At 40.4% G+C, this 117142-nt stretch overlaps 3 protein-coding genes and 1 long non-coding RNA gene across 11 annotated transcripts; 1 reads left to right on the plus strand and 3 right to left on the minus strand.

The window, feature by feature from the left end:
* Positions 1-3348: 3348 nt before the first annotated feature.
* On the minus strand, positions 3349-11145 carry apom (apolipoprotein M). 2 transcript variants are annotated; one of them, XM_012967817.3, is made up of 6 exons: positions 10875-11145; positions 7667-7812; positions 6891-6964; positions 5492-5590; positions 4731-4829; positions 3349-3523 (listed from the first exon to the last, which is right to left on the minus strand). In XM_012967817.3, the coding sequence occupies exons 1-6, from the start codon at positions 10986-10988 to the stop codon at positions 3501-3503; spliced, it is 555 nt and encodes a 184-aa protein (XP_012823271.2). In that variant the 5' UTR covers positions 10989-11145; the 3' UTR covers positions 3349-3500. The 2 variants fall into 2 exon arrangements, with proteins under 2 accessions (XP_012823271.2, NP_001090778.1); NM_001097309.1 differs by having other exon boundaries at positions 7667-7824; positions 10875-11055.
* A 3768-nt stretch (positions 11146-14913) lies between these two features.
* Positions 14914-35901, plus strand: bag6 (BAG cochaperone 6). 5 transcript variants are annotated; one of them, XM_012967838.3, is made up of 27 exons: positions 14914-15095; positions 15711-15796; positions 17855-17972; positions 18067-18251; positions 19366-19425; positions 19900-19956; positions 22103-22177; positions 22252-22382; positions 22465-22591; positions 23940-24137; positions 24330-24588; positions 25419-25469; positions 25896-25991; positions 26162-26301; positions 28308-28389; positions 28867-29174; positions 29747-30032; positions 30207-30376; positions 30579-30632; positions 30718-30820; positions 32276-32400; positions 32492-32638; positions 32845-32901; positions 34203-34355; positions 34500-34607; positions 35104-35250; positions 35479-35896. In XM_012967838.3, the coding sequence occupies exons 2-27, from the start codon at positions 15719-15721 to the stop codon at positions 35572-35574; spliced, it is 3411 nt and encodes a 1136-aa protein (XP_012823292.2). In that variant the 5' UTR covers positions 14914-15095; positions 15711-15718; the 3' UTR covers positions 35575-35896.
* On the minus strand, positions 17455-18201 carry LOC116407064. The gene is made up of 2 exons (XR_004220035.1): positions 17835-18201; positions 17455-17751 (listed from the first exon to the last, which is right to left on the minus strand). It is a non-coding gene; the product is annotated as an uncharacterized LOC116407064 (long non-coding RNA).
* A 2024-nt stretch (positions 35902-37925) lies between the features above and the next one.
* Positions 37926-104571, minus strand: prrc2a (proline rich coiled-coil 2A). 3 transcript variants are annotated; one of them, XM_002941303.3, is made up of 32 exons: positions 104461-104571; positions 96013-96150; positions 93968-94145; positions 93348-93447; positions 93037-93109; positions 92140-92283; positions 91805-91989; positions 91597-91676; positions 89764-89903; positions 89583-89667; positions 87552-87777; positions 85202-85487; positions 81231-81457; positions 80233-80524; positions 78831-79032; positions 76704-78647; positions 76418-76620; positions 68012-68115; positions 56497-56608; positions 53469-53554; positions 52482-52640; positions 52264-52386; positions 52027-52101; positions 51394-51472; positions 50570-50604; positions 47874-47965; positions 47399-47627; positions 46592-46687; positions 42116-42268; positions 41459-41550; positions 40011-40065; positions 37926-38361 (listed from the first exon to the last, which is right to left on the minus strand). In XM_002941303.3, the coding sequence occupies exons 2-32, from the start codon at positions 96122-96124 to the stop codon at positions 38242-38244; spliced, it is 6087 nt and encodes a 2028-aa protein (XP_002941349.3). In that variant the 5' UTR covers positions 96125-96150; positions 104461-104571; the 3' UTR covers positions 37926-38241. The 3 variants fall into 3 exon arrangements, with proteins under 3 accessions (XP_002941349.3, XP_004916983.2, XP_012824417.2); XM_004916926.2 differs by having other exon boundaries at positions 47874-47968; XM_012968963.2 differs by having other exon boundaries at positions 47874-47968; positions 104508-104525.
* Between the last annotated feature and the right edge of the window lie 12571 nt (positions 104572-117142).

Below are 117142 nucleotides of genomic sequence, written 5' to 3' on the forward strand. Positions count from 1 at the left end.
GCAGGCAGACTATGGCACACACAGGCAGGGTAGGGCAGAGTATGGCACACACAGGCAGCATATGGCAGGTAGAGTATGGCACACAGGCAGGGTAGGGCAGAGTATGGCACACACAGGCCATGGGTGGGTGTGGTTTAAAGGGGGGAGTGGCTTCCATTAGTGGCCCTCCGCCATGTATGCGCGAGAAATTCCGGCCCTCGGCACCGCAGAAGTTGGACAGCACTGCCTTAGGGTAAGCCTGACTCTTGATATTGTCACCTTTCCAGGCCATAATAAATACTGCTTCTAGGCTCTTCATACACTTTAGCAACACATCATCTTCTATTATGTCACTCTGTCAGTCTTATCACTGCCTTCTGGCACCTTTCAAAATAAGATTCAAACTAATGACCCTGCCATTTAAAGAATTTCATAACTGCCCCACCTTACAGCTTTGTATCTCTAGGTGCTCACCAAACTGGTTGTTACACTCCTCCTGCTGACCTGCCCCTCAACTCTTTTAACATTACCTCCTCACACACTCGCATTCAAGACTTTGCAAGAGCTATACCCTTTTCTCTCGAATTCCTTCCCATGTTTTTTGTGACTTTCTCACTGTCTTACTGCCTTCAAAATATCTCTTAAAATGCATTTCTTTAAAAAAGTTTACATTCTTCTAGGTTAGCATAGCTTCTGTGTGCACCATGTGCTGCTAAATGCAATGCTTCATCTTTCAACTTGCCAAATCCTGATCAAGCCCACACCTTGGGGACAGGGTCCTCTTCAACTTTAACTTGTATTGGTTATTGGTTGTTTTTTTTTGTATATTCAGTGTCTCAATTATTGCACTGCACTGTGGAATATATTGGTGTGTTAATAATATACAGTTTGGTCATTTCCCTATGGGACCAAACTGTAAATTATATCCTTATAAAAGTCACATGACTTACTAAAACTTGTATATTATAATAAATAAAGTACCCCCTGTTGTAAGATATGAGGATATTAGAAATCACCTTAGGAGTTCTATGACCTGTATAAAAGCACTCGGCCCTTGGCCTCATGCTTTTATGTGCTCATGGTACTCCTCGGTGACTTATAATATCCCTATATTTTACAATAGGGGGTATTTTATTAACTATATAATTTGGTACAAAAATATTCACCACCCACAGCAGCTGTTAAGTTACCGTCTCTCCACATGTAGCTATGAATATATACAGATATGGGACCTGTTATGCAAAATGCATCGGGACCTGGGGTTATCCAGATAAGGGGTCTTTCCATAATTTGGACCACTCTTTGACAATCTCTTAATTATACTAAAAAAAATGTAAACATTAAAGGAACAGTAACACCAAAAAATTAAAGTGTATAAAAGTAATTACAATATAATGTACTGTTGCCCTGCATTGCTACAACTGGTGTGTTTGCCTCAGAAAGACTACTATAGTTTATATAAGTAAGCTGCTGTGTAGCCATGGGGGCAGCCATTCAAAGGAGAAAAGGCACAGGTTACTTAGCAGATAACTGATAAACCCCCATTATATGGGGCTTATCTACTAGTTATCTGCTATGTAACCTTTGCCTTTTTTCCAGCTTGAATGGCTGCCCCCATGGCTACACAGCAGCTTATTTATATAGTAGCTTTTCTGTAGCAAAAACACCATTTTTTTGCAGAGCAACAGTACATTATATTTTAATTACTTTTAAACACTTTTTTGATGTTACTGTTCCTTTAAATAAACCCAATAGGATTGTTTTGCCTCCAATAAGGATTAATTATATCTTTGTACTTGATCCTAACTATGTACGGTTTTATTAAGAAAAAGAGAAGAATCTATGGGAGAAGGCCTTCCCGTAATTTGGAGAGTTTTGAATAACCAGTTTCTAAATAACAGATCCCATACCTCCTTATATAAAGTGAAGTGATGGCCCTCTCAGGAATTTTCAGAAAAGGAGTTGACTGATCTCCTTTTGTGAAAATGTCTGAGAGTGTTGGAACTTCCTTTTTCTGTGTTCAGTTTATGCACTGGCACCCAGGTATTGTCCCCCCCATTGGGGGAATGGAGTCCTGCCTATTCAAGAACTATAGCAATCTTAATGATATATCTTGCACATGAGCATGAACAACTCTGACTGACTGTGGCACATCTTAATGAGTGATCAGTGATCAAACATCTTGTATATGTAATCATAAAGGCATGCATATAAATAGGCCTCTGTCCCATAAAGTTTATTTTAAGCACATGCAAATGAAGTGATTTGTTTATGATTAGAATGAGTTGGCTCAGGAAATTCTTCCACAATCTTTGATAAAAGAGTAATCTCCATTGGGTCTAGGTCTGAATGGCATCATTTTGTTGATTTTATTGCAACATGTTTGTAAAGAGTCAAATAATCAAATTCCTTCATTACAGGGTTGCTACTGCCCTGTGCTGTTTGAACAGATTTCTGCATTGCTAGGTTGTTCCGGTACAACTACATTTATTAAGCTTGCCATTTATCCTCTCAGAAGACTGAAACACAAATACTATTAGTGGAAGGGAAGAGCTAATTTTACAGCTCTTTATCTTTCACAATGAATGGGAGGGGAAGTTTATATGGGTAGTAACAAAACAACCATCAACTAGTGTGTTCTTATAAAAATAAATAAAGGCCCAAATTATTTGGCTCACGTTGAACATACCCTAGTATTATATTAATTATATACATAATATATAATTATCATGCCTTTAAACTGAATGCAGTGATGTGTTCTGCTCACTCCACTTCAACATCTGTGATATCATTACATTAAAATGTAATATTTGATTCAAGATGTCAGGGGCCTGTATGTCGAAATATGTATTATATTGCAATTAGAATGCAATTGCCACTGATTGCCATTGTTTGGATCATAAGTGAGTTTCCCACAGGCAAGAATGGCCAGATTGAGCTGTGGGTAGGAGGGAGGCCTTATCTACTGTACATTCTTTATTGGTAGGTGAATCCCCAAAAATTTGTAAATATGTTCTTACCTGCACACCTTGATATTCAGTGGTGCTTAAGTTCCCTGCCTAACTTGGCCAGACATCGACAATACTAAATAAGTAATGAATGCATGAGTTCAAAGAATGAACCACATTCAATTTGACAGTTCAAAGGCACATAGCCATTTGTTTAACCCACGGACTGGCTCGGCAGAAAATCATGTGCCTTAAATAAATGGTTATGCACTTTTGAACAGTGAGTGCTGTTTCTGTTTCGTACCTCAAAAGCCATCAGTGGGAAACCACAAGCAATTGCTTAAGGACCCACAATTCTGAACCTATTTGCATTTAAATATGTATTTCTCTCACACTCTCATTGTTAAAAAAATACCCCAAATTCTGTTTTTTTCTTTTTATTTTCTATTACAGGTATCAGCATAGGGGAATATAGAGTTGCTGACAAACGATTATTGATATAAAATTGTTTATTTCACTTCATTGTAACTTTTCTTCATATTTATTGGTGATGGCAACACTTATGTTGGGATCTTAATCTTCAATTTGGCAGTAATCTGAAAACAGAGATACAAACAAAATAAAATAAAGTGAACTGCATTTCTTTGGTAATATCTTTAATTCTATAAAATGTCTAATTTTTTTGTTCTCTTTGCATCATAATCAATATGCCAGAGACAAGTCCAAAACACGTAAGTAAAGTGATACTTGTGAACAGGGTTGGACTGGGGGGTACAGGGCCTAGGGGCCCTGCAGGTGCCCCCGCCGGCCGCATTCCTCGCACTCCCTAACCCCCCGCAGGGTCCCCCACTCGAAGTCCTACCCTGAGCACGTATTAGTGCGTCAGGGGAGGAACAGTCAACCGGGGGAGCGCCGACAAGGGTCAGGTCTGGGCAGCCGGGGCCCACCGGTTTTTTTCCCGGTGTCCCGGCTGCCCAGTCCAACCCTGCTTGTGAATTATGTAACACACAACCACCTCCAACACCCACACAGTTTTGGGGTAAAGAATCGTTTTCAAATCCACTGAACCTGTATCTTTAATGCAGTTCTGACATATAACAAGCATCTGTGCTAGACATTACCTTATGTACAGAGGTGAGCAGTAAAACCTGGGGGTACAGATGATGGTGAGAGAGAGCTTTATTCAGCATGGTTATTTAGAGTTTTCCTACTGAAATCCTAAACTGATCACTCTAAAGTATTTATAGTTATTTAGCCTACATTTTGGTCTTTCTAGAGACTGGGATCCCAACAGCACACTGGATCATATCAAGAGGTGAAGACAGTCATAAGTTCTTAAGGAAAACTTATTTTGTGCTGATGTTATTAACATTGTGAATGCTGCTTTGCTGAACTCATTGGATTTACAGAACCATGAGTAATCGTATACACTTACCATGATGGTAAATATATTAACCAGTGGCCTGTGGCATTTATTAATGTATATTCCAATATCCTTCCAAATTGAAGATTAAACTAAAAATTACAGGTGCACACAATATCTTGCAGATATTGAAATTTCAGATATTGTATAGCTTATTAGGGCAATTAATTTACTGTGGATTGAAATTGACCATCAGTACTCCTTAACTACCACCCTGTATCTGTTACCTATGAAACACCTATAAGTCTTCAGATAAGATAATGTCCTCCACTTTTCATTTTGGTTGCAGTTCATTTCATACAGCTGATTGATTCAATCAAATACATGCAAACATCTAATAAAATCCCTTGTTTGAGAATTGGAAAGGGTTCCTTGGTTACCTTGCTGCTGTGGAATCTTCAGAATATCTGTATAGCCTTCACAATTGGATTTATTCTTAAACTCTTCCATAAACTCTTCCTCTAACTGAGGCAACCGAGCTAAGGCACAGAAAAGTGCATAAGAGATAAATAAGGGAAGTGTTACTATTGTCAGCATGGTCCTACCTGCTAATATCAAATTTTCATGACATGGTTAAAGTTCCATCAACCTGGCTGTGCTGGTTTCATAACAGAAGTGAACTGAGTGGGTGGTAAAAGTATACTTGTTGCTGATATGACAAAATGCAGGCCAGTGACCACAATAGTATTTAACTATATATTCACCTCTTTAGAAATAATTAACACACATCCATAAATGTCATCTGACTAAATAATTGATCCATACATTCAATCTCTTATAAAGTAAGTTGTAGAATAAAGGTATAATTAAGTTGATTTTTCCTTCCTGGAACCTGGGCTCACCTATAAGCTTGTAACTAGACCTCTATGGCTAGGCTGATATTACACACTGGGCTAGAAATGGACTGTAAAAAGCAGTAAAAACCTATTAAGAGCTGCACACCACTTCAACATCAGCAGTTCAACAACTGCACCATTTGTCACCCTGGTATAGAAGATCACCTGCAGTGCCAGTCTCTAAAAGCAGAAAGGAAAGCCAAGCCACAGTGGAGAGCAACAAACAAAACAGGATGCAGCTATTTTAGGGAATCAGTTCATATCTTTTGTAAGAGGACACAACATAAGAGAGCTTTTGTACATACAGTAGAGGAGAAGTCTGGCGTAGCTGTTGTCTGTTTCCTTCAGAATAATACAGTGTGGGCAGCGAAAAGGAAATAACTGAGTTAGTCTGTCTGGGTGCCCTGCAGAAAGAAAGAATTAGAAGAAATTATTTTAACATAAAATATCTTGGATTTTAGAATTTGCTCCTTCAGGTCACAGTATCTATCTACCCTATTCCCATCCACACAAACTCTGAAGGGTTAAAAAAAAACCTGAAGTGATTAAACATTACAAAAATTGGACTTGCTGTGTCACATTAGAGATTAAAGATTTCTATTTTCTGTCAAATTTTAAAATACTAAACATTAGAAATCTGAAGTTCTAATTTAAAGCACAACTACCGGTTAAAATAAAGGCATATTGTTTATCAAGTATCCTACACACAGCGATCGCATACTGTGCATGCACCAGAGTCAGGAATTGAGGAAATGGTGAATGTTAAGTGACCTAACTTGGATGCTATAGGTAACCATCTCTGAGTGTGTATCTAGCAGAAAATAACAAGTAATCAAAAATAGACACAAGTAGTTGGAAATGCACTCCCCCACACAACAAGCACAAAAAGGACTTTTTTATTTAAAAGTACAGTCATTTGCATTTTGCAATGTATTATTCATTAGACTGTTATTACATTGCACGTTTTAATTGTGCAAGATGGTGTCATTGTTAGTGGGAAAATGCGAATGTGAATATTTATCCCTATTGTGTATGTATTGGTGACCTATATCACATTTGCCTTAGTGGTTTAAGAGTTTTTTGAAACCATGAACGTGAAAGTTTTATACCATGAAATTTATTAAAAGATACAAATTGAAAAAGCATAAATGAACAACCGGCCTGAGACATCTGACAGAAGATACATTGTTAGGAAGTAACCCAAAGCATAAGGTTTGAATGCATACCTACCTTCCAAACAATTGTTATGCACAGACGTCTTAAGAGAACTATTGTAAAAATGCTGTTCTGTTTGTACAGAATGTATATTTAATTTGCTCTTTTATTGTAAAAAATAAAAATTTTCAAATGAAAAAGCATAAATGAATTAAAATGCGAAATGAAAAGAATTCAGAAATCTACGTTTTATACAAATCTTCGTGGACTTACATACAAAAAAGAAACCCCTGAAAACCATTAAAACCACTAATTAAGTAAAGATTGTTACAATTTGTCCAGGACAGCTCCCAATGACTTCTACATGATGTTGACAGGTTTTAGATGGTCTATTTTTAAATTTGCAGTTTTAATGAATAATAAATGGTGAAAAATTTGCGTTTTTCTACAGCAAACAATAGAGTTTTCGTGCAAAAAAACATGAATTATGAAAAAAAATACGAACATAAGTAGATGTCTTTCTAGCTTTCAATGTTAATATTTCCTTACCTTCTGTCCTTAGTTCTGTGCTTCCCTCAGGCAGCAGATAAATCCATTTTCTAGGAACACATGATCCGTCCTTTCTGCGGGCAAAGGAAAGTATTAAAACGGAAAGAGGAAGGAATTGTTTGGTGATTAAAACAAGAAATGCAGGGAAGAGGGGGTATTTGATTATGAGGGATCCAGCAAAAAGGAGAAACCCACGTAGTAAAATGGAGAGGACAGTGATCAAGTGATCAAATTAGCCTGATATTGCCCATTTAGGTTGGGAGATTGGCTTGTTTGGCACTCGTTTGACCTCACCAAATGAGTGGATGGCAAAGTGTATGGCTACCTTTACGTAGCAGGAGTAATCAAGGAGTATAAAAGGATTCAAAGGAGCAGTACAAAAACAGAAAGTATGTGTTCATGGGCCATTCCTTATAAGAGGCATTGTAAGGAATGATATATAGCTGGGTCACTGTGAGATTAATGTTGCTGTTTGGTTCTTTGATGGATATCTGTAACATTGTGAGGGCTATCCTGCTGTAGGGGCTTATGTTAAATTCAACCCCAACAAAAGTTGACTGTCTCTAGTATATTTATATTCCATTCATGCTGTGTAGACAGCATAACAAGTCTTTCTACAGTGCTTTATATGGGAATTATACCAAGTACAATTAAATAAGTTTTGCATGGCTAATAAAGCATAGAAGAGTGTAAGGGTAGCAGTTACGTATGAGGCCATATCTGAGGACATGAATGATTAAAGAGGGAAAATGGGGTAAACATACAGAATATCTCACACTCTGATGGCAGCTCTGAAGTCAAGATTCTGTTCCTCTCTGCATTGCCGAACACTAAATTCTGCATTATCCATTGCAGTGAAGGTTTCTAGAGCCCTTGTACCTGGCGTGGCAGCAGCAGCAACGAAGTACCATTGTCCCAAATACTGTGAGGGGAACTGGTAAGATTTTAATACATGGTGAATAAATGGGCAAAAGGGACAACTGCACAGGGCCCACCATCAGAATTTCATCTGCAATAACTGACTGAAGCATACCCTAAAAATGGCAGACCACTCATTTTAATCAGCCAGAAGAGCTCAACATAACCATATTTACTTTCTATTAGAACAAATGTTCCTAAAGCATATATTTGTAATAAAAAGCTGGTATTTGTGACTACAGTTTATCTTTTCCCACCACTGTTGGTACAGGCTGGCAAGCCATGAACTCAGGTTTCTTTCAATAAGCACAGACTTTTTTCTGTATTTCCTTCCTTACTGTACTCATCTTTCCCTGCTTGTGGGCAGTCATATAAGAAATGTATTGTAGCAGTTGTGGGGGCCCACCAATGAGATCTTTGCTGTGGGCCCACTAGTACCTTAAAGCAGCCCTGGCAGCATCGGACTGGGCCGCCGTGGTACCGGGAAAAAAACCCGGTGGCCCCAGCGGGCCAGATCCAATCCCCCGAGGGCGCTCTCGCGATCCGCCATCTCCCTCCCCCGATACGCCGCAGGTAAGTTTCTTTTAGCTCGGAGGAGGGGGTCGGGCGCCTCTGCGGGGGGTGCAGGGGCCCCTGAGGCAGAAGCACCCCGGTGGGCCCTGCACCCCCCAGTCAGACCCTGAGCCCGGCTTTAATGCATCACAATATAACACTTTTTAAGTACTAGGCAGTATATACTGTATATTACACACTAGCGGTGCTCAACTTTCAAGGTTCTTTATCATGGATTTCCATGTTCTGACTTTCTGCTGTATATCTTGTTTGAAAGCTGAGCATATGGTCAGAGGATATAGCTAATCAGTAAAGTGTCTGGTTGCAAAATTCGGTCAAGTGCTCCCCCACCAATTCCTGTGTTTTCATTCTGTTGTTTCAAAAGATATACTGGTGCGCATGCTATTTCTAGCTTCCAAATTCTACTAAGTAGCAATTCCAAGCTCCAGTCAGACTACCAAACAGACCCCTCTATTTGCAGTGCATTAAAAAACCTGCCAGTGCTTGTGGTATAGATTGCATATGCCTTTAAAATGCCTACACAGCATTCTGGTAATTCTGCAGCATACTGCAGCCTTATTTTGACATACAGGCAACATTCTGCTACTAGGCACTTACAATGACACACAAGTTTCCACACACTGACACACAAATAGACACTCCTGGATAATGCACGTGTGCCTCAGTGCTTGGCCCTCTTCTTATAATCTCCAAACATACGTGTCTCAAATCACTATATATTCTGGAATACAGTTTTTTTTATTCTTCTTTGATAAATGGTGAAATTATTTATACCTATGGGTAGAGAGGTACAAGGTCCCACAGTCTGAGTTACAACCCTGGTAGCTCCAACCCTGAGTATACTCACTATGGTCTGTGCTAGTCCAGAAGGAACCAGGCTGTGATCTATTGTCATTTGTGCATAACAGCTATGCTTTTGCTATTTTTGCATATCTTTAAAAAAAAAACTAAAGTAATTTCTTAAAAACATTCAAATGAGTGAGCAGTTGTAAAACTGAAATGTTTCAAACAAACAGGATAAAGCTGCTTATGGTTATTTCCTAAGCCATCTAATTATATGTGCCTTATGCTAAATAAAGCATACTTTTTAAGACAATCCTTACAGTTCCATTATCAGGTCTTTCAGCTTTCCAAATACACGTAAAAACACTTTGATGTTCTTAAGGTAAATAACCATGCTCCACCTCTCTATTAACTTTGCTGTCAGGGAACACATAAATATGGCATTTTTCCAAATGTGTGAGACATTCACATTAAAATTTACTTTTACAGTAACAAAAAGAACTGGCAGTCACAATTTGTTTGGGGACATTATGTGAACATGCATTCTTAATCAACTTATTAAATAATGTTAGAAAGGATTATTTATTACAAGGTGTTTTATATGAAACTGGCACTCATCTATGCCCCCTGTAGCCAATGGTAGAGAACCAGGCAAAATATAAGATTTTATATAAGGTATAAGAGTTTTGCAGTTCTGGCCTAGTACCTCTAAATACGTTGCCAAGTAACACATAGGGGCTGATTTACTAACCCACGAATCCGACCCGAATTGGAAAAGTTCCGACTTGAAAACGAATATTTTGCGACTTTTTCGTATGTTTTGCGATTTTTTCGGATTCTGTACGAATTTTTCGGATCCATTACGATTTTTGCGTAAAAACGCGAGTTTTTCGTATCCATTACAAAAGTTGCGTAAAAAGTTGCGCATTTTGCGTAGCGTTAAAACTTACGCGAAAAATGCGCAACTTTTCGCGTAAGTTTTAACGCTACGCAAATTGCGCAACTTTTTACGCAACTTTCGTAATGGATAGGAAAACTCGCGTTTTTACGCAAAAATCGTATTGGATCCGAAAAATTCGTAAAGAATCCGAAAAAATCGCAAAACATACGAAAAAATCGCAAAGTACCGATCATTACGAAAAAAACGCAATCGGACTCCATTCGACCCGTTCGTGGGTAAGTAAATCAGCCCCATAGTATGTCCCTGCCATAGATGTGGGATGTGCACAACGCAATAGCATGCTACATTTGAGCACCAGGAGTGTGATGATTACATATACACGTGATTTAAAGAGTCATTTGGCTACAAATAAAAGGCAAATTCTCTTAGCACTGTTAGTTGTGTTATATTCACATCCTGAAGTGCAGATTATTAACTTATTAACTTGTCAGCAAGAAACCAGTTCAGTATGCTAATACACATCTATACTAGTTGAACATTTACATCACATTCAGGTTGGGACCGTAGGCACTGTGTGAGAACACACCAATACCTGACCTGCATGGCAATATGTAGATTGTACCTAACTTTAGGGGCTAAAGATCTCTACATTTGATATTAGCTACTGTGGAAAAAATGTTTTAACACATCCTGTACACAAATAGCCCTGCTAGCTTAACTCATTAAAAATAGGCACACACTTTACAGAATACTAAAAGATAAATTACATATAATAGGCCATTCTATTCTGTACATGGTTTACGGCTTACCTGTGTCTTATTGATGCCTGATGTGGAGAGACGGTTGTTACTATCACAGACTGAGAGAGAGTCCAAGAAGAGTCCATACAAATAAAGAAAATAATGCCATATCCTATGGATCATGTTTGTTAGAGTCTCTGTCCCTTTAGAGAAGTGCTACCACCCAAACTGCTCTCTGGCCTCACTGCTCTCTAATCTTACAACTTTGCTCCCATATATTTGTTTTTTCACCAAGACCCTTGTTCTCTCTCAAAATCATTAACTACTATCCGCCCACTTGGTTCATCCTCTAAAGAAGTACACTAGTTAGTTAAAAAATTGTGTTGTGACACAAATACATTGTAATATGTGGTTTTAATGCATTAAAGATGTTCCATTATGTAATTAATAAAAAAAAAGATATATATCTTAGGGTTAATGTTATATACCTGCTCCTTAAATGCCTTGTGTATAAATGTTTCCTTGTCATACTGGAATCACCTGTTGTATGCTCCCTTAGCAACAACACTGTAGGCCTCATTTATGATTGCAAGTGCAAAGGACAAAATACATACACATAAACACTATTCACAAAGGTACATGCACCCGGCGCCAATGTGCAGTTTAGTCATCTTTGATGATTTGTGTTCAAGGTACAATGTACAGGGTTTAGAAATGCAAGGGAACCTTAGAATAACGAACAACTTGTTCTGTTTCAAGCTCCTGTTGCGTGTCGTTCACATTGTGGCTGAGAGTTTCACATTCTATAAAAGATATGAGGTATAAATACACAAGCCAGACTGAGATTTACATGAATAAATATTTAAATAAAATTATGCTAACAAACAGATCGTTGTCAGGGGGTGAAAGGTGCAGGCAAATGAGGGCCATAGGTTAAGGGCGACTGCCTAACAGTATTACACATTAATGCAATATACAGATGTTATACTAAATGTTACAGGAACAAATGGTACATTGTATATTTATCACAGTACTCACTTTAAACTGGTGTGACAACTTAATATCATTTGTCGCTGAAAAACAATGAGTCACTTTTTGTTAAAGTTAAATAAAAGAGAGGTTTACTTGGAAAACAAAACGTGCCCTGACTTTTTAAAAAAAATATTCCATCAGTCTATTATGTCTAGTCTGAATGATGCCTATTTTCCCTGTTTAAAATAAGCTACTCCAAAGGAGTTGGCGCTAAAAAACACCCAGTAGAGTGTAAAAGCAATTTTATATTTATTTGAAATAAATCAATGTGATACAGCAAAGTAAAATCAATTTTATATAATAATAGAATCACACAAACCACTAGTTAAAAATATCAAATGAATTATATGTACAGACAGATATTACTTCCAAATAATTTACCCTTAAATTGGGAATTTAAGGGTAAATTATTTGGAAGTAATATCTGTCTTCTTTTATTATATTAAATGGTTTTTTGCCCAATGTGATCTTCTCCTGTACATATAATTCATTTGATATTTTTAACTAGTGGTTTGTGTGATTCTATTATTATATAAAATTGATTTTACTTTGCTGTATCACATTGATTTATTTCAAATAAATATAAAATTGCTTTTACACTTTACTGGGTGTTTTTTAGCGCCAACTCCTTTGGAGATAATTTTCTGGATGCACTAAAAGATTAGTATGGAGGAGGGCAGCTATATCTTATTATATATTGTTATTTAACATAGGTAAATTGTTAGTCCATAAAGATGCAAAAACACTACTGGAATGCACAGCTTACCTGACTGATACATTGGCACATGTGGGCATCGGTTATAAAGGGACAGAGATGAAAGGGGTGGCAAGAACAAGTTGTATCTGGTTTCTTGGCCAAAGTCACTATGAGACTTTTTTTTTTATTAAAAGGGGAACTATCATAAATGTAAACATATACCCAAACTGTAGTGGATGCTTTATATGGTTTGTTTATGTGCTTCCTCAACCTGACCTTTTTTCCCTGCTGCAACAAGTAACCCATGCACTCACAGATCACAGAAATCTTACCACAACTAGAACAGCAGGCACCCATGGATCCCAAAAACAGGCTTGCAAATTTTATTATAGGCCAACAAAAGACACATCCTTATGAGTTTTGTGCATAAAGCACTTAATCATAGGCTGGGAGAAATCTTGCCTAATACAGGACACTTTCTTCTTGTGTACAGTCTTAACTATGACTCCTCTTAAGGGTATGTGCATGTGCTGTTTGCCCTGTCCTTGCCCTAATTCTAGAATAGTTTCCCTTGGCCTTGTCTTTCTATGTGTGTTATTACCACTTTTTGGCCTTAGTTCTGAATTTCTCTGGGCAAACTTTCTTGTTCCAAAACATGTTGCGTTTACCACTACCTGAATACTGAAGATCAGCAAAGGATACTCCTAGGATAGGGCTAAACTGTTCCTACTCCATACTAGCTTGCCACAATGTCTGTTTTTTGTGAGGGCTACAGTGTTCATAAATAATAAAGCCTCTAATCTAAATAGTATTTATAACAAAGTAAATATAAACGAATAACAAATAACAAATTGAAGCCCCAAACAAATCAAAACCCGTACCAAATAAATGAATAGGTCCGGGTGTGAACACCCCAGACCTAGCGCAGTTGTGAGGAATCTCTAGGGGGCCCCAATGAAAATTTGTAATTGATACAGAATCAGAAAAAGCTCACCAGAGTCCACAATTGGTCCGGGTGCTCAGGGCCCCAAACCCGTAGCTGAAGGGAGAAATTATATCATATACAGTTGAGCTCCAAACATCTCCGGACACGATATGCTGCTAAAACCAGGTCTTTATTGTTCCATCTAAAAACTAGACGCCAAACGCGTCAGGCGTCTAGTTTTTAGATGGAACAATAAAGACCTGGTTTTAGCAGCATATCGTGTCCGGAGATGTTTGGAGCTCAACTGTATATGCTACAGTGTTCATACTTGCGCAGCAACAGAAAGCCAGGGCGTCAGTTAACATGGTATCAGTGTGGATCTTTGGGTTCCCCAAACAAGGTTTTTAGGGGCACAGTTACTTGCGCCTTGACACTGACTTGAATGGGAAGTTCTGCAGGTCCTGTATTGTTGCCTTTATATCAGAACTCTGCAGTAGGGCATGTTTGTGCATAAATGTTGAATAAATAAGAAAATAAATAGAAAAAAAATACCACAGTTATGTGTTGAACGTGATATATGTTGAATGTTATATTACATAAAATAAAATGAGAAACAGCACTGTCTGGTAAAATTGTTTATCTTTTTTAGCCAAACTACAATCATTGCATTATGGGGGTTGTTCAGCTTCAACTTAACTTTTAGTATAATGTAGAGAGTCCTATTCTGAGGAAATTGGCAATTGGTCTTCATTAGTTATTATTTGTGGTTTTTGAATGATTTAGCTTTTTATGTAGCAGCTCTCCAGTTCGGAATTTCAGCAGCTATCTAGTTGCTAGGGTCCAAATTAGCCTAACAACTGGTGAGACTGAAATATTAATAGGTGATGACCTGAATAGATAAGTAATAAAAAGTAACAATAAAATTGTAGCATCACAGAGAAATAGTCTTTTGGCTTCTGGGGTCAGTGACCCCCATTTGAAAGCTGGAAAGAGGCAGAAGAAGGCAATTCATTTAAAAACTATAAAAAAAGAAACCCTATTGAAAAGTTGCTTACACATAGCCATTCCATAACATACTAAAAGTTATCTTAAAGGCACTCAACCTCTTTAAGGACCTCCGAACCCATCTTTGGTGATGAAATTGGGCCAATAAGAATGAAATACACACATGAAACCTATAAGTTTTAGTTTTACAAGTATAGGAGCCATTTTGTGTTATTGTGTTAATAAAGTTCCTTTATATTTTGCCATTCAAAATAATCTGCCATCGCCACCTTGCGGCCAGAGGTCAAACCCCAAAGGTTTCATAAACCCTGTTGAAATTGCCATTTTACTTTCCTTCTCTTGGAAAAGTATAAAAGCCTACGAGCACAGTACGCACAGCAGTAGCAAGTTGCGATACTATAAAGCAATCCCCTCCTCTCTCGCCACTTCCCCTTGGGACTCTATTGCCTGGAGCGCGGCGGAGGCGGCGGAACTGTTTCCGGATTCCGAATGAGTGACGTCAGAGTGTGATCGCGCGAGAATGTGACGTATTGCGGGAGGGCAGCCCTGCCGGAAAGCAGCAGCTAAGGAGCTGGACGTTCAAACAACCATTGGGGACCAGCTGTGTTATGAACATCGGGCCTATTGAGCGGTATGGGACATGTGCTAGCTTTTTGGACAAATTACATTGGAATACTATAGTAAAAATGTTGCATTGTGAGAACAAAACCCATAGAGAATTGCATGTGTCATTGAACTTAGTAGTAAATGAGGCCTTGGATTAGCACACTGATACCGGGTTTGGATTTGCTCAGGTTGGCATATCCCTATAAGTGCCCTCCAGCATTGTACAGGCAGATAGCAAGCCGGGCAATACAATGGAATAGGATGTTGCTGCTAAGTGATGTGCTGATTATGGAGTGGATTACATCTGAGCACAGATTTCCTGTCTAGCTCAGCATCTATTCCTGCCAATGGCAAGCTCTTTATGCCAATGTGTCTGTAGATGCTTTTTGCAGTATGGCTACTGTAAACATGACATTTAACTGCAGGCTTCTGGGTTCTTTATCTGACTGTGTTGCAGTAGTAGCTTAAGCTGAAAGCAGGTACATTTCTTATGCTATTTCCTGAAGGTGGGTTATGTAATGGGGAAATACATGTCTGCTGTCATAGGCTTATATTGGACACTGCTACCTCTTGGCATTTTGTGCTGCATGGTTGTACCCATGTGATTATTATATGGTTCATATAATTTGTTATAATTAAGGTTGAAGAATGGCAGCTAATGAGAAAATGGAAGTGACTGTGAAAACACTGGATTCACAAACAAGAACATTCACAGTGGATGCAGAGGTGAGGACAGTTTCTGGCTATATATATATATATATATACACACACACACAAATACTTCCAAAAGGGTAAATACTGTATATATATCTAAATATATATATATATATATATATATATATATATATATATATATATATATTTAGATATACAGTATTTACCCTTTTGGAAGTATTTGTGTGTGTGTGTGTATGTGTATATATATATATATATATATATATATATATATATATATATATATATATATATATATGTGTTTGCAACATTGTTTGTTCTATGTTATTATAACAGGTTTATATTGCAATTACAACTGCAATTATAGTTATTTGTATTCTGCAGAATATGTTGAAACTCTATCATCTCCATCATCAATATTAATTTGTGTGGATTTAGAAAAATATTTGATTACAAAAAGTTATAAACCTGCTTTTGCTTGCATGAGGAAATATATGTTTATTTTTACTTACTTTCTAGTTTTCTGACAGATATTCTTAAATAGCATCAGACCAGTACAAGTGACGGAATTAAATACTGTTTTATTTTTTACTTTTATAATACATAAATATATCAAATCTGATCTTGTAATGATGATACAGATGCTACAACTGCAACTGTAGTTCCACCACATTCCACCACAAGACTCACTGCAGCTGCATCCCACAACCTGATAAATGTTAATCAAATAGCAGAGAACATAAATGAGGCAGTGCACTCAGTGGCAGGTGAAGTGGGAAATCGTCCAAGCAGCCAAATAATTATTTTCCATTGCCCTTAAAGGAAAACTATACCCCCAACCTGTATTATTTCTTGTCATGTGATCTCCGAGGGAGCACACAGCCCATCACTAAATGGTGGATCAAGGGAAAGGATGTAAAAGGGCAATATTTACTGATATATGTCATTCTGGCAAGATTCTTTAATAGTTTATATTATGTTAAGTGACCTATCTGTTGGTTAATTATTCATTCTGGGGTATAGTTTTCCTTTAAGATGGAAACTGGTGACTTCGAAATGAAAGCAACTCTGTATATGTGCCTATGGCTGGTGATGCATCCAAAACCTTTGTAAAGGACAACTATAGCCTTTAAAGCAAGTATTTTTAATTTCTGTTATAAAATAGGGAAGTGGCACTAATTTCCTCTCCTAGAGGTGGCCATACAGAGGCAGATTTAAGTGGGTAATTCATTCTTCAAACCAAGTCATCAGTAGAAATGTGCATCTGTGGGGCTCTTCAGTGGGTGTGCCTGAGTGATATCTGACCAAAAATCATTCATAATTACTTCATAGATGAAAAAAGGCTGGCACAGGAAAAACTGGGCCAATTAACAAAAAATGTGGTGCAATTAAAACATGTTTCTTTTTTTATTTAAAGAAAAACATCTCAAACATGAACAGTCTGACGCATTTTGTGCCAAAAGCAGGCATTAATCATACGCTTATGGCCTAATAATCGAGCCTATGATTACGTTTCTGCTTTTGGCATAAAATGCGTCAGGCTGTTTATGTTTGAGATGCTTCTTCTTTAAAAAAAAAAAAAAAAGAAACATGTTAACTGCACCAAATTTTCTGTTAACTGGTCCAGTTTTACCTGTTCCAGCCTTTTCTCATCTATGAGGTAATTTTGCTTGAAATTTGCCAGTAAGCTTGAAGGTTTTTGAGGCTTGTGCATCTGGGCCCTTTATTTTATTTTTTGTTCAGGTAAGTTTTATTGCAAACAAAAATCACATCAATAGGTACTGACATAAAACGTTTGAAGTATACAAAGAGATATTACAAATGTCACCGCGTTGTAGTCATATACATGTCATGTTGTAGTGATGGGTAGTTAACATTTTAGGGGTTACATGGGCCCTTTATATTAATTGGTGAGTATGCCCCCATAACAAGCCCATCCGGAAAAATTCTTTATTTTGAATGACAAAAATCATGCATGGCCACCTTAAGAAAGAGAGAGGTAGACTCTGTACCGTTATTTGTGTATTCATGTTAGTATAGTAGAATGTATGCATGGGGGACAAAGTCATAATTGCTGCCTGCCATTTACCTGTACTCTTTCTCCCCTAGATCACAGTAAAGGAATTCAAAACACATATTTCATCTGATGTTGGAATTTCACCAGAGAAACAGCGGCTTATATATCAGGGGCGAGTACTGCAAGAGGACAAAAAACTGAAAGAATACAGTAAGTTTTTTGTGTGACTTTCCTTGTATATCTATGTTTTAAATGGTCCTTTTAATATTGGCATGCTCTTACATAGCATGTATGCTTTTTTTAGATGTTGATGGGAAGGTTATTCACTTAGTTGAACGGGCTCCTCCTCAGACACAGCCTTCAACAGGTGGACCATCTACATCTTCAAGTACTTCACCATCCAGCAGTAATGCCGCTAATGTACCTGGGGCTGGGGCTCCTGAAAGGAATGGAAACAGCTATGTGATGGTTGGCACATTCAATCTTCCGGTAAGACAATTTGGTCACACGCAGAGAAGCTCTTATTGTAACAGAAGAGAATCATTGTGAACTGTTGACAGTTGGGTATATAAAGGACACTATCACTTTTTATTTTTAATATAATGCACTATTAAAATAATGGCATATGGGTCAGTTCTCAAGAGTTTTCCCTGCTGTAATCTTAACATGCAGACAATAAAGGATTAACCTTGGAGAACTTAAATAATTGATAATGTCATAGACAAGGAGGTCCCTGACCCATAGAGCTAGTTGTTATAACTGAAAAAGCACATGGAAAGCTAATAATGAAGCTACTAACAGTGGATGGTGGTTGGCTCTTAGAAAAAGTTGAGTGGTTTGTTGTTTGACATATGCGGTTTAAATGATAGATTAAAAGATAAAAAGGAGAAGGTGAAGGCTGAATGTTAAGTGAAAAATATTAACAAAAATCTATCATCAGGATTAATGATTTCTGATTGCTAGGGTCAGTGACGTGGGAACCCTTAGAGAAGCTAAAGGAAAGGTGGCAGGGGGCTCAGCCAAAGGAATAATGGGAATGGAATAATGCCTATTTGTTTTTTTAGATTCCCATCTTAAATATCCGTTATGTATGGTAACTTTTAATTGAATATTCCAGACATAACATTAGCAGGAATAACCCCTAAATATACCCATAACCCAGGGATCCCCAACCTTTTTTACTCATGAGCCACACTGTGACGTAACAAGTGTTTGTGAGCAACACAAGCATGGAAAAGGGTCTTTGGGGATGCCAAATAAGGGCTGTGATTGGCTAGTTGGTAGCTCCATGTGGCCTGCTGGCCTTAAGGAGGCTCTGCTTGGAGTAAAACTGTCTCCCTGCTTCCAAAACTTGCCTCCAAGCCAGAAATTCAAAAATAAGCACCTGCTTTGAGACCACTGGGAGTAACATCAAAGGGGGTGCTGAGCAACATTTTGCTCACGAACCACTGGTTGGGGGATCACTGCATAACCTGTGCATAGATACCCTATATCATGGGTAGCATGTACTAAGTGTCATGTACCTGTTTTTTTTTTTTCTTTCTTTGATTCAAAGAAACTTTTTATGTGACTGCTAAACTTCTATTTACCTATTGTTCTTCAGCATGTAATGTCTGGTCTTGGTGAGGCCAGCAGAGGCCCACGTGTTTCTACAGTAAGTGGGGTAAGTTTATATATGTACACTATATTTTCTTCTGCATCCTTTTGCACCTTTTAGGTCTGTCACATTTACTAGCAATAATTGCCTGTGTTTCTTACATAGAAGCTTGTGCTTGCATTTTTTTCTGTTGTATGCTTGTTCCATAAGAGATTCTCCCCCAGCTGATTGTTGTATACCATTAGGGAAATCTGCAAGTGTATTTCTTGATAGATTGTAAGGAATATTTTTCTGACATACTGTTACTGTTCTCCCCATTTCAATCCCACCCCATATTTTTTTTTTTCACTGTATTCTTCCCTTCTTATCGATATTATCTCTCATACTTCCCTCTCTTTCCAACTATTCTGACATCCTCCTTTACCTTTACCCTTCATACCCACATCTTTTATATTGTCTTCTTTTTTTTCTATTCCTTCCTCTCGCACCCTTGCTATTTTCTTTTTGTCTTTCTTTTGTCTTCCTCTTTCTTTTGCTCAGAATGATGGCTCCACTCTTGATGTCCATATAAATCTGGATCAACAGCTCCCTGTCCAGGTATATGGAGCGTAGGAATTCAGAGCAAGGTCACACAAACCACTTTTTCAATATGAATAACATTAGAGGTTGTTTGGATATTCTTTGGAGATACATTTATCATTAACAATGTATTACTTTCATTTTGAATGCTTGGTAAGCCTTACCGCTTTTCTTGTTTTTGCAAAGCATTTTCTATAGACCCTAATCCTCTCCATATCAGTTGCATTTTATTTGTAAAACTTAGTCATTTAGTTGCTTAGGCCTAGGCCAGACACATTACATTAAATTTCCAAAAATGCTGAGTCAATTCTTTTTTTTTTTTTTTTTTTTTTTTTTTTTTGTTATAGAGGTAAGTGTCAAAATGTTTACAACACTAGTAAAACATTTCAACTCTTTTCACATTTCACATTTAAATAAACTTTTAATATCTTATAAATGGAATTTTTCTAAGCCTTATACCTGGGCAGATAAGCTCCAGAATCGGACTAAAGGACTCGAAACGGCAGCTTAAATCTGCCTGTGTATGGCCACCTTTATACACACAACCACAAAGCAGGTTGACTGTATTGTTCTTATATGTTTTATTGCTTATCTTTAAGTTCAGGCTCTCTGCTATTTATCTATCTTGTTGACTTTTAGGGCTCTGGCACACGGGGAGATTAGTCGCCCGCGACAAATCTCCCTGTTCGCGGGCGACTAATCTCCCCGAGTCGCCATCCCACCGGCGAAAATGTAAGTCGCCTGCACAGCGTGTGCTATCCCACTGGCGACTTACATTTTCACCGGTGGGATGGCAATTCGGGGAGATTAGTCGCGGGCGACTAATCTCCCTGTCTGCCAGAGCCCTTAATGTATGGCCTGGTCTAAGATAATTAAGTCATAGCAACCAGATAGCAGTTACAATTTCACACCTGAGAGCTATGTAAATAATTAATAAACCACAAAATATAACAAAGATCCATTAAAATTGCCTTAGGATACCACTGTTTGTGTTGAAAATCACCTTTTAACTGACTCAGAGCCCATCTTGCCCCACGCTCCCAGGTATACCCTGCACAAGTAGGACAGAAAAGATTCATGAGTTCATGTGGGGTGTCAAACAAATTAGCCCATCAAAGAGATTTTTAACATTTCCATGTCTTTTTACGCTGGCCTTACAAGGTCACCAAACTAGTGGCTCAGGGGCCAACAATTGGATTACACTGTGGGCCTATAATTAAGGATCTCCTTAAACTCTCAGATTTTCAAACATGCCCAATACATATCTACTGGATTTATGATCAGATATGGTTCTTACAGGCTCTGCTGAGGGCCCACACAAGGCCAGTAAACTGCCAACTTGACTGCATTTTATCAGCCTATGTTTGGTTTTAACAGGACTGAGTGAAAATGCCTGAAACATCTGAGCAGATCCAGTACAAGTCGGTATTAAAGAGTCAACTCTGATTTATTGCAAATTATCTTAAGCAGAACATTGTTTTATCAGTTTAGGGTGCACATGTGTTATTGAGGAACCCATAAGTAATAAATATGAAATTAACACAGAGGCTCAACCAAAAATATGTTCTTATTGAAATCTGTGGACTCATGCATTTCTGGGCAAGTGTTAGTTGCTTGCATGATATCTACATGGCTTTAAATGGTAGTGGTTAACCACTGTATATTTGACCTATTTAAAAACACAATATACATAGTGCCTGGTATTTAGTTTAGTGGGTTTGTTCTGTTATAATTGTGAAACAACAAGAAGGGACATTTAAGATGCAAATCCAAACTGAAGACCAAGCAGTTGCTGAGGCAGTCTAATGCATCCTGATGCTTTCTCTCGCTTCTCCTTGCTTTCCTCCATCTTGCTTTGTTATCCATCTGTGTTTTTGTCCACACTTTCTACTTCTCCTTCCAATCCCACAACTATGATTTTTGACACATCTATGTAACTCTCTTCACTCTTCTGTAATGATGTCTTTCTTCTCTTTTTATGCCTTCCATTACCTGGCTACCAAATTCTTCACAACCTTACATAATATTATAATTCTTTATAATCCCAATCCCTGCGTTGATGTATATCTTTCTTTACCCACATAAATTCTATTTCATTCTCCTCTTCTTTCTTTCCATATCCATTCTACTTTTCCCTTTTTCTCCTGTTTGTCTCCCTTTGCAGAGTGAACCTCGTGTTCGTCTTGTTTTGGCTCAGCAAATACTGCAGGACATACAGAGGATACTGGATCGTTTGGAGGTAAGAAAAACCTTTTGTAGCTTTATGCAAGTGTATGTGGACTGCTGGTTCTATAACCTTTTTGTGTATTTCAGGGACAACCAGTTAATGAGCAGACTGCAGAACCGATGGACACAGCAGTGTCTGAAGGAGAGGCCAGCAGTAGAGAAACCTTGCCTCAGACTACACAGAATACAGATGGGCAGTCGAATACAGCCCCTACCAGGTGAAACTGTAATTCCACCCCCCCCACCCCTTTTTTATCTCCTTTTCTAAAACAACAGCTTATAATAATTCTTTTGCTTTAGTCATCCTTCACCATCAGAATATGTTGAGGTCCTGCAGTCTTTGTCACGGGTTGAGGAACGTCTAGCCCCTTTCATGCAACGTTACCGGGAAATCCTTAGTAGTGCTACCTCTGATGCCTATGAGAATGTAAGTTGCCTGATGTGTAAAAGATTCACGTGTTAAACATTTCATACTTACAGAATGTCTATTAATTGATTGTTTAAAAAGCAACTTATTAAGATTAATTTGATGATTTATGTAGATAATAAGGAACATTATTCATGGCTGTTTGAGTTGATGCTTGTGAGAAAAAGGCACAGATAAGTAAAGAGATATTTGCATTTTTTAAGGGTCAGTAGCTGGACTATATTTGGCAAATCACATATTTGTATGCATTGGTATAGGCTTTTATAGGTGAAATTTGTGAATAGGTTCTGGTTTTGTGATAGTATGATGGGCTGTTCTGGATATGGAGGAATAACATGGTCTGTGAACTATAAGAGGATACTATGAATGTGTGAGAATGCAGATAGGTGTATTGGGTTTTTGGTTAAAAATTCAGTTGTACTGAAACAATATATTTGCTGAATTGTAGCCAGCACTGACTATATGAAATGGTAGAGAGAGTACTGCCTAAACATCTGTGCATGTAATGGCACCTTGAGGGACCTATGATATTCTTGCATCACAGTCGTATGATTCTCTTGCATTGCAGGTCTGTTAAGTTTAATCTGTCAATGCCTTATGTTATTGTGTGGATGGTTCATGGGTAGATGAGGGCCTAGCCTCTTTTTATTCCTCTCAGATATACTTGTTTGATTTGTCAGCCCAAGCGAATGGAACAATGCCATTTGACTGCCCTTAAGGATAAACAGTTCACACAATATTTGACCCATTTGCCCACTGGATTTGATATATGGATGGACAATCCTAAAATCATCCTGTGTTTTGCCTTATAATTGACACAAGTTAATCTTTGGCAATTTTAAAACAAATATAAACTATGCTGAATAAGCATGTGCACACTTGCTCAAAATCATTATCTCTGCTCTACCCCATGTTTAGAATAGACACAAAACATATATATGTGTGGTTTTATATACATAGATATTTTCCAAGCTATTGTAGTAGCGATAGTACAGATAGCAAAACAATAAGGTTTAGTCTGAGCTAAATCTTTACAATTATGTTAGTCCTTTTTTATTCTGTGAATTCATTGACTTCAGGCATCTCGAACAAAGTGTTACCAGGAGCTTGGCATAGAGTCAGCAAGAGATTAGGCTTTATTACTGCCAAATATTTATACAGCACAAGCATATTCCAGAAGGCTGTACAGTCTTTGATGCTAAGGCCAGGTGATACATGGCTAGGCTAGATCTTTTGTGTCACATTCTCTGTCTGCTGGATTGAATCCATTAATTTAAAATGTAAAAGATTTTATGAATTGTACCATTATTCTATTTCTAAATATTGCTTCCCTTGCTTTAAACCCTAGCAGGAAGAAAGGGAGCAGTCCCAGCGGATAATTAATTTAGTTGGAGAATCTCTTCGTCTCCTGGGAAATGCCCTGGTTGCTGTATCCGACTTGCGCTGCAATCTCTCTTCTGCTTCTCCTAGACACTTGCATGTTGTTCGCCCTATGTCCCATTACACTGGGCCCATGCTACTACAGCAAGCTGCTATACCAATACAGGTACTGTGCTTCAAAAGAACACTTTGTTAAAGTTATTATTAGTATACGTTTCCTATACTTTGCCCCATTTTCTTTTACAGTTTCATTGGCTTTTATTCCTGTCTTTTGCCACTGTTCTGTGTTATCCCTCCTTTCCTTGTTTCGCAGCTTTGCCCTTCCTGCCTTTGTTTCACACTATAATATGTGTCTTAGATTAATGTTGGTACTACAGTCACTATGACTGGGAATGGAACCCATGCTGGTCAGATGCCTTCAGATGGGAATGCTGCTCATACTCCTACCAATACTTCAGAACCTCAGCGATCTAACTCTGACAACCAACCTCCATCCAGTGGAGAGAGACCAGCTTCTGAGATCCCTCCCACTTCAGTTCCACATCCCCACCCTCGTGTTGTACGGATTACGCACCAGACTGTTGAGCCTGTCATGATGATGCATATGAACATTCAGGGTAGGTGTTCTGTAATTTATATATAACTGTCATTGAAGTAGAACTAAAGCTTAATTAGGGTTCTGTACCAGCCCAAGGCAACCACAGTCTTTTAGCAGGGACAATCTGTGCCTCCAAAGATGCCCCAGTAGCTCCCCATCTTCACTTCTGCCGATTCACTGCACATGCTCTGTGCTGCTGTCACTTACTGAGTTTAGGGGCCGATACACAATATACTGTATATATAGAATATAAATGTCACAAAATAAGGCTAATTAGTAAATAATACAATGTATTAGTACACAGCAGCTCTGAAATCCATGCAATTAGCATCAGAATGTTGTAATCAGCCTGTTGTAACAGCTTTAATCACAGGCAAACCTAATTTTCTGTTTGATAATTTGCAATGACCCCTAAGCTTAGCTTCTCAACAGCTGCTCAGAGCACACTTAGCATGTGCAGTGTCACTCCACAAAATCCAAGATGTGGAGCAACTGTGACAACTGTGAAGGCCTAGATCATTGCAGCTATGGAGATGCTGAAACTTAAGGCTTGTGCAGTATGTCCACAATAGAAAATATGGCATTTCTATCCATATTTAATTTTTTTAAAAAAATTTTGTTCCCCTTTAATATCACTCATGCTCTTCCATATATAGTCTTTGTGACCTAAATCAGTGCCCCTAATATTGCAAATTTTGATTTCCTTTTATTAACTGCTTCATCCTCCTTTGTTTGTGTCATGCTCCAATATCTTTGTTGCTGTGGAACTCACTGTTTATTCCACGTTTGCACATGTTGTTCATGAAATACATTTTTGAAGCAATAATAACATATCAATTCTCTTCTAAGATTCTGGACCTGGTGGCCCTACAAACATTCCCCCACCAACTGCGGGGCATGGTAAGTCACAAGATAATATATAATAACATTATACAGCACCTGATCTGGGAACTAGCATATATATTGTAGTGTGACCCACTGTGACCTACAGCACCTGTATTTGCCTATTTATGTCTGTAAGTTACTGTAAGCTCTACGGGGACCTCCATCCTCTTGTCTCTTTGACTCTTAACTTATTGCAACTGTACATTGTATTTATTGTTATACTTTGTATTTATCTATTATTATTTTAATAACCCCCTGTTTGTATTAATCTATTCTACTGTACAGTGCTGCCTACATAAGTAGTTTTTAGAAATAAAGATATACATACATACATACATTATATATTAAAATCCTGTAACAACTGTTATATTGAAATGCATTTATGTTGTGGAATTTTGTAATAGATCACTAATAGGATATAATTTGCCATCTATTGTGTAGGGGGAAGTGCACACATTCATATGCCAGGATTACCCCCTGAGTTCATGCAGGCAATTTCTCACCAGATTACACAGCAAGCTGTGGCTGCAGCTTCAGGTAAGTGCATTATGCTATTTGGTATCCCTATATACCACTGATGGAATTAAAGCAGGGATAATAGAGTTCACTACTGTACCATATCCCACAAGGAATAAAAGAAATAACAGATTCCTGTAAATATAGATAGAGACCTCAGAAGCTTTACAATCTTCATGTATTTTTTATAGGGCAGCAAATTCCTGGCTTCCAAGCTCCACCACGCTTTGTTTTTACTAGGCCTGCTGCCCCTTCATTTCCACCCCAGCCTGGGGTAGCAACTACCCCACCAGGACCTGGAGGGGCAACTACTGCTGTACCTGGGGAAACGGTAAGAAAGTTTCTGTTTTATATTTGAGATTACACCTCTACATAATATTCATTTTTATGTCTTGGCAAGCTTTCTCCTCATTTTTCATAGTGTTTCTATGATCTATTAACTAACTTTTCAGCTGCCTAACAATCAGTTTTTTTCTAATAGGTGACAGTCTTATTCCTATTCTCAGAATACATTTAGTGTCATAGTGACATTAGGGGCTGATTTACTAAAATTCATTTTTTCTGGCCTTCAAGGTCATAGTATAAATTTGAATTAAAGGAGAAGGAAAGGCTAATAAAGAGTTAATCTCAAGCTGCAGGCATACCTTCAGCTCTCTCAGTAGTGCCCTTAAGTCTCGCCAAACTTCACCTGTTCAGAAGATCTGAAGCCAAACAGGAAAAAAAAACGCTGAGCTGGGTAGAGAAGATTCCCGTAATGCATCGCTCCTTCCCAGACTTGGCGACTTGTTACTGCAGGCGGCGCATACGCACACAGCAGGAGCGTCTGGTTGCCATGGTGACGCAGCGACGGTGAACTCTGTGACATGCAGGTGGGGGGAGCGGGGAGGCAGGTGCAGGGAGCGGCGGAGGGTTTGTGGCAGGAGCGGGGAGCGGCGGGGAAGGGGGGTGGGTGAGTATATCTCTTCCTTATATGGCAGATGCGAGTAGCTGCCGAGCCACTGGGCGGCAGGGGTGTGTGTGTGCTGCCGGCAGAGGATGATCTGTGACATGCTGTGAGGAAGGGGGGGGGGGACACTCTGTGACATGCTGGACAAGATGGCGGCGCCGTTCACTGAAACAAGTATGTAAGTTCTAGTAAGTGTATCTCTGTAAATCTTTCATTAGGCAAGCCAGAAATATAGTGTTTTTACACAGCAATAGTAGTACTATTTAATAGGGTGCTTAATAGATTTTGACTTTCCTTCTCCTTTAAACTCAATCACTGTACGAAAATTTTGAATTTACTTTTTGGAGCCAAAAGTATTGTTAAAACTTGAAAAATGTAAAAGTTTAAATGGACGTTTGTTTTTTCCAAACAAGAATTGCTCCAGCAGACATTTTAGGAGTATTCTTGGAAAACAATGTGTTTGTTTCACTTGAAACTGGGTGAAATAGATATCATTGATAGGATTAATTTCCCCTTGAAAATGTGTAAAATAGAAAAACAATGATGGTATTGATTTCCCCTTGAAACTATGTGAAGTAGAAAACAGTGAGTTGATTAACTTCCCTTGAAAATGTGTGAAATGGAAAACAGTAATGGGACTAACTTCCCCTTGAAAGTGTGTGAAATAGAAAACAAGGATGGGATTAATGTCCCCTTGAAATTGGGTGAAATTGAAAACAATCATAGGATTAATTTCCCCTTGAATCTGGGTGAGATAGAAAACAACGAGGTGCTTAACTTCCTGTTAAAAATGTGTGAAGGACAGGCCGTCACTTACTATTCTATTCCTCTACTATTCTAAGCCTTCATAGGACTCAATTGTACTTAACAGATCAAACCTGACGATTTTTTTTTTTGACAAAAAAAAGGTTAAATAAATGTTAATGAATAATAGATTATGGGAGTTATTTTCTGAAAATTTTGAGAAACAATATCGGAAAAATCGGGTACCAGCGAAAACCCATTAGAAAATGTTAAAAATATCTAGAAGTAAAAAAAAATATCAACCTTTTCTGAAAATTGCTTTGTAAATGTGCCCCGCAGTGTCATCCTTAACATGTAAAACTATTTTCTTTGCTCATCCAGCTTTCGCCTCTTGTCTAAACAAAGTCCAACCTATTCTATAGTGATTAATAGAGTATAGGGCTATTATCACACACAGAGAACATTTAAACTATAATTAACACACATGGTGCACCCTAATTTCCTGATGTTACTGGTCATTTGAGATCATTTCTGGTTGGCTGCAACCCATCACCCACTTTACCCTGTATTTATTGGCACTCTCTTTTCTTAAGATTTTAATTTGACATTGTAACCTGTAGCTTTCTTTCTCCTACATCTGTCTCCAGGTGGGTCCAGCAGGAAATGCCTCCTTGGCTCAGATGATCAGCGGTCTTGTTGGACAGCTTCTGATGCACCCAGTTATTGTTGGTGAGAAGGCCAATGTTATGTCTTGTTTCCTGACCTAATTTCTATCTGCCTGCTTCTCCTTTCTTGTTTTTTTTCTCTCTTTTAACATAAGGTTTTGTAAAAGACATTGTGTATTTGCAGATATTGCAATAATACTGAAATAGAACTAATTTGGACACTTTTGGTTGGGAGATTCTCATTCCCTATTTTTAAAAGATATTAGTTTATGTATAAGCCTGTACAGGTAATTAATACTGGGTAGGCCGGGTTTAAGTAACTGAACACTAAATTAATAATTGTCTATGCTGATTCTATAACAAGCTGTCTATGTGTAAGTGGTTATTTTACTGCATTGGTCATTTTTATAGTCAGGACAAGCTGAGGTTAGAGAATCAAGACTGAAGTAAATGCTGAGTGCCTTTCATTTGTTTACTAATGATTGTTTTTTGTTTATTTTTCTCTCTTGCTGATTTGTCAGTTATTCTTCTCTTTTCACAGCTCAGGGTGGCAGCAACACCCCCTCTTCTACGTCAACCCCAACTTCTACATCCTCCTCCAGCTCCTCTTCATCCTCCACTGTCACTACCTCTACAACAACCACCTCTTCCACATCCTTCCCCACTGTTTCATCAGGTCCCTCTCCCCAGCCCCCACCTGGCACTGATCAACACCTCTCTCAGCTCCTGGGCTCTTTACTGGGAACTGCCGGCTCAGGGATGTCAAACTTCGCTATGGGTTCGCCGAGTATTACTGTTACCGTGCCTGGAATGCCGGCCTTTTTACAGGGTGTCACAGATATATTACAGGTACCTATTGTGGTGTTCAGTGTGCATGTGCAATGCAGTTGCATACGTATGCTTTTCCAGTCCTTAAAGGAACAGTAACACAAAAATATTTAAATACGTTATAAGTCACAAAACATCTCTAACATTTTTGTATATTTAGTAAATAATGGTCATACAGCCAGCTTTGTTAATTACATTGTAGATACAAATTACGCATTTCTCTGTGGGGAAGCTGGTGTCAGTGGTTTGTAGGCTAGTTTTTAAAATGTTTTGGAAATGCCTTGGTGGTAAATAAAATGGAACTTGTATTTAGAATTAGAAAGAGGTAGCTAACCTCACCAGTGAGTTGTGATGCTTGTGTTTGCCTTCCTGTAAAGCAAGACTATAATAATGTTTGTCCTCAACTGTCTGTTTTTTCTGCTGTCTTTGTTTTTGGTGTTTTGTTAAAAAAGCAAAAAAATAAGACTTTGGAATACAGAGATGTGTAGATACCACAAGGCAGTAAAATAGGAATAGGTTATACAAGGGAAAATACAATGAGTTTCTATCAGTAAACACAATCTAACTTTATCCTTCTCTTTTTGATTTCTTAGGCTACACAGACTGTTCCTGTTTCTACTTCTCCTCCCCAGTCTGCTTCTCAGGCTCCTCCTCCTTCATCACCCTCACCACCTCCTGCCCATTCCTCTCCCCCTCCAGCTGCCGCACCAGAGTCTCTTCCTCCAGAGTTTTTCACTAGTGTTGTTCAGGGTGTCCTTTCATCCATGCTGGGGTCTTTGAGTGCAGCTGATCAGAGTGGAACAGAAAGCATTGCAGCTTTCATTCAGAGGCTCAGTGGCTCCCACAACATTTTCCAGCCTGATGCAGAGGGACCTGGTGGTAGGAAACTTCCCTATGGCATTTTCCTTTTGCCCCTTTCTCGTTTTGTATATGTCTTTTTTTCTTTCTCTACACCCCTTCAATTGTTTCTTCCATTTACTCCAGCTTTTTTCTTTTTAGAATTCTTTCTCTAAAATTTGGCCTTTAACTTGTTTCCTGCCTCATTTGTTCCAGGATTTTTTGGTGACTTACTCACCTTGATTTGTCACAATTTCTCCCTGGTCGATATGGTAATGTTACTGCATGGTCATTCCCAGCCTTTGCAGAATCTGCAGCCTCAACTGAGATCCTTCTTTCTTCAGGAGTATCTACACCAGGCAGATCCCACACCTAATAACATCCAGGTATGTCACTATGTGTTCCTTTCTGCAGCTATAATGTGGGTGTGTATCTCACTTGGGGAGTAAAATGCTGATCCTTTATTCCTTTGAGTATGATCTCTGCACAGAAGTTAGATTCTTTCTTAGCACCCAGTGATAATGCTAACTTTTAATATATATTATCTTATATCCCATAAGCAAGACATCTTTTTTCTGCCTCTTTCAGATGGCATCAAGAAATCTTACTAATGGCCTGGAAGAGTACATAAGAGAAAGCTTTGTAAGAATTTTTTTGTCCTTTATATTTTACACTGACTGTTTTAGTGGTTATATCGCTAATCTTGTCCCCGTGTCATGTCTACCAGGCCTCCGTTACTGTGCGTGATGATGTTGATATCACAAGAACAAACCTTGAATTTCTACAGGATCAGTTCAACAGGATCACAACACACATCCTACATTGTGCAGGTATCTATGTGGAAAAGGATCCACATTTAAAGTCTTGCTCTAAACCTTTATTTGGTTACTTGGGAACTGTCTATCTCCCTTCATATAAAACAGATGATGCACTCAGCAACTATAAACAATGGTATCGTGAGGCCTCAACCAGAGCCCATATGCCAGCAAATTTGTTGTCCCTCATATATAGTAACTTACTAAGGTCCACTGAAATAAAGTTTTTTGTTTTTTTTTTTATATTCTTTTTTTTCATTTTTCAAATATTTACAAAGAAAAAGGATAACATACAAAGTGGGAAAAGAGGGGGTAGGGGTATCAATGGTCTGTTACAGTTATCACAGTTTGTATAGTTACGTCATTGCGTGTTTTTTTTTTTTTTTTTTTAATAATTTACTGTACTTGAGACCATATACAGTAGAGGGTAGTTATTTGTTTTCTGTTATGTTTTACCCTAAGAGAAAGGGGGGTAAAAGTTGGGTAGAGCAGAGCAATGCAGTGATAACTTGTACCTGTACTTTTGGTATAGTCTTATGTTCTGGCAGAGGTATGTGTATTATATTGTGTTGTGGCATACCAGGATATTGATTTTGCTCATATTTTTACAGGGTTTCCAAGGGCTTAGACCTGGGTCTGGATTGGGTTGCTGGTTGTTTGGTTGTAATTGACCATATTCTGGAGATTCTTTGTATAGAATCCAAGTTGTCCAGACTTTAGTGAAGTTTTCACGTGATTTGGTGGTATGTGCTAACATTTCTTCCATTCTCATAATATGGTTGAGCTCAATCGCCCAGTCTCCAATCGTTGGGGGTTTGGTATTCTTCCAGAGTCTGGGTATAACTGTTCTAGCTGCCGTTAATGAAAAGGCAAGGAGACCCTTTTGCTTAATAGAAATTTGTTTGTTGGTAGGGGGTTTAGAGAGTAGTGCTAGGGCTGGGTCGGGTTGGAGGTCAAGGCATAGCACTTTAGAGATGGTTTGGAATACATGGGTCCAGAATGGTTGTAGGTTGGGACAGTCCCACCATATATGTTTCATATCACCTCGCTGAATATTGCATCGCCAACACTTGTCTGATACGTTTGGGAACATGGTGTGTAAAGTGGCCGGGCATTTGTACCATCTAGATATGATTTTGTAGTTTGTTTTTTGGGTTTTTTTTTTTTTTAGTCGACTGTCTTTTAGCTTTTTAGTTGTGCTTTTATGGTGAACATTATTTTGTTTTCTTGTTGCATGACTCTCAGGAACTATATAGTGATAGCACTGTTTCTGAAGACCTGCCATAATCTGGTCATTTAATTGTAAAGAGGTGGGGCTGCAAGCAGGCTTCAAACCTGATTATGGTTAGTGTAGATTAGTCTGTGTGTTACAGTTGTGAGTAGTAACTAAACTCCATACAGGAACATAAGTTTTTTTTTTTTTTTTTTTTTTTTTTAGAATTCTAGTTTATTAATGCCTTTTCCCTGCAGATTCCACATTCGGACAGCGGCTTCTTGAGATGTGTAACCAGTCTCTCTTTGAATGGCTTGCTCTCAACCTGTATTGCCTCCGAGGGGACCAGAGTGCTCTCACATCTGTCATTAATGAGAGAATTGTACGTTTTTGTGTTTTGTCTTGCTTCCTATGTTTCTTCCCATGTCTTCAGGGTCTGCATTATATTTCCAATGTGTGTTTTGTTTTTACAGCGAAGACTCTCTCTAGATGTTTCACCTGTGCTTGTCTCGTGGGTGACGTCTGTCCTGTCCCTCCGTCTTCAAGTGCTCTTGGGGCAGATGCCTGTGACTGAGGGCGAGATACAGAGACATATACGGAGAGTGGGAGATGTTCCGCAGGTGAGAGAAAGTCATTACTACGGCACTAAATGAATTGTACTTTCTGCACTTTGAAAAGTGAAAAACACAGTAGGGAAATAGCAAAACTAAATATACATCAGTATAACAATAAATTGCCTTTTGTGTTACATTATTTTCTTTCTTCGTATTTCTTTCTCTCATCCACACTACTTTTGGTTTTTTGAATGTTCTGCATTTTACTTTAGGCTCCTGAAGCATCATCTCAGGATCAACCTATGGAAACCACACCTGTTGATTGTCAGGTAATATCCTTCATATGACAGGCATCATTCTCTGTCACAATGGTGCACCAAATGGCATTTGTATTTTTCATTCCATCCTTTGTTCTTTAGCTTTGAGATTGTCCAAACGGCATTCTTTTCTCACTAAAAAATGTTTTTGTCTTCTCATAGTAATCCTTTCATGTTTGTGTGCTCTCAACGTAAGCCCAATTTGTAGCTTTCACCCTGTCAGGTTCCTAGTCTGTTACACTGAGTAAGCTCTGGGGGTGCTTTTGAGAAGCTTAGGGGTTGTTGGAAATCATCAGGCAGAAATAAGTGTTCATCAGTTATAGATGATGTATCAGGGCTATTACATTCTGATGTAGAATGTACTGATTTCTGAGCTGCCAGGTAATTGGAATTAATAACTTAACATTGGATCTTGAGCTTTATATTAGAAATACTGTATACCGTTCATGTAAATGACAGCAGCCCACCAGTAATGACAGGGAGGTACTGGAAGCATTTTGTGAGGCACAGATCTCCATTGCTAAGGCTTGTGGTCCCCTTGGGCTAGAAGAGAAGCCCAAAAGCATTTCTAGGCTACTTATTCGTTCAGCGTCAGTTCTTGTTTTAAACCCAGTCTCTCTATTTTGCTTCTTTCTCTTTAATATCTTTCTAGATCACAAATTAAACCTCTGCAGTGTGTTTCCCACCCAGACACTAATACTTAAAGGGTACACCCTGTGTGTAGAGAAATAAGTTCAAGTTTTATTGTCATATACAACAAATAACAATGAAGCATCATTACCGTAATTAAATTTTTGAATACAGTATTAGGATGAAAGACTTTTATTGATCTATACTTAAAACCATATTCCCTTTCTATAATTTTTGGCAAATATAAATGCTCAGTTGGGAATTGTCTTCTGTTGCTGAATGGGTTCCTACTGTCAAATAATTGTTTTGGCAATAGGGACTGAATGGGTGCGGGAACTTCACAATAGAGGTTAAACCCAACTGAGTGACTGATAACTACTGGCTATTATACCCATAGCTGCAATAAAGGGTAAATGCAAAAGTTAAGTCTTAATGAATAAAACGTGTGACCCATATACTCGTTGTTCTATTTATATTGTATCTGTCCTGTGACTGATCCACTTTCTTAACCTTCTGGGGTATTTTATCTGCTTTCTTGTCCATCACATACGTTGTTTTTTCTTCATTCTCAGTGCTGGTCTCCTTCCTATAAATGTTCTCTTTGTTCTTTACCTTTTTTGTATCTTGCTTCCCCTGCATCCAGGTTTTGTTGCTCCCCCTCAGGTTGTACCTCTTCTTTTTAGCAGAATGGTGCTGCCTCTCCAGTTCCTGCCACCACAGTGGAGGAGGTGCTTTTCCTCCCCCCTCAAAGTTCAGTACCCACCATATGCACAGATTCTGAGCACCCAACCCAAGAAGATACCGGATCTGAGCAATGGGCAGCATCTGTGCCCCCAGTGAGTTTCTTAAGTTTGTGGTCAGATGTGAATTTAACATTTTTGCATTCCATACTAATGTCTTACATACCCTTACTTTTGCATCATTCTGTAGTGTTATTTCCTGAATTTAGTCACCTGTAACCCAGTTGTTTTCTCTCCCAGGAATGGGTTCCTGTAATCAGACAAGATATGCAGAACCAGCGGAAGATGAAACAGCAGCCACCCTTGAGTGATGCCTACCTGAGTGGCATGCCTGCAAAGCGCCGCAAAGTAACTTTTTACTCCAAATTTTGTTTGTGCTATTGCTTTCATTTAAACTTCATCTTAAATAAAGGGCAGAGTTGTATTTATATCAGATTGATTTCAGCTGGTAATATGATTTTATTGCTAGCATCTAAAGTCATTTTCCAGACAATCCTTATTTATTATTAAAAACCTAAAAATAAATATGGCTAGAAATGCCATATTTTATATACTGAGCTTATCGCAGCAGCCTAAAGGTGCAGCATCTCAATAGTAGTAAGGATCCAGTTCTTTACAGTTGTCACCATACTTAATCTGTCAGCAATACTCACATGCTTAGTGGGCTCTGGCAGCTGTTGAGAAGCTAAAGTTTAGGGGTTACAGGGCTGGTACAGAAACTCAAAACATAATGTGCAACATTTTTGCCCTACTTTTTTTTTAATGCAATTTAGCTGTCCTTTAAAGTGGCAAATTGCTTCATCATGTCTGTGCTATGGTGCCTCAAACCCATTTCTTTACCCAGACAATGCAAGGTGAAGGGCCACACTTGTCCCTCTCTGAAGCTGTGAGCCGTGCAATGAAAGCCACAGGAGCCAAACCAGAGAGCAGTACAGACTGTGTTAGGAGGGAGCTGGATAACAGTGAAGCACAAGGAAGGTACAGAGAACAGGTAAAGATTTTTCTTTTAAATGGAACTGCGACAGATATAATAGTGCGGCTGGTTTACAGAAATAGGAAAATTTATGTAGAAAGTGAGTCAAGCATGCTTGCAATAAAATGTCTCCTGTATACCTCCCAAATAGAACAGAATGAATATTTAGTATAATATTGCAGAATGTTACATATGAGGATCAAGTTTAAAAAAATTCCTAACACAATGTCCTTTTTTTTCCCTCAGTTGTGTCAGGATATCCAGAACATCCTCCAAGACAATGAGTCCTACAGTGCCCAGAGATTCCCCAACACACAAAGGGCATTCAGAGGGGACCCCTAAACAATAATCACTCAGAACTCTCCTTCAGTTATGTATATACCCTACAGACCTAGTGGTTTTTTTGATGGTATCCCAGTACACGCTGCACACAGACGTTGCATTTTCTTAGTGTAATATGTATACAACAAAGCCTTACAGTTGTTTGCCCTGCACTTCTCACACATACCCTACTAAACCTAGGTCTAAATAAGGGGGTCTAATCACCCTAAGTGAAGCCCAATCATACAAGCACCTCTTTGCTGTTTATCTTCCCCAGTCTTTGGTGTGTGTGTTCTGTGAGATTTGTCCATTTACAATATAAATAAAAGAAACCTGCCAGTTGTCTCATTGGTGGTTTTTGTCTTTCCCTTCTCCTTCCTGTTATTAACCCTGCGCCCCAGCTGTATTTTGTGTAAATGCTAGTGCGCATCCTCTTATCCCACAGTCTTAAGTATCCATTTACACTGTAGTATTATCCCATGTGACTGAAAAACAGACTGTAAATCAGTCATGCTACAGATTCTATTTTGTGACAGAGCCTTAACATATATATATATTAAACTGATCATTGTATGAATGCCAGTTATATGTGAACTAGTGGGCTGTAATTCGGTGGCTTTTCTGATTATACATATGCCTATGCTGCTATTTGCTTAAAAAATCATTCATGATTAGCCTCTCTACAGAGGTAATAAAATGTCTTATTGCACTGAAGAGCTTAGGAAAATTTGAGATGTGCAGAAAAATATATCTGTGGCTTTCCTGTCAGTCTCCTTTTCAGTAGGGGGAAAATAGCAACAGAAAACTCAGAAAGTTTAAATGAAAAATCTGGAAAAATGTGGGAATTCCTCTTAAAAAGAAGATGGCACACAAAGCTGCTGTGGCCTGGGGTACTAGCATATGCACACTGCCAGTGAGCCTCTCACCAAAGGGTCCTGCATGTAAAGGGGGCAGAGATAGGGGGGCATAGTCTGCACGAGCTCTGGATCGCATGCAGTTCAAGAGCTCCGTAATAACTACACTAGGCTGAGCTCATTCCTATAAAAAACACCTGAGCTGTCTCCTTACTGGGTAAACAACCCTCTCCATGATTATGGGCAACAGCTAGATAAGATGCTACTGATCCAAGCTACAATATCTAAACTCAGTAAGTTTGCCAGACATGCACCTAATTCTGCACCGGTATCCCCCTCCACACACTCCAGAGACTAGCAAGGTCACAACAGCTGCAGCCTCCTTATTCCCAAGCCTGTCCTGTTAACCCAACTCTGAGATAGTTAAGTTAGTGTCTCAGAATCACAATATGGTGCTCAAACATGAGGTGCAAAACTTAAGAGATCGCACTGCTGAAACAGAGCAGCGGATTTGTTATATTGAGGATACAGTTTACCCTCTACCCATGTGATTTGAGACCATCAAATTTTTGCATTAGAGGCCTTAGCAGATAACTGAGAATTGCCTTTGGCATAATAACACCAGTATTGTTGTTAAGAGCGAACGTGTGGATGAGACACAAATGGAGATCTTTATTGAACCCTGGCTTGAAAAAGAGTCGCTACCGAATTCTCTGACGTCAACCTTTGAGGTAGTGTGGGCACACCATGTCCGGGGCTGAGCTCCTCCCCCTGGAGCACCATCCAGACCCTATCTACAAAGATAGGGTTAAACCCTTGCAGCAGCCCAGAAAAAGGGAAAAATATACTTTGAAAACTAGCAGGTCTCCATATACAGGTATGGGATCCCTAATCTGGAAACCCATTATCCACAAAGTTCCAAATTACAGAAAGACCACCCCGTAGACTCCATTATAAGCAAATAATTATAATTTTTCAAAATGATTTCCTTTTTCTTTGTTATAATAAAACAGTACCTTGTACCTGATCCCAACTAAGATATAATTACCCCTTATTGGGGGCAGAACAGTCCTGTTGGAGATCCAAATTATGGAAAGATCCCTAATCCAAAAAAGCCCAGTATAAGTTAAAAAAATAAATAAATCATGCTTTCCAGATTCATAGGGCATAATATATCCAGAATATTAAATCTACTGTAGCTTTAACATATAGCAATTAGCAAAGTAACCAGTATCTGTCCCACACAAATCCCTATTTTTTTTTGAACTATGCTTACCTCTAATGTGTGTGACGGTTTCAAAGGAAAGTGGGCGGTGCCAGAAATCTATGTAGAGAAGGAGGTTTAATCGATCATGATGACAAATCTGTACTTCCATATACTTACTGCTCTGCAGCATGACACTGACTTATATCAGAGTGCTGTATTAGACTTATATTAGAGCACACACAAAACATTACATACAGGTATAGACACAAAATAAAATTAAATTTGAGGTAAAGGCACAATACTTATATTGAAATAATGAATATGTCAGAATTTTATTTGTACTGAAATAATGTTCCTAAATGATAAATACATTTAACACAATTATTATAGGGTTTTTTTTTGTTAAATTAATTCTATGCTTAAACTTTCACTGAAATAAAGAAAGATAGCGGGAAAAAATACTCTTTATTTGTCCGAAAAAATGATGAATCGAAACAAAATGTTGAGAGGAAAAAAGGTGAGTGGGGTTTGGAACCTAATAATGGGGATACTTCTTGCTAATGCATATAGCGCTAGCAATCTCTGAATGTGGCCTATATGCAATCAAGCAAAGACAATTTTTGTAGGTCAATTAGGGGTTGGATTACCCTCACTATTGGGGCTTTTGGTACTTTTGGAGTCAGCATCAAGAGGGGGGGCTCTGTCCCATGGTCTAGCAGTCCACCGGGAGGCATCAGAAGGATGGGCCTAACAAATCAAAGACAAGAAACCACAGCATGACAAGCCAGATTATGAGGATTATGCCACAGACAGACAGCACCGGATACTATGAAATACATTTGAACATCATGTGTATTTAAGAAACAAAGATATAGCAATAAAACTTGGAATTTGCTAACAGCTATAACTAAAGCTCTGGAATGGAGATGCCGGTAGTCACAAATGACTGCAAAAAAAGCACTTCATAAATGGTAAAAAAGGCACTAGTCCTCAGTACTAGTCTTTCTTAGGTTCAGGGCCACCATTTTTGCCATTAAACATTTGGTCAAGACTCCCTTATAACAAGGTTACAGCTATATGAAACATATATGTAACTGTTGCTTTACCATGGTTCAAGGCATATCTGAGAAGATAATTTCTTGTGGTCAAGGGAAGGTTTGTGCAAGGCACACTCTGTTTATCTTGTGCCCAACCATGCATTAAAAGACAATATGTGAAGGTGGATTCATTTTAAATTAGTTTACATAACCTTGCCCTTCAACAGCAAGCAAAGTGTTAAAACATCATTTTATGTTACCTCCACTAAAAAAGGGGCTGACCTGCAAAAATGTATGGCTCATCAGCACTTAATTAAATGCCCAAGCTGACAGGATGCCGGTAGACACTAGATATCTACACTTACACACACTAAAACTATAGTAATTCTGAAATAATCGCATTAAAGCATACAAATAAAAATTCTACAGGGTCAGTAGCTCCATGTAGCATCATAATCGTCTGTAAACAAATCTAAATCACCTCTCCTTTACAAAGCTTCTGTCTCAGGGATGAGATAATATTGGTACACCCAATTGACCCAACACAGTACAAGAAAACAATGATCTATACTGTCCAGTGTAGTGAAGAAGCCCGGATCTATACACTGGGTAGAATAGACAACCACTCAGTAAGGGAACGGCCCAACACAGGAGGGCTAACGCCTCAGAACAAGACTCAGCAGTCTATTCACATCTAAAGCTGGCCATACATGCATTGACCTAATTGTGCTAAACTACGTTTCATACGATTTTTGGACTGCGTGGGGGCTCAGAAATATTGTCCTGATAATTTTCATACCATAGCGACCGTTTAGACAGGTTAGAAAATTTCAGTCAGATAATGATAATATCTGAACACATAATGTGTATCTGACGATATCCTTGGGGGACCTATAAGTCACTTTTGTACAATTGGTGTCTGACAACTATTTCATGTTCAGAACATCTTCTGATTTGTTATTTTTAGTACTTTATCCTACAATTTCAGTCCGAATGTTAGTTTTACATTGTTGCATCTAACATACAATTTATATCGGAACACTTGTCGGAAGATGATGATGAACATGTATGGCCAGCTAAATGGGGATGGCACATGGACAGATTTGTTGCCTGCAGTTAAATCTGGGCTACCACAGGCAACAAATCTTCCTAGAATGCTTTTCCACTGGCAATAAATTGCAGGTGCAAAAACATATGTAGTGCTTAATTTTCCAAAGGTGGCACACGCCTACAAAGGACAAACCGCTTACTGTGCCCTTGCCCTAAGACTTATCTCCACTAGATACTGTACTTAACTGTAAATTACCTATACACAATTAAGTTGAACAGCACTAATTGAGACACTAGAGCTGACTTTACCTGCTGATAAACATCAAAGCGATTTCTGACAGCTCCATAATTTGAAGACTTTGTCCTAAATACAAAAAGAAACAGTATTCTTACATAAAAATATATAAACAAAAGATAATGTAAAAGCTTTAGCAATAATGATTACTTATTCATAGGACTCCACCTAGAATTACACAAAGATTTAGGCTCATGGCACATGAGGATCTTTGCTATTGCGGGTGAGTAATCTCTATGCAGATTATGTTTTCCCACCACGCTGAGATTAGTCGTCCGCGATACTAATCTCGCCGATATGACATCCCACCGGCAAGAATGTAAATCGCCGGTGGGGTGGCATACGCGGCGCCTCGAGAGGCAACTTCCACGTGTCATGCCATGTCATATCGGGGAGATTAGTCGCCTGCGACAAGAGGAGTAGCAGACAGGGAGATTAGTTGCCTCGCGACAAATCTTCATTGTCACGGGCGGCTAATGTTCCCGCAATGCCATCCCACCGGCAAGTATGTAAATCGTCGGTGGGATGGCATACGCGTCGCTACAATTTCCTGAATTCGCCTTCAGTTGGGCGACTTTGGGAAATCATAGTAATGTGTATGCCATCCCACCGGTAATTTACTTTCTTGCCGGTGGGATGGCACTGCAGGAAGATTAGTTGCACGCGGCAACAAAGATTTAACGCGGGGTAACTAATCTCCCCGGCTGCCACTGCCCTAAAATCCAGATACAGTTAAAGTGAATGTGCATAAATCCACATATTCATATTAGGGTTTTGAATTTAGTATTGGGCTGCATCAATAAATTCAATGCACTGTAATATAATGCTCTGTTCAGAAATCTACCTATACAGGCTGCAAAGTGTCAGCATACACTTAGGGGCTGATTTACTAACCCACGAATCCGACCCGAATTGGAAAAGTTCCGACTTGAAAACGAACATTTTGCGATTTTTTCGTATGTTTTGCGATTTTTTCGGATTCTGTACGAATTTTTCGTTACCAATACGATTTTTGCGTAAAAACGCGAGTTTTTCGTATCCATTACGAAAGTTGCGTAAAAAGTTGCGCATTTTTCGTAGCGTTAAAACTTACGCGAAAAGTTGTGCATTTTTCGTAGCGTTAAAACTTATGCGAAAAGTTGCGCATTTTTCGTAGCGTTAAGTAAGTTTTAACGCTACGCAAAATGCGCAACTTTTTACGCAACTTTCGTAATGGATAGGAAAACTCGCGTTTTTACGCAAAAATCGTATTGGATCCGAAAAATTCGTAAAGAATCCGAAAAAATCGCAAAACATACGAAAAAATCGCAAAGTACCGATCATTACGAAAAAAACGCAATCGGACTCCATTCGACCCGTTCGTGGGTAAGTAAATCAGCCCCTTAGTATATATCACAATATATCATTCTGATTATATGGCAGCCTTTGTATATAATTCTTTTCACATGTTCTGTATTCTTACCTTCCATCTGCAGATGAAACACATTGGCCTGGTACACCCACTGACATCCTGTGATCCTCAGATTGCTTTATATCTGCTGAGTGGGTCTGATACTGCCAAAAGATAAATATATTCAAATAACAGAAGATATCACAAAATATGGCCTAAAGGTGGCCATACACTATAAGACCCGCTTGTTAGGTGGCGTCGCCAAATGAGTGGATTTTTCAACTAATATGCCTACCTAAGGTGGGGATATCAGAGTAATCCAAGTGTTTGGCCCTTGGGAATAGGACCCAGAAATTAGTTGGGTAGGCCCATTGGGGTGCACATACGTGGGCAGATATGCTACCAAATCAGTCTGGAGGACATGAAACGGCAGCTTACATCTGCCCAGGTATGGTCACCTTAGGGCCGTGACACATGGGGAGATTAGTCGCGCCATGATTTCATGGGATGGGATACGCCATGGGATGGGATACACGGCGCCGCATATGCCATCTCACTGGCGATTTACATTTTAGCATTGCAGGGAGATTAGTCGCCCTGCGGAGGAGATTTGTTGTGGTCCTTAACTAAAATGGTCAGATATCTGATTAGATCAGCAAATCCACAGAAAGAGCCTCTGAAGTATAATAGTAATATAAAAGCACTAACATACCCCCTACAGATACTCACCTCACTTCTTATGTTGTGCGAATGTGTTTGCCCTGTTGCAGAAAGAGGATGAATGGGTTGTCCCAATGTGACCAGTGAAGGCTGCTGTGGAGCAGAAGAAAGGGAGCCAAATCCCATCACTGGAAGCTGTGAGTCCACCAAAGAAAGAAGAACCTAAAGTAAGGAATGTACATTGCAGTTACTGTAGCAGCTCCTCCTCTCACACCTGAGCATGCAATATGAATATAATAAATAAGGACTAAATGAATGTTTAAATCATTATTGGTACATTACATAATTGATTTAATAAAATAAGTTTAAATAAAATAGTGGAAATGAAAACAGATTGATGGCATCTCACTAAAAACCCTTCAATATATTTAAAATGAATAATGTCCAATTTAGCACAAGACACAAGTACTGTAAATCTGAAGACATTTAAAGTAATTTAAAAACATTAGCTTAAAAACTGGAAAAATAACTAGAAAAGCTTTTCTAAGAGAGACTCATTAAATGTAACTATGCAAAATATTATCTGGAATGCAGTTTCTGTCATTTGATCTGCCTCCCTACAAGAATAAACCAATAGGATTGCTCTGTCATCAACATGGATTTATGCAGTTTAGTTATCAGATTAAAGGTACTGTCTGCCACAGAAAGAGTTTTTCTGGACAGCAGGTTTCCAGATAATAGATCCCTTATCTGTACCTATTTTAACAAGGTGTATAAAGAAGATGGCATGAGACAAGTTGCAGATAAAATAGAATTTTCCCTACTTACCAAAACAGCTCTTTGTTATGAATGGGATTGATGACCCTCTGATTGAATAATGTTTATTAGACATGATTCAGCCTATTAGATCAATGACATTCAACTAAACGCAGAAGCTATACTGTCAGTTAATGTGGCCAGCTGTATATATAAATAGTAAAGAGTGTATTATATGAGTATCTGATGAGGGCTGTTTTGTGGGGTATGAAGCTGGAAAATGCTCAATGTTTTGCTAATAGGGCTGCTTTTGTAAGTAATAGTTACTTGAAGTTTCTAAACCTGACTGTTTTGCCAACCTGACTCCCATCTCAACCTGCATCTAATGCTAATGGACTCCTCCTGTACAAATGTGGCAGTGCCCTTATAGGGGAACATGGGGATCCGATAGGTAATGTAAACGCATTTGGCAAATACTTTTAAGGCAAAATTCTAAATAACATGCAAAGAAACTGTATAAAAAAAAAAATAATAATAATAATAATTTCTGGTGTCAGAATCTCTTTAAAGTCACAAAGAGAGATTTTTGACTTACCTGTAAAATCCTTTTCTCTCTTCACTGAAAGGGGGACACAGGCACTGGAGGGTTAACATTACCTTTCAGGAGGAAAGGACACTAAAAGAACCAGAGTCTTGACAGCCCTTCCAAACTGCACCCCAGCCCCGAAGATCATTATGGTCCAGTTGGGGATGGCAAAGGGCTTGACCTGAGAAAGCTCTCCTGGTCCCACTAGCTGAGGATTAAGCATTGAAGTGGCCAAGTGTAAAAAGTTGGGCAAAAGGTACAGTGTATCACAGAGACCCTGGAACCCAGGACCTATAGCATCCACCTGCTGCTATACCCCTCACCAATTCCTGATCTAGTCATTTTTATTCTAACAAAGAGAGGTAACTAACAGCATAAAGTAAACATATACAAAAAAAAGGCAGTAGATGCAATCAGAGAAGCAAGTAGGGTTGCCGCAATGAGAGGGCGCTGAGTTCTGAAACTCGTCTGGCTGAGGCAATATCCAACAAAAATACCATCTTCCAAATGAGCCAGGCAATGGGCACAGATGACAGAGGCTCAAATGGGGCCTGAATGCTGACAGCGCCAGGTTAAGGTCCCATGGTGGGATGTGTTCTTGATTGGGAGGGTGAAGATGGTTGGCGACCAACAGGATTGTCCAGACATCAGGTCAGGTGAACAGTCTGTGTGGAAAAAGATCTGAGAGTCGAAAACTGTGACTTGAGAGACCCGACAGAAAGCCTTATCCATGTCAGATTGTAGAAAAGCGAGAGCATGGAGCACGGAGCATATCTCAAATGGAATACTGCATGGTTGGCATATATCTTTCAGATGCGATGGTAGGTCTTGGATGACACAGGTTTTTGGGCAGCTATCATGGTGGAAACAACTTCTGGTGAAAAACCTTTTTGGCGAACGACTAGCCTTTCAAGTGCTAAGCCTTTAAACTAAGAAAACTCAGACTGAGTTGGTGTATGGGACCTTGCGAGAGAAGGTTTGGGTCCTGGAGAGGGTGCCAGGGATCTGCAATTTGCTGAGATTCACCCTGTCGGTGAACCAGGCTCTTTGAGGCCAATAAGTAGCTACTAGAATTACTCGTTGCTGTTTGATTTTCTTTAAGACCATGGACAGGGGAGGAAACACATATGCCAGGCTGAAATCCCATGTGGTCATGAGGGCACTCACTGCCAGCACCAACGGGTCCCAACAGCAAGCTATGAATTGAGGCACTTTGAGAGGCTATGAGATCCACATCCATGTTTTGGTGATGAAGGCATCTTGTTTTAGGGACCATTCCCCTGAATCGATCTTCTGATGACTGAGATAGTGGGCCTGCCAGTTGTGGAGACGGGGTATGTAGATGGGTGAAATGCGCACATGACATAAGAATTCGATTGACTTCTCTGAGGGCTAAATTACGCCCCAGTTCCACTGGTTTAGGATATTCTGCTGCAGATTCCACAGGTGAAATTGAGCAAATGGAACTGCCTCTATGGATGAAACCACTGACCTGAGGACCTGCATAGCGAACTGGACTGAAGGATGACATTTACAAAGTAGTTGGCAAATTAGACATTGAAGACCTTGTCTGGAGGAAGGTAAACCCGCTTTGCAATGGTATCAAATTTCATTCCTAGAAAGGGCAATTGACACAAGGGGTCAGGTGGCACTTGGACATGTTAATCGTCCAATCCAGACTGATCAGGGTGTCCATGACCAAGGACAACTGAGTTTTCTCCGCTGTGAAGGATGGGATTTTGAGCAGGATGTTGTCGAAATAGGGTGTTATGGAAAAGGGTCTCTCCTGACTGCCTTCTGCCATAATTATTTTGAACTAACGCTATCAGCAATGCAGTTGTGATTAATGCGCAATTGGCTCAGATTAATAGTAAGCACAATACAATATATGAGAACAATATAACGTACAAGCAGCTTTAATGCAGGTATATAATAAGGAAAATGTTCCTGTTCCCCATCTCAGTGCCTGTCTCCTAGCATGGTTACAGTCCCAGGTCGCTGCTATGAATGCCAAGGGGAGCAGAATGTCTGTCCCCTTAATCTATGCCTCTGGTTCGGATGGCAAGCTTATATCAAGATGAAAAGCGATCCATTGGCGTGTCCAGATGACAAGAGGAAGCGTGTAGAAAAACCAGCAGAAGTTACACAGGCGCAAGACTTTTGCCTCCATTCCTGCATGATGATATGTGCAACTTGAGGTTTACAGTGGAATGGTGGAAGGAATGGGTGTGCTAGGGAAGATAAGTCAGGAGTAAGCTTGGGGAAGACAGAGGAGGGCTGAAAGGCAACCATGACTGTAAGAGAAGGCAAGGGACAGGTGAGGGGCACAGGCTATACCAAAAGCCAGCTGTGCAAAATTAGTGCTTGACAGCATCTGTTCTGATAGAGACAGAGACAGGTATTCTGTATGGCCAGCTCCAGAGGAGACTTAATGGCCCCAGCACTAAGAATCCCATGTAGGTGGGAAGTCATTACAGAGGCACTCCTATGCAAAGAGCTCTTGGAACAACCACTGGTGCCAGCAGTGCAGTGAATAGAGACAGAGGGAGAAGAGTCCCCATACCCCTGCAGCTGTGCAAGGCGCATCCCCCCTTCCCCTTCTCACTCAAAGCTGTATGTGCACTGATAGAGGGAGAAAGAAAAGGTAAAGAGGGGGCTATGTGTCCACTTAGAGTTCCAGGGGCCCAGTACGCAGATGGGAGCCTGAACATGGGGTTCGGTCTACCAATTGCCAATTGGACTCATCTAGCGCCTGCCTATTTACTGAGGCTCCAACTGGGGGCTGAATTGTAATTCCTGCTCCAGAAGCAGTGTAAAAAGGAATGAATTAATAGATAAATAAATGAAATCAATCCTCAATGGGGAGCCGTGTACACTCCCCTGAGGACACTAAAAGAACTGGGTGGTAACAACCTCCCAGAGGGGGTGTAGCCTGCTGAGAAGAGATGGGCTGGCCTGCTGGGAGGGCTGTCAAGATAATGTTAACCCACCAGTGCTTGTGTCCCCCTGAAATTAAAGAAAAAGAACATTTCAGTTATGTTTGTGACTAGACTTTTACCTAGTTATGACATTTAGTAAAATTACCCAATCCCTGCTCTTTCTACTTAGTTCACTCATACTATATATAGCCTGTAATGTCTCAGATAAACACCAAGGCACTCATCAGGGTCATAAAATTAAATGCAGCAGTTCATAAATAGTACCTGCTGTGTGGGGGCAGGCGGCAGATATCCATTTTGTCCTGTGTGATGAATTGGAGGAGAGTAATAATCAGATGGAGATGCCATATCCTGCCTGACCTGGGAAAGGGAAAACAATGTAGCACATTTTCACAAATCTATATATAAGCTTTATATAATGAGAAGTTGAAATTGTAATTTCGACATCTACACAGGCCAATAAGCTGCTGACTAGGTTTGAAGGGACCAAGTCGGCAGCTTTACTTATAGTGTTCCAACATCCTCTGTGAACCTTAGGCAAAAATCTTTTAGCAAATCTATGAAAAATAGTTTTTTTTTGGTTTTTTTTTTTTTCAATAAGTTGCTTCATTTTCTGATATTTAAGAGTGCAGAAATATTAATATCACTTATCAAAAGTTCTATCGCCATGATTTAAAGTTATAGTGCTTAAAAGAAATCTCACAATGGTCTTTTACTTTTGTCAGTTTCTTGCTCACACTTGACTGCTTTTATACAACTTAACAATTTAACATACAGTAATACTCCATGTTCTGTTGTTACTCCAGCAGTCAAGTCCCCTGTCTAAATATGTAAATATTTAGCAGTAGTACTGTATGTCTTTTAGCGTTCTCAGTGTCATCTTTTGCTTTATTAGCAAGCAGCCTCTTGTAGGGCAGTTTTATTCTCTAGTGTTGCTCTCCCAATAACTTAACAATTCTTAATCACAGGTGTAATATAAGACTCTATTTTTATCTTCATATACAAAGGAGCCTCAATTTTTAATCTTTTTATAAAGTAATGTTGTTGCATTGCTAATGCAGCTATTCTTACCTGAAGCAGTTGCTGTTGTTGGTCAGTGGTGACCTGAGCAGGGCAGTAATGGCCACTATAAAGAAACGCAGGTGCCTGGTAGAGGAGACCACTGGAAGGCACCTTCCCGAGTTCACTTAGCTCTAGATACTGGCCTTTCAAAGCGATACCAGAGAGCACTGCAGAGCCTGGCAAAAGAGCTGCGGAGGAACCTGGGGATGGAGCAGCATGTAGGTACAGAGGCTGAGATCTACAGTAAGAAGTAAGAAAAACAGGGAATAATGAATAGGTAACATAAAACAACAAGGGAAATAAGGACTAACTGCATGGACTTGAGAAAAGGAGAGAAAATATTTGAAGCACCCAAAAAAAGTCAAGAAATACGAGTATAAAAAAAACCTCTTGATATTATTTACTAAAACAGAATGTGTGAAGAAAGAAAGATTACATTTAAAGACATTTGCATGTAAAGGCAAGGAAGACAAAACTCTCTGACCTATAGGGCTGCAAAGATGGTGTCCCAGGTCTATACCCAGTATAGCCACTGCCTGCACTGCTGACATGGACATCCACCTGAGGAAGTGACGCCTGCTAGGAAAAAATAAAATAAAATTAGTGATTATGTAAGCATAAACTGTACCTTTCCTATCAATCAATTTCTTATTTAAAGGAGAAGGAAAGGTAAAAACTAAGTAAGCATTATCAGAAAGGTCTATGTAAATACAGCCATAAGCACTTACAGTAATGCTGCACTCTCTATCCTTTACTAAAAGAAGCACAGACTTTCTTGTCTCTTTTTTTGTAAACATGATGTCCAGTGTCTGACTTCCTCTCTCAGAAACAGCCATAATTCCCGGGGCCGGAGTCTGCGCAGTTCTCTCCTCTCTCCTGCTCCCCACTCCCACCAGAATGCTAAGAACTCCCCCCCCCCCCCCCCCCCTTAGGAATGTGTGATCTCAGCTATAACGGCTAGAGACTGCAGGAAGGAAGCTACCTAAAATGGCAGCTGCTATCTTAAGCAAACGGAGAAAGCTTCTAAAGTTGTTAACTCAGGTATGTTAATGGTTTCTGCAGAATAAATATATTGTTCTAGGTGGCACTAATGTGGTAAATCTATTGGCAGTAAAATGCCACAATGACTTTCTTTCTCCTTTAAAGGAACTGCCAGGGATGGCAAAGGTGCTAAATTGCACTAGCACAGTTAACCATTGCAACCAATCTCATCTGTGCTTTTATTTATATCATATAGTAAACTAATAGTTGATTGGTAGTTAATAATAACTGCACTGGTGCATGTAGCAACTTTGTAAATAAATGTACCCCACTGTCTTTAAAGAGCCAGTTTACAGCGATGCTCAATAATGGACAAGTAAACAAGTAATTTAAAAAAAAAACAAAACAAAAAAAAACGTTTTACGTCTAATTTTATAGGAAATCAGTTTACCCTTAATTTTAAATAACAAATTACCTTTTACGATACATACTGTAGTGTGAAGCACTAGGTCTTGTTACATATAACAATTAATCAGATAAATATCATGAAAAGTTACTCACTAAAATAATTTTAATAATGCAAAACCATCACAGCAAACACATCAAAGTGCAAACCGCATCAGCAGAAATTGGCTGACATGAGGTATGCTGACAGAGGGAGGACACTGCCTTGTATGTTTAAGATAAAGTTTTTCTAAAAAGCTTGTATGCTTTGATGTGATCTTCTGCGGCAGTTGTTGATTTACCCACAGGCTATTACCACATGGGGCTTATTCACAGGGAGTGGAACAGTGGAGGCAGAGAATATTACTGAGCCCATCCCTTCTCCCCTACTGTGTCTCACTGATAATAAAGAGGAGTTTGCTAGGGAGGTTAAAGGAAAACTATACCCCAGAGAAATGTAGGTCTCTATAAAAATATACTGCATAATATAGCTCATATGTATAACCCTATTTCACCTTAATAAACTATTTTCATGAAAACATACCTTTTTAGTAGTATGTATCATTTGATAATCCTAAATAGAAAATTGACATTTTAAGTACTAAGGGCCACCCCCTGGGATTATACAATTCACAGTGCACACAAACACACCAAGGGCACACATGCATATTAGGTCACATGAGCCACTTAATGGGCAAAGTTCTTTTGCTCCCACACTTTTCTGTTACAGTTAGAACTGCATTATTTCCCGTCAGGCGATCTCTAAGGGAGCACACAGACCACCACAAAATGGTGGCTCACAGGAAAAGAAGTAAAAGGGCCAGAAAATAATGTATATACTGAAACAGTGATACTGCACTCTCAGGTCTTATGAAAGAAAAAATGGTGTTTATTGAACATGGACTGACATTTCGGCTAGCAATCAAGCTTTTCTCAGTTGCTTTAGTATTGATTCTGGGCGTATAGTTTTCCTTTAACTTGTAAGGAGAATCTAGATAAATATCTGCAAATATAGATAGACGTCCTGCCGTAGCTCCCAGTGTAATTCAGTTAGTGCTCATCAACAGGTATCAGTCCCCGTGCTGGCTGTATATCTTACAAATATATTTACAAGAACCTGGAGAGCACACTTAATTTGCAGTGAAGTAGTGTAGTTTTATTGAGATATCTTATATCTATAAGATATCTCAATAAAACTACACTACTTCACTGCAAATTAAGTGTGCTCTCCAGGTTCTAGATAAATATCATTCATAAATAAGCTGCCCCATAAATATCTTGATTTAGTAGGCAGTTTACAATATTTGGACAACACAGGCCAATAATCATGCATCGCAGATACTGGTTTTAAAAGACCATACTATGATCCTGACCAAGTAAATATTTCATCTGCTTATACTCCGTACTGGTTTACTATCAAACAAGAACATGAAAAGGAGCTGTAGCTCCTGAAATAACAATAATTTAGGATGTCATCCTCAAGCTAACAAAAAGTAAAACTGTCCATTGGGCCATACTATGGAAAGTTGGCTGAAGTATTCCCATTTTTGTTCTTTGATCTATCCATCAGTTTTTTAAAGTACAGTTTTTCTAAACCAGGCATAAAAACTGTACAACAGAAGTTCTATTTAGAAGGCTCATGTTGAACAAAATTGTATATTGCCCCTTCAAGTATTTAAAATACAAACTTAATGCCTCCATCCATCTACAGAAAACCCCTTAAGAAAAAAAAAAACATAACCAAAAAGCTCTCACCTGGTAGAACTGGTTTGAATACAATCGCTGACTCTCTGTAAGAAAATAAAAGCATTCCTGACATGAATACTACATAAACCAGAGGACCTAGTTTAAATCCTGAGAAAACAGCCCTAGAAAATTATTCTTTTCCCACCAATCTTTACAGTTGCCATTATGTAGTTAGGCAGGTAGCATTCTGCAGACACCCAGCAAACCAAGAACAGTCCCTTAAACTACCCCATGACGAAGTGCGACACGAATGGTGGCAAGCCTTGCACCGCTCCATCCAATGCTTGGCAATTCCCATGGTAGTGTTAAGTTTTTCTGCAGCTGCTTTTAATCTGTTTAAAAGAGAACTAAAACCTAAAATAGAAAATGGGTAGAAATGCTTAATTTTATATACTGCTTGGTTCAGCAGCCCCACATTAATAACGATCCATGTTTTTACAGCTGTACACAGGAGAACCCATCTTTTGAGTGTCACACTGCGCATAATCAGTGTGCTCTGGGCTGCTGCTGAAAATCTAAGCTTAGGATAACACATTACCAGAAAGTGAGGTTATATTGTTCCCAATAGCGTATACTACAGCACTGCTATAAATCAATTTTGCAAAAGACATGGGTTGTCTTGTAAATTTTACAACTCATATATACGCAGTGTTTACTGTAAGTTCCTCTTTGTATATTTTATGCATATATGTTATATGTATATAGTTTGTTTTCCCTAAGAAAGTTTCCCATAGAGTGATCAAAACTTTAGGATTTCAGGAAGTGCCGTCCTGTTAGATTAAAAACTTATTATATATCTTAGGTTTAATTTACAATTAATGTTAACACTGTACCTGGAAATGCAGGTCTTGTTCCTCCAGGAGTTACAGTTGAGAGGGCAGGCTGTTGGGGAGTTCGAGTTGAGAAACATGTCTATCAAGAAAAAAAAAGGAACAAACAAAGATTTAACAGACATAAATTAAGTAAGATTAAATGAAAGGAGAGAAACAATGAGAATTTAGTGCAGGTAAACAGATTGTTAGCTGGATGAGTTGAAAACATGAATACTATATGAAAGAGAGGGAAGTATTCATGAACATAACTTGTGAAAAAGTGTCCCAGTGTCGTAAAGATATCAGATGGATATCAGAAGTAAAGAATATGCAAAAGTAAGTTATTAGCAAATTCCCTCTACCAGCACCTTATAAAAATGGCAAGCCTTCAATCAAGGTCAGTGTGCTTGGAATTTTCTTTTCTTATTAAAATAAATTTTATGTAGAAATCTTTCCAGTTGAATGAACATGAGAGGGTTGTATTTATATAAGATACTCAGTACAAAAGTAAAAGCAGATAAAAGATAATGACTTATCTTATTACTTTCACCACTTTTCACCTATCTTATTACTTACCACTTTCACAGAGCTGCTGTTCTGTTTTTCAGAATAAAAATATAATAAAATAAACTAAAGCCAAAATTAGGCTCTCACCTCATTTTGTTGCAGACTATTGGTAAACTGTGCATCTCTGGCATGCTTGTTAACTTCAGCTGCTTGGGAGTAGCGCTAAAGGAATATATAAAAATAATACAAGGGTGAACTATTGGCAGAATTCAGTAAAATGTACATAGCATGTGTGGTAAAGTATATAAGGACAGGACTAATTCAAACAACTGAACAGAAAACACAAAATAAAACTGTACTTGAACTCAGTAAGTCTTTACTTACTTTAGGGCTAGGGGGACAAGTAACAGGAGGAATGCAGGAGGGACTACATGGACCACATGAATTATCTGCAAGTGGTTTCTGCATTCTTTCAGTTCCAATGGGCCCAGGGCTAGGGACCACTACCTGCAAGTAAGCATGTACATAAGAACATGGAATACAAGACAGGAGACATGATGTCATGTAGTTGATAAGACAGAAAACTGTAAATTGTGCTTTACTGAATGTCCACGGTGATGTGGTTCAAGTGCTCTTCCTTGATCTGATCGTTTTGCATCTTCAGGTTTCAGACCCCCATCAGGGGAGCTGCGCTGACTGCTATTGCTTGAAGAAAGCTGTGAATCGCTACTAAGGTCGACCCCACTGTCTGATTGACTCATCTAAGAATTTAAAAAAGGAAGGTATGTTGCAATATCTTTGCTTGAGCCTTATAAAAAAAAATAATACTGAACTAGAGAAAGGGAGCCTTGGGAGGCAACTAGTGATGTTTTTTTTTTATACTGAAACGTTTTATTGAAGTTTTTAGAAATGACAAACATGGCGGACCTATGGTCCTAACTTGAGAACATGGAAACAAAGGAAATAAGTAGGAAGAGAAATGTGAGGTAACTTATAAAGCATATAGGCGGCGGCTGGGTTCTGAAGGGACATACAACGAAGCTGGGACAAGTTACAGGGTGCTGCCTAACATCACTTCTGATGTATAGTTAGGTAGGGCAGAGAAATTTTTTTTATTGGTTGGAGAGTTTATCATTTTTGCTTTAAAGGAGTGGTTCATCGTTAAGTTTACTTTTACTATGTTATAGACCTTCCACTTGCAAGCAACTTTTCAACTGGTCTTCACTAGTTAGTTTTTATAGTTTTTAATTATATGCCTTCTTCCTCTGACTCTTTCCAGTTTTCAAATGGGAGTCAGGTGTTACTTTTTTTTATAATCAGTCTCCTATTTATATTTCAGTCTCTCACATTCCCTGGTTGCTATGGTAATTTGAAGCCTAGCAAACAGATATCTTCTGATATTATAAACTGGAGAGCTGCTGAACAAAAAGTAAAATAATTAAACTACAGATAATAAAAAATGTAGACCAGTTGCTAATTGTCTCAGAATAGCACTCTCAGCCATGTAGTGCTTAATAAATATTACTGTAGTAGTGAAAAGGTCATTTTCTTTTGTTACCACTGTAATTAACCAGTAATAACTCTGTTACCTCTGTGTTTATAGGATCTTCATAAGAATTTATATTTTCCATCCATGGTTCCACAGCATACGAGGAGCACAACTTGTCTCTGTCACCTGCGAAAAAAAAAAGACAGAAGAAAAACAGGCATTAAGCAAAGCCTGAGAGGAAAATAAACAATTATAAGATTTTTTTTTTAAATATGCTTTGAATTTTTGTTTATCTATGTAGATGGTCTAACCTGTCAGGAAATGATGGCTTAATATTTCCTTTATAGTCAGCAAAGTTTAGCCGCTCTCATACTCCTAATGAAGTCAATTCACAGCAAAAAATGACTAGGACTTAAGAGCAAGTGGTTGGAGTCACATTTGCACATGTATCTTTTAAGAGCATTACTGTTATTACAGCATTCATGATGCACAATGCAAATGTGTGCTTGTGTCAAGGTTGCACATATCTGTTTTGTTATAACTAAATACAGTTCCAGAGAAATGCCTCAGAAAAAGGCAATATTTACTTGTTGATAGTGACATAACTAGGACATTAAAGAGATACTGACACCAGAAATTAAACCTTTTTTTACATCTATCATAACATTGTCTTTGCATGAGCTTTATAATTTTTCCATAAAAGTATTTCCTGATGCTTTTCCATTCCTTATCTGATCCCTCATGTTCTTCTATGAGGGGGCGGCCATATTTGTGCAGCAGTAGTCCGTTAGCATTAAAAGCTATAACTGACAGATTGAGCAGGGACAGTCAGGTTGGCAAAACAGTCAGGTTTAAGGCAACAATTACTTACAAAACTAGCTCTAACAGTGGAAAAAGATCAACATGACCTATAGGTAACTTTTTATGTAGATTCATAATTTGAAAAGTCGTTTTTTTCTTGTCAGTATCACTTTAAAGCAAAAGAGACAAAGGTGATTTATTGAACATATTTCTGATTTTTTTTTATATCAAGACTTGAAATAAATAAAATGTTTAGCAATACAAAATTAGTATAAAGGACAGATTAAGGCATGGTTTATTTTCATCTTTTTCACTTTTTGGCACAGCCACCCATTCAGTAATTCAAAAAAACTTGGTTACATGGCTCATTTATTAAACCAAAACAATAAATGCAGCATTGTCTATGTATTGTGTGTAAGTTCTGAATTACAAGTGATTTGTTTCTCATAGAATTTCTTTTAATAAAATAATTCAAATTAAAATAAGTTTCCTTTTACTCAGTAGAGGTATGGTATCTGCTATCCAGAATGCCCGGGACCTGGTATTTTTTGGATAAGGTATCTTTCCCTAATTTAGACCGGAATCCTTTAAAGGAAAAGTTCAGTTTAAAAATGAAACTGGGTAAAATGGATAGACTGCGCAAAATAAAAAATATTTGTAATATAGTAAGTTAGGCAAAAATGTAATCTATAAAGGCTGGAGTGAGCAGATGTCTAACATAACAGCCATAACACTACTTCCTGCTTTCAGCTCTGTAACCTCTTAGTTAGTCAGTGACTTTAGGAGGGCACACGGGACATAACTGTTCAGTTAGTTTGTGAGCACGCAGGTCAGATTTAAAAGGAAACTAACTGAACAGTTATGTCCCATATGGCCCCCCCTCTAGTCACAGATTGATTACTGACTGCTAACAACTTTTTTATTTTGTGCAATCTAATTTACCCAGTTTCATTTTTACACTGAACTATTCCCTTAAGTATATTAAAAAATAATTTAAACATTAAATAAACCCAATCTGATATTTTTCCACCAATTAGGATTAATTATATCTTAAATGGGATCAAGGAAAAGGTTCTGTTTTATTACTACAGAGAAAAAGGAAATATTGTAGATGATCTTCCCGTAATTCAGAGGTTTCTGAATAATGGGTTTCCGAATAACAGATCCCATAATTGTAATAATTAAATAGTACCTTTAGTTGATGGTAACTAAGCTGCATAAATCTATAGTGGTGGCAAAACAATCCTATTGGGTTTAATTAAAGGATAAGTAAACCTTTAAAATAAGTTGATGTAAAATTTATGCCATTCTAACAACTTTTGCAATTTACATTCATTATTTTTTTAATTCTAAGATACTAAGGGTTAAAAGTACTATTAATATGAATGCATTTTGTTACAACATTGCCACTTGCTGGTCACTTTCTGAACATCAAGTAGTAAAGAACATTACCAAGGAATTAGAGAAAGAAATAGGGATGAACTGAAGTTCTTCTGCTTAGAAAAAATATTTGAAACCTCTGATAACTTCTCATGTCTTTCCCAACCAGAAGAACAGTCAGAATAACTGAATACAATTGACTGAGAGTAGCAGCAAAAGCCACCATTTTTGGAGATTAATAGTGTGGTCACTAAGGGGCTGATTTACTAACCCACGAATCCGACCCGAATTGGAAAAGTTCCGACTTGAAAACGAACATTTTGCGACTTTTTCGTATGTTTTGCGATTTTTTCGGCGTCTTTACGAATTTTTCGTTACCAATACGATTTTTGCGTAAAAACGCGAGTTTTTCGTAGCCTTTACGAAAGTTGCGTAAAATCTTGCGATTTTTCCGTAGCGTTAAAACTTACGCGAAAAGTTGCGCCTTTTTCGTAGCGTTAAAACTTAAAAGGTGCGAAGTTTCGCGTAAGTTTTAACGCTACGAAAAAAGCACAACTTTTTGCGCAAGTTTTAACGCTACGAAAAATCGCAAGATTTTACGCAACTTTCGTAATGGCTACGAAAAACTCGCGTTTTTACGAAAAAATCGTATTGGTAACGAAAAATTCGTAAAGACGCCGAAAAAAATCGCAAAAAATACGAAAAAATCGCAAAATACCAATCTTTACGAAAAAAACGCAATCGGACTCATTTCGACCCGTTCGTGGGTTAGTAAATCAGCCCCTAAGTGTTGCAACTAAAAGAGTTACACACCCTAACACATGTTTTGTGCTGCTTCTACACTGAATTTCAGTTTGATAAAGGCACAGACATGCTTTGTGGTTTTCATATTTTTAGACTGGAAGTATTACAACTCCTTTTCATAATTCAGCAACTTGCAGACTTACTGCTTTGCTCTCTACTCCAGACACGTGGTGCCAGCGCTTTTGGCTGGCGATCTCGAACAACTTGCTCTGTCCAAGTGGTGGCATTCTTGCATACTCCATGTGGAATAATATCCTGCCAAACAATATAATACATTAGAATAAAAAACACATTAAGAAAAAAAAAAAACAAAGAATCTCATGAAATCAGATGTAGGTCTGGTATGTAATTTTAAATGACATGTAAACCCCGCACAAAAAAAATCAGTGAACAGCCTCTATTAAATCTGTAAACACCCGCCACTCCAGTTGTTCATAGTAATGCTGCACCATCCCCCCTTAAAGAAGCAGTTCAGTGTAAAATGAAACTGGGTAAAATAGACAGACTGTGCAAAATAAAAAATGTTTCTAATATGGTTAGGTAAAAATGGCACATGGGACATAACTGTTCAGTTAGTTTACTTTTAAATCTGATCTGCGTGATCATAAACTAACTGAACAGTTATGTCCCATGTGGCCCCCCTCAAGTCACTTACTAAAAAGGTTGTGTTTCGGGCCATAATGTTAGACATCTGCCCACTCCAGCCTCTATACATTACATTTTTTCCTAACTATATTGCAAATATTTTTTATTTTGCCCAGTCTGTCTACTTTACCCAGTTTCATTTTTCCACTGAACTGTTCCTTTAATCACCTGGGATTCCTTCTCTTTCTCTAACACACTAGGCCCCTCCCTTGTAAATTTACTTTGGCTGTTGGCTACTGGACATAATCACTTCAAAGGCAGTGAATTTTCTCTACTCAGATTAATAAACACACCCTCTCCAGTCTAGCCACCAATGATATTGCATTACTGATTCCCATAGAAACTCTACTCTAGCTGCCTGTTCCTATTTTTTCTCCTAACCATCTCTCTTGAGCTCAGTTTAACCATTACAGCGCTTAAAGGAAACTTATTGGATAAATGGGAAAAACCCTAACCCTGTAGGCAATTATGAATAATATACGGTGCTGGTTTAACTTTATGCTAAAAATTAATCCTATCTGTAAAAAATGGCCCCTTTATTGGAGCTCCCTATAGATCATATCACTTCTCTGTCACAGTGTGAAATGAGGGGTGGGCGTGTCCTAACGGTCCCTGCCAGAAGCAAAGTAGGAGGGGGAGAGCCAATCACAGCCCTTCAGTCACACAAGCACAGACAGGCTTCAGTTCCCTATCAGGTCAGCCTAGCTGCTGATTGGTTCCTATCCTACAGTGCAGTGTACGGAGGGCCATCGGCTTCCCAGCTCATCCAGAGAATTCAGCCAGCAGGAAGTGAAACGGATGGGCGGGACTAGTGGGGTTTGGGGCGAATTTCTCAATAAATCAGTCCAAAACACAACTTTTTTAGCACAATCCTTCTATATCTAGGAGTACAATTCCCTGGTACATTGTTAATTTTTATAGGATATGTCTCCTTTAAAGAACAAGTAAACCTTTTTTTTTCTATCAGTAAAATTACTCTAAACAGCATCCAGAATTACCTACCTTTGTCCCAGCATTCTATCTGACCCGGTTCCTCAGTTAGAGGTTAATCCTTTCCTTTGCTTCCTTGTGCAGCATGAAGCCCCGCCCCCACTTCCTGTTAAGTTCCCTCGTCAAAAAAAAAAAACCCTGCTAATGCACAGACTGGCTCCTGCTGCCTCCAGGCATGTGCAGAAGGCTCTCCACTCTGACAACAGGTTGTCGAATTGAAGAGAGAACTGAACATGAAGTGGGGGAAGGGCTTCACTCTGCACAAGGAAGCAAAGGAAAGGATTAATATCTAACTGAGGAACCAGGTCAGACAGAATGCTGGGACAAAGGTAGGTAATTCTGGAGGCTGTTTAGAGTAATTTTACAGGTAGAAAAAAAAGGTTTACTTATTCTTTAAAGAAAAACAATGTAGGTCTCTAAAAAATATATTGCATAAAGAAGCTCATATATAAAACCTTGCTTCATCTAAATAAACCATTTTCATACAAATATATGTTTTTAGTACCTGTAGTATGTGCTATTGGGTACTCCTAAATAGAAAATTGCCATTTTAATAATTAAGGGCCGCTTCCTGGTATCATAGGATTCAATGTACACAAACAAGCCAAGGCACACATACATGCTAGGCCCCATCAGCCAATGAATGGACTGTCTTTTGCTTCCGCACTTCTTCCTGTTACAGTTAAAGCTGCATTATCTCTAGTCATGTGTTCTCAGAGAGAGCACACAGCCCATCACTAAGGGCTCTGGCACACGGGGAGATTAGCCCGCGGCAAAACTCCCTGTTCGCGGGCGACTAATCTCCCCGAGTTGCCTTCCCCTGCCATCCCACCGGCGACAATGTAAGTCGTCTGTGGGATGGCAGACGCGGCGGGGCGATTTGCGCGAAATCGCGCCGCCGCGTCTGCCATCCCGCCGGCGACTTACATGTTCGCCGGTGGGATGGCAGGGGAAGGCAACTCGGGGAGATTAGTCGCCCTGCGAACAGGGAGTTTTGCCACGGGCGACTAATCTCCCCGTGTGCCAGAGCCCTAAATGATAGATCAAGGGAAAGGATGTAAAAGGGCAATATTTAACGATATATATTTCTAGTTTAGCGAGATTCTTTAACAGGTCACTTAACATAATATAAACTATCTGTTGGTTACATATTAATTTTGGGGGTATTGTTTTCCTTTAAAGGGGTTGTAAACCCAGCCATGATGCTGTCCAACTGTGCCCCCTAGTTATGCTATAGAAGTTGCAAAAAAACAATTATAGATGCAAGAAAATTGACCAATGAGAATTCTACTGATAAAAAAAAAACAAAACTTAATTATACATGCAAAAGAATTGACCAGTGAGAATGCTGATTCTCAGCACTATGGCAGGCATTCTGCTGTTATCTTACATACAGAGATAATTATGTAATCTTTTCCCCTTCATTATATTATACTGGGCCCAGACATGGGGATAAAGGAAAGATTTGTTCAGTGCTGTGAAACTGTGCTTTTAAATCCAACTGCAGGAACAAAGTACAGGGAGCCAGATTACACAGATCAGCTGGGGTTCTTTTAAGGTTTTTTCACATTTTAAAGCAGTCACTGGCTGTGGATATTTGGGGAAAAGTTTAAGAGAATTTTTATTGTGCAATATAGTTTTAAGAATACAACCGTGATGTTTCTGGACTACAGCTCCCAGAATGCCTCTAACTTCATTATATGTTACATTATTCTGGGAATTGTAGTCCTGTAACAACTGAGTAAAGTTTGGTTCACTAAATGACCTTTACACTTAATAAGGGTCTTTGCAAAAGTTCTGTTTGCAGATGTAAACTTTACTGATGATGTGCCTGCCAGGTGAAATCTGCTATCTGTTTTTGGAAAATGTGACAGTGCTGGTGAACAGAGGGCATATACGCAGAGCAAATTATGCTGTTTAGGTGGGGGACATATGCCCAACTAATATACATGGTAAGAATATTTAGGGTTTGTATGTCCTTTAAAAGTGATGTCATAAAAGGGAGTTTTAGACTTATAGAAAATCATTTTCTTGTAGGCCTAAATGGTCAGTGCAGAAATTAGGGATTTCTCTCCCTTTACTTCCAGAGACAGGAAAAAGGATCTTGCTTTTTTTCCTCCTGGTATAGAGGCTGGCTCCATCTCTAATACCATATTCATTTTTAAGCTCCAACAGATGAAGATAAAAAAAAGTATAAAAGACCCAGAGATAAAGGCAAGAATTGTCTACTCCTTTTAACCTAAACTGAATTAGCCCGGAAAGGACATTCTGCACAGTCTTCAGATAAAGAATTGTCTGGTAATTTCAAAAGGCCCTTTTACTCTAAATGGCACCAAATGGCACCAGGATGTGCAAAGCTATTGCTCAGGGTGGGAGCGAACAGGTTCTGACTAGGGGGTACAGGGCCCACTGGGGCTCCCGTCCCAGGCCCCCCCTTCAAAGGGTCCCAGTCCTGGTGCCCACACATACCCCCCCCCCCTTATCCCGGGGACCACGTCACGCCGGCATTAGCCTTACCTTAGTGGGGGGCAACTTTACCCTGGGAGTGAATACCAAAAGAAAGAGGTTGATTTCCATAGTAGACAGTAACTACAATGCAAGAGCCCCGAGGCAACACAATTTACCCAGAAACTGCAGGCGCAGTAAAAAATGTGATAAAACAGCCAATGATCAAATGCCAGCCTTGCAGATTTACTTCAGTGTAGCAAATTTCTGCAGGGCCCAAGAAGCATCATCCCACATTTCATCATCCAGGTATGGTATATCACTCTGCCATTTACCTTTAGCCTTAGCTATGGGGTATGGGGTAGATTGCCATAGTAGAGCATAAAACCACGACAGAGTCTTTCTCAAGTCCGGTCTATGTAGATATTTTTCAAGAGGTATTTGTCACCTGCAACAGTCTAATTGGAAACTGGGCATAGAATGCATGCCTAAGTTGTAGATGGCGAAAGTACCTGGCAGGAGGGAGCTCAAACTCCTATTTGAGGGTCCCAAATTGTTTCTGGGTCTATAGGTCTTTACTGTCTTTCATCTTAAAGTGGACCTGTCACCCAGACATGAAAAGCTGTATAATAATAGTCTTTTTCAAATGAAACATGAAACCAAAATTCATTTTTATATTAACACATTCAAACCCATTATAAATGCGTTTAAAAATCCCAGCTGTCAATCATATACTACCTGTCCCGCCTCTATGCCTTAAGCTGGGCAGACAATTACTTAAACTTTCCATTCAGAACTCAGACCTATTTAAACTTCAATGTCTGCCCCACTAGCTACACAACAGCTAATTTACAGTTATATAAACTACATTTGAGCCTCTAAAGCAAATACACAGCTATCAAAATATCTGTACAATATATTAGAATACATACAGTGTTCTTTTTGGTGTTACTAGTCCAGCAAAGTGTGTTTATACATAGTTAAGATGGGTTGAAAAAAAGACCAAAGTCCATTTAGATCATTTGTCTTTTCTGACTTCTTAGTAGACTGCACCTTTTGTATAAGCTCATGGGGGAGACTGAATTTTGCTGAAAAGGAAGTAACTAGCAAACAGAGATCACAGTAAAATAAAATAAAAAAAGCAGTATCTGCTAAGCTGGCCAAACAATGTCCCCACACAGTAGCCTAGAATACAACCTCACAGGCCGCCTAGCCAAGGCAGCAGGTTGACTTAATAGTCTTTTAAAGGGTTGTTGTTGCTCCTCCCAGCAAAGACTTCTGCGTCATGTAATTAGAACCTAAGATGTGCTGTGTTAACATTGCAGAGCTGACATTCAGGTCCCTTTCAGCCTTTCTCCCCTGACGTCACTCCCACTTTTCAGAATTGGCATGTAAAGGTATCAAAAGGAGATTTTGTGATACTCACCGTTAAATCCTTTTCTCTCAGGAAGTCTGTGGGACACAGGGACCATGGGGTATAGTAGGTACCAGCAGGAGGCAGGACACTAGAATAGGAAGAAGAGGCCTAACCCCTCCTCCCTGCTGCTATACCCCCTTGCACTTCCTGCCTTCACCAGTTTTGTCAACAAGAACCAACAAGGTAACGATTAACTAGTAACTATATACATGTAGGCAGAGAGAAGTTCAGATGTTTTCCGCTTCCAGAGGGGGAAGCCCTGTGTCCCACAGACTTCCTGAGAGAAAAGGATTTAACGGTGAGTATCACAAAATCTCCTTTTCTCTAGCAGTCGTCTGTGGGACACAGGGACCATGGGGACATACCAAAGCTGTCCCAGTAATTCAGGGTGGGAGAAGCGGTCTGATATGCTAAGTATTAATTGACTGCCGCTCGTAGAACTTTTCTACCAAAGTGCGCGTCTGATGCTGCGAATACCTCAAATTGGTAGAATTTTGTGAATGAATGGATGGAGGACCAAGTAGCGGCCCTGCAAACCTGTTCAGCTGAGGCTCTGTTCCTGAAGGCCCAGGAGGTGCCTATGCCCCTGGTGGAATGCGCCGTGATTTGTGTGGGGGGGGATCTCCCACGGGCGATGTAGGCTCTTCATATGGTTTCCCGTATCCAGCGAGATATGGTGGTCTTAGATGCCTGGTGACCTTTTCGTCGAATGAAGGATAAATAGAGAGGTCGTTGCTCGTATGTCCTGGGTACGGTGCAAGTAGAATTTGAGGGCCCTCACCGGGTCCAGGGAGTATAAGGCCACCTCTTTGGGAGAGGCTGGATGAGGACAGAACGAGGGAATGGTGATGTCCTGATTTATGTGGAAGGTCGAAACAACCTTGGGAACAAAGGATGGGCGGGTTCGTAGAACTGCTTGATCCGCGTGGAATATGAGAAATGGATGCTGATTCCAACTGTTGTTGGAAAAGGACAGAGAGAGAGCAGAGATTTGAGATTTTAAGGAACTCAGTGAGAGGCCCTTGTCCAGGCCAGACTGCAGAAAGGATAGTAGTCGGGGGACTGATAGGTCCTGGAAGGAATTTCCTGTCTGATTGCACCAGTCACTGTACGTTTTCCATACACGATGGTAGGTCTTGGATGAAACGGGCTTTCTGGCCACCATCAGGGTGCGTATGACATCTTGGGAAAACCCTTTTCGGGCAAGGACTAACGACTCAATCGCCACGCTGTCAAATTCAGGAAGGTTGGATCAGGTTGTAGGATTGGCCCTTTGGTGAGAAGATCGGGAGTGAGAAGTAGAGGCCACGGATCTGCTCTGCTGAGGGCCACCAGCTCGGTGAACCAGGCTCTTCGGGGCCAAGGTGGAGCTATCAGTATGACTGTGCATCTTTCGGATCTGATCTTTCGGAGGACTCTTGGAAGCAGAGGGAGAGGTGGGAAGACGTAGGCCAGGTCGAAATCCCACGTGGCCGTCAGGGCATCCGCTGCTAATGCTAGAGGGTCTCGACATCTGGACATGAATTGTGTCACCTTCCGGTTCTGACGAGAGGCCATGAGGTCTACTTCGGGGAGACCCCATCGGTCCACGATGTCTAGGAAGATCTTGGGATTCAGGGCCCATTCCCCTGGATCGATTCTTTGACGGCTGAGATAGTCTGCCTGCCAGTTCTCGAGTCCCGGAATGTAGATTGCCGTTAGCCGGACGTCCCTTGCTTCTGCCCATGTTAGGATGCGACTGACCTCTTTGAGGGCTTGTCGACTTCTTGTGCCCCCCTGGTGGTTCAGGTATGCAACCGTGGTTGCGTTGTCCGATTGGATCTTGATGTCGCGCCCTTTGAGTCGGTTCTGCCAATGGTATAGGGCTAGGCGTACCGCTCTGATTTCCAAAATATTGATTGGAAGTTGAGCTTCTGCTGCTGTCCAGGTTCCTTGCGCTGAGAGCTGTCCCAGTACTGCGCCCCAGCCCTGGAGGCTGGCGTCCGTGGTTAGAATAATCCACTGTGGTTCCTGTAGGGAGCGTCCCTTCTCCAGGTGAGTCGGGTTGAGCCACCAAGACAGGGCCACTCTTGTTCTGGGTAACAGTTTGATTGGCTGGGAGAGGGAGCTGCGGTTCCATTGATCCAGAATGTTCCACTGTAGAGTCCTTAGGTGGAACTGGGCGAAGGGAACTGCTTCTATAGAGGATACCAGAGACCCCAGCACTTGCATGGCAAACTGAATGGAGGGCTGAGGGGTATGGATGAGCTGGCGAACTAGGCTCTGGATTCTGCCAATCTTTTCCGGCGGGAGGTAGACCCTCTGCCGTGCCGTGTCGAAGAGCATGCCTAGGAAGGGCATGCGTTGAGCTGGCGTTAGCCGGGATTTTGTTATATTGATCTTCCATCCCAGGGTGGTCAGGGTGTCCATGACCAGGGAGAACTGTGATGTGGCTGCTGGACGAGAGGGAGCTTTGAGTAGTAAATCGTCCAGGTAGGGAGTGATGGAGACTCCCCTGGATCTCAGCGAGGCTGCCGACATGATTTTGGTGAAAATCCGGGGGGCCGAGGTGAGGCCGAAGGGAAGGGCGGTGAACTGGAAGTGTTTGTTTTTGACCACAAAGCGCAAAAACTTCCAATGGGGAGGGAAAATGGGCACATGTAGGTAAGCATCTTTGATGTCCAGGGCCACCAGGAATTCGTTGGGGTTCATGGCTGCGATCACTGACCGTAAGGATTCCATCTTGAATCGTGAGGCACGAATGAAGGCGTTTAGATGCTTTAAGTCCAGGACGGGTCGAAAGGATCCGTCCTTTTTTGGGACAATGAACAGGTTGGAATAGAAGCCTCGAAACTTGTCGCCGGGTGGGACCGGAACAATAACTTTTTCCTCCAACAGGTCCTGGATGATAGAAAGGAAGGCGTATTGCTTGTGTGGATCTGGAGAAAGTCGAGACATGAAGAAACGATTCGGTGGTCTGCACACGAATTCGAGACGATAACCTGAGGTGATTATGTCGTGTACCCACGTGTCTGTGGTGAGGCGAAGCCACTCGTCCCGGAAAAGGCGAAGCCTGCCTCCGACCGGTGTGTGATCTTCTGGTGGAACATAGTCATGCTGTGGAGGACTTATCGGAGGGTTTGGCTTGAGGCTTCTTGTTTTGCCATGAGTACTTGGGACGGCCTTGGAATCTAGGCTTGCTCGAATTCTGGGATTGGTAATCCCTAGAGGGTGGTGCCTTGGATGGCCTTGTACGAAAAAAGCGTCCTCGACGAAAGGAGGTACGGTTCCTTGGTTGTGGAAGTAGGGTGCTCTTTCCCCCAGTAGCCTGATAATTTTGTCCAGATCTGGGCCAAACAGGAGTTTACCCTTGAATGGAATGGTGGTAAGCGATTTCTTGGACGAGAGGTCGGCCGACCACAGTTTGAGCCACAGGGAACGGCATGCCGCCACCGATAGTGCCGATGTTCGACTGATGGCTTGGACCGCATCAAGGGATGCTTCGCAGAGGTATTCGTTGGCATCCTTGATTTGGGATGCCAGGGTTGCCAGTTCTTGTCTAGGGGCGCCGGAGTTTATGCCGTCGATTAACGAGGTAGACCAGGATTGGATGGCCCTTGCTACCCACGCCGAGGCTAAGACGGGTCTCAGGCTTTCCCCGGACGCTGTGTATGCGGCTCTAAGGAACCCTTCCGTCTTTTTGTCCATGGAGTCTTTGAAGGAGGAGGAGTCGGGGACCGGAAGGGCAGTGTTCTTGGAGAGGCGTGAGACAGGTGAATCCACAGAAGGTGGAGTGGACCACTTGTGAAGAGATTCCTGAGGAAACGGATATGAGCGCTGAAACCGCCTATTGGCTTGGAAACGCTTCTCTGGGTGATCCCACTCTGACTGGATGATACTATCCAACTGTTCGTGAGTGGGAAACGTGGATAGGAGCTTCTTCTGGCGCTTGAATAGGGATTGCGCCGAACTCTGAGCCTCTGGCGCCTTGAGATCAAGGCAGGATATGACTGCCGCAATGAGGGAGTCTACCGCTTCCGATGGGGTTTTAGACGTTTCCTCAGTTTCGGCAAGGTCATCTTCGTCTGAAATTTCCCCTTCGCTTAGGGATTGTTCATCCCAATTGGCCGAGGGCTGAGGTGAATCAGAATCGCTGTATTCATCAGTGTGCGGCGGCACGTGACGTTTAAGGGATTTGGTTCGGGGATCTGGGTCCTCCCGATCCAACTTGTCCAACAGTTTGTCCATGCATGCTGCCAATTTGGGAATGCCTGTAGAAAGAGAGACAGCCCATGGTGGAGGTTCCTGATTGGAGACCGTTGCCTGTGGCTGTATCGCGTGTGTTTCCGCGGAAGGAGGCCCGTCCCTTGGTTCCTCGGTCTGGACCGGAGGCGTAGGTTCCTGGGCCTGGGAAGTAGTCTCAGCTGGAATCTTGGAACAGGAGGAGCATAGGGGGTCCTTTCTGCCTGACGGGAGGCGTTTGCAGCACCTGGCACAAGCAAGATATTTTACTTTGGATGCGCTAGAGGCCCCCCTGGAAAAGGGACCGTCTGAATTGCCCTCTGCCATGATTAGGAGCAATAGAACGGAGAAAACAAGGCAGGAAAAAACAAACAAGCAGAAAAGCAGTGCCAATACAGTGCCAATACAATATCAGTATAGTGGCAGTATGGTGCAGAGTGTAAGTAGGCCAAAACACGGAGTTAGTACAGTGTCAGTACAGAAACAACCGTATCAGTGTAGTGCCAGAGCAGTGCTAGTACATGTCAGTTTAGTACAGAGCAGGTATGTTGCCAGTGAAGAAGCTACTACAGTAATGTATCAATGAAAAAAAAAATAAAACTTTTTTTTTTTTATATATATATATATATATATATATATATATATATATATATATATATATATATATATATATATATATAATGCCTTTAGCAGAAAAACAAGGAGGGGGGAATCCCCCTTGTGGCCTGCGTGCCTGTCCACCCCACCCGGTAAGCCTAGTCTCCCATATGCCAGTGTCTCCTGGAGGAACAAAAAGGGGTACCGGTCCCTGTGAGCCCGTGCTGCCTGGGGAGCCTGAATCAGGAAGAGAAGGAGCCAGCAATCAGGATGGAGAGCGGTGATCACGATGGAGAGCGGTGAGCCGAGTGATCCGGTGCTGCCTGTAAAAGCGCGCGAAAGGAAGGCGCGAAGAAGAGACTTCGGCAGGGGCGCGTGACGTCATCCGGCTGTGCAGAAGGTGGAACGCAAACGGTGGAACGCAGGCGGTTCGGAAGTCCCAGGGGAGCCAGAGAGGTAGCGGAGGTTATAGAAAGTAACGGTGGCAGGCTGGCAGAATTAGGTAAGGCTGGAGAACGCAGCAGGGCTGACAGTATGGCTGGGAGGCACAGATAGTACTGGGAGCAGACCAAGCCGGGGGAAGGAGTAAGGCAGGCAAGCATAGGCAGCACTGTTAGCTATGCAGGCTTAATGGCACTAGGGGAGCTGGGCAGCTTCTGCACTCTGTAGTCAGAGGCAGGGAATCTGCAAGGCCGGTAGCAAGAGCTTACGTGAAGGGGGCCCCAGCGTCCTGTTTTTCCCACGTAGGGGGAAGCCTGGATAGAGGGGCTCCTGTTGGAGACCTCTAGGACAACCCCTGTTGCCAGATTGGATCTGGCCGATTAAATAAGGACTGTGAGTAGTAGATGATCCTGTCTCCTTGTGGGACACTAGAAAAAAACTGGTGAAGGCAGGAAGTGCAAGGGGGTATAGCAGCAGGGAGGAGGGGTTAGGCCTCTTCTTCCTATTCTAGTGTCCTGCCTCCTGCTGGTACCTACTATACCCCATGGTCCCTGTGTCCCACAGACGACTGCTAGAGAAAAGAAATTTAGAGAGAACAGCGGAATACTGTGTCTGAGAGGGGAACAAAATTATCCACATGCATGAGTTAGTGATTTAAGAAAGACTGCTTATTACCTACTGTGTTTCCTTAGTTAAAGTCAAACACTGGAAAAAATCTAAGAAACAGACTGTCCTTTATGTTCAGCAGGACAGAAGAAACTTGAAGATTTGATATAGAACCAGACTATGTATCCAGAAGGAGGTCTGAAGATAAACGAAGACAAATTTCTAATGTCTACACTGAACAAGGCCATCTAGAGAAATATATATTTCTGTATATTTGTAAAACAGCCATATCTCACCTCATGAGTGACGTCTTTGCTCCTGCGAAGGTGTGAATTTCGTTTTGGTAATGGTGTAGCTAAGGTTTCACTAAGAAGTTTACGGTGGCTGACAACAAAGGAGTCTGAAAGCATAAAAACAAATTTATTTAATATATTAAAAAGCAAAATCATGTGTAATAGAAATGTCCTCAATAAAAAAAACATCTTTGAAAAGACAATTTTTAAGATTTTTAAGAGATTTTAAGATTTACAGATGTACATATTTCCCCCCCCCCCAAATTTTCATATTCGAATAACACATTAATACTTATATAACAATGTATAGTTGAAACATACAGCACTGATACTGTAGTACTGCAGTACTGATACTTGTGTTTTGCAACATCATACATCCAATGATCAGAAGAGGTACTGAATTACAGGTGAGTATCCATGGTCAAACAAACAGTTGGCTATCAACACACTTTGTGCCCACAAAGACACACAACAAATCAATGTTTTAGAAGCCCATACCTCAATAAGTTTAGGTACACACCTAAACTTATTGAGGAATGGGCTCCTAAAAATTATGATGTTGAATTCCTACAAATAATCTGTTTTAGCTCAATATGGCTATATATTCCACCTTCTACCTGTTCAATTGGGTGTATCCCTTTTCAACATTAGTTCAATAAATAGGGTTTGTGCTGAACATACTTTGCTTACTGTTTTAATTATGAAATATTTATGGCTTTTGGTAGTTCTTGTATTTAACAGGATAAAAAATTCAAACTCAAAGTAAGTCACATTACAAATAGGTTACAACAAATCACGAATTCACTTCTCTGCCATCTAATGCTATCCTCGTATGCAGTCACTAACAGGAAAGGTTTTCACAGGTAACTGCGTGCAGGGGTGGATTTCAGTCAGAATTATATAGGTGTTTTTGATGTTTAGCGCCACCAGAAACTTGACTGGGTTCATGGCTGCGATAAAAGATGAGACTATTTTGAAACGAGAAAAAACTTGAGATGAACCGTTTTAGATCCAAGACCGGAGTCTTTTTTAGAGACAATGAAGAGGTTGAAATAGAAACCCTGGAATATGCTCACCAGCAGAACCAGGGGTTTGACTTGAATATCATGAAAGAATAAAATGTGAATCTCAAAAAATGAAAGCAGTAGAAAGTTAATATGGAAAATTAAAAAATCATTTATTAGGATATGAAATTGGTGGGCTAATGCGTTTCATACCTATTGGGAGACTTATCAGAACCTATGGGTAACTGTCCCCAATAGGCACAAAACATGTTAAGACACCAGTTTTACGTCTTAATAAATTATTTTTTAATTTTCAATATTTACTTGCTACTCCTTTTACTTTTTGAGATTCTCATACTACATTTGCTAGTGAAAGGAGGTTTTAGCAAATTTACTTTTGTTATGTAACAAGTCTGCTAAAGTAAAAAAAAAACATCCATCGTGATTATTGTCATTTTTAAAATACAGTAGGAAAATATTTTAGCAGTATAAATTGTGCTTTTTTTGAGAAAATGACTAAGCAGGGTTTTTTAAAACCAATAAAAGAATAGTTATGACACAAATAAATAAAAAAAAATATATTTTTTTACATTTATTGTTTGTAACAGTTCACTCAGCGCCTACAAAAAAGGAGATTTTGTGACTACTCACAGTTAAATCCTTTTCTCTTAGGACGTCTGTGGGACACAGGGACCATGGGGTATAGTATCTACCAGCAGGAGGCAGGACACTAGAGAGGAAGAAGAGGAAGAAGCCCCTCCTCCCTGGTACTATACCCCCTTTCACTTCCTTAGTGAGCCAGTTTTGTCAAGCATATAACAGATTAACAGAATAACTGAATAACTTTAAACTTTAGCAGAATAACCCTTCCAGAAGGACCGCTTCCGGGGGGGAAGCCCTGTGTCCCACAGACGTCCTAAGAGAAAAGGATTTAACGGTGAGTAGTCACAAAATCTCCTTTTCTCTTACAGGTGTCTGTGGGACACAGGGACCATGGGGACATACCAAAGCTGTCCCATTAAAAGAGGGTGGGAGAAGCGAATTCAGGCAACTGCAGCTTGCAGTACCTTTCTCCCGAAGTGGACGTCAGATGCCGCAAATACCTCAAATCTGTAAAATTTGGTAAAGGAATGAATGGATGACCATGTAGCAGCCCTGCAGACTTGTTCGGCTGAGGCCCTGTTCCTAAAGGCCCAGGAGGTGCTGATTCCCCGAGTAGAGTGAGCTCTGATGTGGAGAGGTGGCGACTTTCCCCTGGCAATGTATGCTCTGCGAATGGCTTCTCTAATCCAACGGGACAAGGTGGCCTTAGAGGCCGGGGAGCCCTTCTGGGGGCCGGAGGGCAAGATGAAGAGGGACGAGGACTGACGAATGTCCTTAGTCCGGTTCAGATAGAATTTTAGCGCCCTGACCGGATCCAACGCATGTAAGGCCACTTCCCTGGGGGAAGATGGCTGAGGGCAAAAGGACGGGATGGTGATGTCCTGGTTGATGTGGAAGGAGGTACCAACCTTAGGAACGAAGGAGGGCACAGTTCTGAGCACTGCTCGATCGGAGTGGAAAACGAGGTAGGGCTGAAGGTGTGATAGGGCCGAGATCTCAGACACTCTGCGTGCCGAGGAAATAGCCAGCAGAAAAACAGTTTTCCAGGTGAGCCACATTAGGGGAATAGTGGCCAGGGGCTCGAAGGGCGGGCCCTGCAGGACGGTGAGGACCAGGTTGAGGTCCCAAGGGGGAATGGGGTCACGGAAGGGAGGGTGAAGCCTCAGGACTCCCTGAAGGAAGGTGGCTACGTCTGGTATGATGGCTAGGCGGCGTTGAAAAAGGACCGAAAGGGCCGATATCTGGGACTTAAGAGATCCCAGTGAGAGACCCTTGGAGAGCCCCGACTGCAGGAAGGACAACAGTCGGGGAAGGGAAAAGACCTGAAAGGGGTGACCCCCAACGTCACACCAGGCCTTGAAGGTCCTCCAGACACGGTGGTAGGTCTTGGAGGAGATAGGCCTCCGGGCAGCCACCATGGTGCGAATGACGTCTGGAGAGAACCCTTTGCGCTGAAGCACTAGGGTCTCAATAGCCAGGCCGTCAAACTCAGGAAGGTCGGGTCTGGGTGGCGAATGGGGCCCTGAGTCAGAAGGTCGGGATCCTGTGGGAGACGCCAGGGATCTGCCCTGCTGAGGATGACCAGATCGGAGAACCAGGCTCTTTTTGGCCAGAAGGGAGCCACTAGAATCACTGGCCCGGAACCGGCCTTGATCTTCCTGATGACTCTGGGTAGAAGAGGGAGAGGAGGGAAGATGTAGGCGAGGGGGAAGTCCCAGTCGGCCGTGAGGGCGTCCGCTGCTAAGGCTAGGGGATCTCTGCACCTGGCCATGAATTGGGGAACCTTCCTGTTCAGGCGGGAGGCCATGAGGTCCACGGTTGGGAGACCCCATCGTGCGACGATGCCCTGAAAGATTCTTGGGCTTAGGGCCCATTCTCCTGGGTCGAGTTGTTGACGGCTGAGGTAGTCGGCCTGCCAGTTGTCGAGGCCGGGGATGTAAACCGCTGTCAAACGGGACTCGTGGGTCTCGGCCCAGGTCAAGATAAGGCTGACCTCCTTGAGGGCCTGACGACTTCGAGTTCCGCCCTGGTGATTCAGATAGGCGACTGTAGTCGCGTTGTCGGATTGTACCTTGATGGCCTGGCCCTTTAGGAGATGCTGCCAATGTAGCAGCGCTAGGCGGACTGCCCTGATCTCCAGGATGTTGATGGGGAGAAGGGCTTCGGTTCTCGACCAGGTCCCCTGGGCCGAAAGGCGGTCCAGAACTGCTCCCCAGCCCGTGAGGCTGGCGTCCGTAGTCAGGAGGCGCCAGTGTGGTTCCAGAAGAGGGCGTCCCTTGGCCAGATGGGATGAGATGAGCCACCATGTCAGGGAGGCCTGTGTCTTGGGAAGAATCCGGAACCGTTGGGACAGGCTGGAGCGGGTCCACTGATCCAGGATGTTCCACTGTAGGTCGCGCAGGTGAAACTGCGCGAAGGGCACGGCCTCTATGGAGGACACCATGGATCCTAGCACCTGCATCGCAAATCGGATGGAAGGAGATGGGGATTGGATCAACCGGCGCGTCAAGTCCTGGATTCTGGAGATCTTCTCCGGAGGAAGGAACACTCGCTGTTGTGCTGTATCGAAGATCATGCCCAGGAAGGGCATTCGACGGGAGGGAGTGAGTCGCGACTTCTCCAGGTTGATCTTCCAGCCCAGAGAGGTCAGGGTTGAAGTGACCAGATTCAGCTGAGATGTTGCTGTAGAGGGGGATGGCGCCTTGAGGAGGAGGTCGTCCAGGTAAGGGGTGATGGAAACCCCCTGCGACCTGAGGGAGGCCGCCGCCGCCGCCATGATCTTGGTGAATATGCGAGGTGCTGAAGTGAGCCCGAATGGGAGAGCTGTGAACTGATAGTGGAGATTCTTGACGGCAAATCTTAAGTATCTCCAATGGGGAGGGAAAATGGGGACGTGAAGGTAGGCGTCCTTTATGTCCAAAGCCACTAGGTACTCGTTGTGGCCCATGGCTGCAATTACCGACCTGAGCGATTCCATCTTGAAACGGGAGAAGCGAAGGTGGGTATTGAGTTGCTTGAGGTCTAAGATTGGCCGAAAGGAACCGTCTCGTTTTGGAACGAGAAAGAGGTTGGAGTAAAAACCCCGGAACCTCTCTCCCGGAGGGACTGGCGTGATCACTTCTTCGTCCAAAAGGCCTTGGACAATGGAGAGGAAGGCGGACTGTCTGAGAGAGTCCTGGGAGAGTCGGGACATGAAAAACCTGCTGGGTGGCGCGGAGAAAAACTCGAGGCGATAGCCTGAAGACACTACCCTGTGCACCCACGGGTCGGAAGTGAGTCGGAGCCAGGCCTCGTGAAAGAAACGAAGTCTGCCTCCTACGGGCGGCGGACTTACCCTGTGGGGGTAGTCATGCGGAAGGCTTGTCGGCAGGCTTGGCTTGGGGGCGCCTGCCCTGCCAGGAGTACCTGGAACGAGGCGGAAACTTAGGTTTTCCTGAGGGATTCTGGAATCTTTCTCCTGAGGCCGTAGAATCTCTGGAGGAGGTGAACTTGGAGCCCCTGGAACGAAAAAAGCGGCCTCTCCGAAAGGAAGGGCGATTTTTTGACTGTGGGAGGAATGTGCTCTTCCCTCCCGTAGCCTGGCTGATGATTTTGTCGAGCTCCGGCCCGAAAAGGAGTTTGCCTTTAAAGGGAAGAGTTGTGAGCGATTTCTTGGAGGACATATCGGCTGACCAAAGTTTGAGCCAAAGCGAGCGGCGAGCCGCTACCGCAAGAGCCGAAGTACGGCTGATGGCCTGAACAGAGTCTAGAGAGGCTTCGCAGAGAAATTCGTTAGCATCGCGAATCTTAGATGCTAAGAGGGAGAGTTCCTGTCTGGAGGCGCCGGAGGCGAGGCCCTCCATAAGGGAATCAGACCAGGTCTGGACGGCCCGGGAAACCCAGGCGGAGGCCAGAACCGGCCGGAGGCTCTCCCCTGCGGAAGAGAATGTGGCCCTGAGGAACCCCTCCATCTTCTTGTCCATCGGATCCTTAAAGGAGGAGGAGTCCGGGACGGGAAGGGCCGTGTTTTTGGATAGACGGGATACCGGGGCGTCCACCGACGGAGGAGTCGCCCATTTCTCCAGAGCATCCTGTGGAAATGGATAAGAGCGTTGAAAACGCCGAGAGGTCTGAAAACGTCTTTCAGGGTGGTCCCACTCTGACTGGATGATGGAATCCAGTTGGTCGTGGGAAGGAAAAACGGAAGAGGTCTTCTTCTGGCGCTTGAAAAGGGAGGAGGAAGCCTCTAGAGTAGATTCCGGAGTCTTGAGGTCAAGACAGGATATAACTGAGGAAATAAGGGAATCAATGGCCTCAGTCGAGGATTTAGCTATGTCGTCCGGCTCGTCCGGGCCGTCAGAGGAGATTTCTCCCTCACTTAGGGAATGATCTTCCCAAGTGGCTGAGGCATGCAGGGACTCAGAGTCACTGTAGTCTTCCAGACGGAGTGCTGCTTGCCGCTTGAGAGATCTGGAGGGTTGTGGATCCTCCCTATCCAGTCTGTCTAGTAGCTTATCGAGACAGGCCGCCAATTTGGGGATGCCTGAGGAGAGCTGAGCCGCCCAGAGGGGAGGGTCCTGGTTGGAAGAGGAGGCCTGCGCCTGAGCATCCAGTGCCGGAGTGGAAGTAGGGTCCCCCCCTGCTATATCTGTGGAGGGGGGAGGAGGCACGACCGGAGCCTGGGAAGAAGTCTCAGCCGGAAGCTTGGAGCATGAGGAACAAAGAGGTTCCTTTCTGCCAGATGGGAGACGTTTGCAGCATCTGGCGCATGCTAGATATTTTACTTTTGAGGAGCTAGACGCCCCCCTGGAAAAGGGGCCTTCTGGAATGCCCTCTGCCATGACAGAAAAAACAACAGCAGTGCAGTTTCTAACAAACAATAGCAGGTATTAAGCAAAAAAGACAGAGGACTTTAATGCAATAGGCAATGCAATGGAGTAAGGATTTTCACTTTTTTTTTTTTTTTTTTTTTTTAAAATAAACAAGTGCTCTTAAATATCAGAAGGGGAGAATGAGTATATAATCCCGGTTGAGAAATAACTCTCACAGTGCCCAACAAGTTTTTAATACAAAAAACATGTAAAGGTAGTCCTGTCACAAACACCCTCCCAGCCACAGTTCCAGCCCTGCTCTGCCCATTCCTAATGTCCCCCTAGTAGTGCCCCTGCCTGCTAGAAATACCGTCCCTGTGTCCAGGAAGAAGAGGCTCCTGTGGGGAAGCGCTGAAGACCCGACCGATCAGGATGGAGAGCGGAGAGGAATGGCGCGAAACTCTGAGAGGCGCGAGTAGAAGGCGCGCACAAGATGGCGCCGAATGGTGACGTCACTGGAACGCATGGGCGCAATGGAACGCAAGGAGGAAAAAATGATGGTAGCGTTCAGGTAAGGGAAGCGCCGGCTACAGGAGCAGACAGGGCAGGCTGTAGAGGGAACTGAAGGCAGACAGGCGGGCTGGAGAGAGCGCTGGCTGGGAGCAGACAGGGACTAACCTGAGCACATGGAGGGGAGCACCGGACAGCTTCTGCACTGAAGGTATAGGCAGGAAACTCTGTGTGGCCCGCTCCATAGGAGTCTTATTGGCCCCGGTACTTGGGTCCCACGTAGGGGGAAGCCTGTGGAGGGAGCTCCGAAGAGGCCCTATAGGACAACCCCTGGTGCCAGAGTCTCTGGCTGTAGATTTCAGAGGGAGCTGTAGATCCTGTCTCCTGAGGACACTAGAAAAAACTGGCTCACTAAGGAAGTGAAAGGGGGTATAGTACCAGGGAGGAGGGGCTTCTTCCTCTTCTTCCTCTCTAGTGTCCTGCCTCCTGCTGGTAGATACTATACCCCATGGTCCCTGTGTCCCACAGACACCTGTAAGAGAAAAAACCCTATGTATTGACAACTTGCTGTGTGCATTTCGGGAAAGGGGTGAAGGAGCTCTGAATAAAGGCCAAGCCAATAAAGGGATACGGTCACAGGGAAATGTATTTTCTTTCAGAATGCATCAGTCAACAGTGCTCCTAAGCATATTTCATCTCACGGAGCACTTACCGGACAGTGCTCCTAAGGCAGAATCATCTACCAAAACTTGTTTTTTTTTCAGAAAACAAAGCAAACAATGTGTTTTATATTTTATTGAGTTCAAGCTACTGTCTTCCACATCCATAAACCCTCAGGGCTCTGATAAGCTATGACCACACTGCAAGATGGAGTGAAGGCCCTCCCACAGCAGTTTGTCAGGGCTACCTAACAACATATAAATGATAACACATAACAAGATAACAGTTCAACCAGGAACGCTCCTGATGAAATCAGCTGCCATTAAAGTCAACAGGATGCACACTGGCAGTTTTGACCATTTCTTCCAGAATAAAACATTATATTGAAAAAACTGCTGTGTGCCATTAATCTCAGGGCTTATTTATCAGTGTGTGAATTTGAGTTTGTTTTTCTAAATAGAATAAATGTGCTTATTGAATAGTCACTTATTTTTTAATAAGGAAAATAGTTAGAATAAAAAACTTGAATATCTTGAATTTTTTGCATTTACGAGCTCTAAAAATTAGAAAAATTCAAGTTTGAGAATAAGTCTTCTATCGAAATTTGCAAGCTTTTACATGGCAAATTTTTACATTCATCTTTTAGGGTTTTTTTGCACTTAATAAACACCAGACATTCAAGTTTTCGAACCATTACTCGTATTCGAGTTTTTTAAGCGCAAAAATTTTTGAACCGAGAAGAAAAACCACCCCCTTAGTAAATATGGCAGGACAACTCCCCAAAACAATGGGAGATGGAAGGCTACAGTGAATATTACTAAAATTTTACTGATTTCTCTTACCTGCAGCTGGTTGAACATGTCCAGTAGATGGATCCAGGTTATGGTTGGTTCGTTTGCTATGCCTCTGACCAAGTTCACTGAGTGCCTGCTGGATTCCCACTGGGTTATGTATCACGTGATCTACACGGTATACTACATTAGTCGTGGGTGTTGACTGTGGAAGAGGTAAGGAGGCAGAAGTACGGTCTTCATTTGACCTACCCCTGAAGGACAAAGAAATGCACTGCAATGTAAGATGCTTATTACAGATTTTTATATAGTTAAATATTGCATAAAGGTAACTCACCCTTTGTTGCGAGGTGATGGCCAACTTCTCTTGTCTCCACTCCTACCAGTACCGCCTCCCCTGTTAGTTCTTTGGCCAGACTGGTGCATGGGCCTACGATTTTGTCTTTCCATGACTGGTCTCTGGCTGGAGAAGCTTCTTTTTGACAAATCTCTTTTCTGGTCTTTTGTAACATTTACAGAAAGTGCTGATTCACCACCATTTTGGACTGGCATCTCACCCCTTTCCTTCTTTTCTGTAAAGTCACTGCTTTCTGATGCAGTTTCCCATTCCTCATTTGCCTGGTCTGAATTAGCATTGCAAGGTTCTGGGGACTTAAGTCCTCTGCGAGGAACAACACGTTCCTCTTCATTTTGTATGGATCTTTGGGGCAGTTCCTGTGCTACTAATATTTGTTGAGATGGAGTCTGTGGTCCCGCAGCATTTCCTGCTCTTGCTGCATTTTCCCTTTCCTGTTTCAACCTCCGAAACCGTGGTGGCTTATCTTGTTGCTGGGATCTACCATGGTGACGCCTCCTTCTTGGTGGCTGTTGCGGACGCTCCTCTGTAGTTATAGATGGAATTGCTGTAAAAGCCACTTTCTCATTTTTCCTTTCTGGTTTATGTGACTGTGGTGCTGCCTGAGATGGAGGAAGCAGAGGCTGAGGAGGCTGATATTTAGGATGTGGACTAAAGGTTACCATGGATGTCCCACCTCTTCCTCTTCTGGAGGGCACCCCTCTTGGGGTGAATGTACGTCCTCTGCCAGAGTCTTTTCCCTTTTCGGGTGGACGCTGACTAACTGAATTAGAAGATTCTTTTTGCTGCTGCTGGGATTGCCCACTTTTGGGCACCTCCTTTTCAGAAACAGCAGGCTCTGTCTCACTTCCTGTCTCAGATCCCCTTTGCCGCCTTCTTTTGGGCACCTCCTCATACTCAGAGCCCTCACTTCTTGTTTCACTAGTATTGCGTTCACGACCATCTGTACGTCCAGAAGACTTACCCTCTGGATATCCATCTTCTCGATAGAAAGGGCTTTCCTTTCTATAGCCCCCACGAAACTCGCGACTTCTCCCTCTCCCACCCCGACTTCGGCCACTATATGCTCCACGGAATCCTCGCCCTCTGGAAAAATACTCTCCTCTTCCACGGCCACGTCCAGCTGGAACCAAAGCTACTGATTCTCTAGCAGGAGGTATGGTGCCAGCAATTTCTTTCCTCCTCCTTAATGGGGATCCCACGGTTTCCTCAGCCTCCCTTTCAGAATGATTAACCTGTTTATTTTTCTGTGTCTCTGATGCAGCAAGAGGTACAGGACTCATCTTATTCTCTTGGGTAACAGTTTCCTCTCTCCTAACTCCTCTTTTAATAGGTCCTGCCCTACGTTGTGCAGATGTCTGAGCCTGTGATCCCACTGTAGCTGCAGTTTCCTCTTGCCTCCTACTTCCCCCTACTCCAGGTCTAGGACCCCATCGCGTCTCTGTTTTGGATTCCCGACGAGAAGGTGGCCTATGGTAATCCGGCCTGTTAGAATGCAAGTTTCTTTCATGCTTTGGTTCATCCTTGCTAATTTCTTTTTTCTCCTCCTTGTGACGCATACCGGTTATCTCCTCTTTAGTAGGGGCATCTGACAAAGGAGGAGCGGCAGCAGCCTCTCTTTTTAATATGACAGTCTCATCATTCCCTCTGCGAGCCTGTGATGAAGGGGCCGATGGAGAGGAGAGAGGAGTGGTCGATGAGTCTGGATGTCTTTGTTCACTAGACAGAGGAGAAGGGGTTGGTGAAGCTTTATGGTTGTGCAGATGGTGCCAGGTATGTTGTTCGTCTGTAGAATAATGGTGCCCAACATGTGGCTGCTGAGCAGCAGCAGCAGCAGAATTTTCTGGATATGCATTAAAGTTGCCCGAATAAGAGGGCGGCTGAAGATTCTGGGAAGCAACAGCGCGAGCAGGAGGTGTGTCGCTTCTATGCAAAGAACATTAAAATTGGGGGAAAAAAAAGATTAATTCAAAAATTGCAAATTCACAAACAACACCAATATTGCTAAAGGATATGAACTGTAATCACAGAAGCAGTATACACCTTTAACACAATAGCTGTATACAAAATCTAAAAAACAAATGAAGTTGAAGCTTTATTTCTTTTTACCTTATTTCCCTGTCATTATCCTCTATATTTTGTCGCATAGGAGACATCAGAGGCCTCGCCTCAGGAGCATTAAACATTTCACCTCCCCATAAATGTTTAGGGTCTGTAGGTGGCGTTGTCCGCTCCCTCATAAGTGGAGGATGACGCTCATAACCATCTGATCCAGAGCCGCCACTGTCTGATCGCTCTCGTGTCATCAGCCCTAACAATAAAAAAAAAAAATAAAGGAATTGAGCAAAATTATTTGCCAGGCATGGATTCGCTGTGAATTTCTGTGTTTCACTATTGGTGGCTTTTTCTATTGACCATTTTTTTTTACGCGCATCATTTTTGCAGTTTGAAATTTTTTCACTGTTTCATACATTTTTTGACGAAGCAAAACGGGACAGATTGCTAGTTGCTAACATAGTACCAGTTTGTCAGCAATGTAAATTGGGTGTTTCTGACTGCTACTGTAATCAAGTAAAAAACAGCAGTGGATTGAAGTGGACTTTAATAAAAGTCTCTTTAAAAGTTAGACTATTGCCAGCCTATTAGAAAGAAAACTTTGGATAACTCCTGCTGATTAGCAAGGGTTTACAACTGTGTGGTGGACGCACCATACACATATGCTGGCTGTATTGCATTTATGGTGTACTAAAAGTTGGACCTTGTGTTCTGCGGGTTTCTCTCCAAGTAATCCTCCTATACTGACCTTTCAAGATGATTTACAAAACTTTTTTTTTTTTTTTTTTTTTTACAGTTTACACTATATTTCCCCCCTAAATAAATGGGCATTTATCAGCTAAAAGATGCAATGATAGTGTTTTAATGTATTGTCTTATTCAATATTATCACTACATCTACACACTCACTGTGTCCATAGCCTCACTGCCAGTTAGCGCTCCCATAGGGGAAACCTCTAATCTCAATTTCCAAACCCAAAGGCTCCTCAGATACAATGCAAAGGATATTCTCTAAGGAGTACCTATGATGCAAACCCTCTGTTTCTTTGCACTAAACAATTATTTTATGCTTGTCAGATCTGAAACCCCACATGATTCTATCAATACAGAAAAGCATTTAAAGCAGCATTTAAGAGAATATTATTTTTTACAATGTAATGATCCAATCTTAGCAAACAAGTTTACTATCTTGAAATTGAAATCACTGGACTGATTATACATAGTATAAAATCTAATGCGCCATCAAAGATTATATGCCCCCTTTCACCACCCCCTAACTTTTTTTTTTTTTAATATATTCCTCGCCTCAGTCCTTACCACTGTGAAGACCAAACTATTGTAAGTCAAGATTTTTTCAAATTTTCCAAGCACAAATAAATTAAAAAATCTTAAAAAATTATTCAAAGCAAAACAAACAACCCTCTTCTCTAACTTTGACCTTTTTCAATTCCATTCACCTGAAGGGTGTACACCCGCAGTTGGTGGATAGTAGTCCAAGGGTCTTCCTTGCATAAGACGTGGGTCAATTAAATGCGGCACCATTACCCAGCGAGGATCATAGCTCACGTGAGGAGAAGGTAAGGGTGCAGGAGGCGGTTGCGGGGCTGGGGTGGTCCGTCCCAGTGAACCTCCGCTGTACAGTGCTTTCTGTGGAGGCTGTGGAGGTGCTGAAGGCTGCTGAGTTGGAGGTCCAACTGAAGCAGAAGGGGTAGGCTCCCTGCTCTGCTGCCACTGCTTCATGAGCTGCTCCTTTGATAGAGAAAATACTTTAGAGAAACAGATATTAAATTTATACTATTCTTTAAGGACTTTAGAATGAACTTGCACATCTAAAATTTCTTTTTTTCCCTGATGGCCCTACCTGACCTATCTGTCCAGAAATTGTCAAGATGACACCAGACAGGTTTGAGTTTTTGAAACAATCAACTTCTAACTCAGGAGCTGAATATCTACCGGGCAGGTCTGAATATTCCATCAGTGAAGAAAGGCATTGGATAATTTATTAATTACTCTCCAAGATGATCCCACAGGCCACTATTATGACCTGATCTTTAAACCAATGGTGACTTGAATAAAGATTTTTACGTAAAACATTTAATTTAAAGTCCCTAACACATTCACACACACTATGGTCAGTTGTATCAGGAATCAATTAACATGACTGTAGGTTTTTGGATTATGTAAGGAAAGTGTACCCAGAATAAATTAACACAAGCATGGGGAGAACAGCAAGCAAGGCAACAAAAAAAAGGTATGGTAAATGTATTGTTAAATACTAGTACCTGTATTTTATTTCAAATACACAACTTTAATTTAAAGTGTTTCAAAAGGCATTTTTTTGGCTTAATTCACAATGGTCAACTCTTTACTTACATTCAGCTCCCAATTAAATTTTTCCTACTGAATTCTTACCGAGTTAAAAAATTCACAATTTCTAATTTAGTTTATGAGTTACCTGCTGTTGGCGCTGGAAACGAGGTGGAAGGATCTTTTGGAATTTGGCATATCCACTTTGGGAAGGACCAGCTGGAGGTGGGCGGCTTACAGGAGGTGCAGACTCTTGTTTTATCTCTGGTCGAGATGGTTGAGCAACAGACTCTCTTTTTACTTGTGGAACTTCAGGTACTGGAGGAGATGCATCAGCATCTGGTATAGATACAGCAGACAGAGAGGCCTCCATTTCTAGAAGATAAATTACATTTCATGACTTTTTTTAAGGTTGCTGTTTGTCTCCCAATATTTAGAAGAAACAAGAAAAGCATAATAAAATATAGAGATGTTCTTATTAACAGTACATGTCCCAAGATACAAAAGTTAACTTATTGATTACAAGTTAGCCCAGTGATTCAAACACTGGACTAAGAGGGATCCCACAGTGGGGGTAGCCAGGTTGGAGAACTTACTCAGTGCAAGGCTCCTGGGACAGCCCCTGAGGTCCAAACACCTGAGGTAAAAAAATTTTGACCCCATTTGATGTCACAATTTATTTTTACCCTGTAACAATTTATTCTAATGTGAAGAATTGCCTGATTCCTGGGAGCAATAAGTAACAGAGCTCAGGGCTGCTGAAATCATGTCAAATTCTGATAAACTGACACAGGTTTCAGGTATAATAAATGTGTAAATTCATTAAAAAGGGGATTTTGAGCTTAAATCATTTTCTCTTCAGACATACAGGACACAGGGACCATTAGTATCCCCCAGCAGGAGGCAGGATAGTATACAAAAAGCAAAAAGGCTCTTCCTCCCTGCAGTTACACCCCTCGCCACTTCCATATATAGTGCCAGTTTAAGAGAGGTAACTAACAGCAACAAACTATAAAAACTATGTTAATTATGTAGATGGCAATAAAATCTATTGAGAAAGTCTTCCATGGGGTGAAAGCCCTATGTTCTACAGATATCTGAAGAGAAAGGGATTTAACAGTGCATAGCACAAAATCCCCTTTTCTCTTACAGGTGTCTGTGAGACACAAGTACTTGGGGACATACCATCCCAGACCCTATAGACCCTATTCATTGATAGGTAGAAACCAAACTTCAGGCAGCCATCACTGTACCTATGACCTGCAAGGAATAACCTCTTAGGCGAAGGACTAGTGACTAGTGACAGCCACGGTTAAATGCAGGAGGTTAGAATTGCTTTTGGTAATGTGCCACTAAGTGAGAAGATCCAGTAGCCGCAAAAGACCCCAGGGAGCAACCCTGCTTGATTGGTGAACCAAGCTCTCCTGGGCCAATAAGGAGCTACAATATTCATCCAGTTATCTTCTTGAGGACCCTGGGCAACAGGGGCAACGGAGGAAAGATATAAAACAGCTTAAAGTCCTAGATGCCTGTCATAGCATCGGCCGGCAGTTCCAAGCGGTCGTGGCACTAGCCATAAACTACGACACCTTGTGATTTTGATGAGAAGCCATTAGTTTCAGCTCTTGGAAATCCCACCAATCTGCAATGAATTGAAAAACCTGATGTTTTAGAGACCGTTCTGCTAGATTAAGTTTTTGGCCACTATAATCAGCTTGACAATTTTCAAGATCAGGAAAGTAAGTGGCAGGAAGTTGTCCAAGATTCAGCCTATTGTAGGATGCTGCTGACCTCCCTCAAGCACTAAAACATTATTTTGCCTAGTCCTATGCTTAAAGGAGAAAGAAAGGTAAAAACTAAGCATGCTTTATCAGAAAGGTCTATGTATATACAGCCATAAGCACTCGCAGAAACACTGCACTGACTTCTCTGTGAAAATATTTCTTGAGCCTGTAATTCATGTGCCAGAGACACACAGCTCTCTGCTGTCTCCTCTCTCCTGCTCCCCCCTCCCTCAAGAATGCTAAGAACTCACTTCCACCCCTTAGGAATGTGGATCTGAGCCAATCAGCAGGAAGCTGACTCACAGTCTTACAAACTGAGCATGTACACTTGGTCTGGGTGTCTGTGCAGGAGTGAGGCATTATGGGAACTTTCTTTACACAGCTCAGCGTTTTTCCTTCCTGTTTGGCTTCTGATCATCTGAACAGGTGAAATATGGGGAGACTTAAGGGCACTACTGAGACAACTGAAGGTATGCCTACAGCTTGAGTTGAACTCTTTATTAGCTTTTCCTTCTCTTTTAAGGGCAAATGCCCATACCTGGTGCACTCTTGTCTTCCAATTTGTGCCTGTATGTTACCTAACCACTTAGATTGTAAGCTCTACGGGGCAGGGACCTCCTTCCCAGTGTGTCTCTTACCACATGGCACTTATTCCCTGTGCATTTATATATATTTATTGTATTTATTTATTAAAACACTTGTCCTCCCTGTGTGTAATTTAGTATTTTGTAAGATTGTACAACGCTGCGTACCCTTGTGGCGCTTTATAAATATAAGTTATACATACATACATAAAAGGTTTGTTGACTATCAAGTACCCTGAACCACGTGGTGGACAAAAACCACTTTTGAGCCCTGGAGATTGGTCAGAAGGAGCCATAGAGGTTCCCAGATTGACCTGCTGTTTGTCACATTGGTAGGGCTGATCCACCATGTAAGGGGCCCTTCTGGTTTTGGGTAAGAGTTGGAACCTCTGGGAAAGGTGGATACACTTCCACTTGTCCAAAATGTTCTACTGGAGATGCCTGAGGAGAAATTTTGCAAAGGGCACTGTCTTGATGGACGACACCATGCAACCCAGAACCTGTATGGCAAACTGGATAGAGGTAAGTTGTGCTTGAAGAAGGCGAAAAACTAGTATTTAGTGATTCAGGAGATCATGCATTTTTAGAATGTCATGATATCAAAGATTCTAGAGATGGATGAGCAAACCGCTTCTAGAGGGTTTCTTAAGGAAAGGGATATGAGCACTGAAAACAACAGCTAGTGTAAAATCTCCTCTCAGGATGTTCCCATTCTGACTGAATGCAACTGTCCAGTTAAACATGAGAGGTGAACACTCCTGAGTGAATCCCAAGCCCTTAAGGTCTAGGCATTTAAGAAAAATGAAGGTGGAAATAGAGGCCTGGGCAGGAGGTTCCTGTACAACTGAGATACAAGTGTGTGCCAATGGATCATCAGGTAAAAATGGCCTGCGGAGCAACCCTAGAAGGTTGTTTAGAGAAAGAGGAGCACAAGGGGTTCCTTCTGTGTGATAGTAGGCATCTGCAGAACCTAGCAGACCCCACTTTTGACAGAGAAAATATGTGTGAATGGAGTTCACAAAAACACACCGAAACAAGCTAAAATCGTTCTTTTGGACTGATAAACTGAAATCAGAGCAAGTACAACATTCTTTTGTGTACAGGAAAAAAATAAAGCCTAGAAAGAAAACTAAGTTAATGTTATGTGCTGCCCCTGGAACTGGGCTTCTCGAGTCTCTGCATGGCATCATGAAATCAGGAGGTTACAAAGTTATTTTAATATGTAATATTAAACGCTGTGTCAGAAAGCTGCCTCTCCACCACAGATCTGTACTCCATTCCAACAGGAAAATGACATAAGGCACACTTCAAAATGGTTAGGGACAAAACAATCAGACAATTTGGAAGTGGCAAGCAATGTGTAGCGTTCAAAATTAAATCAAACACTTGCAGAGAAATCTCAAAACTACAGTTGGAAAAGGGGATCTTTAAATTTAAGAAAACTTTAGTGTTTGCAATTGCAAAAATTGCAAAAAGGGTTGAAATGAACAATCATTCATGGCTTCAGGAAGCTCTTTATTTCAGCTATTCTATCCAAAGAGTGAGCTATTAAGTCTAGTGTGTAATAATTTTTTTCAGCTATGAAAATATATGTAAATTGGAATAAGAAAGCTGGTTAAACAAGAAATTGTGGACATTTTAAAATTATTTTACAGTAAATCAATTCATTAGTTATTTGTGTGAAAGGTGCCAATAATTGGGTAACAATTGTATTATGCTATCATTCACACAGATGTCATAGTATGCAATACCTGGAGGAGTCTGGCTCCTTGGTTCTTCAACATCATTTCCTCCACTTTTCACACTGACAGCTGACTCTACCTCCTCAGAGGCAGGACGGCATTTCATATCTAGAAGTTTAAGTTTCTCAGCACAAGCAGCTCGCCTCTCCTCTTCCATCCTACGCTCCTCTTCCTCCCTCCTCCTCCTTGCTCTCTCTACAGCCTGTGAGATCTCAGAAGATGACTGCTTCCTGCGCTGGCGCCATGCCTCATCCTCATCTTCCATAGGGGCTACTGCCTGGGGCACTGTTTTCTCCTGTGGAGAAGGGAGAGTGTAAAAAGCAGCAACTAATACAGCATAGAAAACTCTTTTCAAATACATTTTGATCCTAATAAATTAGAATGCCATAAACGGCAAAAAGCAATTATCTGTACCCATAAAGATCCACTTGTTTGGCGAGGTTGCCAAACAAGGCTTATTGGAGGGCTGCATATAGGGGCAGGTAGCTGTCTATGTGCCATTCCTACAACCTAAGAAAGTTAAAGAATGTTAATGAAAAGATCCTGTACGGAGATTAGGTAGTTCATCTCCAACTCTACATCTAAAGCTGGCCATACACGGGCAGATCCGCTCGCTTGGCGATGTCAAGCGATCATCTCACAGTTTGGTAACAGTTGCTCTAGAACTTTAACTCATGTTAGTCAGCCGTTTCAGGCAGGTCTTAGATGGAATACCAGACTAAACCTCACATCTGTACCGCAGCAGCAATAAGAGACAAAGACGTTAATTCAGATTATGGTGAAGGGGGCAATTATAAACCACTGAAGAAGAGGCAAGATTTCTACAAAGTACAGCTGGTACTTATGGTGGGGATGTCATCCTACACTTTACACAGGCGTGTACATATATTTTGTGTTTCAAGGAAGAAAATCATCTGACATCTCTCTGAAAGCAGAAAGCACAACTACCCAGATTCTATGAATGCAATAAGTTTTTCCATAAAAACATTTTTTTTTAATGAAAAAAAAGAGACACCTTTATATCTGGACTTTACTAGAGAGAGTTCACCGAAAATAGACTACATTTTGTGTCTGAAATGATGGGGCGGGGTGCAATGATACTTCCAGACACTGACCCATACCCAGGTTTTATGGGGTAGTTCACCTTTTCTACATTTTAGTGCAGGGATCCCAACCTTTTATAACCATAAGCCACAGTCAAGTTTTGGAGAGCAACACACATAGTAACATATTAAGTTAGGTTGAAAAAAGTCATAAATCCATAAAGCTCAACCATAATGCCTATGTATAACCTGCCTAATATTTATTTCTGACTCCAAGATGGCAATCGGACCAGTCCCTGGATCAACTTGTACTAAGAGCTATCTCCCATAACCCTGTATTCCCCTCACTCGCTAGAAAGCCATCCAACCCCTTCTTGAAGCTATATAATGTATTAGCCGGTATGACTGATTCAGGGAGGGAATTCCAATTTCGCAGCTCTCATAGTAAAAAATCCTTTCCGAATATTTAAATGGAACCACCTTACTTCTAAACGGAGTGGGTGCCCTTGTGTCAGTTGGAAAGGCCTACTGGTAAATAAAGCATAAGCATATCATTATATGTATATATTTATACATAGTTATCATGTCACCATTTAAGCGCCTCTTCTCCATTGTAAACAACCCCAACCTGGACAGTCTTTCTTCATAACTCGTACTTTCCATGCACTTTACCAGCCACAGGCATGAAAAAAGTTCCTGGAGGTGCCAATGAGAGCTATAATTGGCTATTTGATAGCCCCTATGTTGACTGGAAACCTACAGAAGGCTCTGTTTGGCAATTACACTGGGTTTTTTTTTTTTTTTTTCAAAAATAAGCACCTGCTTTGAGGCCACTGAGAGCAACATCCAAAGGGTTGGCGAGCAACATGTTGCTTATGAGCCGCTGGTTGGGGATCACTGTTTTAATGTGTTAAAAAAAAATATTTTTAAATGCTTGGTCTTCAGTTCTTTTAGTCTTCTACTGACTCAAATGTCAAAAGCTTTCTTGCTGTAATTGACATCCTGCCATCCCCGAGCTCTCCGCTTACTAACCGTGCCGATCTCCATCACAAAGCAGCTTCATGTATGTTATTGTGCTTGAGGGAGGACAATGTTTTGGAGAATAAAAGTAAAGAATGCCTTAGGATATCAGAACAAACCTTCTTGCATGTTGTCATTCAGGAAGCTGCTATGTGTAGGACATAACACAATTAGTAGGGGCGGGCGCTGATGGAGATAAAGGAAAATAATGGAAAGATTATTAATATCTTAGTTTATAATGGAACTGTGACATGTATGGCAAACTGCCTTTATTCGGTAAGTTCTAGATTTCTTACCTTGGGCTCAGGCTGTGGCCCACGGTGTGTTGCCTGGTTCCTATTCAGAGGGGTTGCAGAGATAGTAACAGTCATTACAGGCTCTTGGCCTCTGCTTCCCTCTGTCCATGCCACCTTGGCTGGTGGGGACTTTTCCTCTGCAGGTGCACCTTTCCTAACATCTGAGGAATCTTCCACCTTCTTTGGTGGTGTTATAGATGAGTCAGTATTGAGACCTTTAGTCTCCCTAATACAGAGAAAGACAAAAAAATAGATAAGGAATAGTTAGAACAGAAATTTGTAATGGCAGAAAATGTAGTAAACACCCGTAGGTGGGGATATCGGGAGAAGATCCACTTGCTTGGTGACCTTGCCTTAAAGGTGAGGTCATAGAAGGTGGCCATAGTATTAGTACTGATGTTGGTATATATGGTATGTATGTAAGAGTATAGATTTGTGTGTGCTGGGTTTACTTGATTTAACTTGATGAACTCTGGTCTTTTTTTAACACTATGTAACTCTCATGGAAAATCTGGCTGTGGGTTAGACAGAATTCAGGAGGCAAAGTACAAGTGACTGCAATATTGTCAGTTGATAGGAAAACCTGTATAGACTTTGCTTAGAATATCATGTGTGTAGTAAGTGACCTTTTAGTGTTAATGGTTCAACCTAGGCTGGTTAGGGTTTGTTTAACATGTGGGAGGCTGCTCTGTGCTTCCTGCTGGGATGGAGCCCTAACTAAAAGGTTGTTCAAATGGAGTGTCACTGATATGTCCTAAACTTGAAGATAAGCCATTTGGATTGCCATGACCTCGGCAAAGATCTGAGCTGCTGAAGTGAGCCCAAATGGAAACATTGTGAACTGGTAAAGTAAATTACGGAAGGCAATGCAGAAAAATTTCTTATGGGGAGAAAAAATTTGTATTTGAAGGTAAGCATCTCTGCTATCTAGTGCTGCCGCTAATACACAGCAGCAATGGTGGATTGCAGGAACACCATCTTGAACTTGATTGATTAAATGTGGGTGTTGTGATGTTTCAGATCTAATACTGGTCTGTACCTCTCTTTTTGGGACTATGAAGAGGTCTGGAGACCTGGGCATCCACTGAGGGTGGAGAGGACCATTTTTTCTCAACTCTTGTGTTAATGGGATACAGTCTTGAGAAGCAACACACAGACTGAAATATCTTTGGGTGATCCCACTCTGCCTGAAAAATGGCCTTAAGTTGAGAGATGGAAAGATTGGAAGAAACTTTTTGTGGTGCTTAAAGAGAGATTGCGAAGAGCTGGAGACAAAGTATGGCTTTTGAAGTCCAGAAATTTAAGACCAGAGGTAATGAGAGTATCTAATGCTTCTGAGGAGAGTTTAGGTAAGTACTCTTTAACTTTGGGATTAGTGCGAGAATAAGCCCCTTAACCGAGTGAATATTATTCTCCTAAGGGGCAAGGAAAGGAGGGACTTGCAGCCACTGATGAGGCTGGTAAAAGATGTTAAGAGAACTTGGGATAAGTATCACAATATTATAGAATATGTTCCCGCCAGTATGAAATCGATTAATGTAACCTGTAAATTCTACCTACTCATTGGTTGCTATGGATTACTGCGTCTGTGAAAACTCAGTCCATTTCATTACATAACCCCCATTGTTGCATCCGAATGTAGTGACTGCTTAATAAATCTTACAGTTTGTGTGACAACAACCATGGGGTCTATTAGCAGTGCTTTTCAAATATATGACTTATGTTACAATTAGTCATTTACATATTTAAGATCAACAAGTTATTTTCTTTCTCTTTTTTTTTTTTTTTTTTACATATGGACAGATCTATTCTAAGGCATATCACAGAAATCTATCACAAATTAACTCAGTGATAAATTGCCTCAAAAGTGTGCAGCTGAAAAAACAGTGAATACAGAGTGCACAAATTTAAAACAAGCGTATGTCCTCTGATTTACCAACAATAATATTTTTGTATTAATAAAGGGACATTCCAAACTAAAAAAAGAAAATGCAGGAATGAAAAAAGAAAGCAAAGGCACTAGAGATTTACCTTTTTTCTTCCTCATCAGTCTCTTTCCCATCCTCATCATCACTAAATTTTAGCTTTTCTGAATAGTCTACCTCCTCATGTGCCCCTAAAAAGATAAGGCATAAAATAATAAACATGAATAATGTGCATGCTTTGATTAAACTGACCCTAAAAATTGGGTGGGTGGGGGAACATCATGTACCTGCCCAGCCATCATCTGTCTCTTGATCAAGTTCATCAAACTCCTTAAGGTCATCCTGCTTCAGAATAGATGGACGACTCAAGTGCTCAGGCATTCTGGTTACTGCTGGTGGGACACGAGGTGCTGCAAGGCGTGGGAACCTATATTAACAAATATTATTTAATTTAAAGGTTTAACTTTTTTAAATAGTGCATAGCAGGTGTGTGCTACATATCTATTGCCACTATTTTCTCACAAGCCTTCCTGTTAGCACAAAACTTGTTCCTCTTACTAATGTAGGTAGAGCAGCTTTAAATATTTGTATTTCAACTCCCCTGTATAGTAACAGATCAACCTTTAGAGCGCTTCAGAAAAATTTAAAAGGACATGAAATAGAAATATTTCTCCCCTCCCCTCATATTCCCTATGGCTACACAGTGGCTAGAAGCTAGCACCTTTCCTGCTGCAATGGAAGTCGCTGTCCCCTAGCCCCAAGCTGCCTGCTACATTATTCTAATCAGAAGAGAAACAAGTTTTAACTAAAGAAACCTTCAGCATAAATTGGTGTTGTATGTGACTGTAGGGAAGACACTTAAAATAGTAAAAGCGAAGGTTATGGAGTTTGGAAAACTAAGTACATGGACTGGTATGACACTGTAATTGTGAATGTTTAAGAAGGAAAAAGTGAATACAAATTATTTGTTGAGACTGGGATGTGACTGCATCAGCTTATCCTCTTTTGCCTATACCCAATATATCTAGACAGGTAGATTTTTCTGTTATTCTGTCATGATTTTTATGGTGTAATTTTTATTTCTAAATTATACTGTTTACATAGCAAATAATTCACTCTACCATTTAAAAATGTATTCTTACACCAACAAATGTATTTTTTTTAGTTGTAGTATAGGTATGTAGGCAGCCATCTTAGGCATTGTTCCTGAGTCTGAGCTTTCAGAAGGAGCCAGCGCTACACATTAGAACTGCTTTCAATTAACCTATTTTTTCTCCTACTCCCATGTAACTGGAAGAGTCCCAATGGGACTTGGATTTCTCACTATTGAGTGCTATTCTGAGATCTATTGAGAGCTGTTATTCCATGACTAAAGGGAATAAAATGTAAGTGATTTATATAATGTGAGTAAAGTTTATTTTGCTGAACTAAAATGACAAAAAAGGATTTGGAATTATTTTTAAGGCTGGCAGGTCCTCTTTAAAAGAAAAAGGGTTCTTCTCTTCAAGCCACCTATCTGCTCTTCTGATGAGAGCAAGTTTGAGTAGGGCAATGTGTCAGTCTCTCATATCACATCTAGTCCCTGTCTAAAATGGCAGTAAGGTAGGCCTCCCAAGAACACTACTAAAAGCTTTAAAAACTGAGCTGTGTGGGGCAATAATTGGTGTGGGATGATTCTTCTGTGCTCCTCTAGTGCTGTGATTGCAAGTGCTATCAGCTATACCCCATGGCTCTATTGTCATTGAAGGTGATGTGAAGAATACAATACATACACTATTCTAATTATCATCTTCATCCCAAGTTCTATCCATGAGCTCTGTCTAGGTAAAATGAAATTTGGCTATTCATGTATGGATAAATTGTACACACAATCATCTGGCATCTGTTGGTAGGATATCTCAGAGTTAGACTATGTGTGGACAAAAGAAGCTATTTTTTGTATAGGTACCACAGAACCAAAACTGTCCTAATCCAGAATTAAGAAGGTGTTATGTCTAGGAATGCTACTACTGAATATGAAATGACAATGTAAAAGAAGAAACATCACACCAAAAATAAGTGAACAAGCTAGTCTACTAAAAGCTACTATAAAACATACAGTGTAACAAAGGGAATAATACCTTGGGGCATCTGCTCCATGAAAACGGAAGGCCCCCTGCGGCCCATAGGGAGGGGGGAACGGCAAGTATGGGGGATACATCTGAAAGAGACATATAGTAAGAATACAACAAAAAAAAGTAAAAAAAACAATCATTTAAAAAATGATAAACTGAAGGTCAGAAGAAAGTTTAGATTCAGAACAAAATATGTATGCAGTTAAATACTCACAAATGGTGCCAGCATCCCCCGATACTGAGGGAACTGTTGGGGTGTGGGTTGAGGCAGCCCTGGGCGAGAGGCTGTCTCACAGCTGGGGGGATGTCCCATATCTGAAGGTGGCTCTCGGCTTTCACCATCAAGGGAGCTCACAGCCAATCCCCCCCTCCCACCCCCATCCCTCCAATTTGTGGCATCTAGATAAAGAAAAGAAAGATGATGAAAGTTATATATCTGTTAACATGACACATTAAATGAAAAATACTAAAGAGAAGTTATGTATTAGAAATAAGGTTACAATTGCTTCAAAACAGCACAATCTACTGCATCCAATGTTAAATGCTCACTTTGGGGGCGGAGGCTTGGTCCTGGCCCATACGACACAGCGGAGGTGCCCAGGTCGTGCCCACTTTTGTCCTGGTCCCCAGCAGCCTGCAGGGTTGGAAATTCCTCGCGAGAGAATGGCGACAGTTGGCTTGATGCCTTTCCACCTGAGAACATTCAGATCAAAACACTAAAAAAACAAGTTGCACAAAAAACAAAATAATCCAAAATGAACCAACACAACCAGAATCTGCATCTATTAAATAGATAAGAACTTGTTTTAAAAATGCATTAGTTGTGTCAAACAGGCAAAACAGAACAATTTATAACTTTCAGTTTACACTTGAAAGCTGTATGTAAGGCATCCAGTCTCAAGCCTGTTTGGCCCATACGCCAAGTACGTGCATTTGCATGCCATCACGTGCCATGCGCGAATCTGCGTGCATGTCTACTGGTAAGTCCGCACGTACAACATGAACGCTGCCTGTTTTATGGATTTGCTTGAACTTTGCCTGACTTGACCTCTGCCTGATTCCCAGATTTGCCTGACCCCGAGCTAATCCATTATGGTGGATTCTTTCCCTTTAAAGATGATGGTATTATCCTGCAATCTCTACTTTTCCCTGCAGAACCAAATCAAGAGACACTCACCAATTCAGGTAGATATTGTCATTAAAAAGTCAGGGAGGATATTTTTTGTATTAGTGAGGTTTTACTGGTTTCAACAAATCAGATACTAAAGTTTATAAAAAGGGCCATTTATAACCCCCATTAGGTAATAATGTAGCTGTATTATGTTAGGTAAATAGCCTGGTGTTATAGTGGCAAATCACATTTGGAGATCTACCACTTATCAAATTTGAAACAGAATAAAAAAAAAAAAACTGTTTATAAATAGAATATTCCTCCTTAACCCTTACCATCGCCTTGTGACCCATGTGTGACGCTGGCCTGTGCCCAGGTCTTTACCACGGCGGCGACTGGAGGTGGGGGCTGAAACAAAGAGGGGCAAAGTTGCTGTATTAGATAAAGATATTTTTTTAAGAAAACATTTAATTCAGTACTTCTTCAAACCCACTCAAGGGTAATATCTTTCTTGACACTGCAAACATGTAGGGGGCCACTGTGTTATGAAACGCTACGGTCACTGTGATATATGTTGTTGGGTCACTGTTACAAAATACTAGGGCCATTGCGTCATGAAATCACAGAAGTAATGACAGGTTACAACCTCTTGTGAAACTGGGGGATGTTTCGGCTGGTTTGAGGCAGGCGTCTGCATAACCGGCTGCAGCTGCGACTCCGGCTGCACTGGTGGAGAGACATCGGAACTAAAAAGGAAAAAAGCAAAACATATTCGACACATAATACATTTATGTATATATTTATATATAAAGTAAAATTCACATTAAAGTTTGACGAAATCTTGTATTTCTAAAGTTTCTTTTAAAGTAGAAGGAAAGTTACAATCACTGGGGGGGCAGTGGCAAAATATTAGGCACCCCACAGAGATTGTATTTGCTTACCTTAAACCCCCAGCCTTTAGGAGAATGGAAAGGTGTAGTGGGGAAGGAAGGGGATTGCTTGCCTGCATTAACCCCCTGGCTGGTGCAGTTTTCTCCTAACAGGAGCACAGGCCCCTAACCACCCCACCCCCCCCCCCCCCCCGGCAATTTAGCCTTTCTTTCTCCTTTAAAATTGTCCTACTGACTAGAGTGGATTGCCTATGTATTATGATTTCACCAGAACTTGTTTCTTGCCATCTTTATGTAATCCTTTATTTGTTAGACCATAATGACAAGTTTCACTTAGGCCTTACTTATATTTCAACTTAGTAGTGCGTACACTAACCTCTTTGGCTCTTGTGTATCCTGCTTGCTTGCCCATCCTGATCCGTCTTTTGGTACTAATGAGACATTGGGGTCATTCCCTTTATTTTCTGCTTTCAGGCTAGGAAGATTGGCTGGGGGTGGCATTCGCCGGGCAACAACAACTTTACCGAGACTTTGGAGGCCATGGCGGGGCGTAACTTGAAAAACAAGAACAGTAGAGTAGCTCATAAGTCCAACTGAATGTAATAACATCAAAAAGAGAATTATTTTCAACAGAGACAGAAAAAGCACACCACTGCGGATGTAAATCATTAATTAAGCAAACCTATATAAATGTATTAAAACTGCAACACACATCTAAAAATTTTTTGATTGGTGACTATAAGGAAATGGAACCATAACATAAACAACGTAATTTATTCACACCAAATATTTGCCTGAATAGTGAATTTTTAAACACATTAACTAATATGTGCCTGCATACATTTGTATATATCAAGTAATTGTGGCAGTCGCCTCTGCTGTGGTACAGTATAAATGTATGCCTGCTGCATTCACAATACAGGAAGAAAATTATTAGCTTGCACTGTTGTTCACCCATCTTTACTACTAATGTATTAATACAAATGAGTGCTACATACTTCAGTAGTCCTATATAAATATAAAATAGTATTTTTGGTACTTAACAGCTTAACTGCTACAGTCTGCTCCAGTTCAGGGTCAGTATATTTTTTAAAAAAAAAAAAAACCTTTCCTTTGAACCCCTCTCAATCCTTCACCTCTAGAAGACAAGGAGAGCAGGACAAAGAACAACCAGAATAATGACTTCGACATGGCCCAATATGACAGGGGCATGTTGGGGGAGGTAGATACGCAAACACAAAAAGAAGATACATGGAAATTATAGGGGTCAATTACTTACGTTGGAGGCACCCTTTAGATCACCTCCAAGGTGCAAGAGTGCATCCCTTAGTGCTCGTCTACAAAACACTTGTAAAGCTGGGGTTGCTGCTCTCTGCGCTGTGCAGATGAAAAATCTGGCAAAAATCAGCCTTGGCCTACCTGCCTACCGTAGGCTGTCACCTGCCCACTACTCACCAATACATTGCTGGCACTATATTATTTGTACAAAGCACCAGGCACAACACTTTGCACACTGAGTGGTGCATTGTAAATGAGCCCTCATATGTTTCCTCTGAAGACCCCTTAAGACCACCCTTTCCAGTCAAATGACTGCCTTTCACACACTTTTATACAATCATTTATTTAAAGGAAAACTATACCCCCAGAATGAATATTTAACCAACAGATAGATTATATTATGTTAAGTGACCTATTAAAGAATCCCCAAGAAACCCCAAGGTGTAGTATATCAGTAAATATTGCCTTTTTACATCCTTTTCCTTGATCCACCATTTAGTGATGGGCTGTGTGCTTCCTCAGATCACATGACCAGAAATAATGCAGCTTTAAAGGTTACATATCATATAAAAATTAGGAATGTACCAGTGAATTATACTCCTCTAAATATAGAAAGATTGTGCTTAAAAAAGTTGTGTTTCAGACTGATTTATTGAGAAATTCCACCAAAACCCCACAAGTCCTCCCCATCTGTTCTACTTCCAGCTGGCTGAAATCTCTGGATGTGCAGTACACGGCACTGTAGGATAGGAACCAATCTGCAGCTAGGCTGACCTGATAGGGAACTGAAGCCTGTCTTTCATTGTGCGAGTGCAAGGCTGTGATTGGCTATTCCTGCTGTGCTTCTGGCAGGAACTGTTAGGACACACCCACCCATCATCCCCTACTGAGAGCAGCTTAATGAGATATAAGCAAGAGATCAGAAAGAGCTTAGTAGGTCAATATCTTCAAAAATATACATTTTAAATAATAAAGATAAACAAGTAGCACTTTAACACTCCAGGAGTGCCAGTCACCTTAACATACAATTGCCTAGCTCTTCTTGAAAGCCTGACTTGTCAAAAACTCACACATATGAAACCATGTACAGTCGAGCAGTTGTCAGGTTCTCTGCAAACACACATCTAAATTCAAATATCTCACCTGCTGGTTTCTGCACCTCTAAGGACTTTCCCTTGTAAGTATCAAATAGGTTGAGGGACGAATACTTCTTGCCATCCTTTCCTTTTGCAGTCTGCCCCAGCCGCTCGGACATCGCGGGGGAAGCTCATTGAGTACGGACTAAGGTGACAAAGGAGAATAGATTAATGCATGAAATGTTTCATAAAAGTGGACAATATTAAAACAATACTTTAATGGCAAATATGGACACAACAGAAAAATGCTGCTAAAAATGTAATGGAATACAGGTATTGGACCCCTTATCCGGAAAGCCATTATCCAGAAAGTTCTGAATTACAAAAAGGCCATCTCCCATAGACTCCAATTTAATCAAATAATTCACATTTTTACAAATGGTTTCCTTTTTCTCTGTAACAATAAAACAGTACCTTGTACTTGATCCCAACTAAGATATAAATAATCCTAATTTAAAAAAAAAAAAAAAATACTACTGGGTCTACTACTGGGTTTAAATACTGTTTAAATTATTTTTTTAGTAGACTTAGGGGCCGATTCATTAAAACACGAGTTCGAATCCCGAATGGGAAAAATTCGTATTGGATACAATAATTTCTAAAGATCGCAAATATCACAAAAAAGCTTACGAAAAAATTGTATTAGTCACGATAATATCGCATTGGCGATCTCAAAGTCACAAAATTTTCATACCGCACTGTGAACAGCGGTAGAACCTTTCCAAATTTTTTGGGCAAGAGTACGAAAAAGTCACGCAAGCATACAAAAAAGTCGTGCAAGCATACGAAAAAAGTCATGCAAGCATACGAAAAAAGTCGCGCTAGCACGAAAAAAATCAGCAAAAATACGCTCCGAGCGTTGATGTAGTAATAAATCTCCCCCTAAGGGTAGGAGAACCAAATTACAGAAAGACCCCTTATCCAGAAGACCCCAGGACCTGAGCATTCTGGATAACAGGTCCCATACCTGTACCTGTAAGAAATGTTTTTCAACTAGTTTTATAAACTAAAGCAGATATGGCTATCGTCTACTACTGGAAATAATAAATAACACCAACTTCTATCACCAGAGAAAGACAGCCTACAAAAAAAGTAAGTAATGAATGGGTTTAGTCGCAGATAAAGGTTGGTAAATTAATATTGTTAATCTGCACATCATTTAGTATCTAGCAAAAATAAGTAAAGCAACTAAACTGAGTTTTCTTGAAAACTCACAATCTGTGTATGACTGTGATGAATAAACCCATGTAGATTGCTCAGTAATATGCTTACCATTTATAAATGCATGTAATAACAATAAAGTCATAGGGGATATCCCAAAACTACCTTCATGCAACAAAACATTTAGAAGTTATGAGTTCTCTGCATCGTAATAATATGATAATAAATAAATGCAATGCAAGGTAATATTTCTTTGGGCATACAGTCTGACGCCCAACATTCCAACACAGAATTAGTACTGCATTGGAATATTAAAGACAGCAACCAACTTATAACCAGACAGCAACCGACAATAACCAGAACCCACTTAATCTTTACTTCAGGTACATAAGTACATAAAAAGACAATATATGCCTTTGCCTAGAGACACAAAACTACATGTATAGGTAATACATGTGTGACAACCATTGAAGATTTAAGTCACCTGGTCATCTCAATGTCACATAAAGTCAGACTTAGATGGTAAAGGGGCTGCTAGACAGATGGCAAAACCCATGCATAAATGTAACAGAATGCAGGATCAGCCAAAATTTTTAACATATAACATTAACTAAAATAATGTCATATACTGTAAATGTATCAGTTTTGTTTTGGGCAGGCAGTCAATCTGTCAAAGCTTATTTGATCACGTTTCAATGTCCACACACTAGGTTTAGAACTTCCAAAACTGATACATTTGTATCACTACTATAATTTCAGTTATATGTAAAAAAAATGTAGTCCAGGGGTGCCCAAATTTGATGTTCAGCTAACGGTATTATTATTCCAGTTATAAATAAAGTAATTTTGGAAATAGATGCGGTTTGTTTAAATACAAAAAAAAGTAGTTTTCTCTTAGTTTAAAGCAATTCATTTGTTTATTCCATGTCAGTCTGACCAGGTGGTAGGTCAGGATGCAATCATTTCAGTAAAAGTAGACATAGTTGTGATGTGGGAAAAAAGCTTTTTTTATGGCCAATTTAGATGAAACAGCATTTTGCCAAAGGTTGAAAGCAAAAAGATAACTACAGTAAACTATTATGGTGCTAGTATTATGCCGTGAGGCTGTTTCTCGTGAGCAGGGACTAACATATTGCGTAAAAAAAGTAAGAACGGATGTGGCACAAAAGTGAAATACTGCAAGAGAACCAGTTAAAAATAAAACTTGGTAAAAAGTTCATCTTTTATTCAGACCATGACCCCAAACACAAGCCCCATGTAGCAATGTAGCAAGTGGTTCAAGAAAAAGAACAAAAAAAAAATAAAAATCAAAAAGACAAAATATTTTCACCACCTTGCTTGGAGCTCAATAAGATTGGGCATAAATCATTACCAAATTGCTTATACATACCCCAAACAATGATAATTATATTGCTGCAAAAGTTGGTTCATCTGTAACTATATAACCCTTTTTCTCCAAGAAGCTGGACAATATTGTAAAGGTGGCCATAAAGGGACACATTTAAGCTGTTGATCTGGGTTCTTTAGATCGATTTGGCAGCTTATCTGCCTGTGTATGGGGCCCTCCGATGGGCCTACCCAACTGATATCTGGCCAAAAATCACGCAAATATCAAGCAGGCAGGTTTGACTTTCCCACTGGATCAAGGACCGCAATGGCTTATTGATGCGTTTCTCAGCTTGACAGCTTGTATTCCCATCATTTAGCCCTAGGACCAAACAAGCAAGTTACCCAGATACCGTCCACCTTAGGTGGGAATATCAGGAGAAAGTTCTGCTTGTCTGGCGACCTTAAGACATGCAAACATTTTTAGCAATGCTGTTCCATTAACAAACAGCTTAAAACGCATAAAATCATTAACACATAAGGCATGAAAAGTGAAAGTTCACTGATAGATACTGCTGTTGACAAATTTGATGTGCAATATGCTGCAGTTCCCTAACAGGCTTTTTTAGGATGGTGTTGGAACAATACAACACATCCTACATGTTGTCACATGGGTCAAAATATAATGGGACTGATATCTAATGTATAAACTACACAGAACATTTGCCATCCAACATGACACACCTGTCGGATGTGAACGCTGCATGCTGTTTCTGCATCCAACTTTTTCCTTTTTTTTTCTACCAATTCTCTTGTCTATATTTAAGTCGTTTATCTATTAGCATATGCAGGGATCGGCAGCAGGGAGTAAGAGAGTACGCAGTCGTTTCCAAACTCTCTTCTTTCCTGTATAGATAAATCCAGTTGGCTGCACAGAAGCACTTGATTGTACACCTTCATTCCTCCTTGCTGCCGATCTCTGCATGTGGTAAAGTTTTTCTTTTGCAAAGTACTGCCTCTCTTGTTGGACTTTGAAAATGGTAAACATCCCCTTTAAAGCAGCAAAAATACAATTTTGATCCTTTTACCTATTGAGACCTTTTTGTGCTTAAAGGGTTGTTCACCTTTGTACAACATTCACAAATCTAACAGTTCACATTAATTGAACAATCTTTGCCATATACATAGTTAGCATGTCAGGTTCAAAATAGGCCACTCCCATCCCTTCAGAAAACTGAATTAGAAGGACTGATTTAACAGGTACAAAGAGTAGCTTTTACAGTGGCCTTTTTCATTTTCTTTATGAAAAATGAATTTTCTAATACGCTGAGAGCAATGTTGGTGGTTTAATAAGGTTTGGATATTGAAGGTGAACAACTACTTTAATGGTACACTTTCTAGCTACCTTACATTGAGTTCAATTCTGATCTAAACTAGGCATACAAGAGAAAGAATACCTACAGCGTGCATGAGACCCCACTGTTTATGTAAAATAATGTTTATATACAATGGTGCACAGCACTTCTACTGCAATTTGATCTAGGATCCAAACTGCTAAATATATATGTATATATACATATATATTAGATTTTCCTATAAATTTACCTAATGCTCTATTACGAGAAACTGAATGTTATTTTAACCCTTTAACTGGAACAATTCTGTGGATAAAAGTGCCACAGACAGTAGATTCTAAGTTCTGCAGCACTTACAGGCAGGTGAGCATTCCCTGCTTGTTCCTCAGCCCCTAGGCAATGAGCGGAATCGGGAAAAGAGCAGCCCCTGATGTGTTCGGTTTCCCAGGGGCCCCTAGGCAGCAACAGATACATGGAATCTACATGTCTGCTACTGCCTGTACTTTTGGGACCCTCCAGTGCCGCCCACCCACCACATCATTTGCTGCTGGATTTGCTGCCTGCCTACTCCAGGTTAGTGTCATGCACATGGGGTATCGGGGGGGTTGCACATTCACAGCACTCACAACATGCATTTTGCCAAGTGCACACACACTCATACACACTTACCCAAATGTGTGGTGGTGTTTTACTGTATCGTGTTTTTTTACCAAAAAAAAAGTTTTACTGCCATTGTGAATAGCGTATTTGCTAACTGCACTATTCAATATCTTTTGTATGTTTTTGTGATTATATTCCATTTTTTTTCCGAGTTTGTCACATTTTTTAGCCATTCTGTTCCATTTACAGTTCTGCATAGATTTTGTTGCTTGTTTCTGTTCATAAAACTTATGTGACAAGTGAAACTATTCAAACTGTGATGCTGACAACAGATTACACTAGGTAAAAAAATGCATTGATTTGAGTGGTTTAATTGGATCTTAGTGATTTTATTGTGACCTGCATTGTTTTGTATTACTTGTTTTGTGTGTGCTATATTTTAATTTGGTTGCCTCTGCATTGCACATAGATTTGGAAAACTATGTATAATGGGCATCAAACTGTTCGGTAGTCCCCTGGGGTTCATATATTTGATGTTTTGGTACGCAAACCTACTGTTACCGGCAGATTTTTCAAAATTTGAGATTATAGTTCACCACAGAACAATTCACCCACGTTCTATTCTTTCCTATGGGATTTTTAGATAGGCTTCTAAAAATCCCATAGGAATGAATAGAAAGTGGGTGAATTTTTCTGTGGTGAGCTCCAATCTCAAATTTTAATAAACCTGCTCCTGCTCCATTGAAACATGGAAATCTGCCCTGCAACACTGTCTTACTATATAACCCTCTGGAATAACCTTTAACTCCCCAAGCCATACATGACCCACAAGTTTGCACTTTGTGTAAAAGTAAATATTTGGGTTGAGTACATGAAAAAGGAGAAACACTCTCTTTAACAACCTAAAAGTCAAATTTAATTTATCCAATAAAATGTTTTTTAGATACATCCAATTACGACATGCCCTGAAAGCTTTATTAGGCAGCTCCAGAACTGATGTCACGCCTCGATGTCTAGAAGAGATGGTTTTCAGACCTAACTCATTTAAACCTGTCTCCCAATTTTATTCTCTATTAAACAAGCCTGAGAAAGTGGTATTAAAAAAAAAATTAAACATCTGCCCTAAGACTACTTACCTGCAGACTATAGTCACCTCACCTGGCAACGTACTGTTATACAGAGATTCTGGACATGGGGGACAGAAGAGATCACTCGTCTCCTGGTACTTAGAGTCCCTCAGAAACAGCTTTGCTAAAATTAAACAAAAACTGCCCCAAACACAGTTTAACAGGCCCTGTTATGCTTCTTGTTTAATTTATTTAGTCTTAAGGTTGTTATTTAGACCATTCTCTCAAAAAATGGCAAAATAGTTAACACCTTATTGCAATATTTAGTCCCCATGGATAAATGCATGTTGAGTCCATGGAATATCTACCCCTATATACAGCCCCTCCCATTTTCCTTAGAAACTACAGTACTTGCATTTTCCAAAGGCTATATATTTGAAGATACTAACCTCTCTACTACACATGAAATATCATGCAATTTGATTGCATTACCTTGCTCTATCAAACCCATAACTTAATAATGTACATGTCAAATAGTGTTAGTTGTTTTTCTATTTTGTTACTGGCTGGGAGAAAAGCAAACCACCACAAATAAAAAAAACAAAACAAAAATCTTCTGTTATATAATAATTGGTCTTGCAATCAAACATTTGCTGTTTTCTGATGTGGTGCTTTGACAATTTGTTAATTTAATGCTGGGAGTTTTCCTTTGTATAGTTCAAACTATATTTGTTATTAGTGTTTCTGTGAGACATGGGGCTTTTAGTTGTATATGAGCACAAGATAGAATATATCTAAAATATATTATGAAAACTGGTCTTTTTTTTTTATTTAAGTATCTATGGATTGTATGTATTTAAGAATTACACAAAAACTCAGGTTGTCCTGAAAAATGAATATACATACAGATTTAACAGGTAACCTATCCCTTGCCTTCACAACATGTCACTCAATTGAAAAGGCAGACACATTTTTTTTTTAAATTTCAAGGCAGTAACTGCATTTGGGGAAACTGTCTGCCAATTAAAGATTTAATATTTGTTGCAAAAAACAGATATTTATGGTGTCAACAAAGACCATATCACATCCCCACTTCTGTGACAATTTCCAGTCCCCCCTTATCTTATAAAAGGCAAAGATAAAATACATTGCAATATCAGTAATTCAGAAATATCTCCAAAAATTCCAAGCACAGCAAATCTCACTCTGACCTTCAAGCTATGCTTTCTAGAGTGTGTATATGCTTAGACACAGGACCTCATGCTACATAACATTAGAGGCAGTAAAAGGGATGTTTTGACCACCCTTTTTCCAGAGAATGAAAGTGTGGCCAAAACGCCCATGAGCCATTAGGCTTAAAAGTAAATAGCATTTTTTTTTTTAGCAACAATTCAGTATATTGTTGGCTTTCTTAGAAGATCAAAGCAGTGCCCTATGCTGTTCCTTACCTTCATGACTACATTCTCAATGCCTTTAAAAAGTCCCCTGAGGTGCGTATAATAAGATTGTTGGCAGTCTTGGTCCTACTAATTAAAACCAGTGGCTTATGTCAGTGCTGTTTTATACAAAAACATGAGTTTTCGTTTTAGGCACATGCATATGTTTCCAGTCCCTCTCAAGGGCTGGACCAAATCTATGCACATCCCTCAAATCTCTACGACAATTAGCAACCATAGTGTGTCACAATGGCAACTTGAAAGTGGTCAAAACCCTTTCTAATATAACACTCCACTTAAAATAATGTGTAATGTATTGTGTAAAATGAGTTGAGGCAGCAGCAATACATGTATATTAAAATGAAATATTAACAAAACAAAAAAAAGTGGAAATCCCTCCTTGCATGGATTACCTACCTCCCAAAACCCTGCAAGAGTTTGACAGTGGTGGAATATCTGTATTCACAACTGCAGGGGAGTTGGCATACTGCCTTTTCTACCCAGAAACAACAAACTGACAACAGTGACCAAATTGTTGTGAAAATTATTAGAATACTCATTCTATTGGTTTATTATCACCATCATCACAATTACCAAAATATTTAAACCTGCTCAATCAAGCAAACAATCAATATCTATAATATGAAAATGCCTATTCTTTCTCAATAACCAAAAATGTGGAGACATTTAAGATATACTAATGCAATATAAATGTCCCCTATGTCAAACACACATCTAAATAGCAGATTAGTATGGATACCTGTATATGCAAAAATAATTTCTATATCAATTTTAACATTTTAAGTCTAATAACCACATTTTTCAATATCAAATTGAAAGGATGTTACTAGTGACCTAATGGCTTGATCTGCTTAATATGAAATAAACAAAATATAGGTTTCTTTACTAAATCACACAATCCATTCTTATACAAGCTCACTCAAATGTCACAGTGCTTGACAGCTAAAACAGCTATATGGAATGGGAATCAAAAGCTTGCCCGCATAGGCAATGTTTACACATTTTACACCCATATTGATGATGCAGAGCCGCATTGCCCCTATAAAGGCCATTAGCTGGTAGCCTAGGCTTGTAGCCCAAGACAAGGGTACCACTCGCATTAGTGATGGAGAGGAAGTGGGAGAGGGGTTGCCCTACAACCCCCCAAGAAGATTTGGAACAGGCGAGAGGATAAAAGGGGAGGAGATACAAGAAGAACGGGTAGGTAAACGTATATTTTTTTACTAAAAGGAAAATATATAGTGGTCAGTGCCGCCATCAGAGGTGGACATGGGACACAGTCGTCCCGGGCGGGGGGAATTTCGGGTCTTAAGGGGGGCCCTCTGCTGTCAGTGAGCAGCAGACTTCGGGAGCGATTTCGGTTGCTAGGGTGCTTGCATGGTCCCTCCCCTACACGGCTTTCATGCTGCCAAACAGTCCCGCTTTTCCTAACACAGCCCAACATTCCCACTTTTCCAAACACAGCCCGCACTCCCACATCGCTACTTACACCTCCCGCAAAAATGTTAACCGCAAGCTCCTAGCCTCCTGTCTTACAGAAAATCCCAAGGCCGCAAGTCTCATCACGCGAGACTAGCGTCGGGACTACACGTAAGCGCAGTGACGCACTCGAAGCCGCCTTGTGGGAGTGGCGAGTCAGCGTAACGCAGTCAGTAGCTGATGGTACGCGGTAACCTTACTCCAAAGCTGTTTCCACTGTACTTGGATCTCTTGCTTCTGTTAGAGAAAATCAAAATAAAGAAACAAAAAAAACTTGCCTTTCGTGTTAGTGTCTCGCTGTGCCCTCCACCGCCTCAGCTACCATTTTCCATAGAAGTGGATTGTATTTGCTGCCCAGAGTTCCGATTTGTTTATTCTATTTATTTATTGAACATTATATAAGTATATAATGTTTACATATACATCTAATCTGTGCTAGTATTTACATTACCTGAAAGTTTGTCATAATTCTCACAAAAGTTACTGATTAGAGATCTATTATTTATTTGAGGCATTTTGGGCTTTAACATAGTCCTTTAAGGGCTCTGGTACATGGGGAGATTAGTCGCTCTCGAGAGGCAACTTCGTCGATTACCGCAAATTGCGCCGCCGCGTATGCCATCCCACTGGCGATTTATATTTTTGCCAGTGGGATTTACATAAAATGTAACTTGTCGGTGGGATGGCATACGCGGCAGCACGATCGCCGAAGTTGGCTCTCGAGGCAACTTAAGCGATTTTCACAAATCACTCCGCCGTGTATGCCATCCCACCATCGATTTACATTTTCGCTGTTGGTTGTCATATCGGGGAGATTAGTCGCCCACAACAAGGGAGATTTGTCACAGGGGCGACTAATCTCCCCGTGTACCAGAGCCCTAAGGGGCACCAAACTGTACAATAGTAATTATACTTATTGTGGAGTGAGCTGTTAAGTTCTTCTATAAGTAATATTTAATTTATTGCTTTAAAGGAAAGGAAAAGTAAAAATCAATGGGGGGTTGCCAAATGCCAGTCATTCTCTTCCTTCTCTCTTCGGAATCCTGGGGCCTACATATGCACAGTAGAGTGAAAAAGCTTTTTTTGTTAAAGGATCGCTGGCTCGCAGCTACCCTGGTGCGGTTTTCTCCTAACATGAACTCCAGCTCAGGGTAAAAGATAAGCGATTACATTCACTGGGGGGGGGGGGGGGGGGGAATAACATTTGGCACCCCCAGTGATTTTTAACTTTCCTTCTCCTAAAAACCATCTCTCATCTGTATGTGTGGGGATCTTTTTTGCAGGGGAATCACTGCTGTAGCTGATAGTAAGAGCTGGAACATTAGATCACTTTTAGTAGGGTCATTAAAGGGCTTATTACTTGGCTCACATATCTGTTTCACTTGGTCCCAGAAGGGGTTATTACTGGACATAGCAGCCAAATGTTTAAGATTGTTTTAAGAATGTTTTAAGATTCCTACCTCTGTTTCACATCTCCAGAAGCTATCGGAAGGTATCAGACCCATCTTATATAACATTGTTGGGGTTTGATACCAGCAAGATAGTAAAATATAAAAAGATATATATATAAAATATTAGATAATTTAATATTTAATTCTGATTCCCATTTACACAAATAAGAAAGTGGGTTTAAATACTAACAATCCAAAAGAATCTTGTATAAAATGAATAGGCCATGTCTAATGGGAATTTCTAAGGCACACCACGATTCATAAGATGTTAAATCCCCATAATTAAAAAGAGGGAAGGACAAAACACATTTTGCCAGGGCTCATCCCCATAGGATTAAAAAAATTAAAAATTGTAATACATCAAAATAAAATCAAATAAGGATAAACTTTAAAGGTCAGTGTACTTCTCAGATTAGTGCTAATAATCTTGTGAGCCTAGCATCTTAGCTAGGCACAGGGGCCAGATGTGAAAAAAATAATGATTGCTCATGTCTGCTATCAGATATTTACCATTATGTATCTATAAATTATATGTGTACTTCTCAAACATACCTTTCAGGGCCAACATTTGTTGATAGAACTTAGATATAGTAGGACCTGACATCTACACCAAAGCAAAACCCAGCTGTTGTCTTATGAGTAACTGCTTGTTAGTAGATCTCTTGCTAATTTTGCCTAGCATTGTTTTCTAGGCAACTCCATGTACTGATTATCTACAAAACCTATGTTATTACCAGTGTCCATAGGCTGCGCTTAAACACAGTACTTATCCCCTTAGTATTAAATCACCACAAGAGGATATGGTTAGCTGGTATTTGTAACAGCTAGTATCCAAAATTTCCCAGCACGCACCTCGCCCTTCCAGACAGGACCACTAATCTAGGATGGGCACCTACCTCTGAGCAAATACTTCAGCACACCAAGATTATGACAGTACCCAGACTTTAATTAAAATAATCAAATATCGCTTACTTTGTGTCTAGAGAACTCATAGGAGGGATGCACACTGGGGATCTGATATACACAAACAGAATCACTTTTAGTGCATCCTTGCTAATCTTAACACTAACTGGTCTCTTTGTGTCTAAAGAAGTGAGTGACCAGTGGGTGTAGATGGTGGTTATGAGGTGGCAGTCCCAAAGGGAAAATGGTACTGTCTCCAGAAACATTCTACAGGCTGCAATGCACTCAGTATAACAGTAGCATGCAACTCTGCTTAGAATCAGGCTGGGCAAGCATGCCTGGAAACTATGCTAAGTGGTCGGATATGCAGATGGGGAAGGATATTTAAGTCACTGCAGCTTCCCTGATTTTTTGTGTCTTGAAAAACAGTTTAAGCAAAACGCATGTCCCCATTATTTCATTATTTTAATTACAGAGTCTGGGGATTCAGGTGTTGACAGCTGACAGATGCTGGTAGTGTGAACAAGCCTGGAAAACACACCTAGCAATCGAGGATTCACTGAAATTTCTCAATCTCGGCTGTGATTGGTTGTGATGCGAAACAATAGGATTGGCCACAAATACAGGAGCAGGATATTTAAATCACCGTGGCTCCCCTGGATTTTTTGTCTTGAAAAAACATTTAGGCAAAATGCGTTTCAGCAGTATTTGATTATTTTAATTACAGTGTCTGGGTAGTCTGTTGTAATCGTGGCTTGCTGAAGTATGTGCTCTGTCACAGGCACGCTATCCTAGATTATAACTGGGTGTTGTTTTGGTGTAGATACGTCAGGTCCCACTATACCTATGTTCTATTAACAAATGAAGGCCCCAAAAAGTATGTATAAGAAATACACATGCCTTCTATAAATATGTGATGTTGAATATCCCCCAATCCTAGCTAACATGCTAGGCTCACAGGATTATTTCTGTAAGTATTAAAGGGGATCTAAACACAAAAAATTATAATCGCTGTGTGTTCTCTACAGTAAATGAAGCCATTTTGCAGTATAAACTTTGCTCTACACACATCCTAACTAAATTTAAACATTGGCCTGTGTTCTTTGTGTGCTGCTGTTCCTGTTCAATAAGAATTGCATAGGTGTGTCTGTTTGCTATGCGCACCCAAACTAAAGCTCCCTCTGCTGTTTAATGAACGGGCCTGCATTCTTTTTATTGGTATTTGGTAACAGAAGGAGATAGAGTGCTGTGTGCTAGAGTGTGTTCTGAGTGGATTTGCCTGATGAACTAAATTTCAGTGCTTCCTTCTCACAAACAGTACTACATTTTTAATGAGTTGGAAAATGGATTCATACGCTGAGAGATTATCATTTTTATGTAGCCCACTTTAGTTGGTGCTGCTACTTGTGCCTCCAATGGCTTACTTTTGGCACTACAGGAGCCCTGAGCCCCCGCTTACTAGGGGGGAACAGGTACAATATTTCTGGCGTGCCTCCACCCAGGGAAGGTATAGGTAGAACTATAACTCCCCTCCCTGGGAAACTCTGTAATGTCCTCCTTGGACAGGGACTCCCTGCAACTCCTGGTACCTTGCCCCTCCCTTGGGGTAGCTGCTTACCAGGCAGTTGAGGATCCTCTGAGTATGAATAGCCAAGACACTGGTATGATGATGAACCAGATGAACTAGCTTTATTGAGAGCAGGCAGAACTTCTAGGGTATGTTACACAGGTAGATCAAGTCACACTTCTCCTTTACTTTTCTCTTAGAGAACATTTCTCTCAGGGCTACCCACGGTACTCCCGCCAAGTGATCCTATCTAGGAGCTCCCCCCGGTACTCTTGCCAGAAGACCCTCTCTTAGGGCTCGCCCCAGTACTCCCGCCAGGCTGACCCTCCACAAGGACTCACCCCGGTACTCACACCTAAGTACCCTTTGATTAGGAATCTCCCTGGTGGTGACTTGGCCCCCCTGACTAGACACTACATGTCCTAAACTCCAGCCATGAATGCTGGGGGTCTTAACCCCTATACTCCTGGTGGGGTGATCTCTGCCCGTCTAATTATCCTGCCTGTCAATCCTAGAGTGACCTATTACCAATACTACTGACTCTTTTAAAGACACCAGCCTGTTGTACACCTCTTTGCAGAGGGAGGTCCCAGGAATAAAACCTGCTGAACATGGGAGTCATCCCCTTTTATATCCCAACACACCACCCAGTGGCTGCTGCCTGAACTGCAGGGAGACTCCCCTTTAGCACATAACCTTACAGGGCCACCTTTAGGTGTCCAAATCCCACAGAGCCACCCTCTAGTGCCTGTCTAACGGGAACCCTCCTACGGGCCAATTTTGGGGATCCCTACATTTAAAATATGCTGACCTTTAAATTTATCCTTATACAGTATTATTTTTTTGTAGTTTATTAAAAGTTAAACTTGAAGTGTCAGCTCTATGTGGATGAGCAGGACTCATTCGATATGTTCAGTCTATATAATTTATCTATATCTGCTGTGTTTTTTTCTTCTTAATATTTGAGTTGGGAAGTAGTTTGTTGGAACATGGCAGTTGCTTCCTTGGTAGTGTTATTGGGGTTTCCCAACCACAATATTTCTGATTTATCTAAGTTGGCACAAAAATCTAAAATGGCTCCAAATTGTTTTAGTATTTTAATTATGTATGGGATTGCTTATGCTATTCCCCTGAAATGAGCTCTTTATTCTGAATAAAATATTAGAAGTTGGCACCTCCACATCATTGTGTTCAGTTTTTATTCACAATTTGTTTAGTGTCCCAACTTTTTTGGAATCCGGTTTGTATATAAATAAGCTGCTACATAGCCATGGAGGCAGCCATTCAAAGGAGAAAAGGCACAGGCACATAGTAGATAACAGATAAAACATTATTGTATTCTACAGAACTTGTCTTTTATCTGCTATGTAACCTGTGCCTTTTCTCTTTTTTCCCAGCTTGAATGGCTGCCCCCGGGGCTACACAGCAGCTTATTATATAAATTATAGTAGTATTACTGTAGCAAACACACCAGTTGTACCAGTGCAGGCCACAGTGCATTATATTTTTATTACTTTAAAGCTCTTTCATTTTTTAGTGTTACTGTTCCTTTAAATGGTTACCCCCTGTGGCTACACAGCAGCTTATATATATAAACTATAGTAGTCTTTCTGAAGCAAACACACATCTTTTACTAGTGCAGGGCAACAGCACATTATATTTTTATTACTTTAAAATATTTGTGTTTTTTGGTGTTACAGTTCCTTTAAGCAGTTTCCAAACTCCTTGGCTGTGTGTTGAATATGGTGAGGCATAAGGTGTCCCAATCCTTGCATAGTTTTTGGTGTTCTTCATTCAGAAATGTTCAGGACTTCCTCCACAAACGTTTTGCAGACTTTGTACAAGAGCATAAGAATCTGGTTTGCATAGGCAGGGAAAGCCGTAGGCCCTAGTAAGGCTATTTTAGAGTGCAGCAGTTTCAAGTGGTGTCAGATTCTGTACTGCTTTATTGGGTTGTAAATCGCTTCTACGTTTGAGGACATGACCCCCAATTCACTAGTTGTACTAGGCAATTGTTCAGTACATCAAAGAGAAAAATATTAAACAAAGTAAAAACTTTGGAAAGTCACCTATCACCTATCTACCATAAAAAAAGATCGTGTTCATTGGTAGGGGGTAGTGGAATCCCAGGGGACCAGCTTTTCACCATAATATAATGAACAGGATGGTAGGTATTTGGATTAGAGAAAGACTGTATAAACAAGTGGTAATAAAGGATCTTGAATTGTATGCTTAATTTTGATAGTGTAGATGCTTATCAGTAGAAAAATTGGTTTACAATAACTAATGCATTAAAGGAGAAGGAAAGAGGATTAAATTGGGAGAGGGAATCTGCACATTGTATCCCACTGATAGGCCCTGAATCAATATATGAATAAACATATAGAGGAGGCCTCCTCTGATGAAGCACCTATTGGTGCGAAACGCGTTAGAAAAGTGGGTACCATGAGACACTGGGATGCACCTTTCCATTGTTTGGTATAGTATGGTTTGTTTCATTTGAAATTGTTTGTTTAATTTTGAGCCATTAAATGTTATTTTATCTCACTGAAATAGTTGTTGTTTATTCATAAAAGGAGAGGGAAAGTCAAAGTCACTTGGGGGTGCCAAAATGTTAGGCACCCCCAAGTGACTTCAATAGCCTATCTTGTGCCCTGGGCTGGTGCCCCTGTTCAGAGAGAACAGCACCAGCCCGGGGTAGCTGCCAGCGCTTCCTCCTTCCTTGTTCGCTGCGCGCGCATGCGCAGTAGAGTGAAACATTCGGAATGGCAACGAAAAAGTCGCGACAATTTTCCGAAAAATCGCAAAATACCGATCATTACGAAAAAAACGCAATCGGACGCATTCGGCCCGTTCGTGGGTAAGTAAATGTGCCCCTTAGCCTATAAGGATGCAAATGAACCAATGGTGAAGGATAGTATGTGGTTGTACTCTCTAACCAGGGTATCAGGATCAGATATCTCCCCAAAGGAGGAGAGACTAAACCTAAAATAGTGATTAAGACCATAGGACAATAAGGAAAGGAGCAGGTGGGGAAGGAGCGTGCAAGACCAAAAATGTCACTAAGTGATGATCAGAAAGGATGTGGGGGGGTCACTTTAAAATCAGAGGCAGATTTTTAGTGAAGGCCATCCTTATATTATGTATTAAATATGGGCTGTTTTATGACGTGCATTTTTATAGAGTCCTGCAACATTCAGGGGTTTTGTGTAACATTTTATTTAGCTCTCCCCACAGCATTCTACTGCTTTAACAACAAATGTCCTTGTTGCTTTACTTACACAAATTGGGCCACAAGGACATTTTTTCTTTATGTTTTTACATATGATTTTCCATTTCAGGTATTATGTAATCATAACATGCATTTAAAGCCTTGTACATTGTGGCATTTTGATCCTCTGGTTCAGGTTTTAGCAGTCTACAGTGAACCTCTATAGCTATTGTTTTGTCTGCTTTGATATACATTCTTTGTGAACTCACAAGCTTTTCCATCTTTGCTCTAGTTAAACAAAACAGTAGAGTTGACTGTGTAGTGCACTAATACTTCATGCTCTTCTTTTGCATTAATATTCTTATTGTTTATCTTATTGAAGTGGCGTCATAATGATTCAAGCTTATCTTGTTTCTAGACACACCATTCAGATGCAAAACACACTGAGATGCAGCCACACCCACATATTTCAGTCTCTGTGAGGATGAGTTTGTGCTGTGTTATACTTTCATCATTATCTGAGTAGCTTCCAATAATTCTTTGACCATGCCATGGTTAACATTTTTTATTTAAAGGGTATGTCAACCCCAAAAATAATTTTTTGCATAATAAAAGAAAATATAATTCTAAGCAATTTTCCAATATGAAATAATTAAAAATTTGTAGCGCTTTATAAGTTATTTGTCAATGTAATTGCTATTGAAAGCAGCATTTGCTGAACACCTGGTTGTTACTTTTTAAACAATGCTGCAACTGTCAGTCTCCTCCAGCAAGGCAGGTCTGTCAGTCTGCTGCTTGTGTTACATTGTTCCAACAGTTTGAGCCACCAGGGCAGAGAATAGAAAAGGATAGGCAAGCACTGCTTCTAATAGCAATAATATATACAAATAACTCAAAAATCATTACAAATTTGTAATAAATGTATATTGCAAAGCTGCTTTTCTTTTATTAGGCAAAAAAAATATATTTTGTGTTGCCTTGTCCTTTAAAGAGCACCTACATATCTCACATGGGTCATCACCATGGAAAAATGTTGTGTCCTGTTGCATTTCAGTAGGCTGAATTTATGATGAAACCCTGCACTGCCTGTTTTATTCAGCCTTACGAGGAATGTATAAGCATTTATATCAGTTCCTGACCCGGGGAGCTACACAGACCTAACTTACCCTTTGTTTTTAAATAGAGTGATGAAACTGTAGCACCTACAACAGTTGTACTCAAACAAGGGGGAATGTGGGGGGCAGCATTCATGCAAGGAGGGCACTGAGCAGGATTGGCAAGCTGTGCATGTATGAAAGTGTACCCCATGTGTCACCTAGCAAACACACAAGTGAGTTTGCCACTGCGCATCTATATCTATTGCCTTTCCATCTTGCAGTTTTGAATATTAATCAGTAGCAATCCAGAAACCAGAAGTAATGATGAATGTATACAATATAGAAAAGTGAAAAGAACTGGAAAGCAGAATAAAGAAAACAAAGAATTGTGCTGTTCATAGTGTTAAAGAGAGAGCTGAGTTCATAGGAGGAGGAGAGAAAGGAAATAATAGAAAGGTGACCAAAGATAATGTTGGGTGTGTTTAAAATGTTAAGCACAGTATAAAGGGTAATAGAAGTCAGAAAGGAGGTGAAAAGGAGGCAATAAAGACAAGAAAAAAAGAACAATGTATGTATGTATATCTTTATTTATAATAAAAAAAAAAAAGTCAGAGATATAATTATATAGTCTCAAAAAAACCACTATGAGGCTTATTTAGCATGCACCTGCTATTTTAGGCGTAACAGTAGTTCAGGGCCGCTCCTGCCACAGCAAGGTGAGAACCTTGGGTTCTAAGGGTTGTTATGTACAAATATTGGGCCAAACTATTTTCAGATAATTATTTTTCATTAATAGGTTCTAACTACATGATGATAGCAGAGACAGGAATACATAATAACAGGCCATAAATATCTCTTTTTTTTTTTTAGAACAACAGGGCTGGGAAGAAATGGTCAAATCAATATACTGCATGAAGGTGGGGGGTTCACTCCAAAACGGGAAACTATGGTAGGTACCATAACACCTGTAACAGCAAATAATGTAGTGCAGAGATCCAATGCTGTTGTTTACATTTATAAAAAAATATTACCTCTATGAGCACTCCCTTCTTGCAGGTAACACAGACCCAAATAATAATTCCAACTACACACATCTGCTGTTTTAGAAAAGGGAATGATTTTACCGATTGTTAGTAATGATAGTACAAATGCCTAGTTCTGCAGTTTAAGGGGCAGATTTATCAATGTGAGATTTACCACAAGAAAACTCACCCACTTTCTATTCATTCCTATGGGATTTTTAGAAGTGTATTTATCAATGGGCGATAGTTAGAGTTCACTATTTAACAAATGCAGTTTGGAAAATCCCATAGAAATGAACAGAAAGTGGGTTTTTCTGTGGTAAACTATCACATTTTGATAGATGTGTCCCTAAGTGTCCTAAAGCATGTCAGTTACACAAAGTAGTAGAATGCTGGTAGAGGTGTAGGACCCATTATCCAGAATGCTTGGGACCTGGGGTTTTCCGGATAAGGGCTCTTTCTGTAATTTGGATCCCCATAGCTTAAGTCTACTAAAAAATCATTAAAATATTAATTAAACCCATTAGGATTGTTTTGCCTCCAATAATGATTAATTATATCTTAGTTGGGGACAAGTACCGTTTCATCATTACAGAGAAAAAGGAAATCATTTTTAAAAATTCTAATTATTTGATTATAATGGAGTCTATGAAAGATGGCCTTTCCGTAATTCAGAGCTTTCTGGATAAGGGGTTTCCAGATAACGGATCCCATACCTGTACTTACTAAATCTCCTGCAGGCTGCCTTGAGCCTGGAAGTGCACTCTGTTGAAGGTTTATTTTTCAAAGCACCTTTTCGCTCACTGCCTTCCTCTTGTATATCTGATAATTGATAATTGTGGTGTGTCATGTGCAAGCCACTAGTTATTAACTAAAAATGCTGCAATATTATATATACTCTGTATAAGATATACATCCTTGATAAAGGTCATAATGGGAACCAAAACATTGGACACAAATGTTATGTGAATAAATAAATTAATAATAAGCTAGTCCTACTTCATGCTGGTTCTGTTTTGTTTAGAGGGCATTTTTCGAAGCTTGGTGCACAAAATATCTTAAAGGAGACATATTTGATAAATGGGAAAATCCCTAATTTTGTAGGCATTTATGAATAATATATGGTGCTGGTTTCACTTTCTGCTAAAAAATAATCCTATCTGTAAAAATGGCCCCTTTATTGGAGCTCCCTATAGACCCTATCACTTCTCTATCCTTGTTTGAAATGAAGAGTGGGCGTGTCCTAACGGTCCCTGCCAGAAGCACAGTAGGAGGGGGAGAGCCAATCACAGCCCTGCACTCCCACAAAACAAAGGCTTCAGTTCCCTATCAGGTCAGCCTAGCTGCTGATTGGTTCCTATCCTACAGTGTAGTGTGCTGAGAGTAGCGGCTCCCCAGCACATCCAGAGAATTCAGCCAACAGGAAGTGGAACAGATGGGCGGGGCTAGTGAGGTTTTTTGTGGAATTTCTCAATAAATCAGTCTGAAACACAACTTTTTAAAGCACAATCTTTCTATATCTAGAGGAGTATAATTCACTGTAAATCACTGATATGTCTCCTTTAATGTCCCATACATATTAATAATTGGTGAGAGCAGAGGACCTCTTGTCTGTATCAGTATGAATTGCACCCCATTTAGTGGTAATCACAACTTTCCCTTTATATATATATATGCATTCACGATTTAATTTCCCTTGCTATACAAAAGCATTGAGTCATACACCCAAGCACCCAAGTCAAACACAAAGAAATGGCACTTTCATCAGGGCATTCTACTCATTGTATTTAAATTGAACCAAATCCATGATTGTTGCACTCCAAATACCAAAGTCTCCTCAAAAAAGTAATCTGAATACTGAAGCAAAACCAAACCCTAACTTGCATATTAATATTTAAGGAAAACAGAAAAGTTACATACATTTTGAAAAAAAAAAATTAAAATCCGGATATTCGGTTCCAGTTACATGACTTCAACTATATTCTAACAAGATTTGACACAAACTGAATGATGTAAAAAGAATAAGGAACTGAACCCTGTGAAAAGAACAAGGATCTTGCCAAAACCCTGGATTTAGTGTGACCCTGCAATGTATGTTGTTCTGCCAATCAGTTTTATCAATCAAGGAACTGCAATTTCAACAGAGGGGTGCAAATATGTTAGACATCCCAGTCATTACAATTGCTTGAGTTTTTTCCCTGGGTCGGAGCTTCCTTTTGAAAAAAATGCCATCCTACTTACCTTTCCCAGACAAGAGCAGACTGTTACCAATGTCCACCAAAGAACATCTGAATACAGATTAAAATCTCTTTCTTTTTACTTTGATCAAAATTCATTTGGTATGTGTTTACAGATGTTTTATGCTGTGTTCATATTCACTTGGAATTTAGGCATTCGTTTCTACTGTATATGTGTTCAGAAGTACATGTGGCACCAGGTTTGGAGACTATTTAAACAAACACATATACAGTACATTTCAAAAGCAATACATTTGTTTGATTTATGTCTCAAAAACTAAACAGTGGAATAGTTATACAGACTATGGAAAATATTCTTTGGTTTTTAAATACTTTTGTATACAGTTTAGAGAGGATACAGTACATTTTAGAGAGTATAACCACCTAATTAACCTATATACATTTGAAGTATATTAGAAAAAGTTGCTGAAGCCCTAGTTCTGTAAATCAAAAAGGATATTGCTAAAGGAAAACTATTTTCACATATTTACTGCATTTCATTACCATTTATTTTTTTTACAGTACTAGTAGTGTTATTTTCATTTTTCATAGTTTCATTTTCATTTTAGAGGTTCCAGTTTGATACATTTATACAGCTTTAAAATTCAATGCTAAACTTTATTATCTAATTCACTCCTAGGCTTATGTCACCTGTAGCATTTCTCTGCTGACATATCCCAGTTAGCAGAGAAATGCCCAGCACCCATATGAATGGAAACCGCCAGGCCAGGTGCTGTAACCCTTAGCAACCAGTCAGCAGGTAACTATTTAATGGTCACCTATTGAAAACCAAACATCTTATTGGTTGCTATGCATTGCTGCACCTGGCCAGTTCCTTTATTACATGTGGGGGTATATGTAAAATTATACTACATTCTATTCAGACAAGGCATTGTGACCACTGCTGTAATCGAGCAGAAAGCAGGGATGGTCAAAACACCCATTTTTTTAATACCTAAAGGATATTACTATTTCAAATGATTGAGAGGAGATTTCGAGCATTTTGTCCTCCAAATGCAGAGCTATAAAATTCCCCATTGACAAAACACTTTTGTCAATGGGGAAATGGTTCCATGTTCCGATGCCCAAAAGGTAACTGATCCAGCTTCTGGGACTGTCATTGATCCTGAGAGTATATTTAAGATCCCTTCAGTAAATCAAAGGAGGAGCTCTGTTTTTCAGAGAAGAAAGAGAACAGTTCTGT

This window comes from Xenopus tropicalis, chromosome 8 (assembly GCF_000004195.4).
Source record: "Xenopus tropicalis strain Nigerian chromosome 8, UCB_Xtro_10.0, whole genome shotgun sequence".
Lineage (NCBI taxonomy): Eukaryota > Metazoa > Chordata > Amphibia > Anura > Pipidae > Xenopus > Xenopus tropicalis.

Bases quoted from the DNA above. Each gene is read 5' to 3' on its own strand.
- prrc2a (XM_004916926.2), bottom strand. From the start codon at position 96,124: ATGTCCGAGCGGCTGGGGCAGACTGCAAAAGGAAAGGATGGCAAGAAG. The intron at 50,605-51,393 runs GTACAGTGTTAA...ATTTTCTTACAG, and splicing joins AACAAGACCTGCATTTCCAG to AGAGTCAGCGATTGTATTCA. The intron at 47,628-47,873 runs GTCAGAGAGTTT...TTCTTACTGTAG, and splicing joins CCATCTTTGCAGCCCTATAG to ATCTCAGCCTCTGTACCTAC.
- bag6 (XM_012967838.3), top strand. From the start codon at position 15,719: ATGGCAGCTAATGAGAAAATGGAAGTGACTGTGAAAACACTGGATTCA. The intron at 32,639-32,844 runs GTGAGAGAAAGT...ATTTTACTTTAG, and splicing joins GAGTGGGAGATGTTCCGCAG to GCTCCTGAAGCATCATCTCA. The intron at 34,356-34,499 runs GTGAGTTTCTTA...TTTCTCTCCCAG, and splicing joins GGGCAGCATCTGTGCCCCCA to GAATGGGTTCCTGTAATCAG.
- apom (NM_001097309.1), bottom strand. From the start codon at position 10,988: ATGATCCATAGGATATGGCATTATTTTCTTTATTTGTATGGACTCTTC. The intron at 5,591-6,890 runs GTAAGGAAATAT...TTCTTTCTGCAG, and splicing joins CACAGAACTAAGGACAGAAG to GGCACCCAGACAGACTAACT. The intron at 3,524-4,730 runs GTAACCAAGGAA...CTCTGTTTTCAG, and splicing joins GAAGATTCCACAGCAGCAAG to ATTACTGCCAAATTGAAGAT.